The 116,608-nt window shown below is 42.7% G+C and overlaps 2 protein-coding genes across 3 annotated transcripts; both read right to left on the minus strand.

The window, feature by feature from the left end:
• Nucleotides 1–915: 915 nt before the first annotated feature.
• LOC144689743 (creatine kinase M-type-like) lies at nt 916–30,935 on the minus strand. Its single transcript, XM_078557106.1, has 9 exons — nt 30,779–30,935; nt 30,328–30,374; nt 22,389–22,587; nt 15,153–15,307; nt 12,038–12,170; nt 5,806–5,977; nt 3,960–4,083; nt 2,725–2,914; nt 916–1,193 (listed from the first exon to the last, which is right to left on the minus strand). The coding sequence occupies exons 1-9, from the start codon at nt 30,792–30,794 to the stop codon at nt 1,015–1,017; spliced, it is 1,215 nt and encodes a 404-aa protein (XP_078413232.1). The 5' UTR covers nt 30,795–30,935; the 3' UTR covers nt 916–1,014.
• Nucleotides 30,936–35,339: 4,404 nt separating this feature from the next.
• Nucleotides 35,340–96,508, minus strand: LOC144689744 (TNF receptor-associated factor 5-like). Of its 2 annotated transcripts, XM_078557107.1 has the most exons (11): nt 96,358–96,508; nt 65,801–66,053; nt 63,918–63,975; nt 61,841–61,942; nt 56,620–56,781; nt 53,223–53,300; nt 48,964–49,038; nt 48,786–48,878; nt 39,736–39,876; nt 37,975–38,143; nt 35,340–36,104 (listed from the first exon to the last, which is right to left on the minus strand). In XM_078557107.1, exons 2-11 carry the CDS (start codon nt 66,028–66,030, stop codon nt 35,524–35,526), a joined length of 1,689 nt encoding a protein of 562 aa, XP_078413233.1. In that variant the 5' UTR covers nt 66,031–66,053; nt 96,358–96,508; the 3' UTR covers nt 35,340–35,523. The 2 variants fall into 2 exon arrangements, with proteins under 2 accessions (XP_078413233.1, XP_078413234.1); XM_078557108.1 differs by lacking the exon at nt 96,358–96,508 and having other exon boundaries at nt 61,841–61,934; nt 65,801–65,927.
• Between the last annotated feature and the right edge of the window lie 20,100 nt (nt 96,509–116,608).

Raw genomic sequence — 116,608 nt, forward strand, 5'->3', positions numbered from 1 at the left:
CCCCTCGTCAGGTGGGCGGGCCCGGGAGCAGCCGCGAAACGGTCTGCCACCTTTGATCGGGCCCTGACCGTGATTTCATGCTGGCCAATTAACAGTCAGCCAGCGTGAAACGTGTACTGAGAGCCTCAGCGCTGCTGGGATGGGGCAGTTGGAGAGCAAGTGCTGAAGTTTGTGCATGCGCAGGGTTGCGTTCACTGAAAGCTCCCTGAAGGCACAGCTGCCTCAGGGAGCTGAAGATTTTTTAAATGAAAAATGAAGGATCAACAAATAAAATAAACATGTCCCCACATGTGACTCAGTCACATAAAGAGGGACATGTTAAAAATGAGTTAAAAAATGTTTTTTTTATTCACTGTAGGGAACATCATCCCACCCGTGAATGAGGTTTCGCAAAAAATGTAACGGCCGCCAACTGGAATGTTGGACAAGCAGCGAAAAATTCAACTTAATTACATGCTTAAGGGCCTTAATAAGCCTCTTAATTGTCAGTGGGTGTGCTGCTGACTCGCGCACGCCTGCCAGCCAAAATATTGCGCGAGTTCGCGATGACATTGGGGTGCTCGCCTGACATCATCGCGCACTATTTCACACTTGGGCGTGTTGAGCGCTCGCCGAGCTGAAAATCCTGGCCCATTGTCTGCTGCCCTTGTCCTTCTGGATGGTAGAGGTCATGGGTTTGGAAGGTGCTGTTTAAGCAGCCTTGGTGAGTTCCTACAGTACATCTTGTTGATGGTGCACACTTGTGCCATGTTCTCATTTGTTAATTAATTTCAGAGGAATATGTTACTTTGAATCAACATATTATTTTTATTCAGTTTTGTTTATTTGGCTCACAGGTTACAGGAAAATCCCAGTGTTTAACAGCCTATTACAAAACATTTATTTTTGTTACACGCTCTCAAAATAACTTGTAAGAATCCCTTCCTTTGTGAGGAAAATATAGTTTCCATCTCACTATGTAATTTAATATTTACTATTATATGTGCTGTATCAGAATTATTCATGTATATCCATCTACTTCTGAGTAGGAAAAAGGTCATCAATAGGTCTTCCATGTTCAATATATTTATCCATGCTGATCAGCAGTTTAATGCCATCAACTACTAACTGCAACAGTTGAACTTCTGAGAAACCAATTCTGTCTGCGTTGGAAATATCCCAGACGTCACTTTCAACAGAAGCATCTACAGAACCTAGAGGAAAGGTGAGTACAAAAGTTAATTTAATAAATATAACGACAGTTTCAATGATTATAACAGAAGAGAGTCTATAAAAGTGAACAGGAAATCAAAATAAATTCAGCAAACATTTTTTGGAAGTAACGGTGTAATAATTAGAGACATTGGGCCATAATTTGCTGTCAAAATAACAATGAGGCTAATGGAACTCAATTATTTATGCACACTGTTACAAGTGAGGGGCCGTTGTGCAGTTTAAAGTAGAATTCCAGAAGTTGCTGTTTGAGATGAGCCACACCGCCATTAGCTTCATAAAAATGGCATCTCACTGTCTACCTCAACATTGAAAGGCATCAAGTTGCTGTATTTTTTTTTATTCATTCACGGGATGTGGGCTTCGCTGGCTGGGCCAGCATTTATTGCCCATCCCTAGTTGCCCTTGAGAAGGTGGTGGTGAGCTGCCTTCTTGAACTGCTGCAGTCCATGTGGTGTAGGTACACCCACAGTGCTGTTAGGAAGGGTTTTGACCCAGTGACAGTGAAATGACATCCAAGTCAGGATGGTGAGTGACTTGGAGGGGAACTTCAGGTGGTGGTGTCCCCATCTATTTGCTGCCCTTGTCTTTCTAGATGGTAGTGTCATGGGTTTGGAAGGTGCTTTCTAAGGAGCCTTGGTGAATTCCTGCAGTGCATCTTGTAGATGGTACACACTGCTGCTACTGTGCGTTGGTGGTGGAGGGAGTGAATGTTTGTGTATGTGGTGCCAATCAAGCGGGCTACTTTGTCCTTGACAGTATCAAGCTTCTTGTGTGTTCTGGGAGCTGCACTCATCCAGGCAAGTGGGGAGTATTCCATCACACTCCTGACTTGTGCCTTGTAGATGGTAGACAGGCTTTGGGGAGTCAAGAAGTGAGTTACACATCACACGATTCCTAGCCTCTGACCTGCTCTTGTAGCCACAGTATTTATGTGGCTAATCCAGTTCAGTTTCTGGTCAATGGTAACCCCCAGGATATTGATAGTGGGAGATTCAATGATGGTAATGCCATTGAACATCAAGGGGTGATGGTTGGATTCTCTCTTGTTGGAGATGGTCATTGCCTGCCACTTGTGAGGTGCGAATGTTACTTGCCACTTGTCAGCCCAAGACTGGATATTGTCCAAATCTTGCTGCATTTGGACATGGACTGCTTTAATACTTTGCTTGGAGAATAAAACATATACATCTCAGCTTTGTATATGTATATGGTTTGGCACGATATATAAATGGATATGTTAGGGTATTGAGCAAACAAAAAGGTACATAGACAAGACAGCAGCCTGAGAAATGGAAGAACCATCAGGAAATGTATTTTTCTTGAACCAAAAGCAAGCTAGAGGTTAGTATGTTATGGTGAGGTAGCATGAACTTAACACATGAAATGCAGAAGTGTTAAGTTGTTTACTAATGTATTCAGAATTTGGTGTCACTCATCGTTTTTCTTTTTATTCAAATAGTTAGTTACATTAGTAATTTTATATAAAAGTGTTTTATTCTAATACAATACCAGTAAAGATTTTTTCCAGACGTAATCTCTGCAAGACCTCACCGAACTTCTTATGTTTACTGACGTACTTCAGCCTAATGTGGACACTTGCCCGCAAACCAGTGCCAAGATCCGAAGGGCAGGTTGACACATAACCTAGATTGTCCTTCCAGATGAAGGGGTGGTTTTTCTGATGGTATATTTCTTCAAGCTAAATCAACAACCACAGTTAGCTCTCCATCTTTTAAAGATGTGTGACTCAATGCTAGTCCTCAACAAACAAAAAAACTACAGTTCTCTTGTAACAAGTTCCCCCCTTCAAACACCAGGTTAATTTCTAAATCCAGTTAAGTAATGGCTATGTAGATGTTTTTTATTCTTTCATGGGACGTGTGCCTCACTAGCTTGGCCAGCATTTTTATTGCCCATCTTCTAATTGCCCTTGAGAAGGTGATGGTGAGCTGACTTCTTGAACTGCTACAGTCAATATGGTGTAGGTATATCCACAGTGCTGTTGTGGAGGGAGTTCCAAGATTTTGACCGAGCAAGAGTGAAGGAACAGCGATATAGTTTCAAGTCAGGATAGTGAGTGACTCGAAGGGAAACTTGGAGGTGGTGGTGTTTCCATGCATCCCATGATGTTCAGCATCACAAACACACTCTCTTGTATATATCATATTTTTGAGGGGATGTTGCTGTCTGACTTTTTTGCTGCCTATTCTTCCTTTCTGGTGAGACTGGATTCCCAGATTCTACCAATTTCTACTAGAAGGAAATGAGCTGCCTGGCAAACGTTCTCTCCCTTTCTACCAGGAAATACCAAGTCTTTGCTTGGCACTATACCATGTGGCTGAGAATGAGCAGAAAGGAGTGAAGAAATTCCATCTGCATTGTACCTCTCCTTGTTTTTCATCCTTAATTTTATTTCCATTTTAATTTCTTCCAGTCACATACACTGATCCAAACGGAGAGTACATAAGCTTCTTCCAACAAACCTCTAGCTCATTCTTGGGAAGTGCTGAAGAGCACACTGGTGTAATTTGTCCTCTAATTATCTTACCATTCCAAAGGGTAAACTTATGATATCCAGCAGGCATTTCTGCCAAATGGAAAAAAACAGAATTTTCTGTATCTTATTGTTGGCAACTTTACACAGTTTTATTTCAGTTTTCAAGCATCTGCAGTATTTTATGTCTGTTTTTCAACTGATCTTTTTAAAAAATTAATGTGTTCAGAATATGCAAGTTATTACATACCTTTTTAAGACCTGAACAAAAACGTGTAAAAACTTGGTTCATATTTCCTCCTTGTTGCATAGAAGTAATGCGAAGATGGTCTTCTTTATTGACCCAGACAATAAAATTCTTCATATCATTATGCCTGCAGAAAATAAATTTATAATTGTGTATGTGGTGCCAAGCTCCTTTGAACTACGCAAGGGTTAAAGGAACCAAAGTAATTTCTACCTGAACAATCAATAGTAACTTTCTATGATCAGTGCATCACTGCATATGAATATTTCAATTAACTTGCTAAGCACTATGACAGATTGCTATGTACAAAACAAATTTGTCCATTTACAGACCATTATCCCTTCATTTCCATTTGTGCAAAAGTATAATTCAAAGCAAAATTAATTTACTAGTATTATCAAAGTAGGTTCCCTTGCCAAAACAGAGATGTTGGACTAACACTACATTGTTCTATGTAAAATTGCTCCAATATATGTTCCAAATGTAAAAGGATGGATGAGAATGTGACTATTTATTGTTTATTAAACCATGTTAATTTCTAAGAGAACTTCTGCCCCACACAAGCAAACCACTCATAGTACTTTTCAAGGTGTATTGAGGCTGTTGTCTATCTGTTCAGTCTCTGGCTGTCATAAACAAAGTACATTCCTCTTCATAAGGATCAAAGTTACAGATCACCACAGAAAACATCAGTTTTGTTCTTAGTAGCAGGATGCTGTCTTAAAATGAACCAGCAAAACAAATAATTAAGAAGAGTCATCAGGCTGAAACATTGGGCAAAATGTAATGCCTCAGCCACTGGTTGGGGCTAGGTAGGGGAGGAAGGGGTGGTGTGTGTAGGTGCAGGTGCCATGCAATCAGGTGGGCAGGTGCGCCGTGAAGATCCCAGTGCCTTCAAGCTTTGCTCTGATTTAACACAAGGCAGGAAGGCTCAAGAGCAGCCTTCCTGCCCAGATGCTAATTGAGTCCCTTAAGTGTAAACTTAACCAGCGGCAGGCAGGGGCCACACGATATGGGCCTATCCCCAGGAAAAACCTGTTGAGTAGGCCTGGGGCCTGGCTGGGGTGTCCCTCCTTACCAGGCATTTTGTGCCTGATGGAGACACCCACCGTTGAGAACAGAGGGACCCAAAGACTCCATCTGCTCTTTAAATTGAGCCGCCTTCCACCCCTCACCGGGACCTTCCTGTTTGACCCCGGCAAACCCGCCCCACTCACCCTTTTCCTTGGGCTCCATCATTAATCCCTGGTGTAGGCGCACTGCAGTGCTACTCTGATTGGCCTGCATCAGGGTGTCTGACGGGGGTGGAATCCCCTTCAGAGGAGCCAGGAAGCCCGACAGCCAGATAGGTAAATGCCTGATTGGGACTTAATAGGGCCTCCTGAAAATGGCCCTAGGTGGAATTACCACCAGATTGCAAATTGCACAAACTGCCTTGTGTGGATGGTTTTCTCCTTTTCGAAAACCATGTAAATTTCTATTTCTATGCACCTTATGGTCAAGGTGATGGCCAGCCAGCCCCTCCCATCCTGATATTAGATGAGACCAGTCTGAAGCCAGATCTCCCTTTGATTCCTTTCTTCACCCTTCACTCTACTTGTCTCTCCACACCACAGGTATTTTGTAGTGAACGGTTTGCTCGTCAGTCTCTTAGTGCTACTGTGAAATACCAGCACAAGAAGCAGCATGGCCTTAGTTCACTTGTAATTGGTATATGACTTCAGTGCCTCAGAACAATCAAGATCAGAAAGTCAGTAACATGAGGAAGCTGAGCTAAGGATGCATCGGTTGCAACGTACTGTTCCACTGTACTTGACAAACATTTTAAGTTTAAACAAAACATGCTCACCAAACACCCCGTGCATCTGGCCAATCTCTGGCCATACCAGATGAAAGCATCAATGGAGAAATAAGGTTATCAGTAAGAATTCCAGCAGTGGTCAGTCTCAGAAGTTCCTCCTCACTCCAGTTCTTCAGCGAGTGATAAGTTCCCTTAAATTCACCATCTAACGCATTGAAGGCTATGGGTAATAAGTTGTTAGGAGAAAGTAATTGAAAACAGGTCTGGTTAAGATAGTTAATACAGGAGAGAGAGCTCATGATTTTATGTGCTTTTTACTCCAAATAAATCAAGTAAAAAATGTTTTAGTTACCTATCCAACACAAAAATCAAGGCTGACGCGGAGTGCTGTACTGTCCGAGATGCTGGCTTTCAGATGAAACATTAAACTGAGGCTCTGTCTGCCCTCTCAGGTGGACATCCCTGCTGTCCTGGCCAATATTTATCCCTCAACATTACAAAAAAACATTATCTGGTCATTATTACATTGGTGTTTGTTGGAGTTTCTGTGCATAAATTGGCTGTTAAAGTACTTCATTGGTTGTAAAGTACTTTGTGACATCTGGTGGTTGTGAAAGACACTTTTTCAGTGCAAGTCTTTCTTTAATTTATAGCAAACTTAGTAAGCAGTCTGTGCAATTGAAATTATCTATTTCCTTTGGGGGAAAAACATTTAGATTCAATGGCAAATGATAATTTTCACATTTTGATGAAAATATGTTGGCATAATTTAGGATACCCTCATGCAACATCTCAATAATGCAAACAAAATGCACCATAGTTTATTTTCCTCAGCCCCTGACACTGACCCCTCCCACACACACCAAGAGGTGTAAAGCAGACAACCATTGTAGCTGTTTCGCAGTCCAATGTTCATTGATTACAGCGTGAAAAATCAAAGAGGCCATCCCTGTTGGTTCTATCACTTTCAATCCAAGCTTTGCAGTATGGCTGGCGTTAACTTAGTGGCAACAGCAAACACAAGACTTTGTTGTAGAAAGGGAGTGCTTGCTGCTGCTATTCAGCTGTCAGCATATGTTCTGTGCACTGCAGGGAAATTGGCGAGTTTCCAAGTTTTTCCTTTCATAAACACAATTTCAGAAGCCTCCTAAGGCAAATCACAAAGAAACCAAAAGGACTGGGTCAAAAATACCAGCAGTGACGTGGAAATCAAAACCATTCAGTTATAACACATAATTTTTTGTCAAAGGATAGAAGTAAGAATAGAAATAATGAAAAGAATAATATATGTAATTAGAAAGCGTATTCTGTAATTAGGAGGTCTTGTGGTGCAGTGGTACTGTCCCTATCGCTGGGCCAGGAGCTCCAGGTTCAAGTTCCACTTCAGGACTTGATGGTCATGGAAAGTGCATTCATAATGTGGCCAAACAGGTTGATTATCAGCCCGTAAAACCTTCCAACATGCCTGAAGGCAGGCAGTAACGAGCAGGAGAGTTTCTTGGTCAGCAATACTGAAGAAGGCAATGGCAAGCCACTTCAGTACTGTGCCAAGCCTAACCATGGATCAATCCAATGGAAGTCCATTGTTGCCTACACCCTCTCAGAGCATCGTACCTGAAGGAGGAGGAGGATTTTGTAATTTGGTATTTTGGACAAAAAACTGCTGAAATAAGAAATCATTAGCTGGTTAGCGGTAGTGCCAGTGTATAGCTTAACCTCTTGACACAAGTCAGAAGTTATGACATGACGAAAGGCTGTGCTGCAATTACTGATTGTAGTAAAAACCCATCTGGTTCTCTAATGTCCTTTAGGGAAGGAAATCTGCTGTCCTTACCTGGTCTGGCCTACATGTGACTCCAGATCCGCAGCAATGTGGTTGACTCTCAAATGCCCTCTGAACAAGGGCAATTAGGGATGGGCAATAAATGTTGGTCCAGCCAGCGACACCCACATCCCATGAATGAATTTTTAAAAAAGACAGCATAGCAAACAATAAAAGTTGGTTCAGAACAGCCATTGACATAACTGAATGGAAACAATAGCAAATGCCTATATCATAATCAAGAATAAGAGATAGCAAGTTTATTGATAGGCTTGAACAATGGTCTCATTCTTCAATTGAATGGTCTTATGTTCAGTACAGGCATCTATCCATTACTATTTACTCTGGTTTACAATAAAAATACTGGGTCTAATACAGCTTCTGTTGTAAAAGATGTGCTGTAGGGTGGGCATGTCTGGACAGTTTGAGCAGAAAGCATATATGAAGTGAGTTGGCAACAGGGTGAGGTATCCAAAATTATAATTTTGGTAGAGTGACAAATATAGGGACGTAATGGTAAATCTACATAAAACCTTAGTAAGACAACAGTTGCAATTTTGAGTTCCATTCTATGTTGAGGTAATAGAGACAGTGCATCACAGAGTAACTAAAATGTTGCCTGGTATAAGAAAATACGAATATGAAGAAAGACTTGTAAAATTGAGGAAGTTATTGTTAGAACAGAAGGGATGGAAAAGTATTTAAAATTATGAGGAGTTAGGACAGACATTTTTAAGTGATTGTGGGATTTAGAATGAGAGGAACATAGATATAAGATTAAATGTAAGAGATTTAGGACAAAAAGCAAGATAAATATTTTTACACAGAGGATTCTGAGGCTGTGGAATGCACTGTTGGGATTACTGATTGAAGAAGTGACTATATTAATATTTAAGAATATGTTAGATAGATTGAAGAAAAGTGGATATGGGGAGAGTGGACAATTGGGATTAGGTCTACTGCTTGTGAGAAGGATGAACATCAACATGGACTTATCAGGCAAATGGACTCAATTCTGTGTTGTAATTTCAATGTATACAATTCTTTTTTTTATTCTTTTATGGGGTATGGGTGTCGCTGGCAAGGCCAGCAGTTGTTGCCCATCCCTAATTGCCCTTAAGCTAAGTGGCTTGCTAGGCCATTTCAGAGGGTAATGAAGAGTCAATCACATTGCAGGGGGTCTGGAGTCACATGTAGGCCACACCAGGTAAGGACAGCAGACTTCCTTCCTTAAAGGACATTAGTGAACCAGATGGGGTTTTATGACAATCAACAATGGTTTCATGAACCCCATCACTGAGACTAGCTTTCAATTTCAGATTTATCAATTGAATTTAAAATTCCACAAGCTGCCATCATGGGATTTAAACCCATGTCCCCAGAGCATTAGCCTGGGCCTCTGGATTTCTAGTCCAGTGAGATTAGCACTATGCCACCATCTCCCCATAATTCTATTTATGGACAAAGTGGAAAAGAGCCAGGCAGATAGGGTGGGATCACTCTCTGGTCTAGAATGTAAGATTGTTGGTTGAGGCTCAGTTTCTGGAAACAGTTTCTGAGGAAACAAGAGGGCTGATATAAATTATATTAATCGCAACCCAATGAAGCATTGTGCTATCTGGTAACAAGTGAACATCACAGACAGGTACTCCGAGAGGAAGGCTTAATGATTGGTATAAACAGTTATGGCTGAGGGTGTGACCAGAAGTTCAGAACAGTATGCTGTCTTCTTGAATGGCATCAGGGAATGCAGAAAGGACTTTCACAGGATTGGATGAGCAGCCAGTGAATCTTGTGTGAGGAATGAGGGAGGAAGAAAGCCAAAAATCAAAAACGTTGAAGCTAGTTTTGGGAACATGGTGTTTCATGCTCTAAGGTGGATAGGCAGAGGAAGACTAAGGAAAAAGGTATAAGCACCCTATTAGCATGTCCCAAACTCTTCATAGCCAATGAGTTTGTTTCGACATATAGTCACTGTTGATATGTATGTAAACCAAATTGTGTGCATCAAGATTCCACAAAAGCTTGGTCACATTGCTTAAGGGAGGAATATTGACCAGGATAAAGGGAAAACTCTTTTTTTAAATTGAACCATTTTACATCCCATTTGGCAGATATTATCTGATCATAGGATACTTCATAACAAAGAAGAAAATTAATACTAGAACTAATTGTTATCAATAGGATCATCTCTTGTATTTAAATACAACTTGTAAGGATGGAGTATCATACAAGGCAACTCAAAAATAGGGATGAAATTCATCATTTTAAAATATACATTGAATGGATTCTAACATAAATCATTTGCATTTAAGTGGATTTCGCTTACTACAAATCTGATAGATAATATTCATTAGGTGAATTATGGATCCATGTTTTATGATTTATGTTCAATGGTGGGTTGAATTAGTAATTCATAAACAATGAAAATTCCAGCACAACGCAATGGCAACCCAACAAGATCTTTTCATAGTGCAATAGCTGATGAATGTAGAGAGATCGTAATCTCCAGACAGAATTTTTTATCTGAAGATCATCTTATTTAAAAGCTCCACACTGTTCTAGAGGTGCTCCTCTATTCTAACACTAGAAAGTAGGCATTTTCTTATTTTAAATGGGCAATAATCAAATTCTGTTTACATAGCCTACTGTTATCTAAAACTGTATGGTTACATGGAATCATGGATCGACAAATAGATGAACAAGTGGGAATGAATGTTTCATCAGCATCCTGACTATTCTTTGAATGGCAGCTGATTAAAAATAGCACAAAGCCTTGTGTTATTTTCAGAAGCTACTGCTGATGGATCATCAATAGCTGCTTGTCCTTTCTATTGTGATAACATGTGAAACAGCTATAGTGTTTTCCCACTAGATGGCGATAGAATTCAATTCACTCAATAATTTAGAGAATGCTAAAGATGGAGCAAAACAACAACTTATACCGTATTTGTCAGCATATAAGTCGACAGTTGAAGCCTTGAAAAGTCCCTCCATAAACCGTGGTCAACTTATACTCCGAGTATAAAAGTGAACTGCCGGTGTGGGTGGTCACCATTTTGAAATGTCATTGGTATCCAACCCAAAGTGTGGACACGTCTTAAACTCCAGCACATCTTTGCAACACAGCCCATATCTCCTGTTTAATCCCTTGCGTCCAGTTATAAGGTACATTTATGGGATGAAGTGCATTTATGGGATGAAAAATTGAGGCTGACTACTAATGCGAGTATAACATATCGTAGCTGAAAAGGGCGAAGTCAACTTATATGTCGAGTATACGCAAAACATGATTTTTGGGGCCGGAGAAACAGGTAGTCTTATGCGCCAGGTTGACTCATTTGCCATTATTTACGATATTTATATAGAATTTGATTATTGCCCATTTAACATAATAAAATGCCCCAACGATTCACAGAACATCAAAACTAAAATATGACACTGAACCATATAAGGACATATGAGGTCAGATGATCAAAAATGTGGGGTAGGAAAGCGAGATTTAGGGAGGGAATTCCAAAGTTTCGGATCTTGGCAATTCAAGATGTGGCCATCAATGGTGGAGTGATTAAATTCAATGATGCTCAAGAGGCCAGAATTAGATAGAACCATAAACAAGTTACAGTACTGAAAGAGGCCATTCAGCCCATCGTGTCTGCACCAGTTAAAAAATAAAAAACTAGCTGCCTATTTTAATCCATTTAGGGTGGCCTTAGTGATGATGAAAATATGTGGTCAAAAGCTCATTTTGGAGTCAAATATGACACCAAAATTATGAACAGACTGGTTCAACCTCAGACTGTTGCCAGGGAGAGAAAGTCAGTAGTTAGGTAACGGAGTTTGGAGCGGGGACCAAAAACAATGGCTTCAGTCCTCCCAATATTTTAATGGAGGAAATTTCTGCTCATCCGGTAGTGGACATCAGATGAACAGTCCAATAATTTAGCTATAATGGAGAAGTTGAGAGAGGTGATGGTGAGGTAGAGCTGGGTGTTGGCAGCACATATTTAAATATCAACACTGTATTTTTGGATGAAGTCACCAAGTGCAGCATATAGATGAGAAATAGGAGGAGACCAAGGATAGATCCTTGAAAGACATCAGAGATAATTGCGTGGAAGCAAGAAGAGGAGCCACTGCATGTGATACTCTGTCTATGATTAGATAGATAAGAATGGAACCAGGGAGAGCAGTCCGAAGGAGCTGGACAACATGGGGAGGCGTTGAAGGAGGATGGTGTAATCAACCATGTCAAAGGCTGCAGACGGGTTGAGAACAATAAGGAGGGATTAATGGGTTACCTTTGTCATAGTCACACTGTATGTCATTTGTGACTTTTGGTGCAGTGATGGGTGAAAATTTGATTGGAGGGATTCAAACATGGATAATTCTAGAGTTTTATGTTAACTTTTATGTTATATCTATCTTCTGTTCTTTGAATAAACAAAAATAAATCACCCTCTATTGCAAGTTTTTCAAGCGCACGTCTTTCTCCACGACTGCAGTGTGGCGGAAAAGAAAAATCATCCACATTGCGTCCTGCAGTCACTTGACAGGTCAACACATACTGTCCATCTAAATCAGCTCCACCCTGCAGGGGAAAGAGTAATAAATAATTACAAATCTTTTATTAGCTAACCATTCAATTGTTGGTAATTAATGGATACTAGGGATATAGAAATAATGATTTGAATCTGTAGATTCAATGTAATGTTCATGGAGCCACTGTCATTGTACACTGTCATCCATATTTCAAGGTTCGGTAATACTACAAATTTTACTTTGGCCTGAAGTCATTTTGGCTTGCATTAATGCAAGTATAATTTGGGTGTGACTTCATTTGGACAAGCAATGAGATTCCTCCAGGAAGAATTTGGGCACTTCTTCAGCTATGCACCGACTGTAGTATAGTTGCAAAGAATGAAGCAAAGTTAGAAACTGGACTTTCTGAAAAGTTTTAAATTTAATTTCTAACCTTTCACATGTGAGCAGAGGCTGTTGACTTCACTAACTAGAGAACAGAACGTGGAGTCGGAAGTATAAGTCGGGTCTGTTGGCACTGCGTCACTTGAAACATGCACTGCAACTCAAATTGTGCATGCAGGATTCTAGCAGTGCCATCAATAAAATGGAACTTCTATACTTCCATTAGAAACCCTCAATTTTAAAAAATGTAAAAATAACAAATATTCTACAATTATAGCACAAATGGTAACATATTCTCCAAATACAAGAGAAGGATGCTAAAGTTTGAAAAGAGACCAAGACAGTGAAAGGATTAGATATGAAATATTGTCCAGGGTTTTTCAGTCGGTGGGCCCGACACGCCAACACGTAAAATGATGCGTGGTGACGTCAGCCGTGCATCCCGACATCATCACGATGTTTCGTTTGGCGGGCGCACCCTGGAGTCGGCTGCACGCCCGCCGATATGTAAACGGCCTTTTAAGGCCATTAAGGAACTGATTAAGGTGACTGTTAACGTTGCCCGTCCAGCCTTAAGGTTGGCGGCAGGTGAAAGGACCAAGCGGCCTTTGCGTTTTTTAGGAAACCTCATCCACAAGCAGGATGAGGTTTCCTAAAGCTTTTATTAATTAAATTTAAAAATTTTCATAAATATAAAAACATGTCCCATCTCATGTGACACAGTCACATGAGGGGACATGTTTAAATAAATTTTTGAACCTTTTATTCAACGATTCAATCTCCCTGAAGCAGCTCTGTGCCTCAGGGAGATTGAGGCACTCTCTTGCGTGCATGCGCGCGAAAGAGCGCTGGCCCCGACTCTCTCTCCTCCCCCCCACCGCCCGCACAGGTAGCGCTGGGCACTATGGCCCATGTCTTACGCTGGGCGGGCCTTAATCGCGGGTGGTGATTGGCTCCTCGACTGCCTGCTGCCGCCGAGCCTGCCCGTCACCTGAAAAATTCAGGCCAATGTATTATTAAGTATAAGAGGAGAGTCTGAATGGTTAAGGAGTAGTTTTTGAAAATGTCACTGGAAAATTAAATGGCCATTGTAAATGCTATTTCTCTTTAATGGGAACAAAGAGGAAGATTGATATCTTCAACAGTAACTTACATTTGTATTGCACGTTTAATGTAGCAAAGCTGGGGTTCAGAAGTAAAGGAGAATAAGGGAAGTTGACAGAGGCGCTGTTAAGGAGGTACTTTTGAGGGTGCTTTTGAAGGTGAGGAGAGGTGTAGCAGGACAAAGGATTTAGGGAGGGAATTCTGGAATGTGGGAGCAAGATGGCTGATGGCTTTTCCATTGATAATGGAATGGAGGAAAGGAAATATGTGCTGTTGACCAGGGTTGGAAGAGCAGAGAATGAGGGTAGGGCTGTGTGGCTGGAGGAGGTTGCTAAGGTATGAAGGAATTTGAAAATTAGATTTTTAACATTGATGCACAGTGAGGTGATGGAGCAGCCAGCCTTTTTCTGTCTCCTTTCATGATTTTGAAAGGTTTGAGATCTGAAGAATTTGTTTCAACACAGCCTCTAAATATGTGGAACATATTTCCAGCAAATGCAGTTAAAACAGTGTTTACTAACTTCCTCAAAAAGCATAACAGCCATCTGATTTTGAATGGATTAAAGGCCATAGGGAAGAACAAAGCCTAAGATGATCAAGTACACCATGGTTTTGCCCTTGGCGGGGGTCCTCAGGCAGCCAACCGCCGCCCGCAACGGGCTCTGCTCAGTGATTTCACGCGGGCGGACGGGAGGAGGAGGGAGAGCTGGGCCTGGCGTGCAGTTCGTGCACGCATATGAAAGAGCACTTCAATCTCCCTGAGGGATGGAGCTGCCTCAGGGAGATTGAAGCACTTTTTAAAAAAATTAACTCTGTCACATGAGATGGGACATGTTTTTAATTCCAAAATAAAGTTTTTATTTAATGTTTATTTGCTTTAGGAAACTCATCCCGCTTGTGGATGAGGTTTCCTAAAAAATGTAAAAGCCACTTGGCCTTTTCGCCTGCCTACCAACCGTATGGGCAGCGTAAATTTGAATTTAATTAGCTTGTTAACGGCCTTAATAGGCCTTTTAATTATTGGTGGGCACGCAGCTGACTCCGACGCGCGCCCGCCGAACAAAACATTACGCGAAGGCGCGATGATGTCAGAACGCTCGCCCGACGTCATTGCGCATCATTTTACACTCGGACGTGTTGGGCCCGCACGCCGAGGGTAAAATTCTGCCCCATGGGACAATGGTCTCTGTGCCATCCGAGGCTGGCGGGACATTAGGGTGGGGTTGGGGGCGGGGGCAGGCGTGGTGTTGTGCTGGTGTAGGGAGCAACAGAGTGACAGGTAGCACATGATCTGTAGATGGTATCATGGAGATGTGAGTTGATACTTATTGTTGAGCTTTGCTTTATTACTTCTGTGGGTTTGAAGTATTTACGTGTTACTGTACCCAAAATTAAAAGGTAAGTTAGAAACATTGATAAGGAACATTGTGCATTGTCTGTGGAACAAGCCTGCTTGATGTGCTGAATGGCCTGTTCCTGCTTTATGTCTAATTCTTTTCTTATGCAATGTGTAGAAATGACAAAATGAATTTTAAGAAGCTACCTTTAGGTTTTCTGGATTCATGTCGCTCCTGTGCATTCTACTTTGCTGATAATCATGGTGATAAAGTTCAATAAGTGGATCAAAGAACTCCATGAAGACAGTGTATGATTCTGCATCTCCAGCCACACAACCCACACTTCTGGTGCAAGAATGCTCTAAATGAACAAGCAAACAAATAAAGTAACTGGTGTTAATTAAATCCTTAGTTCCATAACAATGTTCTAAATAAGAAACATTGTTAAGGTCTTTCTAAAATTAGTGGTTGATGTTTTCAGTACACACAGGTTATTGAAGAAAACCGTGAAAGAAATTTCCATTGGTTTTCAGCTTCTCAATCATATGACATTCTGGCATGTTTGATGGCAGGGGATTGGCAAACCTCTCTCTTTAAAAAGGTCTCTTATTCCACTTAACCCAATGAATCCCTAAGAACAGGTGGGCCAACTTGTAAAATCCAAATCAAGCCATGAGCATGCAGAAATCAATAGCACTCAGTGGAACCTGTTGACTATCTGACAATCATTTGAATGTGTGGGGAAATCCCCTGAAGGTAAATGTTCTCTGTGTTGATTTTGTATTTAATCATATGTGAATTACTGCTCCATAGGATAGGATTCTGGTGGCTGAAAACGCTGCTGTCAGTGGTAAGCTGAAGGCAGGGGGATGCACAAAATGAAAAGTAGAAATATGCTGAAATACTTGGATGAAGGGACCGAATATATGGTGGCTAAATTTGCTGATGACACCAAAATAGGTAGGAAAGTAAGATGTCAAGAGGAGAGAGAGTCTGAAAAGGAAAAAAGCTAGGTTAAATGAGTGGGCATAAATTTAGCAGATGGAGTATAATGTGGGAAAATGTGAACTTGTCCGCTTTGACAGGAGGAATAGAAAAGCAGTATACTATTTAAATGGATTGAGATTGCCAAACTCATTGGTACAGAGGGATCTGGGTGTCCTGATACATGAATCACAAAAAGCTAATAAGCAGGTACAGCAAGTGATTAAGAATGCAAATTGAATGTTGGTATTTATTGCAAGGAGAATGGAATATAAAAATAGGGGAAGTTTTACTGCAGCTGTAGAGGGCACTGGTGAGACAACATCTGGAGTACTGTGCACAGTTTTGGTTTCCTTATTTGTAAAAGGATATAATTGCGTTAGAAGCAGTTCAGAGAAGGTTCACTTGGCTCATGCCTGGGATGAAGGGCTTATCTTATGAAGAAAGGTTGAATAGGTTGGGTCCATACCCATTGGAGTTTAGAAGAATCAGAGGTGATGTTATTGAAACATATAAAGATCCTGAAGGGCTCTGATAGGGTGGATACCAGAAGGATGTTTCCTCTTGTGCGGAGACTAGAACTAAGGGACACAGTTTAAGAACAAGAGGTCTCCCTTTTTATGATGGAGATGAGAATATTTTTCTCTGAGGTTCATTAGTAGGTGGAATTCTCTTTCCCCAGAAAGTTATGGAGACTGGGTCAAGGCTGAGTTAAATAGATTTTTGATAAACAAGGGGGTCAAGGATAGACCAGGCAGAGCAGGCTTGAAGGCCAACACCAAATGCCAACACCTGCTCCTAAGCCATACCTTCCTGTACAAATAGATGAAGTCCTTTTACGCTTATGAGGTTTTGAGATTAGTGCCGGAGGAGAAAGTATATTGTTCAAGTACTAGCCTTGACTCAGTAGTAACACTCTTGTCACAGTCAGAATTTTTATGGGCTCAAACCCTACTCCAGGATATCAGTGCAATACCAACTGAGGTCCCAACTTTCCTTTTAGATGGATGTAAAAAATCTCATGGCACTATTTAAAGAAGAGCGGGGTAGTTCTCAAGGCGTCCTAACTAATACTTATCAAGATCACTATCTGGTCATTTATCTCATTGCTGTTTGTGCAACCTGGCTGAGCAAAGGTTGGGTTCTGCATTTTCCTACGCAACCACTTCAAAAAATTGGTTATATTGTGCTTTGGGATGTTCTAAGGCCATGGAAGTTGCTATGTAGATAGGAATTCTTTTAGGGCAGGGATCTTACATGCAATCCATGCCATCAGCATGTTGAGAAATTGATTAAGCAGTCAAGAAAGAAGCAATCTGTTTAAAACTTGAAACTTTAGAAAAATATTTCAACCAGCATGTACTTGATAACAAATCAAGTTAGTTTTCAGCGATGTACTTCTCTTATTTCAATCAACGTTAATGATGCAATTAATTGTTCCCAAGTCTCTTCTAAACACTGAAACAACGTGCTGAGCTGCTCTGCTTCAGCGAGATAAAACTCAAACATATTACAGATACACAGCAGGGGACAAGTTTGAGAAGTTACTCAAAACACAATGTTACATCTATACTCATTAATGTATGCACAATGTTGTTAATGCTTGATTACTGGCTAAATTCACATCTTATGTCAGTAGAGTTCCCAACACCCTCACCCCACTATTGTTTTCAGCAGGAGTCTACAGGAATGGACAATAGGTTTCATGAACGCTGCTGCTGGGGACTCAGGAGAAACAGTCCTGGCCAAGTCTTCCACTGGGCTCAGGAAAACCCAACCTGCAGCTTTTGCGGCTTGCAAACTGCACCCCTGACCCATGTGTAACTTCACATGCCATTTGTGTCTTTTCACACTGGGGTCAGATTCACAGTGCTGTTTGTGAGCCGTGAGCCAGAGTGGGAGGAGTGTGGGTGCGGAGGTGGGCCAATTAGAAGGCCCACCTCAGTTCACCAACACTCAAATCACAGAAACCCAACAGTGTTTAAAAGCCCACTAAACCTCATCCCTCACCCACCCCCATGCCAACCAATGTCCTTCAGATCATCCATGCCACCCTTATGCCCATATATCCTCCACACCCCACCCCTCAGATTCCTGTATGCCATCTCTATGCTCCCATGTATCCTCCTTGCCTCAGTATGGGACCTGCAAGGAGACAGGCAACTATGCCAGAGTGAGACGGAGGCTGAGTGAGTTGCGAATTAGGTTCATGTGGGAATTTGGTGTACAGGGGAAAGAGGTGTGGCATACATAGGAATTATTCTAAGTTAATTAAGTGAGTAATTAAATTAAGTTAACTAAATAACATAAATAACAATGGCAAGACAGGTGTTATGTTGCAGCTATGGAATGTGGGTGCTTTTGGACACCAAGACAAATGCGTCTGCAGAAAGTGTAAGCTTCTAGAGGAATTCCAGATCAGGATTATTGAACTGGAAGCCAAACTGCAAACACTGGACAATGTTAGGGAGGGGAAGAAAGGCCTGGACACTTTGGTCAAGTCTTTAGAATGGTTTTTCCACTGTTTTGGTCAGCAGTGAGCGAAAGGAGGATGTGACCATCAGTGAGGCAGGTAATGGGACCGCGTAGACAGTAGTGAAGGAGACTCAGACTCTGCAATTGTCAAACAGGTTGCTCACAACCTGAGCATGGTATAGGAAGACATTCAGGGGGAGGGGGGGAGCAAACAGGGATGTAGTAGTAATAAGGGACAGGATAGTGAGAGGGATTGACACAGTTCTCTGCAGCAAAGAGCGAGAGTTCGGAAGGCTGCGTTGCCTGCCCGGTGTCAGGGTTCAGGACATCTGCTCAGGGCTGGAGAGGAAATTGCAGTGGGGGGGGGGGGGGGGGTGGAGATTCCAGTCGTCATGGTTCATGTAGGTACCAATGACATAGGCAGGACAAGGAAGGTCCCATACTGCATAGTCAGTATAAGAAGCTAGGTATCAAATTAAGAAGTAGAACCTCAAAGGTAATACTCTGGATTATTACCTGAGCCACGTGCAAATTGGCATAGGGCAAATAAGATTAGAGAAGACGAATGTGTGGCTCAAAGACTGGTGTGGGAGAAGTGGGTTCTGGTTTGTGGGGCACTGGCATGAGTACTGGGGTTAGTGGGGGCTGTACCATTGGGACGGTCTACACCTGAACTGTGCTGGGACGTGTGTTCTTGCAAATCGCATAACTAGGGAAGTAGAAGGGGCTTTAAACTACACAAAAGGGTGAGGGATCAAGCTTGGGTAGATGTGGCAAATCAAGGGGTAGATTCAAGGCAGGAGACCATAATAGAAATGAGGATCATAGGAGAGCAGGAAGGGACAGAGAGATAAAACCTAAGAATCACCAATAGTCAAGACTAGATTATGCAAAGATAACAAAAAGACAAAACTCAAGGGTCTGTATCTGAATGCACATAGCATTCATAACAAAGTAAATGAATTGATAACGCACATTGAAATGAATAAATATGATCTGATAGCAATTACGGAGATGTGGCTGCAGGATGACAAGGATTGGGTCCTGAATTTTGAGGGCTATATGACATTCAAGAATAATAGAAAGCTAGGTAAAGGTGGAGGGGTAGCACTGTTGATCAAGGATGGCATTGGTGCAATAGTTAGAGTTGACCTTGGTTTGGGAGATCAGGATGTAGAATCAGATTGAGTGAAAATGAGGAATAGTGGAGGAAAGAAGTCACTAGAGGGAGGGGTCTATAGGTCCCCTAACGGTAACCACAGTGTAGGACAAAGTATACAGGAAGAAATATTGGGTGCTTATGATGAAGGGACAGCAATAATCATGGGTGATTTTAATCTACATGTAAACTGGAAAAAACATTGGTACTGGTAACCTGTATGAAGAATTCATAGAATGCTTTCAAGATAGTTTCTTAAAGCAGCATGTTCTGGAACCAACCACACAGCAGGTTATATTAGACTTGATATTGTGTATAGTGACAGGATTAATTAATGACCTCAGAGTGAAGGCACTCCTAGGTAGCAGCGACCACAATGTGATTGAATTTTACATCCAGTTTGAAAGGAAAAAGAGTGGGTCTAAGACTAATATTTTAAACTTAAATAAGGGCAACTATGTGGACATGAAAGCTGACCTAGCTGAAGTGAACTGGGATACCAGGCTAGGGGATAGATCAATAGAGAAGCACTGGCAGACGTTTAAAGGGATATTTCAGAATACTCAGAATAAGATTATTCCTACTATATAGAAAAATTCTAAGGGGGGGACTCCCAATCCGTTATTTACTAAAGAAATTAAGGAAAGCATCAAGCTAAAGGAGAAAGCATATAACTGCATAAAGATGAGTGGCAGGTCAGATGATTGGTCAGAATATAAAGAACGGCAGAGAATGACTAAAAGGTTAATCAGGAGAAAGTAATTAGAGTATTAGAGGAAGCTATCTCGAAATGTAAAAATGGATAGCAAAAATTTCTACAGGTGTTTATAAAGGGAAGGAGTAGGTAAAGTGAGTGTTGGTCCTCTAAAGAGTGACAGTTGGGAGTTAATAGTAGATAATAAGGAAATGGCTATTGAAATGAACAAATATTTTGTTTCTGTCTTCACTATGGAGGATACAAAAAACATTCCAGTAATAGCAGTAAATCAGAAGGTGGAAGGGAGAGGGGAACTCAGTGAAATTACTGTCACTAGGGAAGCAGTACTGAGCAAACTGATGGAGCTGTGGGCTGACAAGTCTCTGGGTCGTAAAGGACATCATCTTAGGGTCTTAAAAGAGGTGCCTAATGAGGTAGTAGATGAGTTGGTGCTAACTTTCCAAAATTCTGAAAAGGTTCCTTCAGACTGCAAAGTAGTAAATATAACCCCTCTATTCAAGAAGGGAGGGAGGCAGAAAACAGGAAACTATAGGCCAGTTAGCTTGATGCCTGTTGTGGGGAAGGTGTAAGAATTGATCATTAAGGAGGTTATAGCTGGGCACTCAAGGTATTCGGGAAGAGGCAGCATGGTTTTGTGAAAGGAAAATCATGTTTAACCAATTTATTGGAGTTCTTTGAAGGAGTAACATGCGCTTTGGATAAAGGGGAGTCTGTATGTGTGCTGTACTTGGATTTCCAGAAGGTATTTGATAAAGTGCGATATCAAAGGTTACTGTGGAAAATAAAAGCTCATGGTATAGGGGGTGACATATTAGCATGGGTAGAAGATTAGCTGGCTGGCAGAAAACAGAGTATGCATAAATGGTTTTTTTCTAATTAGCAGATGTGACGAGTAGAGTCCTGCAAGGGTCTGAGCTGGGCCCTCAACTTTTTACAATTTATATCAATGACTTAGATGAGGGGAGTGGAGGCATGGTAGCTAAATTTGTGAATGATGCAAAGATAGGTAGGAAAATATGTTGTGAAGAGGACATAAGGAGGTTGCAGGCGGATACCTCTGAACCCTGACAAATTTGGCCTGGAGATTGTATGTGCAGTGTGTACATTAGCAGTACGGGAAATGTCATGGCTTACAGCCAAACTCCATTGTCTGAGTCTTGCTGGTTTCCCGGCCATAAGGACCGCATCATCTCCTTATGGGTTATGAGGATAACAGTAATGGCACCAAAGAAAATAGTTTGGAAACTCCGAGAGTCCTGAGAGAGCAACTGGGGGAGGAAGGAGGGAGAAGCACAAACTGCAGAGAGAGACATACACACAAATTGGTGGGGGGGTGGGGTGGTGGATGGAGCAGGGAGGGAAAGAGAACTATAAACTGGGGAAGCAAAGGGAAGAACAACACAAATTAGGGAGGGAGAGAGATTGTGGTTGGCCTGGGATGTGTGCTGTTGTATAATGTGTTTTATTATGGGAGCTGGGTGGCATTGGTGCTTCCTGAGGACTGAGCTTCACCTTCCTGAAAGTTGTGCTTCAGTGGAGGGGTATGGGAGTCAGTGAATTAAATTAGGTTTTATTTTTGTTTTATATATTATATTTATAACTCGCTGCACGTTGCAAAAAGTCATAACATTTATGAAAACATTGGTTAGAAGTTACTTTCTCTCAATGATAATTTGATTGGATCAATGATAGTAAGCTCATGTTTCTCATTGCAGTCAATACTGTGGAAACATCACAAAGTCATTTTTATTTAAACATTACTCATACTTAAATCTTTATACTCTTTTGTGTTCTTTCTTTGATTTATAAATTCTGTTATTCATCTAACAATAAAACAAAAAGTGAATTCAGAGCTTAATGATAGTGAAACACTCAACGAGGGAAAGTGGAACATTTTAAACTGTGGGCAGTTGTCATGTGATCAAACGCACATGACCAAATCACCAGGAACAAGTCAAACTAGAACTGTCAAACTGAAATACCGTTGGTTAATGAAGAGTGGTGTGACCCATATTTAATACAGTACTTTAATGCAATATTGTCTCAGATGTAACATTTACAAATGTTTCATTTTATGCTGTAAATTTTTATTAAAATGTCACTTACCAGAATTCTCTACACCAGGTTGAATGACATCATCCAGTGTGAAGCCACTTTGGGTTGCTCTGCCTCTCAGTCTCTTGTACATTTGAATTGTAAGAACATCTGCCATATAGGTATGATTTTTGGCCAAGTTTGGAAATTCTTTTTCAGCCGACAATTTTTTAAGGTTAATTGAAGCTCCAGGGTCACGTGGAGTTAATTGCTAAAATTATAAACAACCATGCCAGCATCAATTTGATGGATTTAAATAACATTTTTTTTTAATATGAAAGATGATACTATGGAATATAGAACCTCAGTTTGAGCACTATCATACATTTTTGGACTGCTCATTTGTACATTATTACTATGTAAACTGATTAGGTCTGAGCTACTTAAATAACAAACTGCAGGATGTCAATCAAAAATAAGTAGACGTGGAATGCAATATGACACGGACAGAATGTCATACAGCACACATTTAATGGTGTGTGGTTATGGCTATGACAAAAGTGCATGTTTGATTGTTATGAAATTTTAACTTATGTTTTGTACTGGTAATAATAGCGTAATGCCTTAAAACCCATAGTTACAGGGAATCTTTCTCAAATGAAAGCCATCAGCATAGAGAACTTAAAAATTTTCTGGAGTAGATTTAACAGAGTGCAACTTGCTCAGGAAGGCAAATTGGGATGCCCGAACAGGAGCGGCTGCATTCACTTGCAGCGTACTTTGCGATCATCAAAAGTTGGCTAACAATTCAATGCTGATGGGAGACATGCAGCCTTCTATGTGGAGAGCTGTCAATCAATTCTAATTATGAAAGATGCAATTGTCCGTTGCTTTTTGTTTCTGTATATTTCAAGGGGTTGACATTGCATTTCTGTATAAAGCCTGTTTTACATTAGAGAACCAGTTTTACCTTTGGATTAGCAGCAGACAAGTTCTTTGTTTTATACTTATCTCATCCCAGCAGACAACTTAGGGGAGACTGAAACTACAGCACATAAATTCCTGCTTTAAAGGCTATATTTAGAAAAAAAGTGAGTGGTGCCTTTATGATGGTTTACCATTCACTGTTTTATTCTGTGTACTGTTCATTTATCTATTTTATTTTTGGTTTGGACTTCAATGGCTAGATTTTCACAAGGGAGACACTTATCGGGAAGTTCCCTACTCCACAAGCCAGTATCCATTAAGGAGGCCCCGGCCCACCATATTTTCATTCCGGGTCGCGAGCAGATAGCAAGGCCAACAGGCTGGAATGCTTGCCTCCATTTACTGAGACATTAGCACATTTGTAATGATTAATGCCAAGCCTTCAAGCCCTCACCCCTCAACAACTCCTGACCCCCACCCATCCCACATGCCCCCCCATACCCCTTCCATGCCCCTTATTTAACTAATTTCTCTTCCATGACACCATATTCCCCCATGCACCTTCCATGTCCCCCTCACATCCTGCGCAACCACTCTCCCAGTATAGAACCAATGAGCCATTGGCAAGTCCGGCAAGTCTTTGAAATGATCCATAAACTGACACAATAAGCAGAGGCTTTGAAAAAGTCCTTTGAAAGAAACAGCTCAGCTTGCAACCTCTTAATAATGTCAATCAACCACCCATTCATAGTATCAATCATAGGATCATAGAATGGTTACAGCACAGAAGAAAGCCATTCAGCCCATTGTGTCTGTACTGTCTCTCTGAAGAAGCTTTCACCCAGTGCCACTACCTGCCTTTCCCCCCCGTCGTCCTGCAAATTTTTCCTTTTCAGATAATGATCCAATTCCAATCAACAGCCTCCGCTACACTCTCAGGCAGTGCATGCTCAATCCTAACCACTAGCTACGTGAAAAAGTTTTTTCTCTTGTTACTTCTTTTGCCAATTTCCTTAAACCTGTGTCCTCCTCTCCATCCTTCTACCAAATGGAACAGTTTCCCCCATCTACTCTGTCCAGACCCCTCATGATTTTGAATATTTCTATCAAATCTCCTTGCAACCTTCTCTTCTCCAAGAAGGACAGTCCCAACTTCTCCAATCTTTCTACATAACTGAAGTCCCCCATCCCTGGAGCCATTCTTGTAGATCTTTTCTGCACCTTCTGTAATGTCTTCACATCCTTCCTAAAGTGTGCTGCCTAGAACTGCATGCAATACTCCAGATGAGGTTGAACCAGTGTTTTATACAGGTTTAGCATAATTTATTTGCCTTTGTACTCTATGCCCCTATTGATAAAGCCCAGGATGTCGTATGCTTTATTAACCACTCTTTCAACCTGTCCTGCCACCTTCAATGACTTATGCATACATACAGCCAGGTCTCTCTGCTCCTGCACCCCCTTTAGAATTGTACCCTTTATTTTATATTGTCTCCGCATTCTTCCTACCAAAATGAGTCACTTCACACTTCACTGCATTAAATTTCATCTGCCACTTGGCTGCCCATTTCACCAACCTATGTCCTTTTGACGTTCTACACTATCCTCTTCATGATTCACAATACTTCCAAGTTTCATATCATCTGCAAATTTTGAAATTGTGCCTGTCACACCAAGGTCTAAGTCATTAATATATATCAGGAAGAACAGGGGTCCTAACACCATTCCCTGGAGAACTTCGCTATAAATCTTCCTCCAGTGTGAAAAAAACCTTTCACCGCTAATCTTCGTTTCCTGTCACTCAGCCAAATTCATATCCGTGGGCAGAATTTTGCCCTTGGCGTGCGGGATCAGCGGAGGCGGTCAGGAAGCCGTCCACCGCCTGCGATCAGCAGCGCTCTGCAATTTTACACGGGTGGGCCAATGAAGGCCCGCCCAGCATGATACGTGAGCAGCAGCGCTGAGCACTGTCTGTGCAGGTGGGGGGAGGAGGGCGAGCAGGCCGAGCGCGCACTTTGCGCACGCGCGTGAAAGAGCATTGAAAAATCCCCCTGAGGCACCGAGCTGCCTCAGGGAGATAAAGAATATATTGAAAGCATTATTAAACAACAGAAAAAAAATAATAAAACATCTCCTCTCCTGTGACTCTGTCACATGAGCAGGGACATGTTTTTAGTTAAAAATCAAAGTTTTTATTTCATTTGTATTTACTTTTGGAAACCTCATCCCGCCCGTGGATGAGGTTTCCAAAAAAATGCAAGGGCCGCTTGGCCTTTTTGCCTGTCGGTCAACCATTAGGTTGAACAGGCAGTGAAAAATTCAGGACAATTGATTACTTAATGGTCTTGGTAGGCCCGCTGACCGAACTTATGCGCAACTATGCATTGATGTCGGCACACTGGGCCGACGTCAACGCTCATCATTTCACGCTCGGTCAGGTTGGTCTCGCACCCGCCCACTGAGTTAAAGATTCTTCCCCATGTTGCTAATGTCCTTTTCATTCCATCAGCTCTAACTTTGCTCACAAGTCTGTTGTGCAGCATTTTATTGAAAGCTCTTTGGAAGTCCATGTACACTACATCAACAGCATTACCCTCATGAACTCTTTGGGTTACTTCACAAAAAACTCAAGCTGGTTAGTTAAACATGATTTTCCCTTCATAAATCCATGCTGGCTTTCCTTAATTTTGCCACACTTGCCCGAGTGACTATTAAATTTATCCCAAATTATTGTTTCTAAAAGCTTGCTCACAACTAAGCTTAAATTGACTGAACTGTAGTTGATGTGCTTATCTTTACATCCTTTTTCAAACAAGGGATTCATAATAAGCCATTTGACAACCGTATCAACAAAAACAGTCTGAACAGATGACCTCATTATGAATGCTTGGCTGAGTTGCAATAATGACTAATGCACGAAGACCCCAGCAAGCAATGTTTATACTACTGCAGAAGGGAGGGAAAGCTTTGTTTGATTGACGTCTCTATTACCTTGTTTCTTTGAAGTTATTTTAACTACCCATGTGTTTATTTACACAAAATTAAATGATGTGAAGTGGAGAAAAGCTTCTAATGCTGATACTGTAAATGGCTGCGACGAGTGACAGCTTTAGGAGACGGTAAGGGGAACAATGTATTTCAATGGGAATGTCGAGTGTTGGTTATTTTTTGGTTGATGACTCGGAACTGGGATCCCCCTTGTTTCACAACTCCTCTAAGAGGCCATCAAACACATCAATTTACGCAAGGGGCCTGACTCCACAAAAATTGCGGGGAGTTTGATCTGTCCATCCCCGCAATGGAGCCAGCAAGGGCTGGGGTGCTGTGTTGGCTACCAACACACTTATCCTGCACTAGCAAAATTTGCTGGAAATGGGAAAGGGGGCAGAAACCCCAGAATTGGGTCCCGCTTGCCATTTTTAAATTCCTCCCGTATCAGCGTGACTACACAAAGATCCAGGCCTAAGTGTTAGTTTGATGGAGTGTATATTCTGTCTGCCCTTTGAAGGGAAATAGAGTCACTCGTGGGCTGTGATACTCTCCAATACCAGTAAGGGTTCTCTGATACAATCTCTGGTCTCACTATTGGACAGGAAAAAGTACATTCCAAATTACAGGGCACATAGTGCACACTTTTATCAGCCCCATGGAGGTGGGAATTGGAGGGGGGAATTGGGAGAAAATTTGGAAAATAATACATCGGGGAACTGACCCAATGTGCTCCTGTCTCCTAGGAGGTTGGATCAATGCAACAACAGTTTGCCACCTATCAGCAGCAAACAGATACTTAGGCCAGTTAAAGGACCAATCGGGACAGGTTCCCAGTGCCACCAGGATCTTCCTGATGTCAGAAAGGCCTCCGACTGAGGTTGGAGCCCTGAAGGTACCTGGAGGCCAGGGGGCCAGCCATGGCCTCCAATTAATCCCCCTATCATGGAGCCACAGGGATGAGAATGCCACAGCCGTGGTCACAAACAATCTCATCAAGGGGTTTCCCTTCAAGAATGATGGTCTGACAGCTGTGGCCATTTTTAATTTATTACATTTTCAGAAGGTTTTGGAGAACGTCTTTTATCCTTAATTGGATGGCAAACACAGAGGTGGCCTCTTAATTGGCTGACTCCCATAAAAACGTGACACAATAAAGTCGGGATCTGCTTTTGGCCCACTGGCAGAAAAGTTTCAAAGCTGGCAAGATTCTGCCCATAGATTCCACTTAGGATTGATTGATGGTACTGAATACAAGAAAATTTCTGAGATACTTAACCGGTCTGGCAGCAAGAAACAGAGTTAACACTTCGAGTTGATCATGACTCTATTTCAGAACTGAAAGAAGGTAGAAATGTGATGGGTTTTATGCAATTGAAAGGGGGGAAAAGGAGAAGAAGAACACATGGGAAGGTCTGGAATAGGGCAGAGGGTGGGACAAATTAAATGACAAAGATGTCATGAAACAAAAGCCAAAGACAGTGGTAATGGTTGTAATCAAGAAACAAAGCATTGGTCCTGAGTGAGTGTTGATGGTAGAATAATGAAGAGCTCTGTTCAAAAACAAAAACAAGTTTTGGACTGGCACATGGCAAAAAAACAGAACCAAAGTGGGGGACAGAGTTCATGGACTGAAATTGTTGAACTCAATATTGCGCCCAGCAGTCTATAAAATGCCTAATCAGAAGATAAGGAGCTCTTCCTCAAAATTGTATTGAGTTTCACTGGAACACTGCAGCAGACAAAAACGTGAGTGTGAAAGCAAGGTGGTGAATTAAAATGGCAAGCCACCAGAAGCTCGGGATCATGCACGTGGGCTGAGCAGAGGTGTTCTGCAAAGTGGTCACCCAATCTGTGTTGGTCTCCCCAGTGCAGAGGGGACTGAACTGTGAGTAGCAAATACATCTTACTAAATTGAAAGAAGTACAAGTAAATCAGGACGTCTTGTGGCACAGTGAAAGAGTTCAAGTCCCACCTCAGGACTTGATGGTCACAGAAGGTGTGTTCATAACTAGGAATAAAGGATTTAGGAGCTGGAGTAGGTGATTCAGCCCTTTGAGCCTGCTCTGCCATTCAATAAGATCATGGCTGATCTGGTCGAGGTGTCAACTCCACTTTCCTGTCTGCCCCCCTTGACTATCTAACTCAGCCTTGAATAAATTCAATAGAATCATAGAATATTTACAGCACTTAGTCCATCATGTCAGTGCCAGCTGAGAAATGAGTCTCCCAGCCTAATCCCACATTGCAGCATTTTGTTCGTAGCCCTGCAGATTACAGCACTTGAGGTGCATATCCAGACATCTTTCAAATGAGTTGAATGTTTCTGCCTCTACTACGCTTTCAGGCAGTGGGTTGCAGACCCCTACCACCCTCTGAGTGAAATTTTTCTTCTCATCTCCCCTCCAATCTTTTTACCAATCACTTTAAACCTATGCCCTGCTAGTCACTGACCTCTCTGCTAAGGTAAGTAGGTCATTCCCATCCACTCTATCCGGACCCCTCACGATTTTGTACATCTCAATCAAATCTCCCCTCAGCCTCCTCTGTTCCATGTGGAGAATAACCCCAGCCTTTCCAACCTGTCCTCATTGCTGTATTTTTCCAGGCTGGTAACATCCTCGTAAATCTCCTCTGTACCTTCTCTAGTGCAATTACATCCTTTCTCTAATGAGGCAACCAGAACTGCACACAGTATTCAAGTCATGGCCTAACTAATGATTTCTACAGTTCCAGCGTAACTTCCCAGCTCTTATATTCTATTCTTCATCTATTAAAAGAAAGGATTCCATGTGCCTTTTTAATCACCTTATCGACTGTCCCACTACCTTCAGGGATCTGTGGACATTCACCCCAAGGTCCCTCACTTCCTCTACACCTCTCAGTATTCTCCCATTTATTGTGTATACCTTTGCCTTATTTGGCCTCCCCAAATGCATCACTTCACTCCTCCAGGTTAAATTCCATTTGCCACTTTTCTGCCCACCTAACCAGCCCATTGATATCTTCCTGCAGTTCATGGCTATCCTCCTTGCTATCAACCACATGGCCAATTTGTGTGTCATCTGCAAACTTTTTGATCATGCCCCCTACATTTACATCTAAATCATTAATATATACCACAAAAAGCAGGGGACCTAGCACTGAGCCCTGCAGAAACCCACTGGTAACAGCCTTCCAGTCGCAAAAACACCAGTCAACAATTACCCTTTGTTTCCTGCCACTGAGCCAATTTTATATCGAGCTTCCTACATTCCCCTGGACCCCATAGGCTTTTTTTTCACCCAGTCTGCCATGTGGGGCCTTGTCAAAAGTCTTGCTAAAAATCCATGTAGACCACATCAACTGCATTACTCTCATCAATCCTCCTTGCTATTTCCTCAACAAATTAAATCTAGTCAGTCAGACACAATCTTCCTTTAACAAATCCATACTGACCACCCTTGATTAATCTGTGCCTTTCTAAGTGACAGTTTATCCTGTGTCTCAGAATCAATAATTTGCCCACTACTAAGGTTAGACTGACTGGCCTGTAATTATTCGGTCTATCACCGGCCTACATTGCTTTTTGGGGAAGAGAATTCCACATACTAACGACTCCCTGAGAGAGAAAAAAGCTCACCTGTCTTAAAAGGGAGCCCAATTATTCTTAAACTCGCATGGGAGAAACATCCTCCTGGTATCCACCTCAACAAGTTCCCTCAAGATCTTATGTTCCAATAAGATCACCTCTCATTCTTCTAAACTCTAATGGATATAGACCTAATGGATATATTTCTTTATAAAATAAGCCCTTTATCCTTCAGGTGAAGCTTCTCTGAACTGCTTCTAACACAATTATATCTTATTTTCAAATAAGGAGACCAAAACTGTACACTGTACTGCAGATGTGGTCTCACCAATGCCCCGTACAGTTGTATTAAAACTTCCCTACTTTTATATTCCACTCCTCAACAAAACATGCTATTGTTGCCAGTGGCAAATGCACATACATTTCTGATGCAAATTCTGATACAAGTCGTCTTCCTTGCCACACCCTTGTCTACAATGTAAATACAGAAGATAACATTGTTTATTCCGCTTCCAGAATACAAACCTCCAAAACGTGCTTGTACTTGAGACTAAGGGGCATTTCCAGCGGGGCTGTTAGAAACAACAAAAGCACAATTTGTAACTTGTGCAGAAAAATCCAAAAAAAAGTAAAACCAATAAAATAATCTACACTTTAACAATGCAAAATCATAAATGAAATATTGGAAGATGTCTGCGCCTCTTGTGGTTGAATTGATAGATTGATGGCCATAATTAACCAACTCCATTATCATTGTATCATGTCATTACCAGGATAGGAGAAGGTGAATTAAACTGACTTTTTTCCGCCCAGCAATTCCTATGTGCCCATCAGTAAGCAGCCAATACCAATGGTTACCAATATACCGTCAAACTATTTTGGCCGGTTTCTTCTCTGGGTTTTCACGTTTTGACTTGATCTCACATTCCAACAACTTGCTTTCCTAACGATCCCAATTAAATAAAGTAATACTTACGTTTAAGTTTCCACATGGCTGCAGCGACTGGAGACTTTGTAAATGGCTTAACGAGGTCGTTAAACTGGTTGGAGTGGCCGGCTGGTCACTATATTTACATCTGCAGTTGTGGGAAGGCAGATCGCATTGACTTCACTTTTTAATGTGACCTTGATGGCAAAGTTGCCACGCACGACAGCTGGGTCTTTTCTCTTTGACCTGCCCCTTATTCCAGCTGGGGCTGTGGAGAACGAGGCTCCTTCCTGCAGGAAACTTCCCAAACTGGGAAATCCAGCCACAGCCGGAGAGCTTACAGCGTCATTTCTGCTCATGTTCTGTTTTCAGGCAGGTGACGCTTCACTGTACTGTGTGGAGAAGGCAGGTCATTAACAACAAAATGTGGTCAATGGACCTCTCAGTTTATTCAAGATTTGCTGGAGTCGCTGTCCGACAACTTTCATCCTGATTAAATGGGGGCCATAGGATCCCAAGCGCGTTAGATAGTGACCCTGAGATATATCCCCTCCCCGGTTAAATAGCGATCACAGGGCCCCCAGTTGTGATGGGAAGGTGCCTGCAGGATGACAGTGGGACAGTCACTGGTGCCCTTAGGGGAAATGTGTGCAATCTTCAGGACCGTCTCCTGCTGTCTGAGAAGAATGGATCCAAATGTTTGCACTACCAAACAAGGCATCTGTCACCTGCTAAATTGGAACATGGACGGCAGGCTGTCTGACATTACTGATCGGCAGGTTGAGTGCTGCAGTGACCTGGACTGGAGGGAGGCAATAAAGTGCCATCTGTGGTGCTGTGTTGCAGTTCTTGTTGTAGGAGGTAGCAGTGTCCCTTGAGAGATGAATCCTTCTTTTACCCTTTTCTGTAGGGGAAGGTATAGTGGTTAGCATTCCTGCCTCTGAGCCACAAGTTCTGGGTTTGAGTTCCACCCAGGACTTGATGACCATGAAAGGTATGTTCATAACACAGTCAAATAGGTTTGAGTATCAACCTGCAAATCCTTCCAACAAATGCCAATGGCAGGTGGTAAGAATGGGAGAGACTCGTGGCCAGCAATGTGATGGAAAGAATGCTGGAGGCTCTAACATCAGGATCCGTAGTTCCAGACTACAACATGCATGTAAAAGTGCATGTTACCACGGTAACTCTGAAACCCCCCCCAATAAACTGAGGATAAGGATCTTTGCAAACACAGCCCCTTTCTGTTTAGTGTTTCTCCTCCTGCAGCTGTTTCTTCCTGTCATATTCTCTTCTCTTCTCTTCCCGCACCACCACCTTCCCTCCAAACCCCATCCCCCACCCGGCCAGAGTGGAATTTTCAGGCTCCCATAAAGAATAGAAGTCTGATGCCCCATGCAAAGAGTTCAGAATATTCTACAGAAGCTGTAAAGCCTTTGAAATCCTATTTGTAGCAAAGGAAAATGATCTTACTTGTCTCACGCAAGTAAAATACTCAACGTTTTCTAAAATTTTGCCGGAAAGCAACTGGGGATCCTTCATAGATTGCCTGGAAGGGCTGTACCATCAGTGTATTGTGGGTAGAAGTAGGAACCAGCAGTAGCAATGTGGACAGAGATGAATGTATATTATTATGTTTACATCATAATGCTGGCAAACAATAATGTGACAAAGAAGATCAAAATTCAAATTCATTAAAACAAATAGACAAGAGCTTTATTTCATCCTCCAACAACAGGATAATAACAGTGGGAGAGAGATAGAGTCTGAGAGAGAGCTGTGCCGGATTTTCCATTTTAAAAAATCAATGCCTGTAAATTGACCTCAAAATTTGTGATGAAAATGTTGGATTTATGCAACAGAAACATACCTGATGTTCAAGGCACCATGCAAAAAAAAAATGAAATGAACTGAACTTTAATCAAATCCCATTGTAATCATCTGAATGAAAATTCTATCAAAAGGATGACCAGATGCTCTACTTCAAAAGGGAAATAAACAGGAGCAGTCAGGAATTCAATTTCATTTCTAGCCTATCCTGATAGTGGTTGTTATGCTCTAGGATAGCAGCTGTGACAACCGTTACCATAGTGTTGCTAGTCTTCTATCCTCCATCCTTTGTGACACATCATAATCTTTATTCTGGGTTATTGGCTACATCCTGATCACATTGGGCAGGATTTTCGGGTCGTTGGGCAGGCACAGCGGGTGGGCCCGGGAGCGGCCGAGAAACGGTCCACTGCTCGCAATAGGCCACCGACTGCAATTTCACGCTGGCTGGCCAATTAACAGCCAGCCAGTGTGAAAGGCGCACTGAGAAGCTCGGCGCTGCCGAGTTGGGGGAGGGAGGAGGGCGAGCGCCGAAGCCTGCGCATGCGTGGGGAGCGCGCAATGAAAGCTCCCTGAAGGCAGAGAGCTGCCTCAGGGAGCTGAAGAATGTAAAACCCTTAAAGATGTGGAAAATGTGAAAAAATATCCCTACATGGGGCTCACTCACATGAACATAGACATAGAAAAATGGTTTGACAGAATTTTTATTAATTAATGTCGGAAACCTCATCCCGCCTGTGGATGAGGTTTCCTCAAAAATGCAAAGGCTGCCTGGCCGATTTGCTCACCTGCCGACAGTAAGGTCAGAAGGCAGCAAAAAATAGCAGTTAATGAATTGATTAATGGCCTTAGTAGGTCTCCTAATTGTCGGCTGGTGCGCTGCTGACTCTTGCGCATGCCTGCTGACTGAAATATCGGTCAAGTGCACGATGACATTGGGACGCTCACCTGACGTCATCACGTGCTATTTTACACCCAATTGGGTCGGGCACAGGCCCGCCTATGGGACGTAAAATTCTGCCCATTGTTTTCCGATCAGACCGTTTGTTTCATCTGCCTTCTAATGAATTATCTTAATTGCACTGAAATTCATTCTTAAATGGCACATATTTGTGTCCATCTTTGATGAAAACTAGAGTGGTATTGAATCATCACAAAGAGAATACAGCTTCAATGTGTACATTGTTATCTCAGTTATATCTACCATATCTACCAACAAATGATACAACAATTCTAATGTCCTTTTCATTCATATCAGATCAATTTTAAACTTAACCACTAAAATCTCTCCAGTAATGAAAAATATATTTCAGGCTCCCATCTATTTGTGACTGCATTGCTGGCTGTCTGGATCAAGGGTCTGTGAAAATCTGAACAGGTGGGAACATAGTGATAGCTGGCATGTCTGTTTCAAGCGCTATTTTAATACCGTCACTGCCCTATTTAAAAGCACAAACAGTGACAGGGATGTGAAAAAAATTCCTCAAAGATGTCATAAATAGTCTGCATTCCTGAGATTATCAATTCAATAGGTTGTAGCCATCACAAAATGGTCACTGGTTGAAAGTTGGAGCTGCCCAAATGGGGAGTAACAGTGGTATTGTGGAGCACACTCATCTGTCCTCTCACAGGATGATAGCATTTGTGCTCCCACCACTGCCCGCCAATTCCCTTGCTATTGTCTCCCAGCCAGTCATCACAGACTGCTGCCACCCATGCCAAGGTGGTGCAGTTCAAAGCTAGGTCCTCATGACCAAGCTGCTTGAGGCCATCTGCCATCTTCCAACAGTGAAAACCATCAGCCTTCCACCAGCCAAGTTGTAGCCCCTGGGTTAGTACTGCATTTGAAGCACTAGGGCAGACAAGGGCACCCACAAGGCAGGCACTAAGAAAATGCACATGGGTGAACAAATCTTTTTTGCTTATACCATTGGATGAGTTGTTTGATGAAGATGTTGTGGCAAGCTTTTTATTGGATACTTTTATTTCAGGATTCTGGCTGAGAGGACATGTGATGCGGCATTGCAAATAAATAGGATGGCGGTGTTTGGTGGAGGAATTATGGTGTGAAGGGATGCCTTCTTAAGGGAACCAGAGTTTGTGTAGGCACTCACGGGTAGCCTTCCAGAGCAAAGGCGTCTGGATGCCTCCTCCTCCCTCTGCACGGAGCTTCCCCTCTTCACAGCCTTCTCCCCATGTTCCTGTGATGTTGCAGACATAGAAGCAATGCAACTGCAGACCCATACCTGTTGCTGCTTTAGTATGGACAGGCCACCTAATCCTCTGGCCTCCTTGTGAGGATGCAGCAACATTCCCTGTCAAATCCATCAACTCACCACAACACCTCCAAAAACACTTCACAGTATTGCCACAAATTGTGCAATGGCAGACTTTAGACTAACTCACCTGCAAGTTTGATGGCTGGCCCTTTAAATAAACCAAGGAGTGTGACCCACTTGTAGCTGTATGTATGTTCTTTGGTAATTGACAAGTCAATATGCTGAGTGGACTCGCATCGTCCAAGTTTGTAAACTGTGCACTAAGTCAGCTGGAACGACTGGTCGACATGATGATCTGGCCAGTTGAGAAGCCTCAGGCACATAAAGGACACACCAGCAAGAGCACCCTTCCCAGCATAAAGAACTGAGCAGGTCACACTGGAAGTGGCCGGGAGTGTTGCACCCCAACTCAGAGGGCCTTTGGCTTCCATTGTGCAGCTCCAGTGGTCCTACAGAGCCAAATTTTATTTAAAAATAATCACACTAATGAGAAACAAGTCTTTATATGAATAAGATAACTGTGTTTAATATAAAAATAGAAATATTGACAAAATACAAATATATACCTCTGATTACAATCGCTGACAATTTCTCAATGCTGAACAATGTAGATTCATTCCTTTAACTCATGTGCAAATTTCTTCCCTAAATTACATAAATAGTTATCATTTTTTGGAAATCCTTTTATGGGTCTTCAAGATCAGATAAATCTACAATGACTTTGATGAACAATGTATCATCTTTGATAAATGTTGCAGTTTTCCCACCTTCAAGTACAGTATGAGACACAAACCTTGGACACCCAGATGCGATATTCATTTCCGAAACTGGTCTTTGAAAGCTTGTGCTGCTGGCATCAGCCTTAAAGAGCTCTACAATGTGATTCTTCTTTGGACCCTGGTCAAGCAGTACGAGGCTGACCTTCTGCTTGAACGGCCACAACAACAGAGAATCATAATCACCTTTCATAACCACAAAAAACAAAGATAGGTGCGTCCCTTTGCCTGTTCCATCTCCATTTAAATATGCTCTAGCACACAACCTATATCCACAGCGGCTAGTGTAAAAGGGCTGGCTAAAAAGTGAAGGAGTGTGTCCCTCTGCTGCTTCCTGCTTTCTCGTTTTATAATTGCAGATCTTCCAAATCAGTTTGCCATTGTAGCCAGTAGCTTCTAAAACTTGAAATCTTTCATTATTCTTTTCCAGAAGTTTCTTATGAGCACTTAGCAATAATTCATGTTGCTTCAGGCAGGGCTCAAAAGTGACTAAAGAAAAAATACACAATATAATCAATGGTGGGTGACTTTAAAATGTTTCCAAATTTCAAACTGTTAAGAGCTCTATTACTATACATAATTAATAACTAAGACCATTAGAATTATATGGCACTATATGACAAATTTCAACAGAAAGACAATGGCCAGAAATGTCCCCCTGTCGGAGGGGGGTTGTGCAGAGGCGGGCGCGAACCCAATCGGCGCCCCTGATAGGGTCCGCACCGCAATTTTACATGGGTGGGCCAATTAAGGCCCGCCCATCGTGATGCATGCCTGGAAGTGCTAAGCGCTCCCTGTGCGGGTGGGGGGATTCCCTAAGTGGTTCCCTGCGCTCTTTCACGCATGTGCACAAAAGAGCAGAGATCTCCCTGAGGCACAGAGGTGCCTCAGGGAAATTTGTTTCACTGCTAAACTTGTAAATAAAGGTTTTTAAAACTTTTAAAACATGTCCTCTCATGTGACACTGAGCTGGGACATGTCAAAGAATAAATGTATAAATTTTTATTAGATTTTAAAATGCTTCATGAAACCTCATCCCGCCCGTGGATGAGGTTTCATGAAAAATGCGGAGGCCGCCTGGGCTCTTCGCCTGCCCGCCAACCTTAAGGTTGGACGGGCAGCTCATTTAATTGAGTTAATTAGGTTTAAAATGGTCTGAATAGGCCTTTGACAGTTCGGCGGGCTCACTGAACTGAAAATCTAAATGACGTACAGTGATGTCGGGATGCCCACCCAACATCACCGCGCGTCATTTTATGCGTCAGTGAGCGGGCCCCATTCCCCGCTCGCCGGCGGAAAAATGGTGCCCAATGTAGATTCTATTACAGGCTGATTCAGTTTCTGTGATAATATTATCAACTATTTTGTAATGTAAGTGGTTAATGTATGAGCAAGCCAGCAGGACTGAGACTTGGCGCAGGAGTGAGAGACTCTGAATCAAGGTATTTAAAATGATTAGGGAATTTGAAAGGGTAAACATAGATAAACTATTTTCTCCAATGGAAGAGTCCAGAACTGGAGGATCCAAACTTAAATTTAGAAATAGGGCTTTCAGAGTAAAATCAGGAAACACTTTTTCACACAAAGGGTAGTGGAAATCTGAAATTTTCTTCTCCAAATGACTGTGAATGCTAAGACAAATGAAATTTTCAATACTGAGAAGGGTAGCTTTTTGTTACATAAGAGTATCATGAAATATGGAACAAAGGTGGATAAATGCAGTTAAAATACAGGTTGGTCACAATTCATTCAATGGCAGAACAGGCCCAAAGGGCTGTTCCTTCCACACCCCCCTCATTAAATCACAGTGAACTCTGGGCCTTTCAATAACCATCTTTTCCAGGGTCAGGAATTCACAGCAGCCAAGGGGTGCCAGACAATGTACGTTATTTGAATCTACTAAATTTGATACATTAAAAGCCTAACTTAGGTAATTGTGTTTACGATGAGGAAATGCATCAGTATAAAATAATACATAATCTTTGTTATAGGGGAAGCATATTCTACTAAATTGCTTTGGAGTTATAAATGTTATAAAGAAATATTCCTTTTTAAATTAGTTTCTTTTCTCAAATCACCCATTGTTGCCACGATTTATGCTTTAGAACTGTTACTTGGAGAGAGCCTAAAAGTGGACATTTTGTGTGAAACACGCTCTTGTGTCATTATGTGGGTATAATCTATATTCATAATTCTCCACTCATATTGCCAATTCAGGTGGATTTTGAGTAGTTCAGGAGAATATCCTGCTTAAAACTGAGAAAACTTTGTCAAATTTACATTAAAAGAAAAAAAACTAAAATAAAAAATATAAAATAATATTAATGAAAAGAAATGAAAAGTTGAATGTAATACAGACCTAGTGATGCCATGTTATTTTCAGTACGTTCCACTTTTTCCTTCAAAACATTAATGATTTCCTTCAGCTCTGAGATTTCATTTTTTCCTTCTTGATCTAATCTTCTACAAAGTTGTTGTGACTGCTGCTCAATGGTTATGATTTGGTCAGCATGCCCAGCCAGCATTTTCTGTTTTATTGCAACAATATATTGAAATAACAATTAAAACAATAGGGATCAAGAAAGGAAAAAAAATTTGCATGTCGCTAATTACAGCCTTATTTAACGCTTTCAGTAATTAAGTAGCATAATGACTCAGACACGTGCAACTCATACATGACTGAAGAATTGTTAAAAGATATGTGTCAAAACGTCAATCACAAAGCTTTTAAAAATTCAATGAGTCTGGTTTAGGAGTAGAATAATAAACAAAAGGCAAATGCATCAGCACATGGCATAGAATTCTGTTTATACCACAAGTGTGTCTCAAGTTAAACATTGTTTCAGTTTTAGGTTTAAAAATTCATTTTCATCTTGTATAACGAGCAGGGGAGGTCTTGTGGTGCAGTGTTAGCGTCCCTACATCTGGGTTCAAGTCCCACGTCAGGACTTGATGGGCTATGTTCGTAACATGCCCAAACAGGTTGATTAGCAGCCTGTGAATACTTCTAATATGCCTAATGGCAGGCGGTAACAATGGGAGAGTTTCCTGGTCAGTCATACAGCAGAAGGCAACAGCAAACCACTGCAGTACTTTGCCAAACATAATCATGGACCAATCTAATGGAAATCCATGGTCGCCAATGCCCTCTTGGGGCATGGTATCTGAAGGAGTAGAAGCATTACAAGCAGAGAAGTGAGTTTTAATTGTTTTCTTTGCTAACAGGGGATGCTGATGGGATCGGTGACCCCCATGTAGGTAAAACATGAGGCAATTCACACCAAAGGTTTAGTGATCTTGACACAATCACAGCAAGTTTAATTAAATGCTTGCATTTGTATAATGAATTACTGTTAGATTGCTAAAGCTTTAAAATAAATGGATTACGCATTTTAATCCCTCAGTATGGATAAAAAGAGTCAAATCTAGACTTTCCTGTGCTGTGCTAATCTGGTGATTTACAACAAACATTTATTACTTATGACTCCATGTGTTATGAAGCTGGCAGTAATGTCACTTTTTTGGGAGTTTCAGGCTTTTTAAAAAAACTATTTCCATAATATGACTAAATCCAGATTTTCTTGATGCTCTCTATGTAAAAAAAAGTAAAATGATATGCAAGGAACATTATGAAAGATTGCTGTTTCATCCCCAGTTGAAGAACCATTCCTCTGTATCACTGTCAAGGTAAATCAAATAGCATTTTTATTTTACAGATAGCAATATGTACAAATGAAGGTAAAACAGGACAGGAAAATATATGGTTTAGGGATTTTCTTATGCCTCTTTCCCTTATTTTCAAAGATCTATTTGAGTTTTTGAAATAAGCACTTTCAACATTAGGAAGGGGATATAATATTCTACCGCTTTAAACCTGGAACCCTTGTGAAATTTGCGTGTATGTTCCACAAGTTTGTGATCCTCATGTATCTACTCTGATCATAAGAGCAGGCAGACAACCTGTTGCACATCTATAAGACTCAGTCTATGACCACATCAGTCATAAATGGTCAAATCAGAGACATTTGCTTTTAACCACGTCCGTCACCTTAGGCTGGACAAAATTATTTACACAGGTGGTGTTTCTATGAGAATACATCAAATCAGAGAAATTTCTTACCTGTGTTTTTGCAACTTCATCATCATTTTTAGAAACGTGCCCACTTAATTGTTTAATCTCAATGTCAAGTTTGCTGATTTGCTCTTCTAATTGAGTGATGGCTTGATTTCTTTTGCATAAAGTTAGTTTTAGGTCTAAAATCTAGATTAAGAAATAAAAGAAAGCAGTTTGAATAAAACTTAACGATAACAGGAAATACTGCAAATAGATCAAGTGCATAATTAAGCAAATTTTTTTGGCTCTAAGGGAACATGCATATGACTGGGGTAAAATTAGCTGACCTTTTACCCTATATGTTTACCTATATTTCAATTTTAATTTTATGTGCAGAGTGTGCAAATTGACCCTTAATAAATTATACCTGCCTTTTGTGGGCATTTTCCTGTATTTTCTTCAACCAGCAAACAAAATCTCAGTGTGGAACGATTCTATAAATTGCCCAAAATAAAAGATGGTCCTTCCCAATTCATTTGGAAAAGGACCACATCAGTTGTGATCTGCAAGAATCCCACTAGCTGATGACATCACTGGAATACCTCCTCAGATTTAGCAACCTTTCAAATACAATTTAACTAATGGATTGCATGAGATAGATAAAAATAACATCCAACATGTCTCAAGGTAACAATGTAATATAAGATATTTACCCTTAAGATAACAGAGTGCAAAATGGTTACTACATTTGCCTTCATTACAATAATAACTACACTCCAAAAGTAATTGATCAGGTTTAACTTCTAAAACATGAAAGGTGCCTTATAAATACAAGCTCTTTCTTTCTAAAGCACCTTTGTAAATAGTATGGGAGCTAAATTGGATGGCCCCCAATAACAGGGACTGAAGATGCATGATTTCCATGCACCCAATATGATGTAGGCACACGCCAATTTTGTGCTGCCTATTTATTACCATAATTGTAGTATGCAGCCAGCATTAAAATTGATGCTGAGTGGCTGTACACCTCAGCAGGAGGCCCAAAATTGTGAGAGGCTAGGTTGAAGCTAGCCTGCAATAATTAAAGTCAGGCTGAACCTCAAGGGGAGAAAGGCGCATTGTAGCTGGAGCAGTTGCTGAAGGTTCGTGTACAAGTCACTCTGACATGGAAATAGACTGAATGATGGCACAACATGGGAAAAAAGTGTGCTCCAACATTCTCAGACACTGCACTCAAGGCCTTGGTGGGGAAAGTGCAAAGCAGGAGAGAAGTGCTGTATCCACAGGGAACCAGGGGGCCCTCCCAAAAAATGCTTAGAAGACAGTGGGAACAGATAGCTGTATTGGTCAATGCAAGCAATCAAATCCCAAGTACCTGGATGCAGTGCTACATAAAGTTCAATGATCTCACACAAGTGATGAAGGTCAGTGAACTAATCTTCAAATTCCATTTCCCACCGAGTAGACCACTATCTCAGATTCTGCTCGATGCACCACTCACCTGCCAACAATCTGTATCAATCAGAAATCTTACCTAACATAGCTTCAACTTACCCTCAAACACTTAGCACTGCTTGCAAGCCTCACACCCACATCTCACAAGCTGCACAGTTATTCCACTGACAGCCACGTTACCCAAGTAGATTGTACCACACTCACTGACACACTTCCCTCTGTCTTGCAGGAAAAGGTGGTGGACAACAGGAGACAAAGCAAACTAACAGGCAGGGGAGAGGTGTGACTGCATGTCCTTACACTCATTGAGGTGATGGTGCTCACCATCATTGGAGTGGCCATTGCTAAGGCCATGATCAATGGCGGGGCAGAAACCATAGAAAATGACAGTATCCTCATACCTAATATTCTTTCTTACATTCTACTTACCCCTTATTCCACACTCTTTTCTATATGAGCTGCAGATGGTGTAAAAAAGAACCTCCTTCTTTCCCTACCACCATGCTCCCCTCCCCTCACCACAACCTTACCCATGTACCTTTTTCCTTTCAAATACCCAAGATGTGCAACCTTGCCTGTAGGAGTAGAAGAATAACAGGTGGAAGAGCAACAAGACTCTGATGATGAAGAAACATCGTCAGTTGATTTAAAACTTGCTGCTACCAGCACAGACACTGACACTGCACGTAATTTAGAGGACAGTTTGGATGTGGTATCAATTTATGGCGAGACACCAGGTGGTTAAAGTGGCCTGCAGCTAAGGCAGAGGTAAGTTTTGCACAGCTGTCAGCTCACCAGGGGGCGAGGTTGCATATGAGTTTGACTACAGAGGCCTCAGATGAACATTTTGATTGGCTGAGCTACAGAAGGCTGAAGGGAATGCACAACGAAATGCTTGGTGCTTTGGCAGGCCTGTTAGAAAGCCTGCAGTTACTGCGAAGGAACACAGAGGAGTCCAGCACCAACTTTGCACAGGGCTTTATGTAGAGCTTGGAACCCATTCTTTCCAACATGGAACTGGCAACCAACTCCATTAGCACACTTTGTGAACCCAACCATCATGCTGTTTCCGATGTCTGATGCCTCAGTTTCCACTGCAGTACAAGAAGAAGCCACCCAATGCAGTGGATGCTTAGGGTAACGTCACACAAGGTTTGCTTACTGCCACACAAGCTCAGACTGCTGGCATCCTGACTGTGGATTACAGTGTGGAAAGCAGAGTGTTACGCAGTCCAGCAATTAGTCCTCCAGCACAATGCTAGGATTACTGAGACACTGCTCAGGGTATTGACAGTGGCGCTGTAAAGCATGCACCTGTTGTTTTCTCTCAGGATGGCAGCATTCATTTCTTTCACCAGTGCCCTTGCTGTTGCCTGTCAGCTAGCCCAGGCTGCTCCCACCCATACTGAAATAGTGCACTCTGAGGTCAGGCCTTCTAGGCTCACAGTTGCTCATCCTCCAAGGTTTTCTGCAGTTTCCTCCACTGAAATTCAACTGCCTTCCACCAGCCATGCTGCAGCCACTGGGGTTGTAGTGGGTAGGAGCACTAGGAACATGGGAGCAGGAGTAGGCCATTCAGCCTGTTGAGCCTGTTCCATCATTCACTTAGATTATGGCTGATCATCTACCTCAACACCACTTTCCCGTGCTCTACCCATAACCCTTGATGTCATCAGTATCTGGATATCTATTGATTTCTGTCTTCAGTATGCTCAATGATTGATTTTCCATGGCCCTCTGAGTGAAGAAATTCCGCCTCATCTCAGTCTTAAATGGTCTGCCCCTTATTCTGAGACCGTGTCCCCTGGTTCTAGACTCACCAGCCAGGGAAACATTCTAACCACCTCTACCTTGTCATGCTCTGTAAGAACGTTGTAAGTTTCAATGCGATCACCTCTCATTCTTCAAAATGCTAGAAAGTACAGGCCCAGTCTTCCCAATCCCTCCTCATAAAACAATCCCACCATCCCAGGGATAGTCTAGTGAACCTCCATTGCACTCCCTCTATGGCAAGTTTATCCTTTCTTAGGTAAGGGGACCGAAACTGTACACAATACTCCAGGTGCAGTTTCATCAAGGCTCTATCTAATTGCAGAAAGACAACTTTACTCCAGTACTCAAAACCCCTTGTGATGAAGGCCAACATTACATTTACCTTCCTAATTATTTGCTGCACCTGCATGCTAGCTTTTCATGACTCATGAACAAAGGCACCCAGATCCCTAAGACAGGCAAATGCACATGGGACACAAACACTAAGGGAATCCTCAGGGGTGATTAATTAATTAATTAATGCCATATGATGTGGTTTGATTTCTAAATTTGTTTTGGAATATTTATTTTGTGTTGGCTTTTTATTTTTGCGTTGCGTCAGTGTGAACATTGCAATGGCAGTGACCGAGAGAAGGTAAGGTGTGGGCCTGTTGGTGAATGGAGAATTGGGGTGATGGTTACAGGTTTCACAATCAGATAGTTGTTCATGAAGAGCTCAGGCAGAAAGAGGATGTCTAGTTTGTCTCCTCCTTTTTTCTTCCTCTTCCTGCTCCTTCTCGTCCGCCTGCTCCTCAGCTATTCCCTGTTTAATGACCTCATGATACTGAGATGGTGCAACATGTAGAAGACCACCATGAATTTTGGCACACGCTCTGGTGAGTACTGTAGAACTACCCCAGAGTGGTCCAGGCAATGGAAGCATTGGACTGGATTTAATGCAAAACATTCTGCTGGGAAACATGCCAATTGAACCCACATGCCAACTGGCACCACATCCACGAACATTCACTCCCTCCACCACCGACGCACAATAGCAGCAGTGTGTACCATCTACAAGATGCACTGTAGGAATTCACCAGGGTTCCTTCGACAGCACCTTCCAAACCCACAAACGCTACCAGCCAGAAGACAAGGGCAATAGAGAGATGGGAACTCCATGACCTAAAAGTTCCCCTCCATCCTGACTTGGAAATATATCACCATTCCTTCATTGTCACTGGGTCAGAATCTTGGAACTCCCTTCCTAACAGCACTGTGGATATACCTACACCTCTTGGACTGCAGCAGTTCAAGAAGGCAGCTCACCACCAGCTTCTCAAGGACAACTAGGGATGGGCAATAAATGCTGGGTCAGCCAGCGAAGCCCAAGTCCCTTGAATGAATAAAAAATAAATAAAAACTCACTTAATCACGGGAGAGACTGCATGTCAGTCTCCTGGCGGTGGGAAAACCTCCTGCGATTAATTTGGAGATGGGATTGGGTCCAAGGGAAATTGGCAGGTTGGAAATTAGACTAATTATTGAGCCAATTATCCCTGAAGCCTCCAGAATTTAGTGGTGGCTCAGCAAATACAGGCCAGTAGCACGGCTTTCTCGTGGCTCCAGAAGGCCACGAGGCAAACCCTGTTGTGTTTTCTTGTGACCTACACGGGGTGTCCTCTTTCAAAGGCATTTAGTGTCCAATTGAGAGACCTGGCATCGGGCAAGGGTATGGCCACTGAAGCCAACTCACCCCCATTACCACGACCCTCATCTTGCCCACCCCTCCTCACTTGTGGCCTGGCTCCCTCGGCAATCCATGGGTACATTACCAGGAGCAGCTACCGCTGCCTGTAATGGAGAGCTGCCAGCCTCTGATTGGCCAGCAGCACATGATGGGCAAATTTCCAACCCCAAGGTCCTGAATTCCAGGGAAAGGCTGATGCTGGCCAGTTAATTGCGGTTGGGCCTCCCCCTGCAGAAGCGACGCGAGTTCCCCACCAGTTCTTCAACCGGTGGGGTGAACCCCTATCAATGAAATTAAATTCCATCTATTCCGCCTGTAGACTGCCGCAGAATGAAAGCATCAGGATTGCTGCCAGCATAGCAGGCACTGACCTGCCTGATTCTTTGTAAATTGTCATGTACCAGCTGAAGTTTGAGGAAGTGGAATCCCATTCAGCTGTGGTGTATCTCAGAGTTGACATGTGGTGCTTGCAAAGTGACAAGTGTACAGCCAATCGCATCCTGCAGCATTGGGCGGCCTCTAACCCTTACAAAACTGTGAGTTTACTCCACCTGCTGCTCTCTGGCACGAAGAAATAAAATGTCTTCATCTCCCTATGAACAGTGACCCTCTTATGCAGCAGTGGATGGAAAACTATGGTCTGTTGCAAACATCTCCAGCTCCAGCCTGGCAGAACCCAAATACATAAATATTCATGGTCATGGTTCCCTTCACAGCCACTAGTAATGCTGTCCTCACCCTGCTCTGAGTTTTGCGGTTGTGACTGCAGCAGTTGGTAGATTTTGGTGAGGACGACCTCATTGAAGTGCCGATATCTCATACATGGTTCTTTGCAGAGGTTCAGGTAGAAGAATTGCTCCCTGAACATCCTGGGAGGATATGGCCTCCTGCAGAGAGCCTTTCTCTCTCTCTCACTCCTCCTCCTCTCTCTTACAGCAGCTTGTCCTACTCTTTTTGCCCTCAGTTCATTCTCCAAGTCATGCTGTATTCCAAGGAGAATGGCTACTAGTGCACCCATGTCTGCGAGTAACTGGTTTGCGCAGAAGCCTTTAAGTCAACAAAAGGTCCTTCTCTGAGCTCCCTGTAGACTTAGCAACTTTAAAGAAATCTAGAGAGTACCAACACTTGTACAATCACAGTGACAGCCAATCGTAATCAATCAGAAACAAATCTGTTAAGTAGTTGATGATCCCTTAAAATAGTGGTGCTGGTAGGGGCTGGGTTTTCTTCCTGCTGCTGAATGGATGTTCAATTGTGTGCAGTTAAGAAAAGGCATTCGCTGGATTGTTGAACTCCAAAATGGCAGTGCTGGTGCCAAATCCGTTTTACAAGCTGATTGATGACATAATCTGCCCACTCTGCATGCTTTTGGCAGATGCTTACTGCACATACTCTAACTCCTTCGCCAATATGGCATCTGGCTGGACTTAGACCGGAGGTTTACATGCACATATGCGAGGATGCCATTTTGGACCTCTAAGAGCATTTCTAATGCTTAGAAAATGGGGACTATGAATCCAAGTTTTGCGCCCTATGTATACCAATGTCTTCGCTCACAGTTAGAGATTTTATAATAATATTCACTAAATTATCCCTGGTAGTATTTGTTGGTAAATTAATTAATTTGCATTAGTGCTGGTCCTAAATTCTGGATGCACTAGGAAGGCAGATTATGACATGGAAATACTGAAATTGGAGTCTCTAAATGCTTTGAGGAGACTCCAGGGTCTGAAATAACTAGACAGTCCAGAGATCTAGGAGCACCACAAAAAGGTTTTCTGGAAATGTAGTGTAAGAAATAACAGTGTTGTAGAATTGTAAGCTAGCTAAGAGAAATTCCTCAGCAGTTTGCCTGAGCTGACAATGAATAGTGTTAATCATGTTAGATTAAGTTTCTTTCACAAGGGCCTGTTTTGTGGCCATGGATATAATGTTGAAATAGAGCTTATTGTAGGCACTATGGGACCTGATCAGAGGTTGAGTAAGGAGCCTAGTGATCTATGTATCCAAAAAAATGATCTGGGAGAAGGTAACAAGACATCTACACAAGAGGTAAGTGAAGGAATGATCTCATGGGGCTAGAGTCTAGGTTAGGAGGGATCGGCTTTGGGTATCTATTTCCCTGTAATTGGACAATTGAGTGGGTAAATGTAATTACAGGGCGAGACGGTGACATAGTGGTAATGTTACTGCACCAGTAATCTAGAGGCCCAGGCCAATGCTCTAGGGATATGACTTCAAATCCCACCATGACAGCAGGTGGAATTTAAATTCAATTAATAAATCTGGAATATATACTATTCACTAATGCCCCTTATGGGAAGGAACACCCTTACCTTACTCCTTATCTGGTCTGGCCTACATGTGACGCCAGATCCAAAGTAATAATGTTGTTTCTTAACTGCCCTCTAATGTGACCTAGCAAGCCAATCAGTTCAACAGCAATTTGGGATGGGCAACAATTAGGGATGCTGGCCTTGCCAGTGATGCCCACATCCCATGAAAGAATAAATAAAATTAAACAAATAATTTATGTGAGGTATCCACTGGCCCCTAAAATAAGGTATATAAAAGGGCAGTTAAGAAGAGAAGGAAGGCAGATGGAGAAGAGCTCCACAAGGTGCATCCATGTAGGCTTCAGCTTGATACCCTGGTCAGCTCAACCTTATTGGGCCCATGCTAGCTTCGGCTTAACACCACATGCAGCTCAAGAGACAGCCAAAGGAGAAAAGAACATTACAGCAAGCAGCAAGGTTCCTGAGGGTAGTGTCCTCAGCCCAACCATCTTCAGCTGCTTCATCAATGACCTTCCTTCCATCATAAGGTCAGAAGTGGGGATGTTCGCTGATGATTGCACAATGTTCCGCATCATTCACGACTCCTCAGATACTGAAGCAGTCCATGTCCAATGCAGTAAGACCTGGACAATATCCAGGCTTGGGCTGATAAGTGACAAATAACACTCACGTCACACAAGTGGCAGGCAATGACCATCTCCAACAAGAGAGAATCTAACCATCACCCCTTGATGTGCAATGGCATTACCATCACTGAATCCCTCACTATCAACATCCTGGGGTTACCATTAGCCAGAAACTGAACTGGACTAGCCATATCAATACTGTAGCTACAAGAGCACGTCAGAGGCTAGGAATCCTGCAACGAGTAACTCACCTCCTGACTCCCCAAACCCTGTCCACCAGCTACAAGACAGAACTCAGGAGTGTGATGGAATACTCTCCACTTGCCTGGATGAGTGCAGCTCCTACAATGCTGAAGAAGCTTGACACCGTCCAGGACAAAGCAGCCCACTTGATTGGCACCAGATCCACAAACATACACTTCCTCCACCACTGACGCACAGTAGCAGCAGTGTGTACCATCTACAAGATGCACTGCAGGAATTCACCAAGCCTCCTTAGGCAGCACCTTCCAAACCCACAACTGCTACCATCTAGAAGGACAAGGGCAGCAGATGGATGAGAACACCACCGCCTGGAAGTTCCCCTCCAAGTCACCCACCATCCTGACTTGGAAATACATACTCGTTCCTTCACTGTCGCTGGGTCAAAATCCTGGAACTCCCTTCCTAACAGCACTGTGGGTGTACCTACACCATATGACTGCAGCGGTTCAAGAAGGCAGCTCACCACCACCTTCCCAAGGGCAAATAAGGATGGGCAATAAAATACTGGCCCAACTAGCGAAGCCCACATACCATGAATGAATCAAAAAAAATATCAAATTGTTCTGCTTTGTCATCCATCTGTCCAATTCTGGGCTGGTTCTCACCTGGTACAGGCTGCATGTCTACCGTGTGACATGTGATCAAATCTTACAGCAGGGATCTGAAAACAGTGAAAACAGGAATTTCCCAGTACTCGAGCATATAATCCTGGGATCAGTGAGCACTGGTTGGAAAGTCCCTGGGATTGTGAGCACTGAGGATGTTTCTAGAGGTCTGGAAGGCAGCATAGGTTTGTGAGCATTTGAAGGTGTATTAGTGGTCAGGAAACTCTGAGACCAGGAGACCTAAAGTCTGGAAAGATTGAGGAGGGAGTCTGGGAGCAAGGGCAGGACAGATTGTGACAACACCAGAGGTCACTGGCATCTAGTGGATTTGATGGGAAACAACATGAAAATACTTTTCAGAAAGTATTACCTGTTCTTCTAATCTTGTATTGTTTGTAACAACGAGCAACAAATGTTCATTTAAATAAGAATGTTCATGTTCCTTTACCATCCTCCGCTTTTCCTGTAAAAATAATGCCAAAATTACATTTATTTTACAATATCAAATGCTGAAAACTGGTCATTTGACAATTAATATCCTAACTTACCCTGACATGGCAACCATATTTTTTGTAACTACATTCCACTTCAGCTTCTGGACATTTCGTCAGGTGTGTGTCAAGCTACAAAGAAACCACACAGATCTTGAAACACCAGCTCAGTATAGTTGATGATAACCAGTTGTGACTATCTGAATATGTTATTGGAAGCTCCTTGATAAAATAACTATGGATGCATGACAGAGCACTTCCCATTTAGAGGAAATAAAATGTTCTTTGGGTTTTTTTGTGGTAATGAAGATAACAAAAGTCCATGAACACTTTTCTATGGCTTGTTACATTTTAAAACACTCCTTGCTAAGTTAGAGAAAAGCTCCCTTCATACTCACTCAATCCCAATTTGAAGAGACCATTTCTTGCTCTTCCACTGTGAGAGTCCTATTTCTCAAAACAGCTATTCGTGTGCTCTAAGACTAATGCATTTATACCGAATCTGCTGTGATAGTCAGTTTTGTGCAATGGAAATGTTCCAAGAATTGTGACTCCTAGAACATATTTCATATAGATCCATTTAATCAAAAGTCAGCTGACTCTATCATCTCATCAGGCTAGGCCCAGAAATGAAAGGACAACCTAAGTATTCTGCAGCACACAATCCCTCAACTTTTTAGTAAAGTTGTTACTATCAAATTGTTGGCCCATGTGTTTGGAGGTTAGCATCAAGCCATGATTGTTAATATTAATGAAGGAATTCTTATTACTATGCTGCTGAGGGAAATATATACATCATACCACAGGCTTCCGTCATTAGAATTAAAGTTGCATTTTATGCCTAGGAAATAAACTCTGCTATAGTGCTTTCTATATTGAAAACAAAACTATAGAAAATATGTTCAATATTTGAATGTTGTTTTTGTTCACAAATAAAGTTGAATACAGCAATGTTGATAATTTTTGTAGCAATTTCTTCCAATGCAATGTATAGTTCTTTTCACAATTATTTTAATTCCTTCACACCAAAATTAACTAGTAGGCTGAACAGTATTATTAAAACCAAGAAAGAAATACAGTAGTTTGTTTAACTTCTGAAGTTTTCATTGTTTGTTGCAGAACTAGCTAGGAGCAGTGTGCAGAACCTAAGTGAACAGTTAAGAAAAATAGGGATCAGAGCTTACTGTGTACCACAGAAAGTGATGCAAACTTCTTAACAACATCAGCATCTCTGGGTATTTAAAACCTGGGTAATTTTCTAATAATGCTCCTATTTAATGATTTCACTGTTTCAGTAGATTATGTTCCTTCCTCCACACATTTTCATGAGATATATGTCTGACTACACGCAACAAATCTATCAATTGTCAGCAAGAGTTAAGTTTTCTACAGCAAATTAGCACACCCCTTCTTCAGAAGCTGATTGACATAGTGTCCTATAGAGATGATCTTGGGATAGGAGTGATTAAACAATTTAAGAATAAAAAATTATTAGTGTTGTAGGACTCATATTACATGGTAGGGATATGCCTGAATGCGAGAAATTATGTGCACTTAGCCCTAAAGTTTACTAAATAAAATGTGAAAAACAGTTGGAAGGGAACTATTTCACATTTGTATTGGAAAATTCAATCCTGGAACATGGATGGTGCCACTCAAGCTTTGTGCTGATGTTTTCAAACATGGTCTGAATTCTCTCTCATGTTTTGATGAAGTAGCAGTTTAACAATTGAATGGCATTTGGGAGATTCTTGTCTGTGAGGTAATTCAACAACAAAGTGCTGAGGCACCATCCAAATGTTTTACAAAGGAAATACTCATCAAATGTTATCAGCTTAGAATTACAGTCCATCCCTTTCAGTTGCAAGCACAACTATTTGTGAACGTGACAATAGGTCTATTGGTCTGTGAATGAAAGAGAAAAACAGTTTAAAAGAGAATTATAAAAGATGTCAGGTGACTCACTGGATAAATACTGGGCTGAATTTTGCCGTCGGCAAGCAGGGGGCGGGGCCCACTCGTCGACGCGTAAAATGACACGGGATGATGTCGGGCGGAACCCCCGACATCATCCCGCCCGATATAAATTTTCAAGAAGGTGGGCCCACAGCAAAATCAGCCAATTGAGGCCATTGACAGGATCATTGAAACAATTAAAGGACCTGCTCGTCCAACCTTAAGGTTGGCGGGCAGGCCAGGAGCCCTGGCGGCAAATAGAAAAAACATGAAACCTCAACCACCGGAGGGATGAGGATTCATGTAGGGATTTAAAAAGTTTAATAAAGTTTTAGTGTAATTTATGAACATGTCCCATCTCATGTGACATTGTCACATGAGGGGGACATGTTAAGGATTTATTTTTCTTTCTATTTTTAACGTTTTTAAAACTGTCAGCGATCTCCCTGAGACAGCACTTAGGCTCAGGGAGATGTGTGCTCTTTCGTGCACATGCGCAAAAGAGTGCACTTTCGCTTTTAGGGAACCCCCCCACCGCCCGCACAGGGAGCGCATAGCGCTTCCCATCGGGCAGCCCGCTGAGTGGGCCTTAATTGGCCTGCCCACGTAAAATGGCGGCGGGGCCCACTTCCCCTGCGGGGATCGGCTCCCCGCCCGCCGGAGATTGGGTTGGGCCCACCCACCCGGCAGGCAGAAAATTCTGCCCACTGTGTGTTGTGGTACTTAGCAATAAAAAGCAGAAAGGTTTGATCCTTGGTCTGTGCTGAATTAGTCATTCTCAACTAGGGAGATGAAAGGTTACTACAATCAGGTTTCTGCATATCTTGTTCATGGATTTTGCTTATAAGCTCATTGAGATTCCTGGTACCCATGGAAAAGTATACTAACATTGGTCATCACTTTAGTTTAAGTGAAGCAAATATTATAAATCTAACTTTTATAATGATGAGATGAAGGAGAATGTTTACTTCTGAACTTTTACATTCCATCTATTTCTACTTCGAGTACCTATGAAGCACAATATTCTGTCTCCACACCCAATGCTAGACAGGCAGAATTCACATTCCGCTTGACCTGAACTCACCAGTGTTTTTGGGTTCAGATCATTTTCATGGCCTTAGCGTCTCCCTGGCACAAGCCAAGCCCCTGGCAGGGGTCTGCTCCAAGAATGAGCGGTGTAAATGCAGCCACAGCTGCATGCTTAAGAGGTACAGCAGTGGCAAGAGAAATGGTTGTGGAATTGAACTGGAATTGAGCTGGAATTGAGCAGAAGGCAGTAGCAATGGGAGTGGGAATGGTCAAATGAGAAGGGAGCTGGCAGGAGTTACAGCTGGCAACAAGGTCGGGGATGGGATGGGGTGGGGGGGATGATGTGGCGGTGGTACAGTCCAACAAACCTGTGAATAGTGACAGGGAGAACCAAGCCAACCACAGGGAAGTATAGCCAATAGAGTAGTGCCATCTAGTTTTGAGGCTCATTTTGAGGAGAACTGATTCAATACTGAATCATAGCTCAGAATAACGAATAGGACAATTGAAGCATTAGAGAAAACCATGAATTAATAATAGCGACAATATGCAATGTTAGAAGAAATAAGTGTGACACAGGAAGTGTGTGACACAGGAAGTGCATGACACATGCAAGACTTCTGATGTATGACTAACAGGTCTTCCACTGCATTGCTGATGGTGATTCAAAGGATGTGCTTAAGTGTGATTACTAAAGTATGACAGAATAAAGTGTGATACATGGAGGAAGTATGTGCAATATTAAAGACTTCAAAAAAAGATAGATATAGAAGAGATAGTAATTTATGTCAAACATTTTTTGTCCAGAATCTTTAACTGCATAGGTTACACAATGAGATATACAATGTTATAAGACTTGTTATTACTCTTTTGACCACCTGTGAAATTAACCAGACTAATGAATCAAATTAGCTGAATAAGCCAAATTGACAGCCCCTTAAAGGGGCACTGTAACAAAAGGGTAAGGATTTAAAGGAGACTTATCTAACTAAATCAAAATGTGGTTTTGGGGGCCGATGAAGCACTCCAGTCCTTGCAGTGCCTACTGGTTATGGAAGACTTGTTTTATAATTTGAATATAATTTGGTTAACTAATTAAGTTTATAAACTGTCTACAAATATTACCAATATTCCACAGTAGAAAACCCATCTAAGTAATTTTATTGGAGTTTCTGTTGTAAGGGAGTTTACTGGAAATGTATTTTTGGTGCATTTTGATGAGATAGACTGAGAAATATGGTAATAAAATCAAAGCGAAAATATTATTACTGACATTCATGTAGCTCATCTTTATTCAAACATGCTACTTTTGTCAATTTAGTATTGCTCACCTCACTTCTTAAGAAACTTTCACCACAATTGTATATACATTGAATAGGATATTTTGGACATGCAATGCCTTCATGCTCCTTGAAAAACAAAAATGTAAAATTCTGTAAGTAGCACCAAATTACATCCATCTGAACCCATCATGGATGTTAATTATATTTCCTCCTTATTGATTGGATTTTATCATGTGATTAGCTCCACCCTTGGTCCTCCCAGCTCACAATGAAAAAGCCAAATCGGACTTTTTGCAGACTGGCTAGTCTATGGAGCCACTACTGAAACAGAAGATGAGGTTAGCCTTCAGGAAGATTGAAATAATCTCATCACATGGGCCAATATATGGGGAATGAAATACAATGTCGAGAAATGCAACATTCTATGAAGCAGCAATACTCGTTGTCCATCAGTACCCAACTGCACAATGCACGATTCCTTGCTTGAGGTTACTAAAGAATGTTGTTACTTGGGAATCCACATCCAAAATAAAGTGGAATGTGCAAAGTCAACAAGCAGCTTCCAAGGCATCCAAAATGCTTGTGTTTGTGAAACGGAACTTCCATCACGCTTCAGCTACAGCAAAGAAAATGCTGGACCAGACATTGGTTAGACCACACTTAGAGTATGGCATAGCCACTTGGGACCCATATGCTGCTAAAAACATTACTCTCCTTGAGAGAATTCAATGGCAGACAGCTCGTTTCATTACAAACAATTACTTGTGAGATATTAGTGTCTCCCAGATAGCCACATTGCTAGGCTGGCAGTATCCAGAACCAAAGAAAGTCCCACGTGGTTGACATGCCACTATAAAATTTTGAATGGAAATTAGATATTTCTAAGCAGTACATCAAGCCCAAAAATGACCACGCTCAAAGATTTCATTACCAACAGCTTCAACTATGTACACCGCAACATGCTGCCTTGCTAATTCCTTTTCCCAATAACAATTAAGGGCTGGAACAATCTTCCAAAAACTTTAATCACCATGCTCCCTAAAAATTCGTTTAAGGAAAACCTATTGAACTTTCTCAATTAATGTGACCATTGACTGCACTCATTGTGCACTTCCAGTGAAAGTTCCCCAGTGGAAGACTACGGAGGGAAATCTTAACAAATAGAAAGCACCTATCTAATTCATCTTTGGTACATCCTCCCAAAATTGGACCATTTCCAATTTCCAGTCCCCTTTCCTCACTCTGCTCTGCCTCTACTTTCCATCCTAACTTCCTTTGTAGTATTAAACCATGCAGACCATGATGATCCTAGGTTTGATCCTGTGCTGAATTAGCTGACACCAGCAAGATACTACAGAGGCTTCTCTCTTTTCCATACCATCCAGTAACCCTCCTGGAAAGCTTTTTTTTAATTCTTTCGTGGGATGTGGGTGTCAATGGCTAGGCCAGCATTTATTGCCCATCCCTAATTGCCCTTGAGAAGGTAGTGGTGAGCTACTTTCTTGAACCATTGGTGTAGGTACACCCACAGTGCTGTTAGGGAGGGAATTCCAGGATGTTGACCCAGTGACAGTGAAAGAACGGCAATATATTTCCAAGTTCGGGTGGTGAGTGGCTTGAAGAGGAACTTCCAGGTGATGGTGTTCCTATGTGTCTGCTGCCCTTGTTCTTCTAGATGGTAGTGGTCATGGGTTTGGAAGGTGCTGTGTAAGAAGCCTTGGTGAGTTCCTGCAGTGCATCTTGTCTATGGTACGTACTGCTGCTACTGTCCATCGAGGTGGAGGGAATAAATGTTTATGGATGGGGTGCCAATCAAGTGGGCTTCTTTGTCCCGGATGGTGTCAAGCTTCTTGAGTGTTGTTGGAGCTGCTCTCAACCAGGCAAGTGGAGAGTATTCCATCACACTCCTGACCTGTGCCTTGTAGATGGTGAACAAGGTTTGGGGAGTCAGGAGGTGAGTTACTCGTTACAGGATTCCTAGCCTCTGACGTGCTCTTGTAGCTGCAGTATTGATATGGCTAGTCCAGTTCAGTTTCTGGTCAATGGTAACCCCCAGGATGTTGATAGTGAGGGCTTCAGTGATGGCAATGCCATTGAATGTCAAGGGCGATGGTTAGATTCTCTCTTGTTGGAGATGGTCATTGCCTGGACTTGTGTGGTGCAAATGTTACTTGCCATTTGGATATTGTCTAGATCTTGCTGCATTCGGATATGGATTGCTTCAGTATCCGAGGAGTAGTGAATGGTGCTGAACATTGTGCAATCATCAGTGAATATCCCCACTTCTGACCTTATGATGGAAGGAAGGTCATTGATGAAGCAACTGAAGATGGTTGGGCCAAGGACACTGCCCTGAGAATCTCTTGCAATGATGTCATGGAACTGAGATGATTGATCTCTAACAACCACAATGAAAGTTATGAATCCAACCAGTGGAGAGTTTTCCCCCGATTCCCATTGACTCCAGTTTTGCTGGGGCTCTCTGATGCCACACTCGGTCAAATACTGTCTTGTGCTCAGGTTTGATGGCTTAGTAACCCTTAATGCCTAAAGGAAAATTGTGCATGTATATAGCACCTTTCACAATGTCAGGACATCCCAAAACACTTTACGTTCTTGAATGTGTACCAAATATCATGAAGAGCACATGAAAACAAACCCAGACAGCTGGAGAGCCAGGGAAATAAGTATATATTTTATCCTCCATGCCACAAAATAATGGGTTGGATTTTACACTCCCCCACCAGCAGGTTTGAAGGCATTGGATGGTGGGGTGGTGGGGGTGGGGGAGGAGGGCGGGGGGGTGTTCATAAACCAGTGTGTGGCCTTCCTGCTGCCTACCCACTTAAGGGCCTCATCCCGCCCAGTCACTATTTTACCTGTGGCAGGGGGAGGCCCATGCCATGTGGGAAGACTGGCAGGTTTAGCTGCGTGGGCTGGTGTCAGACAAGGCAGGGGGAACATCCTTTGTGGGTCCCCTGTGCCTATTGGTACCCCACCCCCACCCAGATCATCTTTCCCCCTTTACCCTCCCCACCGGCCACTCAAACCCAGCCCCTGATCCCCCTTGCCAGGGCCTGCCAGCCTGGCCCAGGTAACAGCCCAGACATATCTGTAGTTCTGAGCTCCTTTTCGTTCGGACTGCCTGCAGACCCAGAGAGGCCACCGCTCCAATCTGGCGCTGCAGGGACTATAGAGCTGCTGGCCATCCAATTGGCCAGCAGCCCTCTAAGGCAGGACTTCCTTCTGAGATAGGGGCGGAAGTCTCATCTTAAAGCAATGAACGCTGCTTCCAGTGTTAAATTGCTGAGGGGAAACCGTCACTATGGTGGGCGGGCTCGCCACCAACTTTTTTGCCTGGTTAGGGACCAGGATGCCCTGTAAATTCCAGCTCTATAAAGCAATCATGGACTGGCCAACAAAATAACTTTGAATATGGTGTTACCTTAATGTTTTTAAAGATCAGTTTCACTTTGCAATATTGGCAGGCTTCTTCTCTATATTCACACACTGTTTGCAAATGTCCAGTTAAATCTTTTCTTTGCAAGATAGCATCACAACCATTTATGCATGCTGCAGTTTCAAACTGGCATTTCTTAAGATGATCCTAAAATAATAGAGAGAGAATATTATCAGTAAGTCATAGACTTTGATTTGGGAAATATTTTATATTCATCAGGAAGAGAGATGTCAGTGCAAGTGAATGGTGCCCTTTTCGCTTTTAACACCCAATGTCAGTATCAAACACTTCCAAGGTGGAAGGAACCTGAGCTACATTAAGCTGCTCTGCTTCAGCAGTTTGACTTAGCCCTTACCTTAGATGAGTGCCACCTACGGCACCAGAGTGACTTATTCCATTTTCTTATGGTCTGAATGTGAACGCGAATTCTAAGATAAATTTTCCAATTTTGGATGGGAAATAATTGGCTACGCTTGCACAATTTTCTGATATGTACTCCCAACAGGTGAAACTCCGCTCCAAGAGTATGCAATTCAAAATCTGACCAACAAATATGTTAATTCCACCAGATTTTAATCAATTGATTGGTTACCTAAAGGAATTACCTGCAGTTTGATAACGTCTAAATCATTTCACTTAGCATAGTGAACTGTACCAAAACCTAGGTATCTGAAATAGACAGATATTGCATTAACTCGCATCACTCCTTAATTTTCCCCTTTTAAACTCGGACAGTTCTAGATACAATAGCAAATTGACAAACCCGGTGATATATTTCAAGAACCGAGAGTTATTTGGAGAGCAAGGAAGAAAACATAGGAGTATTGAAGAGACCAAGTTGTGAGTGAAATGAACTGGATATTTGGATGAACCCCATTGTGTATTCTGTACCTACAATAGGCACTGCCAGTGCATTTCAGCAGCTGTATAAATGTTGCGCTGCCCATTCACAACTCTGCCAGGGCATTGGTGTACAGCAAGACACCCTCAAACACAAGCACTTAGGGTTGCTAATCAGCATCTTTCTGTAACAAATTTAATGTTAATGGGGAAAACTTGACAGGGCAGCTGGTAGAAAATGAATGGGCAGAAAAAGCCACTGTAATTCTAAGTCAAGTTAATTTCTTCACATTAGCAGCAGTTACATTGACATGGTGCAAAGGAAACCAAAATGAGATCATTGCTTCTAGATGCTCTTGCTTCATCTGATAATGATTAACACTACTAGATCTTTAACATTTTTGTATTTTTGACATTTCTATGTTGAGTATCACAGCATAATACCAGTGCCAAAGATTCTTTATAAAGGTGAGATCAGAACAAAATTTCATCCAGTGAGTAGAAACGTTTGCAATGTTCAGGCACAAGAATAAATGCAGCATTAAAATCATTTGGGCATTTGAAAATTAAACGCCTAAGAGATTTATGGAAAATGGAATTAAGGGGAATGTAGCTAGAATTGATCGAGCCATGGTTGGAGGAGAAAGCAAAACAACACGAGCAAAAGAGAATTTCTTGGTCTTGACCGAAGTGATGTGCAGTGTTTCACAAAGGCCTGTGTTGGGGCTGAACTTACTTACAGTACACATAAACAATCCTGGAAACAAAATCGAAATTCGATCATGACACCAAATTGGGTGCATGGTGAATTGTGGTGAGAACTATGCAAGAATACGGAAAGATGCATATAGGCTGGCGAGGTAAGCAAATGGGCAGTAGATACAGTTCAATGTAGAAAAATATGAAGTAACACATTCTGGAAGCAAGAACATGGCAAAGGAATACACCTTAAAGGTAAAATCTTAAGTATAGTAGGGGAGCAGAGGAAGTTTGGTGCAGTCACATAGGTTACTAAAGGTGGCAGCACAAGTAGATATGTCTTAAGAGGAAACAGATAGCAAATTGTATATAAAAAGGCAATGTTAAACTTTTGTGGGATTTTAGTTAGACCACAGTTGGAGTATTGTGTACAGCATTAGGCATTCATTACAGAAAGGATTTAAAAGCAATGGAAAAGGTACAGCATAGATTTGCTTGGATGATACCAGGAGTTACAATTGTGAAAAGAAACTTAAGCAAGTTTTTAACAAAAAAATAGATTTGAGAAGGTTAGCAGTCAGAAAATAACAACATTCAAAATTACGAAGAGATAATTTGATAAGATAAATAATGAGGGACTGCTACCAATGATCAGCAGGATGTTAAGGAGTGATATGAAACATAAAAATAATGCCAGAAAGAATTAAGAGAGGTTAAAAATAATGTCTTTGCACAGTGGGTGGTTAGAACATGTGTAAGATTTGATCAAAGGTCACAGTCCACTAAAAAGAGTGTAGGAGTCACAAGCGGTTTACTGAATGGTAAAAGTTCAAATACATCACATCATTGATCAGATAGCGAACTATTCTTATAACATTAAATTCCTTAAGAGTTTGTAAGGCCATTAGACCACCACATCTTACATGTGTAGTTCTCTGCCACAAATCATTTTTGAAACAGAATGAATAAGTTACTTTAAAGGGGAATTAGCCAGTTATTTGAGGAAACAAATTATTAAAAGGAATGCCAAGTGAGCTGGCATGTGGGATTAGACAAGAAGGCCTAAATCAATAGCCCCCTAAAATGGGCAAAAGGATAATAATGTGTGGTTAATGCACGCCTATTGCTTCCAATGCAGGCAGCACATGAACTTGGTGCCTACCTGCTAATTTGCATGATTGTAGTGTGCAGCCAGCACTGACTGCGCTTTTGAGTGGCTGCATGACTCAGCAGAGGCTAGCACAGTTAACGCTAACCTGCACTACTTGAAGCCAGTTTGCACCTCTTAAAGGTAAGGTACATTCTGGCTGGAGCAGGTTTTGGAAGTCATTCTCCAACTGAATCTGACCTGGAAAAGTCAAAAGAATGGCACAACACAAGCATGTTGGGTTCCAAGATTTTCCAATGCTGCACTAGAGGTCTTGGTCAAGGAGGTGCAGAGGAGAAAAAAAGTGCTCTATCCACAGGGGACCAGACGGCCCTCCAGACAAACTTAAAGCATTGACACCAGATAGCCATGGTGGTCAATGCCAGGAGTCGTCCCAAGGATCTTGATGCAGTGCTGCAAGACGTTCAATGACCTTACATGAGTGGCTAAGGTCAGTGAATGTATCTTTAAATGTCATATTCCACTAGTCTTAGACATTCCTTAATGTATCATTCCCCAACATTCATCTACCAACAATTTCTACCTATCCTGACTCATAGCTAATATTCATAGCTTCTCCTCACCCTCACACAGTTAGCATGACTGTAAACCTCACACCCACATCTTGCAGCTTGTATTCACTGTCAGCTATTTAACCTTTACAGCCATATACCCAAACAGATTCTATCATACACACTAACACATTTCTCTCTGTCTCGCAGAATAAGATGCACAACTGGAGGCAGCAGGTGCTAACTATTGGGGGATAGGTGCAGCTACATGTCCAAGCCCCTGTGAAGGAAGCGATGTTCATCACCATGCGAGCAACTATTGCTGAGGCAGTGGTCAGTGGCAGGGCTAAAATGATAGGTGATGACTGTATCATCACACCCAATCTTATGTCTCACATTCCACTTACCCCTCATCCAAAAACCTCTTTTGATTTAAAAGCTGCTTATATGTAAGCATGCACTTCTTACTTTCTCCCCCTTTCCTCACCACAACCCAACCCTTTTCCTTTATTGTTTCAGATATCCAAGATCAGTAACCTGGCCAGGCAGTGGTACAAGAGCAAGAAGACAGTGATGATGAAGAAACATCTCTCACTCACAGCCACTAGCTCAGATACTGACATTGTGCGTAATTTAGAGGATAACTGAGCAGTGGATTATGCACATGGTGAGACACCTAGCACAACTGGCCTGCAGGCAGGGCTGTGAGCAAAGGAAACACAGATACCAGCTCCCCAGAGGACATGGTTGTACATGAGTTCTACTACAGAAGACTCCGAGTAGCACTTTGATGGGCAGGCTATAGATGAAGACTGATGAGTCTGTACAATGAAATGCTTGCTGCTTTGGCAAACCTACCTGAAAGCCTATGTGCAACACCAAGGAGTATGGAAGAGTCTGGCACCAATTTGGCACAGGTAGGAAAATTGCTCCGTGAACACTCTGGGCAGATGTGTCTTGACAGCTCTTCTCCCACAAACCCCTCCTCCCCACCGCCATTCCTCCTCCCTCTTCTAGTAGATTCTCTTACTCTGTGAAGCCTCTGCTCATTCTCCCAGCCGTGCTGTATTCCAAGGGGAATGCCTACTACTACACACATCTCTGGGAGCAACTTGTTTGTTCAGTAGCCTTTAAGATAGGATGAAGTCCTTCTGCCACTGCCACACCATTCTCTGTAAACGTTAGCAATTTAAAGAATGCTAGAAAGCGCCAAAGGCTTGTACAATTGTAGCCAGGAGTAATCAATCAGCAACCAACCCAAAAGTATTAATAGCTGCTACTGAACTTGTTTTCAGCCATGTGTGATTAGGAAAAAGCATTATTTGGAGTGTCGGGCTCCAAAACAGCAGCACCGTTACAGGTTGATTGGCATTACAATCTGCCTACCCAGTATACCTCATGGGTCAAATAGCCTAATTCTGCGCTGTAACATTCTATGAAAATCACAAGAGTTGAAGTGGCTGTTAAGTCCATGGTTGGAGACACCAGTCCAGCATTGGTGACAGCCGAAAGAAATTGACAATATAAAGGACTTGACCATGCAGGGACACGTTTAATGGATATGGAATTTGGGATTTGCAAAAGAGTGGAACATACAAACTTCAAAGACACAATGATTAAGCTATGCAAGAGTAAAGTAGAAGAGGATGGCATAATTATTCTGTTTCATTACAGTAATACAGCGAATGGGTCTTGGAAGACTCAAGTACCAGTCAGCAATTTCAGTTGGCTGTCAAGGATAATACAACATTATTGTAAAATGCTTTCCTAAATTTTACAAAATAATGAAATACAGTAAAAATACAGTAGAAACATAGAAACATGTTAATGTTCAGATATTTGAATAAATATTTGCCATAAGAAAGGTAGGTATAATTATATTGCTTGCAATGTGAAATACTACTGAAACAAATAGCAGGATCATACTTAATAAATCCATACATATGAAATAGTAGAGAAAACTACAGCAGGTCATTCAAAATTGTGCATGCGCTTCTACAGTACTTACCCCTAAACGTCCAAATGATTCTTTTACGTTACAGTCTGGCGCATTTTTACAGTACACCATCAAATTCCACACTTCCCTCTTGCAGCAATTATCTCTAAATATCTTTCAAAAAAGATGTATTTATTAAATATTATTTTGTTAAAATTGAAATGCTTAACTTATCTCGAATAGACTATACAATAGGATAAAAAAGGAACTACTAGAAATGTACAGTAGTCGAGCCACAGTTGGAACGAAAAGGGCGAGTTAACCCTGAATTCGGATGAAGGATTCTACCCAGAACAGTGACTTATCTTTCTCTTCAGTTGTTAACTGGCCAGCTGAGTATTTCCAGTATTTTCTGTTTTATTTTCAACTTTCTATCATTCATGGTTTTACTTCTTATTTTCATCTTTCTTCAAGTTGCAATGTATGTAATTTTGATATACGTTTTAATCTTGATGTGTGGAACAGAGGCCATGTTTCCCCAATTTCAATTTGGTCTGAATGAATGCACCCATATATGGGTTGACACAAAGTGGTAGGAGGGGACAAGACAGTCTAAGTCTAATGTCAAGATGAAAATGGATACTTTCATGCAGTACAAGAGGGCTGTTGTGAAACTGCACAGCAGCATAAGTTAGTCCTTCATTTATGAGTGGAACAGTCATGCACTTCAAAGTAATTCATTGTATGCAAGATGCTCTTGAGATATTTCTGAAACGGTTAAGATAGTAGGTAAATGTTAGCCTTTTTGTTCTCTAGAAGTGGATGGGAAGATTTTAGGAAAATATTGAATGTGACAATCCTGTCAAAAGGCACACACTATAAAGCTCACTTACACTGCAAAATGTTCATTATATCAAATAGACTATAAATGTAAAGCAATAAAATAGCGATTGTCTGCAGGACAGTTAGTCAAGCCCCAATAAATTTAAGCCTTCCCCTTTCAGACTTTTATAGAACTCAATTTCAAACATTGTTCAGAGGCCTGAAACAATTATTGTCTTTTTCTACATGCCTTTGTCTCTCTCTCTCATTTAGTTTTTCCCTCTCCATTCTCAGCTGTTTGCAAATGTTGCAGCACAGATTTGATGCCAAATCCACAACAGCATAAATTTGGCATCAAGTTTGTGCATCCAGACTGACCCACCTTGGGATCTAGGTGAGTTACAGGCATGTCATCATTCTCCTTGAAACCACTCTAATTACTAACATGATCTGAACCTTTTTCTCAGCCTACCCCATTTCCATGCCTGGGTGGAATCTTTCTTCAGAATTTCGTACATTATAACAAAGTACTTCACTGGCTGTAAAGCGTTTTAAAGTATCAGATGGTTGTGAAAGGTGCTATAAAAATGCAAATTTTTCCTTTCTCTTTCTGTGCTGCTATGTAATGCAATTAGAACATGCAACACGCCACACATATCGAACATGCTGTTTCTTTTAAAACTTGCAGCACTGTTGTTTATGTGTATATGTGACATACACAGATCCTAAGTTTTAGAGGAAACTGGAATTTTATCGCTAGAGGTAGGGATCATGTTGCCAGCATAAGTAGGATTATGATGTTTGACCAAGCCTCACTTGAGACGCTTTCAGTATAACAGCATCATAAAGGAGCTACGCAACGTGATCTTCCCCCCTCCCAGTCTTCCATAAGGATAACTACTGCAAGCCAAGCAACTGAGATCAGGAACTGACTGCAAGGAACAGCAGAGGCAGACTGTGTTCTTCCATTTCTTGGCATGACATATTACTGTAAGGACACAATGAGTAGCCAACAGTTGCAAAATTATTTCAACAAATTAAACGTTTTCTTAAAAGACACAGATATTCATTAAAATGCAATGGAGTGAGACGCTCTTAGCAAAAAATGATTTTTTTTTTCATTTTGCTTTTCTTCACAATTAAACTACTGATCAAATTGGGACGATGTACAGCTTTGAATTGTAGAATTTTTGAAAATGTGATTTCTTTGGAAGATCACTGTGGAGAAAACAGCACTACTGTTTTTCATTAAGAGGAATTTCACTGTTCTTTCTGTTCAGCATTTTATCTTTTTATAAAATATATAATACAAAAAACTTTATCTTACCCAATTTTCAATAATTTTTTCATGATCAATGGGGCAAACAGCAATAGGTTTAGTCTCTCTAGGAAGCATTTTGAAAACAGAAGACAATGATTAGATAAAAGGGTTAAAGTAGACAGTTTCAATTGTTCATAACACTGAAAAAACAACCTTGCAAGTCTTCATATCATACATGATTCTCCTGCATATTCCTGTAAAACAGTTCACTCATATAATGCTTTCTACAAATAAAGCCACCATTATTTACAAGAAGCATAAATCAAATCTAATTTAATAAAATCTGTCATGAAAAATTGCTTTATGTCAAATAATGGTTTTTAAAATGCTAGCTGAAAACCTGAATTGAACTTATAAAAACAGAGACTTTTTAAACACAGAGACTAAAGGTGACTTGAGTTTGCAGCTAAAATTGGCTACCCCAATTTGCATTACTGTACATTTCACATTTCAACCCATTGGGATGAAGACAGCATGTCTGAAAGATCCATCAAGGACAATGACTTGGGGAATATATGTGAACCACATATCCTTTCCCCATTAGCAAGGCATCAAGGCAATCACCTGAGCTATTCAACCAGTGGCGATGAACCAATAAACCTAATCACTTGGACAATAGCACCATAGCCAAGAGGGGGTCCTCAGACATGAACTCATGGAGCTATAATGGGAATGCCTTAAACCCAATCATTTCAACAATAGGACCCTCACTGTGAGAGCGGGGTTCCCAGACTTGAACTGATTAAAGTTACAAGGGGGAATACACTAGTGACGACCATGTTTGAATCACTTGGTGATGGTCATGTGACAGGTCCACCCTTGTCTGTATTAAGCTTCTGCTTTCTCTGCATTAAGGGGACAAGCAGCTGAGGCACTGACAGGAGAAGACCCAAGTGGGATCCCTCCTTTCTCCCTCTCTCTCCAACTCACCTTTCAAGCTTCAAACTGTGTTTGCTGACCATGACCATCCAAGGACGTCACTGTTGCAGACCGAGACTTCTCAAAAGAATTCAACCTAGCACTACCATCTCCAGGGGAACAGCCAAATCAGCAGTCTACATCTTTAATAGGGACCACTGAAGGAAAGTCGCAAGGCCTGAAGCCAGCCGAGTCACCAAACTACAGATTGTATATTCCTTTATATTTTATGGACTTTAATTTGACCAACATATCCTTCCCCACTCTGTAATCTATTTGTGTGCATGTGTGACTTTCGAGTGTGTATTTTATTGTTCTATTTAGATCAGTTTTAAGTATAATAAAGCTAACCTCTTTCTTTGTTAAACGCAAGAAAACTTGCCCAATTGGTTCTTCTATGATCACACTGCGTAAACAGTTAAGTACTCATTGAATTGGCAAGCAAATCCTTTTCAAAACAAAAAAATAACCTGTTGTGGTCAGACGAGGAGAGGGAAAAGAAGGCAGCCATTCAGCACCCCCTCACCTGATCATATTGTGTTCCTGTATATTAAAATATATATCAAACATCAGTGCTCCTGGGTGGGTCTGCTATTCTGAGTACAATAACATAATGGTTCCAGCTTGATTTCAGCATGACCAATATGTCACTGACAGGCAGCACACAAAGGATTGTGTTTGAGTCATTTTCTTACTTCCAGCTTGTGTTGGAGGAGAGAAAAGTCATAAAATATGCACTTATAAATTACCTGCAAAAAAATGGGGGCAAGAGGGGGCATCCCCTTCCCTCCAAACCACACTGATTACAAATGTGAGCGACAGTTCAGTTTAATAGATGATTACAATTCTTTACTGAAATAGATGTGTACAAGAAACTAACAACAATTCAAGTTAATTGTGCATTCCAATTTCACTACCAATGTGTAATTTAAAATTGAACAGCTTTGAAAGCGAATAAAGTTAATACTTACATTAATTCTGCAATGCAATTTTCACAAAATCGATGTCCACATCCAGTCTGGTAAGGATTGCAAAGAACGAATGAACAAGTGACACATTTGTACCTATCTTCTAATGGTTCAACAAACTGAAGATTTAATCCAGCTTGATAAGGGTCAAACCCTAGAGAGAGTGATGTGCTGGAGCTATCTTGACGAATGAGCCCACTTGACCTGACACCACAGCTTTCTTCGGAAGCCATCAGAGTTGTATTGCTCAACAAACCTAATGATTGTTTAAAAGATTATAATTAGTTGAAATTAAACACAACCTGTATTTGATTCACCGGCTACTGAATTATGCAATTAAATGTTTTTTGATAAGAACATGTAGAATGCTGTTATTATCCTCATGAATTAAGAGGATTCGATATGGGAGAGATAAATATGGTATTTAATACTTGTATGTATACTTCCATATTTGTACTATGAGAATTTTTGTTCTTCAATTTCAGATTACTAATTACAGACCCATGGGAATGAATCTTCAAAAAGGGCCGAATGGTCTGACTTATATCATGGGTAATATGTTAGCCAGAACCCTCCCAATAGCTCAGTAAATTTATCCAGTGATTAACTAAGGCAGTAGTTCTCAAACTGGGATCCACAGAGACTTACCCAGGGCAAGAGTAGGCAATGGCCAGAGGCGTTCTCCATGCTCTGCTCCCCTCTGGGCTCCTGCTCTCTCATACATCTCTCTCTATTCCTGCGTTCTTCATACTCCTGCTCTCTCCTTGCTCCTGTTGCCTTTGTGCTCCTGCTCTGCCTGTGCTCCTGTTCTCTCCAGGTTCTTGCTTTCTCTGTACTCTGCTCTCCCCATACTACTGGCCATTCCATGCTTTGCTTTCATGGTGCCCCTGCTCTCCCCCTGGCTCCCCTAGTGCTTTCTCTGTTTTGCTCTCTCCAGGCTCCTGCTCTATCTGTGTTCTGGCCAAGGATATAAAGACTGCAGTGAGAGCAGAAACACCCATCTTGCTGATATCTGTAAGTCAATACCTTTTCTTAAAAGCCTTATTAAAACACTCCTTACATGTAGCGCCTTCTTACGATGAGTATTATACATTATAATTTAGATGGGAGTTGCATGATGAAAAATCCATTTGAATAGGTCCTTCTATCCAAAAAGGTTTGAGGAACACGGAACTAAGGCACTCAGATCAGACAGGTCCTTGATTGAAGCCACAGCCTGTACAGTTTGACTGATTTCAGTCAGGCAGAAGTTGGGCCATTACACCCTAGTGTCTGTTTTAATTGGTCTCACTCCTTGCCTAGTTCCTGTGAGCTGCTTCCCCAGTGGCTCCAGCCTGATAGAGGGGAGGCTAACAGGAAGTCAACTGCTTCAGGAAGGGAGGAGCTGAACCACTTTTTATTAAATGGCAAACACATACCATAGAATGGTTTGAACTTTTTTATCTTCTTAATCTTTCTGTAGATATCAAAGCAGTATCTTTGATATGGAACAAACGTAAGAAACTATTGTGGGATAGGAGACAGTGACGAAACAGTCGTTCTAGCCGGTGCGCTCATGTCATTAGCTAAGTATAATTTTCAATTCTGTATTTTCCAGTGATTCCATTTTACATTTTTGTATTGTTAGTGTGGCAAACATGGTATTCCCATATTTATACCACTTAAAGGGACAAAAAAATGCACAAATTAAAGGTACTATTCAAGCATAAGAACATAACATAATAAATAGGAGCAGGACATTCGGCCCCTGCACCTGCCCCGCCATTCAATAAGATTATGGCTGATTTGATTGTGGCTTTTCTGCCTGCCCCCATAGCCCTTGACTCCCTTGTCAAAAATCTGTCTTGGTCAGCCTTGAACGTTTTCAATGACCCAGCCTCCACTGGTCGCTATGGAAGATAATTCCAAGCACTAAGGCCTGGATTTTTGCCACAAGGGAGAGCTTCTCTGTTGTGACAGAAATGGTGGAAAAGGCCCGAAACCGGTGGTCCCACCCTGAACACAACACCTATCATTGTCGTGGCCATGGAAATGGGCCCAAGTCAGGATTTGTGCATGTGCATTTCATGGAGGAAGCTGCCCATAGCAATCAGCAGCTGCTTCTACTCATGTGGCTTTGGTGTGAGAGGTGTCTGAAACCTGATGTGTGCAGATTAGACCTGATAGGAACAGGTCTAAACTTTGCGGATTTGTTTGGATAGCCAGGGTACCATTTTGGAGAGGTAAGGTAACCCTTTGGATATGGTCCTGGGATACCTTTGGGGGAGGTCACATGCCCTTTGGGAGAGGTAAGGTGCCCTTTGGGATTGCTAACAGTGGCCATGAACTTGCATAAAAAGAGCTAAACTCATTGAAACTGTGAAACACATTTAAACTGTCAAAAGCATCAAGACGAACTGTCAAAGGGAGCTGTCAAGGAATTTAAAACCCCTGCCCTTTAATTCAATGAAAAAATTATCTGAAGTGTTAAAAAAAATGATCGTTTGCTACTTCACTCTAACTGTTGACAAAAGCCCTCAGGCTACCATTACAAGATTAGTACTGCATGACTGATTATCACAGTAGGGTGCCTGCTTGATTGACAGCTCCAAGTGGTTATGGATTCTTTGAAGTGGGACTATGAATTCCAATGCTTAATTTTGGAAGGAATTATGCAATTGAATGAAATATTTGTTATTATAAGGGATAATGTAGTTGAAGAATATAAAAGGTAGTAAATGTTTTTTTATGAATCTGAGTGTTTTTTTTAAATAAAGCCTGCAATAGACACTTGGAACTTTGTTTTATTTAATCTCAGCATGAGTCCCGAAGTCTGCCTATGGTCGATACTGGGAGACTGGCATGGTTGCTGTATAGGCAAAGGGTGTTGTGTGGGTGTCATTGGTTGGCATAAGTTGGCACTAAGTTAGCATAGGGGCTATAAAGAGCCATGGGGTTTGAGTGGGTACATAGGTCAGCATGGAGGGTAAGGGGATATGAGGGGGTGGGAGGGGGCATGAAGTGGCATGGGTTGGCATGGATGAGGCCTGGGGAGCGTGTGAGAAGGTGAGGGATGGATGGCTGTATTTTGTTTTGTTTTTTTAAATTAATCTTCCACAGTGCCTTCTGCCCAGCCCTCTTCTGTACTCATTCTGGCATCGCCTGACCAGATTCCCAGGGAACCCCACAACCCCAGAATGAAAATCCAATGTTCCTGGGAACCTTCTCCCGGGTTGCGTTTAAAGAGCCAGGAAATATCCCAACTCCTGACCTGGGAGTGAAAATCCAGGCCTAACTCTGATTGAAGAACTTCTTCCTCATCTGTGTCTTAAATGGGAGACCCTTTATTTTTAAACTGTGCTCCTAAGAATATAAATCTCAGTACATTGGAGTCCATTTTAGTATTCTACTTCATTTTTGGCATATCTCACGATAAATACACATGCCATTATTAATTGATTACATTGTCCCTTTTATGTCCTTCACTAAATCTCCTGTTGCTCATTGTTACTACTCTGCCTATTAAAAATTCTGTTTCATAGAGCTGTTTCATTAGCCATACTCAATTTTTGATCAACTGAACAACGTAGAAAAACAGCACAATTATTAAGAAATGAAAGCAGAAAATGAGGGAAAGGCACAGCAGTTCTCTCAGCATCCAAATTAAGAATGGCAGGTGTAATTTTGGGAAAGAATCCTTCATCAGAACATCTTTATCTCTAACATTGCCATGAAGACATTTATCTGTCAGGCTGACAAACAAAATAAAAAACAGCAAGTAGCTGCGTCAAACAGATCAGGAATGTTTCTGGGTCTGCCGGCAAGATTTCAGCCAATGGGGCTGTGGAGTACAATTTTTAAAATTCTTCATGGGATGTGGGCATCACTGGCTAAGCCAGCATTTATTGCTCATCCCTAATTGCCCTTGAGAAGGTGGTGGTGTGCTGCTTTCTTGAACTGCTGCATTCCATGTAGTGTAGGTAAACCCACAGTCTGTTAGGAAGGGAGTCCCAGGATTTTGACCTGGCAGAGAAGGAACTGCGATATCATTCCAAGTCAGGATGGTGTGTAGCTTGGCGGAGGGGAATTTGCAGATGGTGATGTTCCCATGCATTTGCTGTCCTTGTCCCTCTAGTTGGTAGAACTCATGGATTTGGAAGGAGGTTTGTTGAGTTGCTTGCAGTGAATCTTGCATATGGTACATGCTGCTTCAACTGTGCATCAATGGTGGAGGGAATGAATGTTTATGGTGGTGGATGGGTTGCTATTCAAGCAGGCTACTTGTCTTGGATAGTGTCGAGCTTCTCGAGTGCTGTTGGGCCCACACTCGTCCAAATAATTTGAGAGTATTCCACCACACTCCTGACCTATGCCTTTGTTCTTGGCGGCCAGGCTTTGGGTAGTCAGGAGGTGACTTACTTGCTTCAGAATTTCCAGTCTCTGACCTCTTCTTGTAGGCACAGTATTTATATGGCTGGTCCAGTTACAACAATTGATGGCATTGCCAGGTTAGGGAGATCGCCAGGTTAGGGAGATCGCCAGGTTAGGGAGATCACCAGGTTAGGGAGATCGCCAGGTTAGAAAGATCGCTAGGTTAGGGAGATCACGGTATGATAGTAACCCAGTAATTTTCTAATAGAAGTTTGGGTGTCAGGTGAGCATAGCTTTGATAATCCCATGTTGAAATAGTCTTTTGAAACTCATTATCAAGGCTCACACCTTAATAATGTACACTTGGGGAAAATGTTGTTGGGTACACAGAGCCTCTGGAACTGTGTCTTAACAAGGAGTCAACAGCCTCAAGAGGGGAGGAGAGAAATTTGGCAAAAAAAGCAATTTTAAAAAGGTTAAGAGAAATATAATGAATGATAAACACCCCCAATTCACAACCTTTGCATTGCTTGGAACATCTGACTGATTTCAATCAGGTAACTGATATTAATCAGGTAACTGATAAAAAAAAGTCCCAAACTCACACTTATATACAACCTTAAATAATGAAACTCAAACCTGTTCAAAAAGATCTCACTGTGGTATTTTCATATCATGGTGACTCCAAAAATTCTGTGGGGTTTTTGTGTTGCTTTTAAAATATTATAATAATCCATTCTTAAAACAAATTAATGTGATATTAGTAGTTACTTTACTAAATAATTTTTTAAGATTTGGGAAATAAATTTCTTGGAACCAATTATTATGTCAATAAATTAATTGTTAAACTTGCAGAAAAATAAACTAATGCTTCTGTTTTTAGCAGCATCAACAATTCTAAGAAAATCATTATCAGATTGTCAAAACTACTTCGGATAGTGTGCTGTAATATCAAGCCCACACTGTTCCCCAAGCAGCAACAAATGTGAAAAGTTTGACCAAACCACCAGATTGCCCCAATTCTACCTACTGTCTAATTTAGGTTAACAGAATAACAGCACCTGGTTTATAAACTTAATAAGTAAATAACTGTTTATTGAACAAACTGTTGTTAACCAGTGACGAAAGAAAGAAATATGAACTGCTAATTTCTAACTCCATAACTGAAACTCTACCCATTCTTAAATTCCAAACATACACATACAAACACATAAAACAGAAAAAAACATGGATGTTAAGGGTGGTATAAAACAGTTCAATAGCACCAATTCTGGATTACAGGATTCGATGGGTTGATTTTCATCGATGTCTTCCAAATTCCTTTCAGTTCTTGTGAATGACACGAGGTGCTCTTCTAGCACTTTCAGTATTTAGTGGTCGAGCACTTGTTTTTCAATGTCTCTAACAGTGGTTTTCTCCTTTGCCTCTTTTTTTTTATTCATTCACGGGATGTGGGCTTCGCTGGCTGGGTCAGCATTTATTGCCCATCCCTAGTTGCCCTCAAGAAGGTGGTAGTGAGCTGCCTTCTTGAACCGCTGCAGTCCATGTGGTGTAGGTACACCCACAGTGCTGTTAGGGAGGGAGTTCCAGAGTTATGACCCAGCGACAGTGAAGGAACGGTGATATATTTCCAAGTCAGGATGGTGAGTGACTTGCAGGGGAACTTCCAGGTGGTGGTGTTCCCATCTATCTGCTGCCCTTGTCTTTCTAGGTGGTAGTGGTTGTGGGTTTGGAAGGTGCTGTCTAAGGAGCCTTGGTGAGTTCCTGCAGTACATCTTGTACATGGTACACACTAATGCTACTGTGCGTCGGTGGTGGAGGGAGTGAATGTTTGTGAATATGGTGCCAATCAAGCAGACTGCTTTGTTCTGGAAAGTGTCCAGCTTCTTCAGTGTTGTAGGAGCTGCGCTCATTCAGGCAAGTGGGGAATATTCCATCACACTCCTGACTTGTGCCTCATAGATGGTGGACAGGCTTTGAGGAGTCAGGTGGTGAGTTACCCTTCACACAATTCCTAGCTTCTGACCTGCTCTTGTAGCCACAGTATTTATATGGCTAACCCAGTTCAGTTTCTGGTCAATGGTAACCCCCAGGATGTTGATAGTGGGGGATTCAGTGATGGTAATGCCATTGAACATCACAGGGTGATGGTTGGATTCTCTCTTGTTGGAGATGGTCATTGTCTGACACTTCTGTAGTGCGAATGTTACTCGCCACTTGTTAGCCCAAGCCTGGATATTGTCCAGGTCTTGCTGTATTTGGACATGGGCCGCTTCAGTATCTGAGGAGTGGCGAATGGTGCTGAACATTGTGCAATCATCAGCGAACATCCTCACTTCTGACCTTATGATGGAAGGAAGATCATTGATGAAGCAGCTGAAGATGGTTGCGCCTAGGACACTACCAGGAGGAACTCCTGCAGTGATGTCCTGGAGCTGAGATGACTGACCTCCTATAACCACAATCATCTTTGTTTGTGCTAGGTATGACTCCAACCAGAAGAGAGTTTTCCCTCTGATTCCCATTGACTCCAGTTTTGCTAGGGCTCCTTGATGCCACACTTGGTCAAATGCTGCCTTGATGTCAAGGGCAGTCACTCTCACCTCACCTTGAGAGTCCAGCTCTTTTGTCCAAGTTTGAACCAAGGTTGTAATGAAGTCAGGAGCCGAGTGGCCCTGGTGGAAGCCAAATTGAGTGTCAGTGAACAGGTTATTGCTAAGCAAGTACCTCTTGATAGGACTATTGATGACCCCTTCCCTTACTTTACTGATGATCGAGAGTAGACTCATAGGGCGGTCATTGGCTGGGTTGGATTTATCCTGTTTTTTGTGTATTGGACATACCTGGGAAATTTTCCACATAGCCGGGTGGATGCTGGTGTTGTAGGTGTACTGGAACAGCTTGGCTAGGGGCGCAGCAAGTTCTGGAGCACAAGTCTTCAGTACTATTGCCGGGATATAGACAGAGCCCATAGCCTTTGCAGTATCCAGTGCCTTTAGCCATTTCTTGATATCACGTGGAGTGAATTGAATTGGCTGAAGATCAGCACCTGTGATGCTGGGGACCTCCGGAGGAGGCCGAAATGGATCACCCAATTGGCACTTCTGGCTGAGGATTGTTGCAAATGTTTCAGCCTTATCTTTTGCACTGCTGTGCTGGACTCCTCCATCATTGAGCATGGGGATATTTGTGGAGCCACGTCCTCCACTGAGTTGTTTAATTGTCCACCGCCATTCACGACTGGATGTGGCAGGACTGCAGAGCTTAGATCTGATCCATAGGTTGTCGGATCACCTAGCTCTGTCTATTACTTGCTGCTTATGCTGTTTGACACGCAAGCAATCCTGTGTTATAGCTTCACCAGGTTGACACCTCATTTTTAGGTATGGCTGGTGCTGCTCCTGGCATGGCCTCCTGCACTCTTCATTGAACCAGAGTTGACCCCCTGGCTTGATGGTATTGGTAAAGTGGGGGATATGCCGGGTCATGAGGTTACAGATTGTGTTCGAGTACAATTCTGCTGCTGCTGATGGCCCACAGTGCCTCATGGATGCTCAATCTTGAGTTGATAGATCTATTCGAAATCTATCCCATTTAGCACAGTGGTAGTGGCACACAACACGATGGAGGGTATCCTCAATGTGAAGACAGGATTTTGTCTCCACAATGACTGTGTGGTGGCCACTCCTACTGATACTGTCATGGACAGATGCATCTGCAGCAGGCAGGTTGGTGAGGATGAGGTCAAATATGTTTTTCCCTCTTGTTTGTTCCCTCACCAACTGCTGCAGACCCAGTCTAGCAGCTTGACAGGGGTTTTCAGAGAGGGAGCAGGTTATAGAGGTATGAGGAGAAAAGCCAGCTATCTATTATTGTGGAATTACTGGAATCTTCCACACACAGGAGAAAGAGGCTTTAGGTCTTGTCCCTTTCAGGCTAGGAGCTATTCAGCTCCAGTGCCCTCACAAAAAACCTGGTCAGGAGCCAATTAAAATACTGTTGTCAGGCAGCTCCCTTGGTCCAGGACTCCTTTCCAGCACCATCCTGTCTTTCATGGCATACTCTGTTCCAGGACTGCAACATTGTATATATCTCTCATCCTGTTCCAGTGGACATGTCTTTCAAACTGCAGCAATTGTAATTTTAAACCACAGTCCAACAGAAAATAAAAATATATGTTCCTCATAAGATTCATTCGACAAATTTGGTTTCATTCAGCCGTTTCGATAGGTTTTATGCAGAAAATGTTGTGGAGACATAGCCAAGATGATAATAACTAAGGGCACAGTTATACTGATGTTTTTGTGTGATGAGAAGCAGTTTAGATGTATATGATGCAAAAAGTGGTAGCATAATTCAGGAGTCAGGTCTCAATCTGATTTTAATGCAGCAAAGCAAGTAGTGTGAGACTTTCTTCAGGTCATCTCACTTTGGTCTGAATCACACTGCAGTCAGCAATTACTGGTCTCAGATCAGCAGTTGCAGCACAACTAGTGCCTAAGAAAGCTATAGATGATACTCAAAAATCAAGCTGGTCTGTTTATATACTTGTACTGCAACGTTAGACAAATTGATTTAGAGCTTGTCAATAGATTTTTTTTAGATTGACCTGGCCAACATTTATCAAGGAAATGTAAACAGGCTAGATTTATTTTCATTTTCTTCTATTTTACCAACAAAGAAACTATAGTCGCTAGCTTCAAATTAGGTAGTCTGCTGTACGTGAGAAGACAGTAAATGGAATGAACTATTATCTTACACCTCAAGAATAAAGCTCATGTGGGTTATCATGATCATCTCAAGGCAGAGTGGTGATCCTGTCTTGTGACATTCTGCAGACCATATAATTTTGTGCAACATATTCAAACACAACTGGTTATAATTCTCTGCTTCACACTTGTCAACTGGGGGTGGTTATATGTATATCCGTGCACAGTATGTATATATAGGCAAACTTGTTTCCATTAAAATAATGGACAATTCTATTCAGACAAATCTATTGAGTAGCATAATTTCAAAGCAAGAGAGTCAATTTTTGTTATCTTGGATAGAATATTTTATTTTATTGAAAATATTGGCTTACAGTCCTGGGGTATTGCCAAAATGACAACAACCACACTGTATCTGACCTTAATTCTGTTTTGTGTGCATATATGCTAAATAAGTGTTTACCATTAAGGTACGAAGTAACGTTTTAGTTAATTGCTATAGAATTGGAAACCATTGCTTCCCTGTTGAACAATCAGCTTTGACACTGACTGAGCTTAAATATATATACTAAAAAAATCCAATTTTTTCTTCTTATGAGAGCCAAAAGCCATGCTTATTTTAGCTCTGCACCCTATCAGGAAATGCTTTCTTTCAATCTTCTTTCAATTTAAAAGACTTCGTTTAGAATGTGTCCAAATTTGTTTAGCAGTTCCCTTAAGGTCCATTTCCTCAATGTTACACCATGGGCAGCATTTTCCCCCCATTGAGGGGGTTGTGCGGGAGCAGGCCGGTTCCCGATCAGCGCCCCCAATTGGGGGCGCGGCACCATTTTGCGTGGGTGGGCCAATTAAGGCCTGCCCAGCGTGACATCCGCTCAGGAGCACTGTGCGCTCCCTGTGCAGGGGCGGGGGATTCCCTGAGCTGGGAGTGCACTGTTACGTGCATGCATGCAAAAGAGCACACAGGTCTCCCTGAGGCAAGTGCTGCCTCAGGGAGGTCAGCTCAAGATTCAAAATTTCATCAAAGGCAGAAAAAAATATTCCTGACGTCCCCTCATGTGACACTGTCACATGAGCTGGGGACATGTCAATTTCCTTTATTTAGACATTTCAAACAAATTTTAATACCCTCATGAAACCTCATCCCGGCCATGGATGAGGTTTCATGTTTTTTCTGCAGGCCGATTCGACTGCGCACCCGCCAAACTGAAAATCTAAATGACGCGCAGGGTGACATCAGGACGCACGCCCGACATCACCCCACATCGGTGAGTGGGCCCCGCCCCCCACCTGGAAGATGCAGCCCCATGTTCAAAAGCTACTTAACAAGATAGATTCCAGTGGGATTAGCATGGTGATTTTGAGTTGGATAAGGAACAGGCTGTACTCTTATGGACAGATGGTGGTGTATTGAAGGACATATTTTATTACTGCGGTCATATTTATTGATTATCCATGATGTTGCAAGCAATTCCAGAACCTGGTAATATCCAGCAAAATGTCAGACTAGTTCCAGAACATTTATGGAATGATACATTCCTCAACACCAAATAAAATTTTAATTGCATCACTACTTTTCTGGCTCATTAAATATAAGAAACTCTTCAACCACAGGACTATCTTTGTTAAGTTGACACAATGACCCAGATCTTGGTATAGCAGGGCATATAACAGCGTCTACCATTAGTTAATCCTGTCCTTGCACATTTAGATATTTAACTTTCTTGCATAGCTAGTTACTAAGAGTGAGATGATAATGTCACAAGAAGAGAAACAGGGCAGTTGAGAACTGAGTGAACAGGGCAAGAAATGGTTTACCTCCTTAACTAATCAGGTTAAAGGATTGCGAAATTAACAACCCAAGGAAGGACGTGTAAATCAGAGTGGGTGAATTCTATGCCACGTCAGGTGTAGAAAGAAAAATAAGGACAGGAAAAGAAAGATTTGATCAAGAGAGAGAGAAAAAAAAATAGGATTTTACATTTTTAAAATCTCTAACAACAATTGAAAGCTAAAGGAATGAGACTCTACACTTGTAATAGTTACATTTCAGAGCTGGAGAGGTTTGGCTGTAATTAACACTTAAGTACGTTTTTAACAACATAAGACTGAAATGGGCAAGACTTTCTTTTTTATGGCAAGTCACATTTATATCCAGCATGCAAATACAACAACACAGACATTTATATAGTGCCTTTAACATAGCAAAATGTTCTAAGGGGCTTCAGATTAACAAAGTGTGACACCAAGCCATATAAAGAGAGATTAGGACAGGTGGCCAAAATCTTGGACAAAGTTTTAAGGAGCAACATAAAGGAGAGAGAGGTAGAGATACAGAAATTTTAGAGAAGGAGTACCTGAGCTTAGGGCCTAGGCAACTGAAGGTATGGCCACCAGCGGTGGAGGAAAGAAAATCAATGATGCCCAAGAGGCTAAAATTGGAGGAGCGCAGAGATCTACATCAACAATTAGCATTTAGTAAAATATCCTAAGGCACTAGGGTTGGAAGAGGTTAGAGGCATGGCGAGGTGAGGCCATGGAAAGATTTGAAAACAAGAAGGAGAATTTTAAAATCGAAGTGCTATCAGTCAGGGAGAAAATGTAGGTCAGCGAGCACAGGTGTAGTGGCTGAATGGGGCTTACTGAGATTTTTGGATGATACAACTGGACACCATTCAATGGATTTTATTAGTGAGACAGTGAGATGTCATTTTCATGAAACTAATGATGCAGCAGCACAACGTGGCCAGCAACTTTTGAATATCTTCTCCTGAAGATGCTATACCATTTGCACATAAATAAGAGAGAGCACCATTAGCCTCACCTTATTTTTCCAAGAAATTCTGGACAAATATAAGTTGGTACTTAATAGCTAGTAACAGAATTGCAAGTGTAATAATTTCTTAGTCTAACTTTGTCACTATTGTTTTGAGACACAAATATCATCATGGTATGGTTACTATTCTTGTACACCTCACCTTGTTTGTTTCTTTGTTGTTTTGATTAGATTTACTGTTATCCCCAACAGAAGAAATATTTCAATGCTTAATGCAAAATAAAGCTCTGAGCAGATTTTTGCAGGTATGGATTTTCCTCCATCCTTGTTATTGAAAGAACTTGGTACTTTGACTGATTTGAAACTGTCTTAAAAATAAACTCGGGGTTCACATGATTGTTGAAAGAGGTCTATGACTTTAATCAAATGATTCTAGAAATTCAGTTTAGCTCTATTTCAAGCTAAATGCTTCAGTTGCTCAAATATTTTGTAAAATGAATTACCATATAAAGTTTCTTGTTGTGACTTGTTTTTGAGAATCAAATAATTTTACATGGCTGACAGAGGACTTTCTTAAAAATTGCACTATCACAACAAAGCAGCACATCTTAAGCAGTACTCCCTTCTAGAGAAAGAACATAACCATCTCAAACTCAACAAAGAGCAGCATTTATTCACACAGCATTTAGTTAGTACTAACTTTTCTAGTATGTAATACCCCTTGGTTAGAATGTAGGCTCAAAAAGAAATTTATCCATGACAGACCTTTTTTAGGACACTCTGATGCCTTTGGAACCAAAATGCAATTTCTGCAGCAGTCTACAGGAAGAAAACTTTCACAAACCAAGTCCTCCCACAAGTTTCAGTTTTGTTATTATGACTCCAACATGTGATTTTAGTATTGAGCCACATAGTCCAAGAATAAAATCATGTGCATAATTCTATATTAAGGAGCATTAAAGGAAATTACTGAGAAAAGACTAACCAACAAGGTCTTCTCTCTCAGTATCTGCTGAGTGCATGTTAAAACTTAGGAAGTGCTCAGAGTATAGGTACAAATAGTTTTTCAATGATTGTCATCTCCAAAACAAAGTCAAGCCAATGACATTGGCAATATCAAAACCATTTATAACGGTGTTCCATTCCACTATGTTCACTGCAGCACTTGTGTTCCAGTCTCCAAAACATCAAACAGACAAATTAATTCTTCCTGTCTTTTTAGTCAGCTTCTATCAACGACTGTGTGTGTGAATGACACAGAGGAGGAGGAGACGGGGTTGGGAAGGGGAGAGGAGGAAAATGAGAGAGCCAAAAAAAAATTAACAAGCTTCTGCCCAACACTTAGTTGACCAGAGCCTGACAGAACTTCTCTGTTGCAACAGAATCAGTAAGTTTACAGATCTATTCATATTTTTTAACTTTTCAATTCATGATCCTTCCCCTGTACACGTTAGAATGATAGTCTTACATCACAGGCCTTCATGTAAACTTATATCAATGAACATTCGAAAGAGGAACTAAGATGATTAATGACACAAAAACTTCATGACTGCAAGAAATTTGGCTTCTCCTGACAAGGTTGGAAAACAAATAACTACTACAAAGATAAGTTATTAAGGTTGCCAATCCTCCCAAAGTGGCCATGAGCCTCCTGGAACTGGCATCAATCTCCCATTGGCTATTGAAAGCATTCCGGGGGGGTTTAAAACATTATTTTAAGCAAATAAATTGATATGCACAATAATTCGTACACAACTCATCATTCTTTGTAAAATGGTGATCTGTTGGTGTACTTGGCAGTGTGATGACATAAAACGTAAACAGGCACCAACGTGGGTCAAGCACTCGTACTGCTCTCATAAACACCGTTGTCTGTTTTTTACCGCCGAGTAGGTTAAAACTCGTATGTAGTTGTAGAGAAAAGTCAGAGGGAACTTCTCCTAGCTGCCTTGCAAAATGTTCTGGTGCAAATTGTGAACTCGCACCCCCCAGCTCCCATCCCAGAATCCATCAGCAAGCACAGTGAACGAGCTGCAGAAGGAGTAGCTGCAGGAGTGACTCCAAGTAACGGAATGACAACTGTCGTGTCTCTGGCTGCTGGTTTGCTAGATGGGAGGCTCGGAGAGCTGTTCAACAGCCGCCCCTGGGGCGACTGCGATGTGAATGGGTGGGGGAAATTGGCACTTTGGCAGCAAGCAGGCGCTAAGCGCGAGGCCATTGTCCCAGGGATGGAGCATGTGCAGGAGGCTCACGCCTTGCCCAACACAGAAGTAGAGATGCTGGGAGGGAATCAGCAGCACCTGTGCCTCGTCCCAGCACCACAAACTGACAGGTTGCCGAGGAGCGTGGGGAAAGCCAGATCCATGATACCGGGTGTCAGCGCTGCCAGCTTGTCCCTTCCTGGGCAGCGGCCAAGAAGCAATCTCGATCCACTTCCATGGCCGGGAGCTGCTGCCCCATCATGAGCTGCAGCTGATGATTCCAGCGAGGAGGGCAGGCAGGAATCTGTGTCTGGAACCCTTTAGCTCCAGCTTAGAAAGTGGCATTGAATCACCAAGCAATTAAACTAAATAAAGCAAAATCCCGTGCCCACAATGACCTACTAAATTCTTTTCACCCTTTTTTTCAGAATTACGACTTGAAAATAATCAAAATTTCACTGAGAAACCCTTCAGTGAATCTCAAGCAAATTGCATTGAACAGTTAAGTTACTTTTTCCTTTGTCCAATGGCTTCATTTAGGAAAATGAGTCCCCATCGAGAAATGGACCCACATTCTTAAAGTAAGTCTTTCCATGACATCATTTCCGACGACATCTCCCAGAATATGACCAGCTAAAGTTGGCTACCCTATACATTATAAAAATAAAAACTGGTGGCAGACCTGGGATCAAATACATCTGCGAGATGTGCCCTGGAACATAATTTTAGATCAATTAAAATAACATCCCATAATATTAATCTTCTTTGTTGAAATTTAAGAATGCATTTATGTAACAGCTACCACATCGAATGACTTTCCTAAAGCACTTTCTAATCAATTAATTACTTTCTGAAATGTCGTCATTTCTGCTAAATATAGCAGCTAATTTGCACACATCCAAATCCCAAAAACAGCAAATCAATGAATGACCAGATAATCTAATTTTGGGTGGAGTTAGTTCAGAGAGAAATATTGGTCAGGAAACTAAGAAAACTCTCTGCTCTTCAAATAGTGTCATGGAATCTTTTATGTCCTGGGCAGATGTACCTTTTGTTTAAAAACTAATCTGAAAGACAATGAAGTAAATCTTTTGATGTTCAGAGCAGCAAAATCTGCTCTTGAGTTTGTGTTGCACATCAGGACCCTACAGAAGTCCTAGTGCACACATATGCGCTGCAATTGTCCACAAAGTTTAAACTTCTGATGGGCTCTGGATTCTCCACAAATGTCTCCGGCCCTGAGCTCAGGGTCAGAGACTTGGGTCAAATACATGGGACCTGCCTGGGTACTTACCCTGGAAATTTTACACCATTTAATTTCTAGTATAACTCAAATTAACCAACGTAACTGAACCGAGCACCACAACCGACCACCTCAATCACCCCCCTACCGACCTGAGCCAACTACCTCCCAACCCTGGCTACCCCCCAACTCGACAACCCATCCACTCACTCACTAGCCCACTCACTCATTGAAACACTCAAGACCTTTAAAACTTACCCGAATACGGCACCTACTATCATAAAAGGGGGTGTGTCCTCTCTTCGTCCGTTTTCTTCTAAGCTTACCCATCTTGGTCTGTCCGCAAGCATGACCCAGACCTCCCTGTCGCTTGCCATTTCAACACTCCACCCTGCTCTCATGCCCACATGTCTGTCCTTGGCCTGCTGCATTGTTCCAGTGAAGCTCAACGCAAACTGGAGGAACAGCACCTCATCTTCCGACTAGGTACTTTACAGCCTTCCGGACTGAATATTGAGTTCAACAATTTTAGATCATGAACTCTCTCCTCCATCCCCACCCCCTTTCCAATCCCCCTTTTTTCCAATAATTTATATAGATTTTTCTTTTCCCACCTATTTCCATTATTTTTAAATGTATTTCCATCCATTGCCTTTTAGCCTATTTCGATCCCTTCCCCCAACCCCAACCCCACCCCCACTAGGGCTATCTGTACCTTTATTATCACATTCCTTAGATAATATCACCAGCTTCAACATCTCTTTATCCATTTGTCTATGACATATTTTGGTTATCTCCACCTATCACTGGCCCTCTATCCAGCTCTACCTGTCCCACCCCCCACTTAAACCAGCTTATATTTCACCTCTCTTCTATTTTTCCTTAGTTCTGTTGAAGAGTCATACGGACTCGAAACGTTAACTGTGTTCCTCTCCGCAGATGCTGTCAGACCGGCTGAGTTTTTCCAGGTATTTTTGTTTTTGTTTTGGATTTCCAGCATCCGCAGTTTTTTGCTTTTGCCTTGGAGAGTCTGTACTGGCCCATTTCTGCTACAGCTGTGATCAGAGGGCCCGGCTGAAAATGCACAATACTGTTGAGGCGCAGAAAACTTCGCCGGTAGCACGCTGACCTAAAGATCTGGGCCAACATTTCTTACAACAAAGTACTCCAACAGTGCTGCAGTGCAGTGACTCCCAACTCTGAGTCAGTAAGTCGTGGGTTCAAATTCCACTCTAGGACATCATATAAGTTATGTCCTATGGAGGAGTTTCAACCCACAACTTCCTGTTTTAGAGGTAGGAGTGTTACCAACTAAATGTATATTTGCTCTACCTTTTGTCAGTTAATGCTATGAGCTGCTTGTTACCAAAGTTGTTCCTTATATTAATTTAGAATCGTTTAAATAGAAAAAATGCACATTTTGCTGAAGCGAGCACTATGTGGAATATTTATTCTAATTTCGATCATATTATTTTCATTTTCATTTTAGTTTGACTGATAGTTAATTTTTAGTTTGTGTTTTAAAAATCAGGGTGGCCAGACCCTCAACAATAACCTATAGGTACCTTTAATATGGTAATGTCCAAAAGCACGTCACAGGAGCATTATCAAATAAAATTTGCTACTGAGCTAAATTAGGGGGTATTAGGGATGTTGACCAAAAGCTGTTTTAGCCACTGCACTATCTTTTAGTAGACAAATTCTTACATACGACATAAGTGAAATTATTTAATGTGTATGTTTACTTAACAACCATGACCAACCATTCAGTATGAAACGTTGCAGTCTTTCGTCAGCTTTTAGAATTCCAGCATGAATTCAAAAGAGCCATTGCACCTTAATACATCTTTTGTCCAGAAGTTGCGAGCAGTATATTGACTTCACCAGTGATTGCTGAGAATGTTGGCTCGCACTACAAGACGTGCCACACCCAGTGGTGCTGCTCCCCAGTGGTTGGACGGTACTTGCTCTTCACCATGATACACCCTGGTGGAGCTTTTTTTTTGGAAAATTATACTTTATTCATAAAATATCTGAACGAACATTACAAAATATTTCTAAATTGCCATCACAAAAAGTGCAATCAGATTCAACTTTTACACATGGAACACGAGGTACTTCAATACAATCAATGAATATTACAGTCATTTCAATACGGTCATTACAGACAGTCAGATAGTGCAATGGTATTGGAATTATCAACATACATCATGGCCAAAATTTTCCATTTGGCAGGCGGGCAGAGCAGGTGCTGACGCGGGCTGCGCCGCCATTTTGCACGGGCGGACCAATTAAGGCTCGCCCAGCGCATTTCTGACTCCCATGGAGAGCGGGAGTCTGAAGTTTGCGGCGGGCATGTACAGACCACCGGGTACAATGGCGACCCGGCAGTCTGTTTAAACAAAGGCCTGGCAGCCTCCTTTAGGCTGTTCACTATGGCCAGCTGCAGATGGTACCGCAGGGGGTCTGCACAGCAAGCCAATGTAGAGGGAAGGCCAGAGGAGGAGGGCAGGCTGCAGGGTGTGGCCCAGGAGCAGGGCAGGCTGCAGGGTAGGCCAGCGGGGGACCAATGTGCCCCTCAATTATCTGATGATTGCCTTGCTGCCCTTCTCGAGGAGGCGGTGCTGTTTCCCCAGGATGGGAGGGGGTGGCCCCCCCCCCACATGACGAAGTGTGCCTGGGGGGAGGTGGCGGAGGAGGTGAGCTCCCACGGCGTGGTGCGACGCATCTGGATCCAGTGCTGTAAGCGCTTCAACAATTTGTTGCGCTTTGTAAGGGTGAGTACCATGTTGGTGTTGGGCATTTAACCCAGCAGGTAGCCTTAGCCTTTGAGGGCGCCCCCCCACCACCCCCCCACCCCCACACCACCTCCCCCGCCCCACACCCCCCACAGTCTTACTGTTGTGACTGCATTGACTCATGTTGGGCATTTGTCGCACGCTGGGTGGTCAAGCAAATAGTGACCATGCTTACATCAGCCTCAGTGGTTCATGAGAAGATGAGTTGTCCCTGCACCATGTGTTGCTCTTAGTTGCACATGACTAGTCTGAGGACAACCTGCAGGAGATGCAGCTAGGCGCAAACTCAGAACTCCAACACATGTCTTCTTCGGGGTGATGAGATGGCGGAAGGGGAGCCTCAAGGTCTCGTGGCCAAGAGCCATCTGGTGGCCTCAGCGCTGCACCTAATTGCGTCTCCGTGCCATGGGAGCTAAGACTTTGTGTTTCTGAAAGTGATGGATGCAGAATATGACCAAGGTGGCTGTTGTGGGGGTGGGGGGGTGCGTTAGGAGCAGTTGTACTATATTTTTGTGACCAATCAGCAGTAGCATGGACAGGAGGCACTGGAGGCCTCGGATGGGTCACTGTGCTTGGGGTGGGGTGTGCACATGCAGAGTACATGTGCAATTAGCCCCAGTGAATGGTCTTCTCTGTTTTGCAGGAGAAAAATGCGCACAATGCTTATGAGCGTTTGCGCGCTGGAGATGGCCAGGCCCAGTTGGTGATATTGAGCCGTTTTGAGCAGGAGGCCCTGGAGCTTGAAACGCTCCATGCGCCCAGGTCCACAGGTGTCAGTGAGGCTGAGGTAGAGCGGCCAGGTATTTGAGGTCCACAGTCACATCCGCTCTGTCTTCCCACCATCCAAAGCACTGATGATTGTTGGAATCATTAATGTAGCAACACTGCTCATTCACAGGCTGATAGATAGAGTCAGACGTGTGGGTCATAGACAAAGGTCCCTCAGCCCTTCAAAGATGCGCGTGTCCAGCACCTTCCAAAGTCGCCTTATCCCATTTCTGACCACTATCCCCATGGCCTTGTATGCCATGGCATCGCAACTGCACATCCAAATACTTATTACATGTTAGGAGAGTTTCTGCGTCCACCACCCTTTCAGCCAATGCGTCCCACATTACTCTGTGCAAGAGTTCCTCATCACCCCACCTGTCAACCACATGCCCCTTACCTTAAATAAATGCCACCAAGTTAGTCATCCCTCCACCAAGGGGAAAAGTTGCTTTCTGTCCACCCTATCTATGCCCTTCATAATGTTATGAAGCCCAATAATGTTACACCTCAATCTCCTGTGCTCCATGACAAATAACCCCAGTCTATGCTATGTGTCCTCATAACTCCAACTCTCCAGCCCAGCCAGCATCCTGGTCAGCAACCTCTGCACTCTCTCCACTCCAATCACATCCCTCCCATGAAGCGCTGATCACAACTGCACGCAGAAGTATAGCTGTGACTGCAGCAGCGTTTTCTGCACTTGCAACATGACCTCCCTGTTCCTACATTCTATTCCTCGGCTAATAAAGGCAAGTATGGCATTTACCTTCTTAAACGCCTTATGTACCTGTCCACTACCTTAACGGGCCTGTCAACTCGCCCAGCAAGGTCCCTCTGATCCTCCTTACTTTCCACGTGTATTCCTGTACCATTTTATCCTGCCCAAGTGCATCACCTCACACTTATCCACATAACATTCCATTTGGCATTCCTTAGGCCATCTGACCAGCCCGTCTGTATCTGCCTGTAATGTTTGGGCCTACTCCTGACTATTTGCCACCCCACCAATGTTCGTCTTCTTAGGTTCTGGAAGGTTGTGCGCATAATGAGCCTGGGGGAAAGGGATGAAGTGTGTCACTGTGTGGACACTAACTGATCCACTGTCCTTGTTGTTATTTTCAGCATCATCAGAGGCTGGCGACCAGGCTCCATTACAGATGCCCCCTCTCATACCTGAGGGCCGTGAACTGTCACCTGCGTCACACCATTTCTGCCAGGCAGGCACCAGTGCAGATACTAGCAAATTGGTGGAAATTGCAATGTTGGCTAGTGTCGCAGGGCATAGTGGAGAGGGCACTTCACAATCGCTGGAGGAGATGGCAGAGACAGACAGTGCCAATGACACCAGCAGCCAGAGGACTGCAGGGGACCAGGCATATGCTGAGTCAGGGCGTGATGATGGAGTCGTCCGCGAAGCAGCAGCTGCAGGAAATGCGGCCAGGTGTGCAGGAGCATCTGGGAGTGTTGCATGAGACCATGCTTCGCTTGGTGTCTGTGGTGGAGATTTATGTCCAAAGCCCTTATTTGCAGCTGATGAAGTTTTGCAGCACTTAAGTTCCGAGTATGGAAGTGCCAGGCAAGGCTGGTCCTCCTGATTCATTTGTGTGGAGCTAGCTGAAGGTTTGTTGGATTAATGTCTCCTGGGTGTCCCTGCCTCCTTGGTATAGTCCCGGGTCAGCATTTAGCCCCTTATCATTCCCCTGTGCTTCCTCATCCTCCGAATCAGTGCTGGACTCATCGTGTACAGCCGCATCCCCTGCGTCAACGTCTTCATCGTCCACTGCGTCCCCCCTTTCCAGCACAAGATTATGGAGAGTGCAGCATGCTACCACTATCACCAAGACACGATCTGGGGGGTACTGGAGTGCGCCCCCTGAATGATGCAGGCATCGGAAGCGTATCTTGAGAAGACCGATGGCTCTCTCCACCATAGCGCTTGTGGAGGTGTGGCTCCTATTGTAGTGCTCCTCAGCTTCTGTTGGATGGTGGAGAGGCGTCATGAGCCACCTTCTGAGGGGATAGCCCTTGTCACCCAGCAGCCATCCATCCAGCTGAGCTGAAGCACTGAAGAGCCCCGGCACCTGGGAGTGTCTGAGGATGTAGGCGTCGTGGGAGCTGCCTGGGTACCTTGCGCAGACTTGCAGAATCTGCATCATGGAGTGGAAGCCCTTCCTGTTGATGAAGGCACCGGGCTCACCTGCTGGCGCCTTGATGGCCACATGTGTGCAGTCTATTGCACCCTGAACGCGAGGGAAGCCAGCAATGGCCACGAAGCCTCTGGCTCGCTGTGCCCGACTTGCCTGGTCGCAGTGGAAGTGGATGAAGATCAATGTCCGTCTGAACAGAGCATCTGTCACCTGCTTGACACAAGCGTGGACAGCTGATTGGGAGACATAACAAAGATCACCCACCGAGCCCTGGAAGGAGCCAGAGGCATAGAAGTTGAGGGCAACTGTGACCTTCAGAGCCGCTGGCATGGGGTGTCCACCCACACAGTTAGGAGCAATCTCAGGGCCAATCATCTGACAGATGTAGTTGACTGTCTCCCTTGACAGACAGAGCCTCCTTCGGCACTGCACCTCAGTCATATTGAGGTAGCTGCTTCGCCGTCTGTATATCCTGGCAGCAGGATAGTGGCATCTTCTGCGGCCCCTTCCACCTTGGACTACCTCTTGGCCCTGCGCCCCTTGTGCCTGCGCCTGTATCCCAAAGGTGGCTCCCCTGGAAGCTGATTGTGCACTCCTGGCCTCCTCAGAGGAGCTGCCTCCAGTAGACATGTCAGAATCCATACCCAGGCTAAAGGGAGGCCTCCGGAAAGCTGCAGGCCCAATAAAGATTACTGACTGCAGAGTGCTGACCTGAAGGTTAAAAGTACACAGAAAGCTGCTGGAATTCGTTCTGAACTGCTACAGATCACACAGGCAAGTTTAAAAAACTTGCTGCAATAAATACTCACAGACCAGATTGACAACCCCACTGAGCCCTCTTATCCCGGCTGTGGATGAGTTTTATTAAAAAGTCGCTTACCCGCCTGCCCAATGTGCCCGTGCGCTGAGCCAAAGATCGCACTGCGCCTGAAAATCAACATCGATTGCTGAGTTAAGGGCCTTAACTAGCCCGTTAATCATTGGTGGGCACATGTCGCACTTCATTGCACGCCTGCGCAACAAAATATCACGATGGCGCGGGGTGACGTCGGGATGCTCACCCAACATCACCGCACGTCACCCTGAAAATTCTGCCCCATGTTGCACTCTGAGGTGCTTCAATACAATTATAATACAATTAGTATTCATTGCATACATTTATTGTGAGCCGTACAGCCCGAGAGATCTATACCTTTCCCAGTCTCTCGGTGCACTCTGGCAGAAAGGTGATCTATCCCCATTGATACACCCTGGTGGAGCTGCTATTACTGAGCTTGCTTTTTTTGCTGACCTGGAGCAGTTTTTCTGAGTGGTCAAACAGGCCATGAGCACAGCTCCTCTTTGTATATAATGTTGTTGTTTTTCCCATTGCACTGAAATACAGTGGTTTCCTCCTGAGCTTACCTCTTTGACTTAATTTTTTTGGTCAATTCTTTTTAAAGGAAAACCAACTCCCATATTCGTAGTACAATCACTCCTTAAGAGGAAGTACTTGATAGTATCATGAACACCATGGACCTTAAACTTCTTTAAGAGCCTAAATCTTTCTGAAAGTCAAAGCACATTAGATCCACTAATTATCCTTCTTCTTGACTTGGATGCCTTTTCAAAAAAATGGAGTTAATTTGCGACCAAGGTTAGCACAGATACCATCTGTGAACACTATTGAGCACTTTTCTATTATCAATATTAATTGGCTTCTAAATTCTAAGTCATACTTCACTATTTTTTGAACAACAGGATAACATACTATTCTATTTCCTTTGTCACCTTGATGTTACATCCATTTGCACACCAGATACCTTCTATATACTTAATACCTAAAGTTTATCGCCAGGAGTGTTTCATGATTTCCATCCAAGTATCAGCTTAATCTGGGCAGATGCAATGAAATAGCACAAAAGTGCATGGAATTTTAAGTGTAATAAGCTGTGCCCATAACCATCACATTGGAACCAAAGTCTCAGACGTTCAAGCACCCATGCTTAACGACTTTACCAGTAGTCAATTGAAGCCAATTAAAAAGTAACACCAAGAATATTGAGTTGGTCAATTGATCTGCCCTGCTCTTCTGCAGATAAATTAGTTTAAAAAATTGAAGAATGTCTCTTTTTTCTGACAATCCCACTCCTCTTTGTGATGATGGAGGCAGCCTTGTTCCAGTTACAAATTGATTACCATCAATTATGTTGCTTGATTGCGCTGATTAATGGGAACTTTTACATTCAAGCTTATGCTAATGCATTTACATGGAAACTTCGGCGTGGCTTCATGTTGGTGAAACTGGTGCCGTGTCTGCTTGTTCCCTAGTGGAAACTCTAAGGAAAAACTAGCTCAGACAAGTTTTACTGGTACCCTCCATTTCCAAATTTGATTGGTTTTTCCTTATGGATACACGCACACACAGTCACACATATATAGTATCCTAAAACACTGAAATATGAATATGTCAACAGGCTTTTGCTGCATCCTGCTATATCTCCAGAATGACTGCAGAAACATGTCAAGTGTCAGGTCATCGGAACAAAGCTGTAAACCAATTCAAACAAGCAGTTTTCTCGAACACATATCCTCCCCCATCACACACACCTCCCAAATCTAACTACTCTGTCAGCTGTGGCTCACTTGGCCACTCTGAGTCAGTAGGTCATGGGTTCAAGTCCCATTCAAGACTTAAGCACAAAAATCAAAGCTGATACTCAGTACACTACTGAGGGAGAGAGTGCTGTGCTCTTGGAGGTGACATTTGTTGGATGAGATGTTAAAGTGAGTCTGCCCTTTCAGGTGGATATAAAATATTCCATGGTCTACTTTGAAAAACAGCAGAGTTCTCCCTAATGTTCTGGCCAGTATTTATCCCTCAACCAACTTTACAAAAACAGATCATCTGGTCAGTATCACATTGCTGTTTGTGGGAGCTTGCTGTGTGCAAATTGGCTAATTCGTTTCGCAAATTGCAACAAGGACCAAAAAAAAAATACTTGATTGGCTGCACTTTGGAATATCCTCTCTAAAAGGCACCAAATAAATAATTTTGATCAGTGAAACATTTCCACGATGCTTTTAAACAAATTTGCATAAACATTTTCTTGAAACCTTTTCCCCCTCCTTTGTCCCACTGCCCATTGATCCTTGGTTAAACAGGGATATGGTTCTCGGTTTCCAAGTTCGGTCTGTAGGGCGATATGAGAGATTTGAATTTAATCTTTCCCCAGACTTAACTCAAAAAGGACTTTCAAGTGAATGTGCCTTCTTCCCCCTCACGGTGAAAAAAAAAGGTGTTTATTTTGAACACCAGAATGGAATGAAGGCAGCGCAGATCCCAGAGCGGAAACACAGTCACAGACGGTGCTCGCCTGTGGCTGCTCGCAGCAGCGGGAGTCAGGCGCCAGCGGCAGAGAGTCGGAAATCCCCGCACTTTCCATCTGCTCCCATAAGGCAGCAGCGCTCGCCGCAGCCCCACCGCATCCGCTGTGCCCCAGCGTCGTCAGCAGGCGGGCTCGACCCCAAACGGCTGCAGCTCCAGAACCGAGGCCACCAGCTAGACCCTTCAGCACAGGGAGGGATTCACACTCACCAGATTTGTCAACATCGGGCAAATTAATAGGAAGGCGTTAACAACACTGCCAATTAATTTACACATTTGTATTTTATCTATATTCCAGTATGGTATATGAAAGTAGGATGCATGAATAAACATTTATTATTGATAAACAACATGTATGTTACTCCAAATTAATGACAGCAGCTGTCACAGGTGCTAATCAGACTTAAGAACCTAAGAAAGAGGAGCAGGATTGGGTTATTTGGCCCTTTGAGCCTGTTCCTCCATTCAATAAGATCCTTGCTGCTGGCCTATCTCAACTCCATCTTCCTGCACCATGCCCATGTTCCTTGATGCCTGTAGATTCCAATAATCTATCAATATCTGCACTGAATACATCCACAGCTTCCTGGGATAGAGAATTCCAAAGATTCACAACCCTTGAGTAGAAATCTCAGCCCTACATGCCTGACATTTGCATGTTCTAGACTCCCCAGCTAGGGGACACATCATCCCATGGCTTAATTTGTGGGTACCACATTGAAAATAAAATCAGTGATAGGTTTAATCTAAGTTGCTACAGTGTTAAAATTCTCTTTGAAAAGAATAGAGGATATTCTAGAGGATTTTGCTGAATAGAATATTTATTAGGATAAATTGCACTGTTAGATTAAATGTGGTATTCACAAATCTCACAGTATTCTAATATCTATGGTTATGATCTTTGTGTGCTGTAGGTATAGATAACTAGAGTGTCAGCACAATATCGTAATATGTGAGAGAGTTAGTACAGAATAAGGTGCAGTAACACCAGAGTAGTTAAAAACGGGTTGTGTTCCAGAAGAATAAGATCAAAAGGCTGGAACAGCCTTCTTACATAGACCCAACCTTGTAAAGTAATTGTGATTCTTTTGTTGTTTGATCATTAATGGCTGGAACAGCCTTCTTACATAGACCCAATCTTGTAAAGTAATTGTGATTCTTTTGTTGTTTGATCATTAATGGCTGGAACAGCCTTCTTACATAGACCCAATCTTGTAAAGTAATTGTGATTCTTTTGTTGTTTGATCATTAAAGAGGACACTGTGATATCAGGCCTGTCACATCGCACTCATTTACTTTATAATGACTTAATTAGAATGAGATTTTGATATGTCCTGATATCACCAAATCATCCGATATACCCTCAGACAACGCATTTGGGGTAAATCATTTTGAGTATTTAAGATTAATCCACTGAGACACATTTCACCACTAAAAATCATAACTTTGTGTTTAAATGTATTTAGAGCTTTAATCATAAATCTCACTCATTGACCACTTTCAAACTTAAGAGAATGGCAGTGAAAGTGTAAGATTTTTGATTGTTATATACATTTTCTTGTCAGTCAACAAGCAACAAAGGTTTTTAATAAGAAACTGATGTAATCTCATATTATATATATATATATATATATTTGTTTTCCTTTTAAAAAACTATTGGGGGCTTGCAGGAAAGCAGATCTAGACATTTTCTTATCTCTTTTACAGGTAATATTGTATTCTTTGCATGTAAGGTTACAAGCATGTTACCATATGTTGCCTCAAGCCAGAGAAATTTTGTCAGTAGGCTTTGCTTATATTCATCTCCGGAAAAACGAGCAGTGCTCTGTATGTCTGAACGCGCCAGTGTTACCTCACTAAAACTTTTGAAATTTGTCATCTAGCATTTCTTCAAATTATTTTTGGGAAAACCCAAATAGATTTGGTTAGATACTGATAGAAAGGCATCCAATCATTTGCTTATCTAAATGCTGCTGATGCATCCTGAGAAACTGCGAAACTGCAACTAATTCCAGATAAAATCATTTTGGGTGAGCGACCAACAGACCGTGATGTCAGCCACCTGTTAAAGTGGTGAAGAGAACCCCATAATTATGAGGCCCTGACAGGCAAATTGCTTGACTGAAGCCTCAGGATCAGGCTGTAGCAGTTGACAGCAATGCGAGTTGCACGAGGGGAATGCAAATGTGGAGGGTGGGGTCCTGGGGTGGTAGTGACCCAATTATTTTTCTGGCACCCAGAAAAGTGCTCTCATCTGCAGCCCACAAAATAATTCAACATTTATCTTTGGTGGGCCTATTCAGTTGCATTGTCCCATTCTATTGGAAATGATTGAAGCTTGCATGGTGCAGACTCCAACTAGTTCCAACAAAAAATTACAATTGCAGTCCTTTTTTTATAGGACAACCAATTTCCATAAAAGGGGCTTAGCAACTTTCAAATTGGAGCCAACCGCATTGCCACTGTTAACGGAGTAGTAAGGGTACCAACCTCTTTTTGAGCCTGTTACCACCCTATCAATGCCAGATGAAAGCCTGAAAATCAACTTCATTAAATCCAAGACCCGGTCTTTGGGAGAACTTGGGCTTTCAAGTATACAACACCAAGAACATGCATTTATATAGTACCTTTAATGTAATAAGTCCTGAGGCTCTTCACAGGAGCATCATGAAACAAAATTAGACACCAAAGCACATAAAGAGATATTAGGACAGATGACCAAAAGCTTGAACAGAGAGGTAAATATTAAGGAGCATCTTAAAAGAGGAGAGAAAGGTGGAGAGGTTTAGGGAGGAAATTTCAGAGATTAGGGCCTAGGCAGCTGAAAGCATGGCCGCCATTGGTGGAGCAATTAAAATTACGGACACAGAATGGCCAGAATAGAAGGATCACAAAGATTTCTTAAGGTGTGTAGGACTGGAGGAGATTACAGAGATCGGGAGGTCTTGGAGGGATTTGCAAACAAGAATGAGAATTTTAAAGTTGATATGCTAGTGAACTGGGAGCCAATGTAGGTCAGTGTTAACAGGAGAAATGGAAGAATGTAAGGTATGTAGGATAAAGATTTGGTTTCATATCATATAATTAAAGTTTTGTGGTTTTATTTGCATATAGAAAGCATAGATTTGTATTGTAGCTAGAAATAATGAAATAGTTCAAAATTATTCATTTTCTGGTTGCTTTGGTGTTTGCTTTGGCAAGGAACAATTTTAGATGACACAAGTGCTTTAATTGCTCGCTGAACTATAAAGGGTATGATTCATCTGTCTTCATAACTATGTTAGGAAACACTTAGCAAGGCAGTTTTGAGATAAAAAGATAGAAGAATGAAGATGGGATAAGAAACATGTTTCTTCTGTTTGTAGGAAATTCATTCTCTCTGGGAGTCTTGTTCACAAAAACACTTGTCATAATCAACCGGGAATGTCAGCTTTTCACAACAATTGGACTATAAGATCTTGAGCTTTTCTTTAACAATTTGTACAGAAAATCAGGATCGGGAAGGAAAGACAATGACAAGGTTATGTCTCTACCCAAGGAAAGAAAACATAGTTGTATTGTTCTATTTCTCTGCATGCCCACTGATTAAAAATATTGTGTGTACCTGGTCTTGGTCACTTACAATAATGGAGAATGTTGCAAACCACAATCTGGTGTCAGGAATTGAACTTTTACATGAAGGTATTAAAAAAACACAAAAGCTAAGTTAAAGGATAAATTTAATAATGTCATTGTGAAATGTAAGTTTTTGAATTTTGCTTAAAACTTAGTTTGGGCATTATGAATTTCAATTGCAATTTAAAAAAAAAACTTTTGATATATTTGATTAGTTCATTAACAAACTGTGATGGTAAAATATTTTACATATGGCTTCACAGTATAAACTTGACTCATGGGCCTAGAAATTGTTTCCCAAAACCAGTCAGATGCCCTGGATGACTCTGCACCCTAACTAATTTGACATGACCAAGTGCTGATCAATGCCATGTCCTGCAGAATCTATATTAAAAGGGGCCTATCACCTGAAATGGCAATCACTGCCCATCAACACCTATGCAAATGGGGTACCTAATGGCTATTGCAAGTCCCTTTGCAAAATTAGATTGTGACTAACTACAGCATGTGGCTTTCACGCTACTGTCAGTTATCTCAGGCCAAATCAATGGTACTTAAAGGAACTGCTAGCAACATTTTTACTTATCCAAATGCGGAACTAGGAGCAGCAGGAATTCTCCTGGATCTGCATTGAAACAGTGGGCTGCTGCTGGCTGCTACTCACCCTCCCCTCGATCCCCGCTCTGCCTTTCCAGACTTACTAAAGACCTGGTGTCCCTGCCAATTGACCACCTCTTCATGACTAGTACACTTATCTCTTGGGGTGCCACTAGCTCCTCCAGCAGGCTGGCCACAACTTGATAATGCAAGGTGACCAAGTTTATGCATCAGTTTTGCTGTGGTGGTTGTTGCCAGCATTGAGCTCACACCTGAATTCAGGTGCAAACCAATTCCTAGGCCAATGTTTCCAATATAAACATTGAAATGTTGAGGTTGGGTTAGGCCATTATAAAATGCTTCAGATTGTTTTGCCATACCGTGGTATGATTTTAAAATGTTACAGTAGGTATGTTTGTGAGCAGGAAGTGTTTTCTATACATGAAATGTTTAAAAAATATTTGGGTTATAGTGAATCAAGTTATGTAAAGTACATTTTCTTATCTGGCATTATAATTTTTCCTGCCATTGAAGGAGAATAATGGAAACATTTTTTTTGTGTTCCAGTATTACCAGCTTTTAACAACTGCAGAACAGAAAAAACCCTGAGCATCAACTGAAAATTGTTTTTAAATGCGCTGGTGGTTATTTTTAAAAAAAATTTTTTTAGCGCTGGTGGTTATGTTGTCCTAATTACCTCACAATTGCTAATGTTTCACATGTGAATGTTATGAAGTGCAGTTGCAGTGTGCGCTTGATTAAAGCCTCAACTGCAAACGTTATTGTAGCATCAAATGATTAGAAAGGCAGTTATAAATCACGCTCGCTTTGTTTTTTGTAGTTCAACCTCCAACCCCGGAGCTATTTTCTGGTGTCCAAATGAATTAAACTTGGGGAAACTCTTTTGAGTTACCAACAGTCACAGATTGCAACTCTTTTCGAGTACAATCACAGTTCTTGGTTTCTAGGAGTGGGACATGAACCCACAACCCTCTGATTCAAAGGCGAGGGTGCTATGAACTGAGCCACAGCGAAGCTGGGCGTGAGGAGAGACACCAAATCATTGGCGATAAATTGAACCACTTGTTCAATACACTGGCTAATCCGCAATGTCTCCGCCAGAGCCCAGTGATCACTGTTGGCGGTATATAGTAAATGAATTTTATGTGCTCATGTGACATGCCTCTGTTCACTTTTTAATCCAGGTGATCCATGGCCTGTGTTAAAATAGAAAATAAAGGAATGCCCTACAAATGTGGTGAGCTTTTATCTACTGACATCACCACTCGCAATTTCTAGTCTTACAGCTCAGCAATATTAAAACAAACATGTTTTTAAACAATTACCACTGCCTGATGCCTCTAGGGAGACTTCGGTAATACGATTGTGTTGAAGCTACAGAGAAAATGGAAATATCAGAAAATATAATAATTTACACAAAAATTCACTGGACCAGAGATTTTCGAAACTGACATTTTGCTACACTTCCTCCCGTGTTTATAGCCACTCTGGCCAGTGATAGGGACTGTCACCCGGACAGAGTGAAGGCTCAGCTCCAACCAGGCAGCATCGAATCAGCTGATCGCTTGGCGCAGCTTCAAGTATTGCAGAAGCGGTGCTAATAATAATAATAATAAGCCAATTTGCACACAGCATTTCCTTTGGGAGTGAATAAAAAAGACAGACTGTTTGGATTGCACTCAGCAGCGCCATTTTAACGGCAATGGCTGGAGGTGGGGGGGACACCCCCCCCCAACACCATGACCACTCACAAATAGGAAAACGCCTGAATTTCACTTCAACGGATTATTATTTACATCAGAATAAAAGTTTCAAAGTAACACCTAGGTCTAGGACCCAACACGTTTACTCTTGCTTTAAAGCACTCCTGAAATCAGTCAGGGAATTTGGGTTAACGCGGACATTTCTGGACACGGACACTCTCAGCGGCAAGTCACTTTACCTAAACCCTAAACCCCGTCTTACCTCCCGGATCTGGTCGAGCTGGGCTTGGGGCAGTCTTTACATTACAGTCGGCGCAGTGCCCTACGATCCGAACGCACGATCACACATACACGGCGCTGACACATTGTACAGCACTTTCAGGAAGTGTCACATCTCCTGCAACACAGAAGAACGAAACTGACTGTAAAGGGAAATACTACAGTCACCTACTGCCAGCCTCTGGATTTTGATTTGGCCCTTTCCACTCCGCTAGTTGAGTTTTAGCCATACATAATACCACAACTCAACCGCCCATCAGTCTGCCTTTTATTTTGCCTCTACGTGCATTTACTGTCAACTTTTGCCATGATGAATTCATCGCATTCATAAATTTGGCGCTGCAATGTTCCCCTGCCAGTGCAGGTACTGGAGCTCCACCATTGATAAGAGACCACAATTACAAGCTGACCTAGGTGGTTTCCACGATAAGTTTGGACATGGAATTTATCATCGGAACCATAAGCCCTTGCAATTGTCCTACAGGTTCGAGGTTCTTGCAGCCTGTATGGGCAAAAGCGGGGGCTGCAGCGTGGGTGAGCAAACTGACCATGGTGCCATGGTACAGGAAGTCATTCATGGGGTTGGGTTGGGGGGAGTTAACAGGAATGTAGTGATAGCAGAGGACAGCATAGTCAAAGGCATAGACACAGTTCTCTGCAGCTGAGAGCATGAGTCCGGAAGGCTGAGTTGCTTACTTGGTGCCAGGGTTTGGGACTTCAGCACTAGGCTGGCAAGGAACTTGCAGTGGGAGGGGGAATATCCAATTGCCATGGTCCACATAGGTACCAACTATAGGCAGGACTAGGAAAAAGGTGCTTCTTAGATAGCATGAGCAGCTAGGGGGCTAAATTAAAAAGCAGAACCTCAAAGTAACGTGAACCATGAACAAATTGGCATAGGGTAAATAAGATTAGAGAGTTAAATGTGTGGCTCCAAGATTGATGTGGGAGAAATGGGTTTTGATTCATAGAACACTGGCGCCAGTACTAAAGAAAGTAGGAGCTGTACATTTGGGATGGTCTTCATCAGAAACATGCTGGGACCAGTGTTCTGGTGAGTCATATAACTAGAGTGGTAGAAAGAACTTTAAATTAAATAGTGGCGCAAGGGATCAAGTGAGGGAAGATGTGATAAATTGAAGAGAGAGGACAAGGCAAGAGAGAAAAGTAGCCATAAGGGAATTGATAACCTGTGTGTGGCAGGAAGGGACAGAGCATACAAACTTAAGAGTGCACCAGCAGATAAGGCCACAGATCGTGAAAATAATAAGAAGACAAAATGAAAGGCATTCTGTCTGAATGCACACAGCATTCCCAACAAGGTAGATGAATTGATGGCACAAATGGAAGAAAACAGGTATGATCTAATTGCCATTACAGAGACATGGCTGCAGGGTGACCAAGGCTGGGAATTGAATGTTCAAGGGTATTTGACATTTAGGAAGTATAGGCAAAAAGGAGATAGGGTAGCATTGTTAATAAAGGATGAGATCAGTACATTAATGGGAGAAGATCTTAGATTGGAAGATCAAGATGTAGAATCAGTTTGGGTGGAATTAAGAAACAGCAAAGAGCAGCTCCTTTAAATAAATAAAAAGGAAGAGAGAGGCCAAAGTGAACATAGTTCCCTTAGAGAATGAGGCTGGGGAAATAATAATGGGGAACCAGGAAATGGCAGAGGACTTGAATAAATACTTTGCATCAGTCTTCATGGTAGAAGAGATTCATGGCATTCCAATAATACTAAATAATCAAGGACAAAAGGCAGGGGAGGAAATAAATACAATAACTATCACTAGAGAAAAAGTACTAGGGAAACTAATGGGTCTAAAGGTCGATAATTCCCCTGGACCTGATGGGTTGCACCCGAAGATATTAATGGAAGTAGCTACAGAGCTAGTGGATGCATTGGTAGTAAACTTCCAAGAATCCTTAAATTCTGGAAAAGTTCCAGAGGACTGGAAAACTGTAAATGTAACAACCTTATTCCAAAAGGGAGGCAGACAAAAAACAGGTAACTATAGACCAGTTAGCTTAACATCTGTCATTGGGAAAATGTTGAAGTCTATTATAAAGGATGTATTAGCAGAGCATTTAGAAATACATAATATAATCAAGCAGAGTCAGCATGGCTTCATGAAGAGGGAATCATGCCTGACAAATTTATTTAAATTCTTTGAGGAGGTAACAAGCAGGCTAGGTAAAGGGGAACCAGTAGATTTAAAATATTTGGATTTCCAAAAGGTGTTTGATAAGGTACCGCACATAAGGCTACTTAATAAGACAAGAGCCCATGGGTGTTTGGGGTAGTATTTTAGCATGGGTAGAGGATTGGCTAACTAACAGAAGAGAGAGAGTTGGGATAAGGGAGGCATTTTCAGGATGGCAACCTGTAACTAGTGGAGTGCAGCAGGGATCAGTGCTGGGGCCACAATTATTTACAATATATATTAATGACTTGGATGAGGGAAGTGAATGTATTACCACCAGGTCTGTGGATGACACAAAAGTAGGTGGGAAGGCAAGTGGTGAGGATGACACAAAGAGTCTACAGAGGGATATAGACAGGTTAAATGAATGGGCAAAAACTTGGCAGATGGAATATAATGTGGGAAAATGTGAGATTACGCACTTTAGCAGGAAGAATAGAGGAGCTGAATATTATTTAAATAGAGAAAGACTGCAGAAAGCTGCAGCACAGGGGGATTTGGGACTCCTTGTGCATGAATCCCAAAAAGCTAATACGTTTCAGCAGGTAATAGGGAAGGCAGATGGAATGTTGGCCTTTATTTCAAAGAGAGTAGAGTATTAAAATAGGGAAGTCTTGCCAAAATTATACATGGCACTAGTAAGACCACACCTAGAATACTGTGAACAATTTTGGTCCCCTTATCTAAGGAAAGATACACTGGCATTGGAGGCAGTCCAGAGAAGGTTCACTAGGCTGATCCCGGGTATGAAGGAATTTTCTTATGAGCAGAGGTTGAGTAGGTTGGACCTATACTCATTGGAGTTCAGAAGAATGAGAGGCGACCTTAATGAAACACATAAGATTCTTAGGGGGCTTGACATAATAGATGCTGAGAAGTTGTTTCCCCTTGTGGGAGAGTCTACGACCAGAGGGTATAATCTCAGAGTAAGGAGTCACCCATTTAAGACAGAGATGAGGAGGAATTTCTTCTCTGAGGGTAGTGAATCAGTGGAATTCTTTACCGCAGAGGGCTGTAAAGGTTGGGTCGTTAAGTATATTCAAGGCGGAGATAGACAGATTTTTGATCAGTAAGGGAATCAAGGATTATGGGGAACAGGCAAGAAAGTGGTTGAGGATTATCGGATCAGCCATGATCTCATTGAATGGTGGAGCAGACTCGATGAGCCAAATGGCCTACTTCTGCTACTACCTCTTATGGTCTTATGGTTTCTAGGCCACTAAACAGTAGTGGTAATGTACGGCACAGTATAAATGAGGAAGTTAGATGTGCATGTAACAAGGGTAATGCAGTAATCATGGGTGACTTCAATCTACATATAGATTAGGTAAACCTAATTAGCACTAATGTGTAGAGGGCAACTTCCTGGAATGTATACATGATGGTTTTCTAGAACAGTATGTTGAGGAACCAACTAGGGAATGGGCTATTTTAGATCTAGTATTGTGCAATGAGAAAGGACTAACCAATAATTTCATTAGAGGGGGAAGAGTGGCCATAATATGATATAATTTTACATGAAGTTTGAAAGTGATGTAGTTCAATCTGAATTTAGGGTCTTATATTTAAACAAAGGAAACTACAGAGGCTTGAGGGGCAAATTGGCTATGGTAGCTTGGGAAACTACATTAAGAGGTATGCTGGTAGATAGGCAATGGCTAGCATTTGAAGAATTAATACATGGTTTACAACAAGTTTAAATTCCTTTAAAACCCACCAGAAAAGGCGATACAACCATGGCTAACAAGAGAAGTTAAAGATTGTATTAGATCAATGGAAGAGGCTTATAAAGTTACCCAAAAAGTAGTAGGACTGAGGATTGAGAGTGTTTTAGAATTCAGCAAATGAGGACCAAAAAACTGATAAAGAAAGCGAAAATAGAATATGAAACATAAAAACGGACAGTAAAAGCTTCTATAGGTATGTGAGAAGGAACAGATTAGGAAAGGCAAATGTGGGTCCAATACAGGCTGAGACACAAGAATTTATAATAGGGAATAAGGACATGGCAGAGAAACTAAACAAATACTTTGAGTCTGTCTTCATGGAGAAGTTACAAAACCCTAGAGAACTGAGGGACTAGTGAGAATGAGGAACTGAAAGAAATTAGTATTAGAGAAAAATAGTACTGGAGAAATTAATGGGACTGAAAGTTGATAAATCTCTTGATCCTGATGATCTACAGGTCCAAGGTGTTGAAAGAGGTGGCTACAGAGATAGTGGATGTGTTGGTGGTCATTTTCCGTAATTCTATAGATTCAGGAATGGTGCATGCACATTGGAAGTTAGAAACTGTAATCCCACTAGTTAAGAAAGGCTGAAAAAAGACATCTTGTAGAAACTTTTCGTCTTGCACTCATCAGGACTATCACAAGAATACCAATGTCAGGGGAAGTAACAACTTTACACTGTTTGAGAAGAGAGTGCTGATTTGTTGGCAAATGGACTCTGACTAATAAAGCCATTGCCATGGAGAATGCACCAGTTAATGGCGACTGACAGTTAACTGCCAAGCATTTTTGCAATCTAAACCAGGTAGCTTGACTCTGATTGGTCGAAGCATTGCCCTGAGGAATGAACCAGCGAATGGCTATCACTTATTTTGTTCAGCTGAAACAGGCACAATGTGTGTATGTGTTCTTTCTGTTTGCAAAGAACAGGGCCCTGTGTATTAATATATGTAGTTTCTAGTACACACAAACATGCTACACTGCAAGCCTGACTGACAATCTTAAATTGGTTGTCAGCGTCATCTTTAGCACACCAAGGATCATTTAGCAAATGCTGTCCAATCGCAGAATCACATCTAAGGTTGGACACTATGTTTTGAGTTTTGTAAGCATAAGCTGGTTGTCCCTTTACACTCTATCTTATCTATGACTGGTTCTGCACAGCATGAATTAGCCAAATAATTGGGGCAAATTGTTACAACCAGTTTTGAACAAGTTTTCCAGATACACGGTGAAGAATTCCTTCACATTTGCGAAAACCATAAAAGACTTGCACATCAATAGCAATGCTGTGTCCATGTGCTCATTTGAATTGCTAGCCTATTCACTAATGTTTAACATAAGGAAGCCACTGAGATTTGCGCTACAGCACTTTATCATAGCCACCTAGACTCGCCACCATTCTGTGAATCAGTGTTCATTGAACTTATGAACTCAGCAACTCACGCAGTGGAGTTCAGCTTTAATGACACCATGTATGCCCAAATAGATGGTGCTGCCATGGGATCCCCACTAGGCCCAGCTCTCTCAAACATCTTTGCTGGGTTCCATGAGAAACGTGTCTTTAATGGAATGACACCTAACCTCCTACCCCTTGCATATTTCCGATATGTGGATGATACGTTTGCTGCATTTAAATCTGCAGCTGATTGTAATAATTTCCTTGCATATCTTAATGGACTCCATCCTGCGCTCAAATTCACCTTTGAAATGGAGCAGTCAAATGAACTACCTTTCCTAGTTGAGAAATCTGCCAGGGGGTACTCTACCATTGTCTACTGCAAGCCTACCTTCACTGGTCAATACACACGTTGGGATTCTTACAGTTCCACGCACTATAAAATTGGCCTTATCGGCAACCTCATAAATAGGGCCCAAGCCATTTGCTCCCAATGCAAGCTTGGTGCTGAATAGGGCACATCAAAGACAAGATAATGGCTACCCTGATCAGATCATTTCACACAAACTTATGAATGGGCCTGAGGCTGTCACTTTTGGCCCTGAAAATTGCCCAGTCTACTTCAGATTACCCTGGAAGGACAAATAAGCTCAAAAATTTGAGCAACGGGTAAGGCCAGCAGTTTCATGCTGTTACTATGCAGTAGCAATAATAACTCCGTTATTCAGAAAGGGAGGGAGACAGAAAGCAGGAAACTACAGGCCTGTTAGCTTAACATCTGTCAAGGGGAAAATGTTAGAAGCTATTATTAAAGAAGCTATAGCAGAGCACTTGGATAAGTTCAAGGTAATCAGGCAGAGTTAATATGGTTTCATGAAAGGGAAATCATGTTTAACCAACTTATTGGAGTTCTTTGGGGAAGCAACATGTGCTGTGGATAAAGGGGAACCAGTGGATGTACTGTACTTAGATCTCCAGAATGCATTTGATGAAGTGTCACATGAAAGGTTATTGCAGAAAATAAAAGCTCAATGTCTAGGGGGTAACATATTGGCATGGATAGAAGACTGGCTGGCTAACAGGAAGCAGAGAGTAGGCATAAAAGGGTCTTTTTTAGGTTGGCAAGATGTAACAAGTGGTGTGCCGCAGGGATCAATGTTGGGACCTCAACTGTTTACAATTTATATAAATTACTTGGATGAAGGGATGGTTGCCAAATGTGCTGATGACACGAAGATAGGTAGAAAAGTAAGTTGTGAAGAGGACAAAAGGAGGCTACAGAAAGATATAGATTAAGTGAGTGGGCAAATGGAGTATAATGTGGGAAAATGTGAAATTGTCCATTTTGGCAGCAAAAACAAAAGAGAAGCATATTATCAAAATGGTGAGAAATTGCAGAGCTCTGAAATGCAGAGGGATCTGGGTGTGTTAGTGCATGAATCACAAAAGGCTAGTATGCAGGTGCAGCAAGTAATTGGGAAAGCTAATAGAATGTTATAACTTATTGCGAGAGGAATTGAATACAAACATAGGGAGGTTATGCTTCAGTTATACAGAGCACTAGTAAGACCACATCTTGAGTACTGTGTACAGTATTGGTCACCTTATTCAAGGAAGGATGTAAATGCTTTGGAAGCAGTTCAGAGAAGGTTTACCAAAATAATACCTGGAATGGGTGGGTTGACTTATGAGGAAAGGTTGGACAGGTTAGGCTTGTATCTAGTGGAGTTTAGAAGAGTAAGTGGTGACTTGACTGAAACCTTTACGATCCTGAGGGGTCTTGACAGGGTGGATGTGGAGAGGATGTTTCCTCTTTGGGAGAATCTAAAACTGGGGGTCACTGTTTAAAAATAAGGGGTTGCCCATTTAAAACCAAGATGAGGTGAAAAGTTTTCTCTCAGAGAGCCATGAGTCGTTGGAACTCTTCCTGAAAAGGTGGTGGATGCAGAGTCTGAATATTTTTAAGGCAGAGGTGGATAGATCTTGGTAAGCAGTGGGGTGATAGGTTGTCAGGGGCAGGCTGGATGCAGGTTTGAGGTTACTATCAGACAAGCCATGATCTTATTAAATGGTAGAGCAGGCTTGAGGGGCTGAATGGCCTACTCCTGCTACTTCTTCGTATGTTCGTATGTATATTCATATGTTTGTATGGTATTCACCAGTAACAGGATGCTGCCATCAAGCCAAAAAGACGTTCTGCCTAGCACACAAATGAATGATGTGGTATATGAATTTCAGTGCCAGGCTGATGCTAGGTATGTAGGCTGTACATCCCAAAGACCGACAGATCATATCAATTGGCATGTCTCTTCCATTATTTGAAATGGGCAAAGTACAGACTGTACCCAACCAGCCCATACTCGCAAAATTGAAAACACAGTGTCCAACATTAGATGTGATCCGTGATTGGACAACATTTACTAAATAATCCACAGTGTGCTAAAAATTATGCTGACAACCAATTTAAGATTGTCAGTCAGGCGCGCAGTGTGACACATTTGCCCTGTCTCATCAGCAAGACACACCCACCAGAGGTGACAGCACTCTGATATACAGTCAGGAGGAAATGGCCCTGGGAGTCCTTATCATTTACTGTGGACCCCCAGGGCAGAATTTTCTGCCTGTCGGGCGGGCGGTGCGGGAGCGGGCGCAGACCCGATCGCCACCTGTGATCGAGTCCGTGCCGCCAATTTACGCAGGTGGGCCAATTCAGGCCCGCCCAGCGTGAATCACAGCTCCCGAGGACAGCGGGAGTGGGTGGGCAGCAGCGGGACTGCAATGACTGCCGGGTCCAATGGCGACCTGGCGGCCTGTTTAAAAAAGTTGCTGCAGCCTTTCAAAGGCTGCGAATCATGGCTGCTGGATGGGCTCCCCAGAGCGCTGCTGCTGAGCAGGCCAGGCAGGAAGGGAGGGCAGGGGGGCACTGTGCCCCTCCTTTTTCTGACGTTTGTCTTGCTGCCCTCCTCAAGGAGGTGGCAGCACAGGGGGAGGTCCTTGAACTCCAGGGCGGGAGGAGGAAGCCCCCCACATGACCAAATGTGCCTGGGAGGAGGTGGTGGAGGTGGTGAGCTCCCGCGATGTGGTGCAGCGCACCTGGATCCAGTGTTGCAAGCGCTTCAACGACCTGTTGCGCTCAGGAAGGGTGAGTACCCTGTTGGCATTGGTCACTTAACCCAGCAGGTAGGCTTTACTCCCTGCCGACCAAGTCTGAGTGTAGTGACTGCATTGAATCATTGACGGCATGTGTCCTTCGCTGGGTGGGCCAGCAGATATTGCCCTTGCCGAGGTCACCCTGAGAGAGTGGGGAAGAGATGGGTTTCTGTACACACAGCATGTAGTACACTGAGATCCACATTACTGTTTTGGGGGCAACCTGGAGGATCTGCACCTAGGCGCAGTGCTGGAACTCCAGGACATGTCCAAGTCAGGGTGATGACATGCTGGGAGGGGAGCTTCAAGGTGGCGTGGCACCGATCGATCTGCTGTCCTCTGCGCTCCACGTGCTTGTGCCTCCTTGCTCTGGAAGGTTAGACCGTGTGGTGCCTAATGTGATGTAGGCAGCATTTGGCCAAGGGGGTGGGGGTGTGGGGAGCAGGCCTAGCATCTTTGTGTGAGTGTTCAGCAACAGCGGGGTGAGGAGGCACTGGAGCCCTGCAATGTCCCACTCTGGTTGGGGTGGGCCATCCGTGAAGAGAGTCCAGGTACAAGTAGCACTAATTAATGCTCTTCTCTCCTTTTCAGGAGAAGAATGCACATAATGCCGCTGAGCGGGTGAGGATTGGCAGAGGGCCGGCCCTGTTGGCGATTCTCAGCCGCTTCGAGCAGGAGGTCCTAGATCTGGAGAGGAGCCATGCGCCCAGGTCCATCGGTGTCAGTGAGGCTGGGGTGCCATGGGAAGGTATGTTTGCCCAGCACTGAGGTCACCATTGTTCTCCCAACAGCCATAGCAGTGCTGAATGTTCAGTGATTGAAGTTTGCAACACGGCTTGACCATTGCTTATGGAAGGATGAGCGCATAATGATCCGGGAGACAGGGTTACACATTGACATTGTCTCCACATTAACTGATCCACTGTCCTTGTTCTTCCTTTCAGCATCAGCGGAGCAGGGCCGGGAGGAGGAGCAGCAGGGGCCCCCTCTCACACCTGAGGGCCCTGAAGTCTCGGACTCACCAGCGTCACACCATCTCTGCCAGGCGGGCACCAGTGCAGATACTAGCACCTTGGTGGGAATTAGAACATCGGCTAGTGTCCCGGGGCACAGCGGTGAGGGCACTTCACAGTCGCGGGAGGAGCTGGCGGAGACAGAGAGTGCCCATGGTGCCAGCCAGAGGGCTGCAGGGGACCAGGCACATGCTCAGTCGGTGCCTGATGATGTGTCTCTGGAGTCGTCCGTGATGCAGCAAACGCAGGAAATACGGCCGTGTGTGCGGGAGCATCTGGGGGAGATACATGATGCTATGCTTGGCTTGGTGTCCGTGGTGGAGGAGTCTACGTGGACTATCGCCGATGCAATGAGCCTCATGTCCGAGTGCTATGCGTCCTCCATGGAGAGAGTGGCGACTATCGTGGAGAGGCTTCTCCAGGAGACCAATCAGGGCTTCCTGGCGATGCGCTCGGACCAGCAAGCCTTCACATTGGCATTGACCTCAGCTGGTCTGTGCCAGTGCGGGAGATGGTCTGGGCACCAAGTTCCCCAGCTGGGTGCCCATCCATCCACAGTGAGCAGGGAGTTCCAAAGTGACCTCACATCGGCGCAGCAGCTGCCTGTTCTCTCTGTGGGCTCCTCTATGTGTGCTCCTGATGAGGGCTGCAGCTCTCCACCCCTCTGCCAGTGACCGTTGCATCCAATGAGGCTGCAACGACTGGGGAGATGCCTGCTGTGGAAATGGCAGCAAACTCCCAGGCGGGGCCAGCACAGGCTCCACAGGCCAGAGTACGGCTGCCAAGGTCATCGAGGCCAACAGGACAGCAGAGTCAGCAGGCTATCTCAAATGCCAATCCCAACAAAGGGGCAGCACCAAGATGTAGCACCCGAAAATGTAAACATAAGGCACCTTAGACACACCACGGGTTTATCACTGGTGCTTTTGTGTTGGCCCACAATGAGGTCTTTATGAGTTGGTGTGATTTTTAACACCTCTGTCATTTTGTTTTCTTAAGTTCCTTTTGTTGTAATATTAAATTCAGACATATCACCATGGCTGAGGGTGCCTCTTTTCTTCTGCATGTGGATGGTTACCAATAATGCTATGAGTGATTTTGGGACATTCAGATTTAGTAACAAGGCCCTTAGTTAATGTTCCTATCCAGGCAGATTTTGCACTTAAGTATCAAGTATGCAGCCTGCAGCCTAGGCTTGCCCTGGAGGTCCATATGTAGTGTCCTAGCTGAAGGTTCATTCAATTGAAGCCTCCCGGGTGTCCCTGCCTCCCTGGATCTGGGTCAGCATCTACCCCCTCAGCATTTCCCTGTGCGTGCTCATCCTTGGATTCACTGCTGGAGTCATCATGTGCAGCCGTAGCCACTGCGTCTACATCTTCATCGTCCACAGCATCCCCCCTTTCCAGCGCAAGATTGTGGAGAGCACAGCATGCAACCACTATCAGCGACACACAATCTGGGGGATACTGGAGTACGTCCCCTGAGCAGTCCAGTCATCGGAAGCGCATTTTGAGAAGACCGATGGTTCTCTCTACCACAACCCTTGTGGAGGCGTGGCTCCTATTGTACCGCTGCTCAGCTTCTGTTCTAGGGTGGTGGAGAGAAGTCATGAGCCACCTTCTGAGGGGATAGCCCCTGTCACTCAGCAGCCATCCATTAAGCCGGACTGGAGAACTGAAGAGCCCCGGCAACTGGGAGTGTATGAGAATGTAGGTGTCGTGGGAGCTGCCCGGGTACATTGCACAGACTTGTAGAATCAGCATCCTGTGATCACACAGTATCTGCACGTTCATGGAGTGAAAGCCCTTCCTGTTGACAAAGGCACCGGGCTCACCTGCTGGCGCTTTGATGGCCACATGTGTACAGTCATTGCACCCTGGATGCGGGGGAAGCCAGCAATGGCCGCGAAGCCTCTGGCTCGCTCTGTCTGGCTTGCCTGATACCAACGGTAGTGGATGAAGGTCAATGCACACCTGAACAGAGCGTCTGTAACCTACCTGACACAAGTGTGGATAGCTGATTGGGAGACACCGCAAATATCACCCACCAACCCCTGGAAGGAGCCAGAGGCATAGAAGTTGAGGGCAGCTGTGACCTTCAGAGCCACTGGCATGGGGTGTCCGCCCACACAGTTCGCGGAGATCTCAGGCCCAATCATGTGACAGATATAGTTGACTGTCTCCCTTGAGAGACGGGGCCCCCTTCGGCACTGCACCTCGGACATATTGGGGTAGCTGCTTCTCCGCCTGTTTACCCTGGCAGCAGGATAGTGGCATCTTCTGCGGCCCTTTCCACCTTGAACTAACTCTTGGCCCTGCACCCCTCGTGTCTGTGCCTGTCCTCCCAAAGGTAGCTTCCCTGGAGACTGAATGTGCACTCCTGGCCTCCTCCCCCTTCTAGCCCTCCCTTCCTCCTCAGAGGAGGTGCCTCCAGTGGAGAGTTCAACTCCCATTCCCAGGCTAAGGGAAGGCTTCCTGAAACCTGCAGCCCCAAAAAAGATTCTTCACTGCAGAGTGCTGACCTGAAGGTTGTGAGTCCAGTCCAAGCAGCTGTTGTGAGTTTTGAAGTATTGCAGATCACACAGGCAAGTATCAGTAACTTTGAAAAATCAATATTTGACAGAGCACACTCGCGACCCCACTGAGCCCTCTTATCCCGCCCATCGATGAGGTATATACAAATGTCTCCTACCCGCCTGCCCATTGCGCCCGTGCGCCGACCACACGGGCGCTGAAAAATCGCTGTCAATTGGTGCCTCAAGGGCCTTAAGTGACCCGTTAATTAATGGCGGGTATGCATCAGATATCATCGCGTGCCCGCCCGATGAAATATCGCGATGGCATGTGGTGATGTCGGGATGCTCGCCTGACGTCACCGCACATCATTTTATGCATTGGCATGCGGGTCCCGCCCCCACACGCCAATGGGAAAATTCTGCCCCTGATGTCTCATGGCACAAGTCAAGGGAAATTTCCTGCTGATTGCATCTGCCACCTTCCCTCAGCTGATGAATCATACTCCTCCATGTTGAACACCACTTTGAAGAAGCCCTATGGTAGCATTGGCACCAAATCTACTCAGGTGGCGGCTTCAATGTCTATCACAAACAGTGGCTCAGTAACACAACCACTGACTGAGCTGGCCTAGTCCTGAAGGACACATCTGCCAGATGGGGCCTGCAGCAGGTGGTGAGAGAACCAAGAGGGAAAAACCTACTTGATCTCACCCTCATCAATCTCTTTGTCGCAGATTTTTTACCCAAAATATACTTCATTCATAAAATTTATAGAAGTACATTACATAACAGTTCAACTATGAAGTTGCAGTTCAATTTCTTCCAATACAGTATGTGGCACCCTGAGGTATCGCGCTACACTAACAATTACAGGTTATATTTAAATATATATTTACATTTCATGTCAAACATTCTCTGATGCATACAGCCCAAGAAGCTTTACATGGGTTACAGTCCCTTGGCCTTACACTGTGGCCTTTCCCTATTGAGCCCTTGCGACAGCTGCCTCAAGCCCAAGAGCATCCCTCAGCATGTAGTCCTAGACCTTGGAATATATCAGTCTGCAGCACTTGGTTGTGGAAAATTCTTTGCACTGGAAGACCAGCAAGGTTTGGGCAGATCACCAATCTACCTATCACAGATGCTTTTATCCATGACTTTATTGGTAGAAGTGACCACCGCACAAGTCTTTTTGAAGACAAAGCCCTGTCTTCTCACTGAGGATACCTTCCATCATGTTGTAAGGCACTACCACCGTACTGAATGGTATAGATTCAGAATAGATCTAGCAGCTCAAAACTGGGCATCCATGAGGCACTTTGAGCCATCATCAGCAGCAGAATTGTATTCACTAAAATCTGCAATTCCATCGCCTTACTCTACCATTAGCATCAAGCCAGGGGATCAAAATCAGTTCAGAGGAGAGTAGGGGAGCATGCCAGGAGCAGCACCAGACATGTCTAAAAATGAGGTGTCAAACTGCTGAAGCTACTACACAGGGCTACATGCATGCTAAAGAGCAGGAACAGCAAGTGATAGACAGAGCAAAGAGGCTAATCATCTCAACCCCAAGACATCGCTGTGTGAGTTCCTCGGGGTAGTGACCTAGGCCCAAACATCTTCAGTCGCTTCATTGATGACCATCCCTCCATCATAAGGTCAGAAGTGGGCATGTTTGCTGATGATTTCAGTGTTCTTTATCATTCGTGACTCCTCAGATATTGTTTAGGTCAAATCATAACTGACTAATCGAGTTGAGTTCGGATAAGGTAGTGTCTATATGGACTTCCAAAATGTAGGTGATAAGGTTCCACGCTAGAGATTATTGGCAAACTGAGAATGCATGGAATTGAGGATAGTCTTTTGACTTGGGTTGGAAATTTTATTGGGAGGTAGGGGACAAAAAGTAGTGATAAAAGTTTGTTCTTGGATTGGTGGGAAGTGTCCCCCAGGAACAACTCAACTTTTCACCAAATGCTTTAATGAAATAGATGAAGGAATAGAGAGCTGTATATCACTAAAGGACAGTAAGTAGGCAGTGTAACTGAAAGCAGCAAGTTACAAAGGAGCATAGACTAATGGAATGGATTTAATAGAGGTGACTGACTGGAGAGCAGGTGGGAGGCCCACATTGCCTCTTTTAAGGAAGGCTTGGTGAATTAAGTGCTACCCAGACACTTAACAGGTCAGCGGCGGGCCTTACCCAGGAATGAGGACTCCGGGGCAGAAGTCCCACCTGGCAAGAGCTGCAGGACAATAAGAGGTCATAGAATGGCAGCAGCACCATGGAGACAGTGGCTGCTGCCAGTTGGATACCCACGCAAGGTCGAGGATTGTTGCAGGATCCCAGGCCAGAGGTGAGTGATGGTGGGATGGGTAGGTTTGCAGATTTGGGGGTCGCATGTGTCGGGGTGGGGGGGCTGGTTTGGCAGCAAGGACAGGGAGGTGGCTCTCAGCAGGCTCCCCCCGCTTCCCAATGCCAGGTCCCTTGTTCAGACATTGAGTGCCCTTACTGCAGAAGTATTATGGAGGGCCAAAGACCAGACAATTGGAAGTTTGAAAGTACTCTTCTAAGTATCTTAAGGAAAAGTTGTTTCCAGGTCCAGACACAGAAGGAAATGGGGCTGGAAGAGCACATGGCCTCAGGCAGAGCAGAGTAGGATTTATGTGATACATGTTAGTCCCATTCTGGATCATTACCATAACACTCATACTCACCTCTCATAGTACTTTTTATAAGAACATGAGAACATAAGAAATAGGAGCGAGAGTGGACCATACCGACCCTTGAGCCTGTTCCATCATTCAGTGCAATCTTCTGCCTCAACTCTACTTTTCTGTCGCTACCAATTTCCCTTGATTCCCTGAGAGGCCAAAAAACTGTGCATCTCAGCCCTTAATATACTCAACGATGGAGCATCTACAACACCCTGGTGCAGACAATTCCAAAGATTTATAATTCTCTGAGTGAAGAAATTCCTCCTCATCTCAGTCCAAATGCTTGACCACTCATCGTGGGATTGTGCCCCCAAGTTCATCAGCTGAGGGAGGGCAGTATGTGGTAATCAGCAAGAAGTGTTCTTGTTCATATCTGACCTGATGCTATAAGAATTCATGGGGTCCAGAGACAATTTTGAGGACTCTAAGGGCCACTCCCTTTGACTAAACACAACCATGCTGCCACCTCTGGTGGATCTGTCCTGCTGGTAGGATATAGGACATAACCATGGATGCTGATTGAATTGTCTGGGACATTGGTTGCAATATATGATTTCGTGAGTATGACTTTGTCAGGCTGTTGCTTGACTAGTCTGCAGGACAGCTCTCCCAATTTTGGCACAAGTACCCAGTCAGTAGGGTCTTGCAGAGTCGACTGGGTAGGGTGTGCCATTGCCATTTCCAGTGCCTAGGTCAATGCTTGGTGTTTCATCTGGTGTGGAATTGTTTGTGTGAAACCCAGAAGTCAAGTCAATGGGTTTGAATAAGTGATCACAACTAAATTGAAGTAATTAATTTTGACTTCCAGGTCTTGTGTCTGCAAACTGCACAGGGGGTGGGATGTGCTCCCACAAGAGGAGTTCTCAACTGTATTAAAGGAACAGTGTATCAATGGAAACTGGAGATGTTCATGATGAATGGTGCTTAGAGAGCAAGAGCAACACCTAAGTTCAATGACACATTGCTGAAATTACTGCTGCATGCAGTCAGGAGCAGGAAGGATATACCTTTAAGGAGAGAGGCGGAGAGGTCCAGGCACACCCTGAGTTTGTAAAAAAAGTGAACAATAACATCACAGGAAAGCTGTAAATTGATTGGCTGGTGAGTATTGCTGCTTAGGAACTGGATCTAAACAACTTGGAGTTTAACAAATGTTAAAAATATTAGCTATTAATAACAAGTAACAAGTGAGTTGCTGGTGAGTCTTATCTTCTATTTTTAAGTAAGGTTTATTAATATTAGCAAGGTGCATTAAGTATGAATAGGGCTTATCAGTATTAGTATAGTTTATTAATAGCAGTGAGGTTTATTAGCATTGGTAAGGTTTATTATCAGTAATAAGGTTTATTCACAGTGTCAAGGTTATTAATTAATAAATAGAGAAATGCCGGGGTTTCTTGGACCTTGAGAACTCCAGGATGATTCCCCTGTCCTGGAGAACCATTTGTACAGGAAGTGTCGTCTGTTGCAGCAGCTTGAGCTCTGGGTTTCAGAACTTGAATGGCAGCTGGCATCACTGCAGTGTATCCATGAATTTTATAGCTCCATGGACAGCACATTTGTGGTGGTCACCCCGCAGCTTAAGAGTATGCAGGGAGAGAGGGAATGGGTGACCACCAGACAGTCAAGTAGAAGTAGGCAGGTAGTACAGAAGTCCCTCCCCTGAGTACATCCCGCTCTCCAATATTTATCTAGTTCTGAATATTGATGAAAGTTATACTTCATCTGGGGAGTGCAACCAGAGCCAATTCTATGGCACCACGGGTGGCTCAGCTCTACAGAGGAGTACAAGGAAGATTGGAAGAGCAAGAGTGAGAGATGCTTCGATAGATAGGCATTTCTCTGGCTGCAAACATGAATCCAGGATGGTGTGCTGCCTCCCTGTTGTCAGGATCAAGGATGTCACTGAACGGCTCCAGACTACCCTGAGGGGAGAGGGTGAACAGCTAGCTGTCATGGTCCACATTGATACAATTGACATAGACAGGAAGAGGGGTGTGGTCCTGTAGTCATAATTTAGGGAGCCATGTAGGAAATTAGCAGGACCTCAAAAGTAGTAATCTCTGGATTACTGCCAGTACCACGCGCAAGTGAGAATAGAGTTAGGGGGATAAAACAGATGAATATATGGCTAGAAAGATAGTGCAGAAGGTAGGGCTTTTGATTGTTGGGACATTGAGACCGGCTCTAGGGGAGATGGGACTTGTACAAGCCTGACTGGGGTTGCACCTAAGTAGAGCTGAGACTGAGTTGCTTTTGGGGCATTTTGTGAGTGCTATTAGGGAGGGTTTAAACTAACTTAGGAGGGGTGTGGGAACCAGGAGATATCAGAGAGGAATACCAAGGTATACAGTATAATGGAAGAGATAGCACTAGAATAGGAAATATTAAGTTAATAGGTGGGATCAAAGTATCAGAGAAAGTAATAAAGTCTAAATCAGGGTTACTCTGCATGTATGTGAATGCACAGAGTGTGGCAAATAAGATTGGGTGAGTTACAGGAGCAGATTGCCGTTTGGAAATATGATATTGTTGCTATTACAGGGACCTGGCTCAAAGAAGTGCAGGATTGGGTGTTAAATATTCCTGGATACAAAGTGTTCAGGAAAGATAGGAAAGGAAGAAAAGGGGGATAGGTGGAGGTATTGATTAAGGAGCGCATTGCAGTCCTGGAGAAAGAGGAAGTCCCAGAGAGGTCAAAGACAGAATCTATGTGGCTAGAGCTAAGGAACAAAAAAGCTGCATTTGCATTGCTTGGTGTAGTCTCTAGGCCACTAACTAATAGGAAGGAAGTAAAGGAACAAATTTGCAAGGAAATTACAAAGAGGTGCAAAAATTGTAGAGTAATTATAATGGGGATGTTAATTATCTGAATATGGACTGGGAAACTAGTAACATAAAGGGCAGAGAGGGGAAAGAGTTCCTAGAGTGTGTTCAGGAAAATTTTCTACAGCAGTATGTTCTCAGTCTAACAAAAGAGGCACTGCTAGACCTGGCTCTTGGGAATAAGGTGAGCCAACTGGATCAAGTATCAGTAGGAGAACATTTAGGGGAGAGTGATCAATGTATCATAAAATTTAGACTGGCTATGAAAAAGGCCAAAGAACAATCCAGAGTAAGAATAATTAACTGGGAGAAAGTGAAATTCAATGGGGTAAGGACAGATCTGGGCCAAAGAAATTGGAACCAAAGGCTGGCAGGAAAAACAGTGGTGGAACAATGGCCTACCTTCAAAAAAGAGATAGTTCAGGCACAGTCAAGGGATATTCCCTCAAAAGGGAAAGGTGGGGCAAACAAATTCTGAGCTTCTTGAATGACAAAAGAAATAGAAATTAAGATAAAGAAAAAAAAGTGTGCTTATGACAGATATCAGGTAGAAAATACAATTGAGTACCAGGCTGAATGCAGAAGGTTCAGAGAGGAGGTGAAAAAACAAATAAGAGAAGCAAAGAATGAGTATGAAAAGAGACTGGCAGCCAATATAAAAGGGAATCCTGAAACCTTCTATGGCCATACAAATAGTAAATAAGTGGTAAAAGGAGGAATATGGCTGATTAGGGACCAAAAAGGGAATTTAAGCATGGAGGCAGAGGGCGTAGCTGAGGTTTAAAATGAATATTTTGTATTTGTCTTTACCAAGGAAGAAGATGCTACCCAGGCCATGGTGAAAGAGGAGGAAATTTGGACACTACAAGGGTTTAAAGTTGATGAGGAGGAGCTATTGGGTGGGCTGTCTATATTTAAAGTTGATAAGGCACCCTGACCAGATGAGATGCATCCAAGTATACTGAGGGAATTTGGAAATTGCGGAGGCACTGGCCATAATTTTTCAGTTTTCTTTACAGTCAGGAGTGGCGCCAGAGGACTGGAAAGCTGCAAATGTTACAAATGTTACTCAAAAAGAGTGTAAAGATAAACCCAGCAACTACAGGCCAGTCAGTTTAACTTTGGTGGCGGGAAACTTCCAGAACAATAATTCGGGACAAAATTAATAGTCACATGGACAAATGCAGGTTAATTAAGGAAAGCCAGCATGGATTTCTTAAGGAAAAATTGCGTTTAACTAACTTGCTAGAGTTTTTAAAGAGACAACAGGGTGTTGATGAAGGCAGTGTTGTTGATGTAGTGTACATGGACTTTCAAAAGTCATTTGACACAGTGCCGCACAACAGACTTGTGAACAAAGTTATACCTCATGGAATAAAAGGGATATTAGCAATGTGGATAAGCAATTGGCTGAGTGACAGAGAGTAGTGGTTAATGGATTTTTTTGGGCTGGAGGAAGGTTTGTAGTGGAGTTCCCCAGGGGTCAGTGTTGAGACCCTTGCTTTTCCTGATATATATTAATGACCTCAACCTTGGTGAACATGGCACAATTTCAAAATTTGCATGTGATATGAAACTTGGAAGCATTGTGAACTGTGGGGAGGATAGTGTATAACTTCAAAAGGATATGGACAAGTTGGTGGAATGGGCATACAGGTGGCAGATGAAATTCAACGCAGAGAAATGTGAAATGATTCACTTTGGTAGGAAGAACATGGAGAGACAATATAAAATCAAGGGCACAATCTAATAGGGGTGCAGGAGCAGAGAAACCTGGGTTCATATGTGCATAAGTCATTGAAGTGGCAGGACAGGTTGAGAGAGTGGCTAAACAAGCATACAGTACCGTAGCTTTTGTTAATAGGGACATAGAGTACAAGAGCAAGGAAGTTATGCTGAACTTGTATAAGTCACTAGTTCACCTTCAGCTGGAGTATTGCATCCAGTCCTGGGCACTGTACTTTAGGAAGCATTTGAAAGAATTGGAGAGAGTGCAGAAAAGATTCACAAGAATGGTTCCAGGGATGAAGAATTTCAGTTATGAAGATAAACTGGAGTAATTGGGTCTGTTTTTCTTGGAGAAAAGAAGGCTGAGAGGAGACTTGATAGAGGTATTCAAAATCACAAGGGGTATAGACAAAATAGATAGGGAGAAACTGTTCCCGCTTGTGAAAGGATCGAGAATGAGAGGGCACAGATTTAAAATAATTGGCAAAAGAAGCAAAAGCGATATGAGAAAATACTTTTTCATGCAGTGAGTGGTTAAGGTCTGGAATGCACTGCCTGAGAGTGCGGTGGAGGCAGGTTCAGTCAAAGAGTTCAAAAGGGAATTTGACTGCTATCTGAAAAGGAAGAATGTGCAGGGTTACGGGGAGAAGACAGGAAAATGGCACTAAGTGAATTGCTCATTCAGAGATCAAGTGCAGACACAATGGGCCAATTGGACTCCTTCTGCATTGTAACAATTCTGCGATTCTGTGGTATACATTCCTCAGGGAAGAAACCTATGGCTATCATCAAGAAAATGTGATTAGAAGTAGTGAGGAGGTGTAGAACAGGAGGGTTGTGCCTGTGTCTTGAATGCAATGTAGGAAGGAGTTTACTCACATAACCAAATCAGGGAATGTAAGAACATTTATTGATTCATCTGCATCCTTTATTATGAAGAGGTGG

This window comes from Cetorhinus maximus, chromosome 14, assembly GCF_964194155.1.
Source record: "Cetorhinus maximus chromosome 14, sCetMax3.hap1.1, whole genome shotgun sequence".
Lineage (NCBI taxonomy): Eukaryota > Metazoa > Chordata > Chondrichthyes > Lamniformes > Cetorhinidae > Cetorhinus > Cetorhinus maximus.

Bases quoted from the DNA above. Each gene is read 5' to 3' on its own strand.
- LOC144689743 (XM_078557106.1), bottom strand. The intron at 4,084-5,805 runs GTGAGCATGTTT...TATTTTCTGCAG, and splicing joins CCAGATGCACGGGGTGTTTG to GCATAATGATATGAAGAATT. The intron at 2,915-3,959 runs GTATGTAATAAC...TTGTTGATTTAG, and splicing joins TTTGTTCAGGTCTTAAAAAG to CTTGAAGAAATATACCATCA.
- LOC144689744 (XM_078557107.1), bottom strand. From the start codon at position 66,030: ATGGCTTCCGAAGAAAGCTGTGGTGTCAGGTCAAGTGGGCTCATTCGT. The intron at 56,782-61,840 runs GTAAGTACTGTA...CTATTATTTTAG, and splicing joins AATCATTTGGACGTTTAGGG to GATCATCTTAAGAAATGCCA. The intron at 38,144-39,735 runs GTAAGAAATTTC...GCAATAAAACAG, and splicing joins ATGAAGTTGCAAAAACACAG to AAAATGCTGGCTGGGCATGC.